The sequence below is a fragment of the Lepisma saccharinum genome, unplaced genomic scaffold, assembly GCF_977018435.1.
Source record: "Lepisma saccharinum unplaced genomic scaffold, izLepSacc3.1 HAP1_SCAFFOLD_50, whole genome shotgun sequence".
Lineage (NCBI taxonomy): Eukaryota > Metazoa > Arthropoda > Insecta > Zygentoma > Lepismatidae > Lepisma > Lepisma saccharinum.
This window is the reverse complement of record NW_028142905.1, coordinates 49,988-194,166: the sequence shown is the minus strand read 5'-3', so window position 1 is coordinate 194,166 and position 144,179 is coordinate 49,988. Positions and strand designations below refer to the sequence as shown.

At 36.5% G+C, this 144,179-nt stretch overlaps 1 protein-coding gene across 1 annotated transcript; it reads right to left on the bottom strand.

The window, feature by feature from the left end:
* Positions 1–25,319: 25,319 nt before the first annotated feature.
* Positions 25,320–119,182, bottom strand: LOC145982281 (uncharacterized). Its single transcript, XM_083115850.1, has 3 exons — positions 118,899–119,182; positions 90,093–90,517; positions 25,320–26,697 (listed from the first exon to the last, which is right to left on the bottom strand). The coding sequence occupies exons 2-3, from the start codon at positions 90,485–90,487 to the stop codon at positions 25,320–25,322; spliced, it is 1,773 nt and encodes a 590-aa protein (XP_082971976.1). The 5' UTR covers positions 90,488–90,517; positions 118,899–119,182.
* Positions 119,183–144,179: the final 24,997 nt, after the last annotated feature.

Sequence of the window (144,179 nt, the reverse complement as noted above, 5' to 3'; positions counted from 1 at the left end):
TCATTTTGTTACCTCAAAAAATATGTTCATGTAACCATACGTATATTGCTTCTCCCGCATTAGTAATATGACAGTTCTTCAGAAAACGAATAGCAACTTAGCTAATAATCTCTTAAATTCTGAACAGATTTCTCAATCTTACTTGTTTATTACTTATGACGAGTGATATTTTGTCAAAATAGCCTTTCATTAGCCTAGGGATACTTAATGGACAATGAACAAATAATTTGTTTTCCGTGTGTGTTTTAAATCGTTCCTAATAAGACGTTCATTTTAATCCAAACATTCAGTGGCGGCGATTAGGAGGAGCGGGAAGTGGGGGATGCAGTTCCCCAGCCACATGTTGCCACTTTTTGCCCCCGCACTATGGCCTCTTTATGCTAAGCCTTTTTCTACCAAGAAAACGTATATTCAGGGTTTCCCACAAGGGGATTATGGCACAGGCTCCGCCATTGAGATTCTTTGCGGGATTTTTTCCCTTCAAATAATGTAAAATTGAACATTTATATATTTTTCCAAAATACAGGTAAAAATTTTACACATTAAATTCACCATATTTAATCCACTAGATGAAGAAAAGAAAGCGTTTAAGGTTATTATTGAAGGTGCGGGGGGGGGGGGGGGGGATAAATATCCAACTTATATATTAGGCCTTAATTGACACGTTGGTTCTGGGGGGAATTCTGAATTAAACGTTGGCGGGGACAGTATTCAACTCTAAGTCTTAGATTATGGCGGGTATTTTAGTTAGAGGGTCATTGAGCATTAAGGTATCAAATTCTTATGTATTACTATTGTCTTAGAATGTTGCAGAAATTCTGGTGTGGAGACTGAGAATTAATTTTTTGGAGGAGGCAATATTCGGTCTTCAATATCAACAGTAAGTCTAAAATTGGCATGGACATTTATGTGGTAGGATTGAGTATGAATTTTAAAGGGGGAGACAGGAAGCTCTTGATAAAGTGTTAAATCTTAGATTGTCAAGGGATTTCTGTAGTAAAGAGAGAGTTCGAACATTAAATTTTGGAGACTGTATTTAGCGATATGGTATCCACACGTTTTCGACCCCGAACGTGCCAAATCAGAAGTTGGAAAAGACTAAATATCCCGGGATCCTAAGAAAATATTGACACTCCGTTAAATTAATATTCTTGAAAGCCTGCAAAGAAATGGATGTAAAAATGTTCTTGCTTGCTTCGCTCGCAATAATGTGTTTCTTACAACAATGCGTGTCTGGCGCTTTACTGAGGTGGATGTGAATTTTTATGCTATAGCTGCATTACAAGACATGAGCGATATTCTCCATATTCATGATTGATTGATTGATTGATTTAGTTTATTTTACTTCGCGTTTTGTGCCTCTTGGCTAATTTGCGAAGATGGGGATGAGTGATGAAATTGATGAATGGACATTCACAAACAACCAAGCATGACCGGGATTCGAACCCGGGACCCTTGGCGTCGCAGCACGATGTGCTAACCACTCGGCCATTCCATATTCATGAGTAACATCGCTTCTTAAAATATAGTGCTTAGTGTTGGTGTACTGCTTACAAATAATGCACCTGCTTTAAAGTAACAAAAAGGTAAGAAAAAGTTTCTTTCGGTGTAGGGATTACGATACAGTTTCAGGGCGGATATGATATGATTAAGGGGGGGAGGATGACATGGACATGATTTTTGTGGGGATGCGCCATTGGCCTTGGGGGGATGGGCATCCCTGCGTATTTTGTCCTTGCCCCTCAAATGTTGGCACCCAATCGCTGCTACAACAAACATTCAGATAGATTTGTCAGTTGTACAAACCTTGTAAGCTAAGAAAAGTAACCCCCAAGGAGTAAGAAAACTCTTTCAGTCAAAAACTTATACGATGAAAATACTATGCTCAGGAACATGTATTTAAATTACGAGAAACTTCACGATTGTCTACCATCGCACTTTCTATCATTGTCGCCGAATACATAAAATCAAGTATGTGCCTTGTATTTGCAACACAAGCTTAAACCTAATTCGCATTTATTTCACTGTATTAACATGCATGTGTAAACACTTCCTTGAATTAATTGAGTCCATCAGATACAAAATGGAAGGAACTGGAACAAGATGCGAGAATAGATTAGAAAAGAATAAAGAGGAAAACAAGGAAAGGAAAAAGAAGTAAGAGGAAAATCGGGAGTGTAAGAGAGAGGGGAGATACATACGTCTTACGTACACATACATGGTCTTACATTTATGCTGCCCACCCTAATCTATCACTATGGAGATTCTGCCCACCCGGTCGAAAATTTCTGGCGCCGCCCCTGTTGGTGAGCCTCAGCCGCTTTATTTGCAGAAAAAGCCGCAAAAATTCCAACCTTAGATCACCCAACCTGGGAATCAAACTAGGATCTCCTGCATGGCAGTCAGACACCCTACCAACTAAACACCACTGCTGCTTCAATGGCACTGTCTGTTGGACAACAATTAAATTACTAATTATGCACATATATGCTCAAGATGTCCAATTTGCTGGATACGTACACACACAATCATACGTAACATGTTTATTTTTACCACCAATTTATCAGGATGTTATTTAACAAGTTTTATTTTTCATGTTTGTTCACTCACTCACGTAAGGAATTGTGTCACTGTTATAGCCACTGTCTGCTGCAACCACTGAATTAAAATGTTTCACTATTTTTTCCACTTGCAAAATACAAATATTTCTTTGGGAAGTCTTTTGCCGTCGATGTTTTGTATAGACAAAGGCTCAGGTTTTGTAGATCCATGTAAGTGGGAAAGCACAAACTTCTCCTTATTACATGCATGGACAGGGGAAATATCTGTGCATCCGATACACTTATTTCACACATAACCTCCACATGCTCAATGCATATGATGTGGGGCCTCCTCGATGGTGCAGTGGTAGCGCCGTCACCTTGTAATCAAGGGGTCTCGGGTTCAATAATCAGTGGAGGCATATAGTAGTTCGGATCGCACTTTAAATTGTAGGTCCAGTCCCAATTAGCCTTTCTGTGCATAAAGTGGACTTAAAACAACAAATCACTCAATCGATGCATATGAATATATTCATAAAGTTCTGCCACTAACTTCTGCGATGAACACTATCTCCAGGGAGCCAAAAGCTACTTTTTTCCTTAGTATGATCTGACAGCGGTTGTACAGTGTGGTTATCATCAATTCATGTTACTCAGTTATTGGATAGGAAACACGAGGAATAGTGATGTAATTGTCGATTACTGGAAACAATTCCTGAAGAGTGTGCCACTCCTTCAAGTTCAGTTCAACACCAGCCGCTCCACTTCTGTGTAGCCTGATCACAGGTTGGAAATCCAAAACCTTTGTTTTCGAAGCATTCAAATAGTAGATGTGTTTGAATAATATTGGTGGGCGTATAAGACTGGTTAGTGGTTTCTGCTCGTCAGGCACTTGCTGATCGCTGTCTTTCTGAAGAACCCCTTTGAAATTAGTGTACGGCTGATTTTTTTTTCAGCGGCATCAAAATAGAGGATTCAATGACGAAAAACTGCGAGATACCGTATGTTGCAGCATGCACATAGATTTGAAGAAATGAGCAGGTGTGTTTTTGAGATGCATCCGCATGTATCAAACCAAACATATGCTGGATAAATAGGTGGAGGGGACGAAGCCTTACAAAGTGTAATGGTTAGAGAAAAGTCAGCAGAATATCATATATGTAAGGCTCAGCCCCCTACCTTTTTTTGTCCAGCACGTGCTTTGTTTGCTATGCGTGCATGCATCTCAAAAACACGCCCGCGCATTTCTTCAAATCTACATGTGCATGCTGCGATGAAATTCTCTGGTATCGATAATGCATGTTTCTACAAATTTTTCAAAATAGATTTTTACTTGCTGGGATACTGATTCACAGACACTTACTCTAAGTTAGATGCATGTGAATATTTACGAGAGATTCTTCCAGGAACTCTCACCAACAATGATTATTTCCATAAAACTGGATGTTGATGGTTTACTTTTCACATGATAAACCGACGGTCATTACACAAATTGCTTAACACAATTTATGCTTCTCTTTTAACAAATAGAAGTACATAGCTGCACAAGTGGATTAGCAATGTAGGCTTCAACTACTGGAAACAATTCATGTGAATGCACATGTGTAAAAATTGTGCTTAAAAAAACTGCAAAGAGTCTGAAACGCCTATTTTTCTATCCATTCGAATATTGTAGAATGCATATTTTTCTAGAATTATAATACCTGTATATATTCCGATAAGCTACAGAACAACACTGTTGCTGTTGTACCATGAAATAAGCCGTTGAACATTTCTGAAAGCTAAACCAGCTTCAGATGCAACATTGTTTATTGTGTGATACACGCAACATCCACCCTGGTACACTAAGTTCTTGCACCTTTGGACACTTTTTACTTTGAAGATCAATCACATTCTGAGTTGTAAAAATATGTTCAAATATTTTACTTTTCTCCAATACTTTACAATAAGACTTTGTCTCACTGCAGTTTAAATTTCTAATGAAGCTGTACACCTGATGAAAACTAGTCCCAATTAGAGAAGTAAGTGAAAGTCCATGATGATTTATTGTCAGCCATTTGGCTTGTTTGTTTGCAGTAAAGGAACACAGAGTCTTCACAATAGTGTGTAACACAAATGTCAAATTTAAAGAATATACACAGATTTCAAGTAAATCGTAGTCATTGTTTTCAGTTTTGAAACCTTGTATGCCAATTACATATTCCATTGCATCATAATATTGCACTAACACTATATACACTGCTCTCCATAAATTAAGCAACAAATGGTGATCATCCAATAGAATCAAACACAAGGCCAGAGGGTGTACATATTTTATTTGTAACGAAAGTGACCGTTGTCTGACACTAATAAGGGATATGATCCCTAACGCATTCGTTGCTTTCTTTCAGCGTGCCCACCACTCTTCTTCTCTTTTCTCCAACTGTTTTCTCTTTTACCTCACATTTTCTTGTTGTTGCTTAATTTCTGGAGGCCAGTGTATTTCACAAATGTGTATCTTAGTTTACTGTCTAGTCAACAATATTTAATAAAAGCATTTCACCAACCCGCATGCACTCTTTTCAGTCAGAACAAGAGCTGAAAGAAAGCGACCATCCTGGAAATTGTCTACATGTGAAGAATTTTGTTTATGCGAATGCAGGACACTAACTTCAACAACAAGTTTTTATCTTTAGTTAAAGTTTTAAGCGTTGAGTAAAACTTACATGCAGCAGCCTGGTCATACCTGGGAATTTCTGGATGACTCTTCAAAAAATGATTGTAAATGCTATGTGTATTTTCGAGTTGCAGAAGATAATTCAACAAACTGCTAATGTTTTTCTGCTGGCAACGTTCGCAGTCTTTGGAATATTCTGGAGAACCACAGTACCATTCATGTTGTATGAAACATGCATGGGCCAGTTGATTGGGCTGGCCTTCATAACATCCACCGCAGAAAATTGCATGTTCTGGCATGTAGGATTTGACGCTCGCAGCAATACAACATTTATCTAAATGTGTTGGGGAACATTCACTACACACAGAATTCGATGAAGCAACTTCTCTGTTATCAACAACTTTTCCGCACTCTGCCACTTTCTTACTAGCCACTATGACACAATAAATTTGTGCATGCACACGAGATTGTATGCCGACAGGAAGTGGGTGACTCTTAGATTGTGCATGCGCTTACAACCAATTGTTTCTCGTTCCCCAAAATATATATTATCAAGATAGTGTCATAATTGACTACCAGGAATCTAACCCTTGACACTTTCTTTACAAAGCAAAAACCTTAGCCACTAGGCTTTCGGGTTACACAACCTTTGGCGCCATCTTAAAATCAGGTTCCTTCATAACTTTGCATCTTACACATCGGTTGCGTGTGCATGTCCTCTGCCATATTGTTTTTATACAAATACTATTTATGCACAGATGGGCTAATTGGGACCTATAATGGGAGACAAAAAATTGACTCCATTTGACTGCGTACAAAATCAAACCAGAGACCTCTTCATTACCAGGCGACAACATTAACCACTAACCCAACTCGATTTTTGAACACTACCATCTTGTTGAGTTTATGTACACCGAAGCTAATTGAGACAATTTAATATTGACACTACCAGAACTCAAAACCTCGACACCTTTGGCGCCATCTTAAAATTAGGTTCCTTCATAACTTTCCATCGTACACATCGGTTGCGCACACATATCCTCTGCCATATTGTTTTTATACAAATACTATTTATGCACAGATGGGCTAATTGGGACCTATAATGGGAGACAAAAACAATTGACTCCATTTGACTGCATACAAAATCGAACCCGAGACCTCTTCATTACCAGGTGACAACATTAACCACTAACCAAACTCTATTTTCGAACACCACCATCTTGTTGTTTATGTACACCAAGGCTAATCGAGACAATTGAATATTGACTCGAACCCTCTACACCCTTGTTTACAGAGCAACAACCTTTTCCGGATGGAAAATTTTCAATATTTCCCGAAGATCTGGAAATTTCAAATTCTACATTCATTTTCAACTTAAGTGATTGTTTCTGCTTTTCTGTAATAAAAACTAACAAATTACGATAATTTCCCGACAGAATGCAAAAGCGTCGAGAATTAACGACTTTTTAAAATGACCATTCAGTATTTCCCCGACTGCTCGGAATCCCGAAAAGTCAGGAAGTCATTTCCCAAAGTCTGTATTGGGACGGGAATTTTTTTTCTGACCTTGGTCCCGACTTTTCGGGATCCCACACCCCCCAAGTCAAAACTCAACACTGACCCACTAGGGAACTGTTCTTCACATATACGGCATTCAAGCACAAATATAACAAAAAAAAACCAGTAGAACAATGACACCTTTTGCGGAGAGAAAAATCATGCTTCGGCTACGTCCCGCCATCTTCAATAAGCATTTTATTACAGGTAAATATCAATACAAAGTTAGAAATATATTAATAATTAGTATAATATATGAGTAGCAAAACAGCAAGAACTTGACATTGAATGATATATTCTAGTTAAAACCATAGGACCATGTGTCAGATTTTTTTGAAGGGGTACAGCATGTGCTGTAAGCATGCATATATACAGTTGCAACGTCCCCAAGTTGGTGAGAAAATAGGGGGATGGGAATACACTATACTGTCTATTTTCACTAAGCGCTTGGAATAACTGGGTGGAATAACTCATGTCGGATGCCAAATATTTTCATTCACAACTCATACTGCAGGGACAGGTATTCACATTAACCCATTATGCTATTATAACACCATTAACACATTGGGGTCTCACGACGGGCATAGCCCGCAGTGCACTTAAAGTCAATGTGGACGAACGACGGGCATAGCCCATCCTGCGGTATGCAATCGTTTTGCCGATTGAAGTGTGGGCTATGCTCGTACTTCGTCTCATGTGCGTGCTCATTCAAGCCCCTCTGTTGAAATTCCGACCGCTAGGTGACTCATGTGCTATTTTTATCTCACACCTGTGACTTTTTGTTGTCGGGTTGATGTACTGTGCATTGTTTAGAATGGCGTCGTTAGATCCAAACTGCATAGAGGATTCTGCCTCAGAGTTTGAAGTTAGCAACGATTTTGATGATGCAGATGAATTTGAAGATTTGGAAGGTAGGTTATATTCGTAATAATTATTGTCGACAATATAAACAGTGTTGCAAACTTTAGTATTTTATGAATGAAGTGAGAAGAGGTAATTTTTTGGGTCTATTCATCTTGCCTCTTGCTTGATTTTCCTACATGCACTGATGTATTTTTAGTTTTTCCATTTATTATTTTGTATAGTGTGTGTCACATGAAAATTTATTTTATTTATTTAGTTTATTTATTTATTTGTTTAATTTTTACAGATGACGCAGAACCAACTGATACATCGACTGGTCCTGTCCTGCAGCCACTTTTTTATACAGAAGATAATTACTTGTAATTTGTAATTATTTTTTGTTATGTGCACATAAGAAGTATTCTTATGCAAGATTCAAAAGATGTATTGATAGTTTATGTAGTTAATTATTGAAATTTCCAGATTACGAACTTAAAATATCTCTATATTAACATTTGTTACAATGTTGTACTTTTTTCTTCTTCACAAGACATTGCTGAAAAAAATATTAAAAAACGTCTGAAAATGAAAATAAAATTTAACAAATTTTTGTTTATTGAAAAGAGGAAGTTTTGTAGATTTAAGAAAAATGTTATAAATAAAAACAAAACAAATTAAAAATATTTTTTCTATGATTTTTTGAAAAACAACGAAAAACCGCAGACCAGAGGTAACAATGCTGTATTATGAGGCCAGACCCGAATGTGTTAAGCCTTGCTAGCTTTATACATGCCGAAGATATGACAATCTTCTACACTCAGGGTTGGGGTATGCACAATGAAAATTATTGTCAACAAGTTTATTACACTGTGGTAAATGTGTATATATATATCTACACAGAAGGAAACATTTGGTCTTACGTATCCTTCATGGAAATTGGTTAAAACCATTTGTCATGGAGCAACTACCCTGGAAGATATGCTTCCAAAGATTGTTCACCTACATGGTGTTACACTGCAATTTGCATGTGCTATTCAGCAGAACATTAGTTTTGACTGTATTGAGCAAGGATGTTCAGAATATTTTGCAAAGGGTAGATGACATTTGTAAAATCTCCATACCTTGGGGGTGTAGAAGTAGAAGAAACAGGATGCTGACAGACAAAAATAGAAGGAAGTGCGCATTGAGCAAACTTTTGATTCTACAACATAAATAGTGTAATTATGTGCTGTTTGTGTAAATATTTGTAAATTATGGTGTGTTGGAAGTGTTTGATCAATATGTGTTGTAAATGGTATTCCAAAGTCATTTGTGTGATTTATAATCAAAGCATAGTTTGCTCCATATTTGTGCATTCAGTAGGTCCGCTTGCAAATTGAGTGCATCATTTGGATCTTTTTTCCTTATATAAGCTAGTGCTTATCTGTATTTCATCTGCCACTTTTGACCAATCACGATTAGAATGTGTGATGGTTACATGAAATTGATGAATGAACTCGCACCACACACATCCATTCCCAAGTTGGTACTTGAATATTTGGTGACAAGATCAAATGTGTTTGTTTTGTACATAATGTAATATACTCTTTCCGGTTTCCAATTGTGACTTTCGTATATGTCACTGAGTCCTGTCTGTTGTGTCATTAGTATGGTATATGTGTATATGATTTGTAATTCATGATGATGGTGTAGCTGTTCCAGGATATTGTTCATGTATTTTTTCAAACATTATTGTGGTTGTGTTTTTGTATACAGCGTGTCGACAAAAACATTCCGTGATTATAAACACACATAGCACCGCTCTCGGTACTCATATTTATATAAAATTGGTGCCATTAGAAACAGAAACTCAAAAATTTTAATACCTAACTACCTACCTCAGTGGCACTCAATGTGTGCTCCTCTTGTCATGCTGCAAACATCAAGGCGATATTTCCACTCACGCCACATGCGTTCCAACGTATCTACAGTGATGGTCCCAATGGCGACAATGATATGACATTTCAGATCTTCCAGATTTTGAGGCAGTGGAAGTATGTATACAAGATTTTTCATGTGACCCCATAAGAAGAAGTCACAGACATTGAAGTCAGGGGACCTTGTTGGCCACTTGCAGAACACAGCATCTTTGTTTCCGGAGCACCCAATCCATCTTCCTTCAAGTTTCTCATTTAGAAAATTCCGAACACTGAGATGCCAGTGAGGAGGTGCTCCATCTTATTGGAAAATAAATTCATTGTATTCTTCTTCTAATTGTGGAAAATGCCACTCACTGAACACATCAAGGTAATTCATATCGTTGATAGTGTCCTCGTGAAAGACAAATGGCTCATACACTTTCAGTTTTGATACGGCACAGAACAAATTTACCTTAGGGGAGTCATGTCCAACCTCCAAAACAAAATGTAGATTATGGGTTCCCCCAATCCTAACATTGTTTTTGTTTACTTTCCCATTGACATGGAACATTGTTTCATCACTGAAAATGATTTTCGCTGACAGGTTCTCATTATTCTCCATAAGTGTTAATAAATGTTCACAGAGAGGTCGTTTTTCACTGTCATCAGGTTTCAACTTTTGCAGTAACTGCAGTTTGTATGGATGAAACTTCAAACGACTACCTAGGATTTTTGGACATGGAGTTAGGGATGTTTAACTGCAGGCTAGCTCTACGCACAGACTCCATAGGACTACATACAAATGAGTCCCGCACGTTTTCCACAATTTCCAAATTGGCAAATGGTCTCCCTGAATGGCCTTTCCTATGATCACATATGCATCCTGCTCTACAAAATCTCTCTACCATCTCAGAATCGTCTTATCAGTAGGTGCGGCATGTCTGAAGGTCCATTGGAAGGTACGATGAGCTGTCACTATATTCCGTGTGTTATGGTATTCCAGTACACACCAAATATGTTGCTGTGAGTTCACCATGAATCTCTAAACGCTACAGAATTCACACTGAACTGAAATGCAAACTTAAACATCAACACAATTTGCTTCTAACAACAATGCCATTTACAATAACACATTAACAATCAAAAGATTTTTTTTACTTTTTCATTCTCTTATGCCATCTATTGTTGTTGTTAACACCAACAATTACACATAATTCTTTGAGGTGTTCTTTCAAATGTTGTTGGTATAAATTTCATAAAATACATAATAAAAATTTTGTTGTCGTTTATAATCATGGAATGTTTTTGTGGACACGCTGTATGTCTCATTTGAAACACTTGTGGACTGTTTGCCTAATCTGTCCAGAAGTGCGTTATCCTCTAGTTGCAATGAGTTAATATATTCACAATCAATAAAAAGGTACAATCACCAATTTTGTATCTCTTAATAGAATTGTATCATTTTTGGTTATCGCTAACATGGGAATGAATATGGAAATTCATGACAGAACAGAACACTCACAATCACAAGTCCTACAGAGGATTACACTGGCTGTACATCTAGATGCCAGAGCCTCTTCAGTCTACATGTACTATGTGGAGGAGATTCATTGGTAGATTTTGCTTTGATTTTTTTTCAACTTTCGGCTAATCGGGAAGATGAGGATTAATGGCAGAATGATGAAATTGATGAAGGAACACTTGCAAGGAACATCAATGCCCAGGCTGGGATTCAAACGTAGGATCCCTTGCATTGCAGTACCCTGCGATAACCATTCTGACACAGAGATCAGCACATGGAAGAGAGGTTGACATTTTCCTGCTTCCAGGAAAGTGCCCCTTACAACTCAAATAGTGATGTATCTATGTATGTTCATATGGTAATATTATGGAAGTTTTAAAGCCATTCTTTAACTTATTATGCCACACATGGTTAAATTCACCCTCATGAAAATTTTACATGTTATTACTAGGAGGCAGATATTTGCATACAAAAAAAAAATGTAAAATATATCCTCAAAACTATGTTTTCATCTACACCAGCACCTCTAACTGTAAATTTCTATTACTGGAATTTTAAGAATAAGGACTATTTACAGAAGTAAATTGGCGACCAGTTGCTTGGGATCATTTGATGTCTAACTAACTAACTCTCTAGCCTTCTTAAACCCGAAGGTTCATGGCTGCAGCAACACAGGCCTTCCATGTTTCCCTATTTTGAGCAAGTTCTATATACTCTTTTCCATCCCTACCGATTTCCCTTAGGTCCATCTCAACGTTGTCCCTCCATCTTCGTCTTGGCCTTCCTATAGGTCTCTTACCATCAGGTTTCCCAACAAGAATCCTGTAAACTCCTCGTTCCTCTCCCATTCGTGCCACATGGCCTGCCCACCTAAGTCTTCTTGATTTAATTATTCTAATAACATCTGGACATGAATACAAATTATGTAGTTCTAAATTATGTAACCTTCTCCACTCACCTGTCTCCTCATCCCTTTTAGGTCCAAAGATTTTCCTAAGGATCTTATTTTCAAATACTCTCAATTTATGTTCCTCTTTCAATGTAAGGGACCAAGTTTCACATGCATATAATACTACAGGCAAAATTACTGTTTTGTATATTTTAACTTTCAGTTTCTTAGATATTAAACGAGAAGACAAAAGTTTATGAAGAGAGAAGTAACATGCATTTCCTGAATTAAGCCTACTTTTTATTTCCTCTTTAATATAATTTTCATTTGTTAATATTACTCCTAAGTATTTGAATTTGGAAACTGGTTCAAACGAGTTGTTATCAATAATTAGATTTTGATTATTACCTAACACTTGGTTTCGGCCTGTAAGCATATATTTAGTTTTCTCTTTGTTAACTTCCAAACCTATCTCTTTAGCAGTTTTGAAAAATATTTTAGCATTATTCTTAATTGTCATCCCCTAATAAGTCTACATCATCTGCACATGCTAACAACTGAGTCACACCATTTAATTTTAGTCCTTCTTTACTTTCTTTTACCTTTCTAACAGCATATTCTAAGGCAAAATTAAAGAGCAATGGAGATAATGCATCTCCTTGTTTTAACCCATCATGAATTGTAAATTTGTCAGACATATTAATACCCACACGAATTTTACTTTCTGTTTCACTGGTGCATATTTTTATCATACTAACAAGCTTCTTAGGTATTCCAAATTCTACTAATATATTATATAATTTCTCTCTTTTGACCGAATCACATGCTTTTTTGAAATCAATGAATAGCTGATGGACATTTTGATTATATTCCCACTTTTTTTCAAGTGTCTGTCTGATGTGAAAAATTTGATCTGTAGTTGATCTGTTACGTTTAAATCCACATTGATAATCACCTATAATTTCATTAGCATATGGGGTTAGTCTTGTTAAAAGAATGTTAGATAATATTTTATATGTTGTTGAGAGTAGAGAAATTCCACGGTAATTATTGCAGTTCATTTTATCACCTTTTTTAAACACAGGAACAATTATGGATTCTTTCCACTGTTGAGGGATTTCTTCTTTATTCCATATTAAACAGATTAATTTATGAATTTGATACATTAATGAATTTCCACCATATTTAATTAACTCAGCTGGTATTAAATCAACGCCAGGTGCTTTGTTATTCTTTAGCCTTTTAATAGCATCTTTAACTTCAGTCAAGTTAGGTTCTGGAACTAAAGGTTCTGCTGTGTGTACTTCATTCACTTCTGATTTATCTCCTACATGGACATTTAAAAGGTCATTAAAGTAGTTCTTCCATCTTTTTAGAATATCACTTGGGTCAGCTAGAAAATCACCGTCTTTATCTTTTATCAAGTTTACTTTAGGTTGCCACCCCTTTCTAAATTCATTTACACCTTTATATAAATCTCTGATATTTTTATTTTTGCTGTTTGTTTCAATTTCGTTAATTTTGGTTTTCAAGTAATCTCTTTTTTTACTTCTAAACGTGCGGTTAACTTCTCGCTTTATTCTATTATAATTGTTTAGATTTGTATCATCAGAGTTATTTAACCACCTAAGTCTAGCCTGATTTCTTATTTCTATTAGATTATGACATTCATTATCAAACCATGGCTTACTTTTTCTCGGTTTATGGTATCCTATACTTTCTTTAGCTGCTGATTCTATTGCATTACGTATGTGCTCCCAATTCTTATTTACGTCTGTTTCATTTATATTTTCATCATCATTTAAATCCTGCAAAACATCAAATCTATTTGACAGTTTAATTTTTTAATCTTTCTTAATTCTTTCATCAGTAAACTTTCCTGTATCAAATTTTAGAACTTTTAGATTTTGTTGCTTATGATTTATCACTGAGAGTCTTTCTCTTAATTTAGCAATTACTAAATAATGGTCACTAGCACAGTCAGCACCTCTATGTGTACGAACGTCAATTATACTAGTATGCCTTCTCTTATCAATGAGAATATGATCTATCTGATTGTGAGTTTTACCATCTGGAGAAGACCAGGTATATTTATGGATATCTTTATGTTTAAAAGTGGTACTTTTCACAATTAAATTCTTTGAGGTTGCAAAAGTAATCAATCTTATACCATTATCATTACTTAATTCATGAAGACTTTCTTTACCAATCGTGGGTTTAAATGTCTCTTCTTTGCCAATTTGTGCATTACAGTCACCTAACAGAATTTTCATATCATACTGAGAAAATTTATCAAAGACCTGTTATAACTCTGCATAAAAATCATCTTTAGTATTATCATCTTTATCTTCCGTTGGTGCATGTATGTTTATTAAAATAATTTTACACCATCTACCCTGTAAAACTGCATATGATATCCTATCATTAATAAATTCTACTGTTTTAAGAGCCGATATAATTCTATTATTTATGAAAAAGCCTGTTCCAAAATTATGATTTTCAGTACCACCATAGAAAAAAGTATAATTTTTAGTTTTACAATTCCCTTCTCCTGGCCACCTAACTTCCTGGACAGCTACTACATCTAATTTATACTTAACTATCTCATTAACTGTACACTGAAATGCCCCAGGCCGGTAAAGGCTCAGAACATTCCAGGTGCCTAATTTAATATCCTTCTTCCTAACGTAGATCTTATCCTTAGTCCAGAGACCTCCCAAAGTAGTCCCCACCCGGAGATCCGAACGGGGGACTATTTTACCTCCGGAATATTTTACCTTGGGAACATCCATGGCCTTATATTGTTGTTTCTTGACATGTGTTTTTACAGTGCAGAGTTGTCAGCTCTACGCCTAACCCCCAATATAACCCCAAATTATATTTGATGTCTTTGCCTCAAAAAATTAAACCACCTCTGCTAAACACCAATGACAAGACTAAAATGATAATCGAACTCAAATGCCCCCCCCCCCCCAACATATTGTTGCCCCATATGCATGGTAGTTCAAAACACATTATTTTTTTTTTCTTTCGTGACTTTGTGTAAAAATGGTGGCCATTATTGTTTCGTTCCTTCTTACACTTTTGACATTTTGAGACAGTTCTGATAAATGTGATAACTCAGAGAAATGATTAAGGAGTAAGAAATTAAAGGGTCCTCAGTTGCCATGATGTCTAAATATTTCCACTGAGTGCCGGAGTTTTTTTAAAATTCAGTTCTATGTTTTTACTATTTCTAATTCACTTATTGAAATTTACAATACCTACATTTGTTTAAAAAATAGAGAGTACAGTATGTGGTTTGAAATGGTTGTGTGATTTCTGTATTACGTGTAACATTAAATCAGAATAAGAAACATAATATAAACATAAATTTTTGTGCTGTTTCTATTCAAATTTTAATATCTGCAGGTATGTGGTGTAGCATTGTACCCAAAAGGGATGAAGAGATAGGCTAGTGAAGAAGGTTACACAATTTAGAACTCCATAATTTGTATTCATCTCCAGATATTATTACAGTAATTAAATCAAGAAGACTTAGGTGGACAGGCCATCCTGCATAGTCTGTCATATATTAGAATGTATTGAATTCTTATTTATGCTGTTATAAGTTCTTTAAGGATGCTACTTCAGTGTAAGAATCAATTACTTTTTATCAAACCTTGTATTAGTTAATATATGAAATGTTTTAACATCACATTTCATGGCTTCCCTCAGTTGGTTTCATGGCTTTCATAGCTCAAATGGGGAAAAAAATAGCTCCTGAGAATAAAAAGATTTTATTTAAATTATTTCAATAATTATTTTCAGTTTTGTCTAACCCTGAAAGTGATAAAAACCTGGTAAAAAAACATTATTTTCAGTACATTTCAACCTACATTTTATGTCCCTTACCTGTGAATTTGCAAATTAATGTTTTTGGACTGGAATGACCCAGGCATTTGTTTGCATAATAGCAAAGAGATCTGAAATTGTATGTGATTGGAAGCATTCAAATCAAGCAATAATGCAAAACTGGCTATTTCAGGTACTCCGCTTAATGCATGTCTTAACCTGTTCCGACAAAGCTCCACCTTACACATTTTTCTATAATGGCATGGAGCCATGACCAATACATGTGTGAAAACCCTCAAAAAAAATGAATGAGTCTTCCCAGTTGAGGTCCTGTGAAGAGTCCAGTGGATGTTCCGAAGTCATTGAATCTGAAAGAGGCTTAATACTACACCATTTTTTTAATTGTGTAACAAAAACGGCAAATTTAAATTTCCATGAGACTCACCGGAAGGGACTTGAAATATCTAAAATATTAAAACGATAGAAAATGCACAAAGTGGAGTTGGCATGCAATAACTCTGCAATCAACAGTGCATGATCACCGTACTAATTTATGAACAAGGTAAACAAAAACAAAATTGAGGTGCCAGTGTTTGTTGCTGAGAAGCCAGCATTTTTTTTTATTTCAAATATAGGCTAAGATTAAACTGATCACTTTGAAATGTGACCATAAAACATTTAATTTATTAATTAATGCAAGATTGTATTAAAAGCCATTAATTCTTGCACCAGAGTGGCCTTCCTAAAGAAGGCTCCGACACCAACATCATAAATAGTACTAGGAAGATGTTGAGAAACATTTTTTGGGGGAAGGGGGTCTTGAATACGATGCTAAACTCAATAGTACCCAGATTCCCTCTCCTTACAACCAGGAAGCATTGTTTGTATTTGGCATTTTTTGCATATTCAGGCCTTCTGGTAATTTATCAGTATTGTTGACATCCTTTTTTAGATTTATGTTTCCTCCATCCCTGTTTAGTGAATTTCAAATGCATTTGCTAGCGTAACTTCCATAGTTAAATTTCCCAACTTGGACTTTTCAACAAGTACGCCATTGGTCATCAGAACACCAGAACTGAAATATTTGGCAATGGATCAAAGAAGTAATGGTGCTAAATTTATTTTCCCTCCAGCAAACTGACATTACTGAGAATAAAGCTTCCTTGTAGGTTTTGCTGGACACTGTCATCACTTTAATCTGTACTTTCAGAATTAAAGTAAGTTGCAATGTATAAAAAATTATCTGATGCAAGCAAAATGCAAGTGTTTTATGTCACCCTGAAGTATAAATACAGACGCTGTTTACACCACCAAACAACAGGTTTCAACAAATAATTCCACTACTCTTGTAATTTACCAAAAAAATAAACCTTTCCTTTCAGGAGAGAATTTTTTCAGGCCGTTAAAAAAAATAGGTAATATTTAATAATTTGAGGTAATTCTGTGGGAGATTTCTTTAGGCCATCAATTTCCGAGCCCTAATCATAAAAAACTGTAGAACCTATTCTAATAAATTGGCTAGCAACAGTGCAAAAAAAAATGTTATGACATGTTTATTATTCGGATTTAATAACACACATGATACTGAAAACACACAGACATTTCAAAACATGCAATGTACTCTTTTTTTATAAAGAAATAAAATTTAATGTTAATTTCAATAAATAAACTTGAATTAGCATATCATTTTAGAAGTGGATAATAACAATTAAGGTGCCATGGTGAATGGGTGACCTGTAAGTTTCTACCCCCTGCTTATCAATAAGTGGCATCAGCAGATAGTAGACAAATGATGCTGCTGTTGCTTGCACCTGATAATGAGACACATTTATTGTAGGTGACAGTGATTGATCATGGAGGTTCTCTATTTCTACGCAAGAAGTTTCCAGTTTTGAAATATAAATCCATGGTCAGGTGCTTAGGTTATTTCTAATTGAAAGATAAAAAAAAAAAAAAAAAAAAACTAACAAGTGCATTGAAAATACTTCCAGCATATGCAATTGTAAGCACATTATGTTCAATTATGCATTTATACGCACTACAAAAAACTTCACCTGAGTATCCAAAGTTAAAAGAAGTGAATTCATCTGTTGAAAGCATGTGAATATTCCAAAAGGAAAAGAATATGCAATAATCCACCCTTAGTTATTATAGTTCAAGTGGTCAAGAATAAGAGTAAATGGTTGCCTCACTGTTATGTAATGTTTGTTTGTGTCCTGGCCAAAATAGGCAGCTTTTCTCACATATTTTGCATTTATTAGTGAACGTGGCATATGACCATATTTGTTTCACCTTGTCTTTATAAAAACAATGTAGAAATTGGACTATCAGGTAATGTTGGTTGCAGTAATTTTGGGTCAAAACATTATTTACAAGATACAGGCTTTAGTTTTAATACTATGTAACTATTGTGACTTTTATTAGTAATACTGTAATTTCAGTCAATTTAAACTGTAAGGTTCAGCATATGGGTAAAAATTACCAACTGATTTTGAAATATATTTTATTATCATGTCCAATGAGTGTCTGAGCCCATCCTACTCAGTATCAGTGAACCCTTTTGAATGTAGGGCCTCCCAGATAGAGCAGTGGTATCATCGTTGCCTTGTTATCAAGGGATCCCGGATCTGATACCCGGTGGAGGCACATAGTAGTTCAAATCCCAATTTAAATTGTACATCCAGTCCAGTATACCTGTGCATAAAGTGGACTTAAAACACCAAATCAACCAACCTTTTGAATGTAGGGACCTTGAATCGACTGTTAGTTCATTAGCTCTGCTTTCAGTGTCGTAGAAATACTGCCATGGCAATCACATTGCTATTTCAACATGTTCTTTTTTTCTCATTTTTATCAATTGTCTGATTCAATGCAGATGTTCAATATTATTTAAATTACATCAATCAATGAATGTATTAATATTTACTTGCTTTAAAGCAATTAAAAATTTGACTTAAGAAGTAATTTTTCTTCCAAGTATTTCTTTCCCAGCATACTTCCTTATGTCCTATCGGAGAGTGCACATCCTGACAGGTTCAGAAAAATTAACTGTTGAATTTAGGCATATTCAACATGTTATGTCACTAAGGTGTTAGAACTTGTTAGTTTATTAGTTCATCAGGAACCAATATGCTTGTCAGTTGCATAGGGAAGTGGTCTTATCCTCTTGAATCGGACCAGTAGTGACAAGTTTTTAATTCTTGTTCATGGAAAATGTGAAATATTGTGTTCAAATTGCAATAATTTGTATTTCTTTCCCGTTCGAAGCAACTGCATGGCCACAGCATATTGTCATTTATTCCTAACCATCTCTTGTTCATGGAAAATGTAAAATAGTGTGATCAAACTGCAATATTATTTTTTTTCATTGCAAGTCAACAACACAAACATAGAATGTGATTAATTCCTCATTATGTTCTGTAAATTACAAATATTTTAATAAACTTTATCAAAAGGATATTTAGCCGTTGATATTATTACTATGTTACTATGTCATAATAGTAAGATTTAAATTGAAAATGTATGAATTGGTATAGAATAGCATTCAAAGATAAATTTCAAATACCAAAAAAGTATATTTTTAGAAATAAATGTGTGGTAGATATGCATGGTGAAGTGTAATTTGAAAAGAGAAAATGTGAACACATTTATCCACAATTTACTTTTTTAACTTGATAGGTTTATGTTATGCTGCTTAAGCAAGCGACTTCAGATTAATAACAACATGGTTAAGCCTTGTTTTCATGCTTAAAAACACACTAAAAATACTGACCAAGGCAGAAATTTATTTCAGAAACACCCTATACATGTGACCTTTCAACCTTCTGGCATGGTCTTATACGTCACGTGTGTTTTTTAAAATAAATTTCTGCCTTGGTCAGCATTTTTAGTGTGTTATTCAGCTTAATGTTCTCCACAATCAGTAAACAAGTGATCCACTTTAATCTTTGCTCTTTAACACTAAATTCAAAGAACTACCAAGATGTTTAAATTTAACGAGTTAGAACAACACGTGAAGGTATCACTACCGCGATGTTTCGGGGCGCAACTGCTCCTTTCCTCAGGCTGCTCATGTTTAGGTTATGATTAAATCATAACCACGTTGATTAGTAAAAGGTGTATGGTTAAAAAAACCAGTAAAAATCTAAAACCCATGACAGGTACATGTCAAACTACCATGCCATTTTTCCAATTAGAATCTGCTCCTTGGAATGTTAAAACTTTTTACACCTTTTACCAATCCTATATCCTGAACCTATGGAGAGTTCGACGTGGTTATGATTTATTCATAACCAAAATGTGAGCAGCCAGAGGAAGGGAGCAGTTGTGCCCCGAAACATCGCAGGAGTTAACTCAATACTTGCAAAACGTAAGTTAAATCATATATATATTAAACTTGTGAGTACTTCACACAACCTTCATCATGTATTCAAGGTATCACTTGTGTACATTACAGTATTTTTGACAATTTGGTAGTGATATACATGAAGTTCAAACTTATACGGGTTGAATGGTTTCAAGACAAAATGACAAACTGTTAAATATTTCACTGAAACAAACATAATTTTGTTTGGATAACATTTGCTCCTTCCTTCTCCCTTTATATTTACATACTATTTAGTCCTTCTAATTTTATTATTTTGTGTGTACAAGTATTAACAGATTATATTCATGATGACGATCACCAAAGAGCAATTTTGCACATAATAGGACTTCATATGGTATTTCAGTTTCATAAAGGTTACCTGATTAAGCTTTGTTTCTATTTCAGAAAAACACTAAAGCTGCTGACTAAAGTTTAGAACTGAGGTTAGCTGTCAACATTCAGTGTTTTATGTCGGATATTTATCGTCTGCTGTGCAAAACACCCTAACAACATTAAATCTAACCTATCAACATGCTTATTTCTGCTATTAGATGCACACACGAGTAAGCTAGGCATGTCACGTTTGGTGCTGTTGCTGTAGTTGTCACTAGCCACTTGTCTGTTAACATTTAGGTAAAAAAATGCTTTACACGTAATGTTTCAACCTTGTAACACTAAAAAAGTATTCCGAGACCCTGGTATAGGGATGCAACGTTATGTGTGAAGTATTTTTTATGGAAATAGTTTCATAAAGGCATTTCAAGTGTCAGTTTATGGTTACACTGGAGGTTATACAGTTGATATAATGTACAATTACAAAACAAAAGTAAAAACCTGAATTAAACAATTCCTTTAAGAATGAGAAAATGTTAATGAAATTATTTATGGACTACGTATATACTGTACATTGTATTAGCTTTGCAGCTGACTGTTCAATTACTGTTAATGTATTTTTGTTCACGTGGAGAAATTGCATTCTTCGTAAAAAGTTTAACCTTTCCCAACTAAGTACAAAGCTATAACCATTATATACGAGAATTGCTGCATTATTAGTTGCAAATAGGAAACAACTATGTTTCTTATAAAAATTTTGAATCCAAATGATTTATTTAATATTGTGTTTATTGCCAATAACTTGATGGAGGTGCAAGGAGAAAAACAGAATACTGTACTATTGGTTGTGAAGTTTTTCTAATTTAAAATGTTAGAATTTCATGCAAGAGGTAATTTCTCCATACTAACAAAAATATGTTATTTACAGGAATTCTACATTCGGCTGCAAGGATAATACAAATTTGGCAACTCTAGAGAATTGGTCCACTGGTTGGCTACATTGCCAGCAGCAACTGCAAGTTGTTCCGTTGTTACTACAGTTAGAGTGTGCGTCAAATCTCCTGCATATGGCGATAGCCAATAGCAGTGCACTGCGGCGGTGCCATGTCGAAATCTCACACGGAGAAGAGACAGCGTGGTTGAGCGAAACGCCTTGTCACGGAACTAGGCAACACCGCACGTCTGTGATTCGCTGGTGCTGTTCAGCCATTCAAGGCCATATGCAGGAGATTTGACGCGCACTCTAGCGCCACTTGCAGGCAACATTTAGTTCAACTGTTTTACCACGGAGCTTTCTCATCTTTCCCCTGGGGGGCATATGATCTGTGCTCAAACTACATGAAGCAAAATTTTGCTAGTGCACTGTAAACATGCTCCACAAACTGAATCCGGCAAACTACTTGGACGAGACCTTCGTGAATCTGTCTAACCACTTGGACGCAACCTTTGTGAATCTCATGCCATCTCAAATTATTATAAAGTAAATTATCTAGTGATTGGAATTTAGGTGTGCTTATGATAATATGGCATACTACTTGTGGCCTCGGCGCATTCATTCTCACACACACGAAGACACAGAGTCATGTCATGCATATGACGCATACCTCACGTGGCAGTTCCACACTGTCATCTAGCGAGCAACTCTAATATCATTTCTAAATTATAATTATATTACAGAATTGAACAATTACTGTGGAACAGGGTTGACATGTTTAAAATAAGTTTTAAAAAAGCTTGCTTGAAACATTTAAAACAGCAGTCTAAACATGTTTCTGATACTACAAGGTGTACAACTTTGCTTCTGCCGTTTTCCCCCAAAAATATGACGCTGTAATGAAAAACATTGCTTACCCAGGCATTATTCAAAGTATTGTCCCATCTTTCGGGCAGCGTACGAATGCCGCGTCTAAAAAATTGTTCATCTTTGGAGGTGATCCACGAATCGAAACACTTTTTGACTTCTTCATAAGATGGGAAGTGTTGGTCAGCCAGTTCATGAGCCATTGATCTAAACAGGTGATAATCAGAGGGAGCGATGTCTGGAGAAGAAGGCGGGTGGGGTAGGACGTCCCATTTTAATGTTTCCAAGTACGTTTTCACCACTTTGGCAACGTGGGGTCGTACGTTGTCATGCTGCAAAATCACTTTCACACGTTTTGAAATGGCTTGCTGTGTCACTCCCAATGATCGTGCCAATTCTTCTTGAGTTTGACGCGAGTCTTCACTCAGCAATGTCTCCAATTCTGCATCTTCGAAAACTTTCTGTCTTCCACCACTATGCCGGTCTTCGACATTAAAGTCACTGTTCTTGAAGCGTTGAAACCACTCACGACAGGTTCTCTCACTTATAGCGTACTCACCATACGTAGTGGAGAGCATTCGATGAGCCTCAGCCGCAGTTTTCTTCATATTGAAACAAAAAAGTAGAACATCCCGCAAATGGCGAGAATTTGGCTCGTATACTGACATTTTCAATCGCGAACAACTTCACGATGCACACACCACTCGACTACTGTTTGAATGGGGTTATCTTGACAGAGGTCCAAGCTAACTGCATGACGTCTGCGATCTGCTTCTTTCGACCGCTACTTCCTGTTGTTGCCACCTGTCTGAAAACGGCAGAAGCTAAGTTGTACACCTTGTAGTTTAAAACACATTTTGATACTTGGCAGTAGGTGGTTATTTGTATGTTTTGTAACTGCGTCAACTCATTCAATCCATGATTTTTTTGTTTTAAACATGTTTAAATGCTTAAGAACAAAAAAACATCTTTTAAACAAATACAGGGTGATTCTTTATGTAGTTTACAACTTCAATAATTTATAATTATTTATTGGAACACATACAGACTTGGTTTATGTGCAAAACACTTCAAGTTTTTTTATTAGAAATCTGTTATGGTTCAGTGTGTGCACCATTGGTCATCCTGGACACATCCCAACAAAAGTCAATTTCCTGCCAAACATTAACCAGCATTTCAGGGGTAACATTAGCGATGGCTGTTGTGATGCGATCTTGAAGTTCGTGAAGATTATGAGGTATGGGAGGGGTGTACATCCTATCTTTCACAAATCCCCACAAAAAAAAGTCGAGTGGAGTGTTTCTTTGAACCAGAACACAAACTTAGATCTTTCCGCACCAGTGAAACCCATTTTGAACGATAGACCAGTGGCACCGCATGTGATCAACTCCGCAAGTACACACTACGTGAGTCAACATATTGCAAAGATGATTTATATTCTGAGAGTAATGATGAATTTTGTATATCGTATATATTTATTATACACTCTATCAAGATTAATCAGATGTAACAGAAATAAAACACCAATGCAGGCATGCAAGTGAAACAAAAACAGAATCCTGGAAGTGAAAAAGTAGATATATAGGTACCTTTGTACATTTATTTTGTATTTATTCATTTTACCCCGATTTCAGCTAATTTTCCAAGGGGGAAATATAAAAAAAATTCCAATTTTACTCTTTTTATAGCATGAAAAATATTTTTTTTTTATCAAAGCTCACTCATAGGGGGAAATATTCAAAAAATCTAAATTTTACCATTTTTATAGTATAAAAAATAATTGTGTTTTTTTATCAAATTTAACTACTTATTTTTATAGGGTAAAATTTACTTTTTGAGCCTAAATCAGTATATTTACAATTATCCAAATTTTAAGAGAAATAGAAGTGTAGATACTGGTTTTAAGTTATCAGTACTGCAGTGCTGTGTAGTGCATATAATTATTTCTCAAATGTGTGTATTTCTGATTGAAATTTACATCTGAAATGTATATATATTGGTTTTAAGTTATCAGCACTGCAGTGCTGTGTAGTGCATATAATTATTTCACAAAATGTGTGTGTATTTCTGATTATTTTTTACGTCTGAAAATGTACATGTGTGTATTTTTAGAAGAAAAAGCTATATATAAAAATATACATGTATCTTGGATGTAAAGCATTCTAAATTGTGTGTAGTAATGAAAGTTAATTTTTATAAACATATAGAGTAGAGGCGGCAAATGTGGAATACCGTTTTTGTTTTGAACTATAATTACTTTATTTGTGCACATTTTGATATGAAAATTCAACAAAAAAATACAATACACATTTCTTATTCAAAAAAACACTCAGAATATTTGAAATAATTAATGTGCTTTTGAAGAAAAAAACATTAGTGAATAAAGTGCGAAATGTCAACAAAATGAAAGTGGGGGGATGTGGAATACAGTATTCCACATTACCCTCATAATTAGAGATTACACAACATTGACGCTTAGCCTTATTGTTCTGCTCATTTATGTTAATTCGACATTCGTTATGCAGTTAAATGAAAAACTACAAATTTACTTGCAAAAATTGCAAATAAACACATCTCCCTCTGATGCACTACAGAGCTCAAGGGCCCACAATTCACGCAATAAACACTGGATCCACTTACTGCCTGGAACATCAGTCGACCCATTCTCTCCACAGAACAAGCACTCAGTGTCTGGGTTCCTCGGACCTACACTTTCACATTTCACACTACAATGATCAGAGGTGATTCCATCACTTTCAATGGTCGATTCACTTGTTGTACTTGCAATGTCTTCCTGCTTCTTGCCACGCTGCGTTCTGGATTTTGCCATTTCATCTTTTCCTTTCCCTTCACACTGATTTGATTCTTTGAAGATACATCTCTTGCACGAGTTGCTTTTCTTTGACTTCTTCTTTTCTGATTCATGAAGAGAGTGTTGTAGAGAATGTTTAATGTTTATAAGGTGTTCCTGTGAGTACAGTTGACGAAGTGGTTCTGCTTCCCCTCTTGGATTGTGCATTACTTGTAGTTGGAACTGGAGATATATCCCATGGTGTTACTGCATGGTTGGGTTGAGTTGATCAGCGAGTATAGACAGCATTTGTAGACTTTTCACTTGGTGAAGTTGTTTCCTGTACAGGCGGTGTGGGATTTTCAGTTGGCGAAGATGTGGATGGTTGTGGATTAACACTATCAGGAGGTAGAGAGACGTCATTACTGACTGTGTTGGTAGCTCCAATGAAATCACTATCCCTAAAAACGTTTGGATTCAGGGGATGAATCCCTGTGCATTTGAATCCATTAACAGCAATCTCGCCCGACTGAGCACGTAGGTAAGCTCTGGAAAAGAGTTCTCCTACGTCAAAATGAGTTGCTCTTCTCCCATGGTTACGGAGAAACAATCTCAACTCCTCGTTGTAATATCTCTTCAGAGGGCCCAAGAATGTTCTATCAAGAGGTTGTAGCTTGTGTGTCGAGTGTGGTGGCAAAGAAATTATAACAACAGATTCTTCCCGAGCTAGGTCAATAACCTCAATATTCTTGGTGTGGCTGTAGTGGCCATCAAGTATGAGGAGTACTGGGTCATCTTTGCTTGGCTTCACTTTACTGATGAAGTGACGAAACCAGTTAGTGAACATTGAGAGTTGAATCCAGCCTGAGGGATGGTACGCTGCGATGGAACCTGGAGGTGCATATTTCATCAGTTGAACATTCTCATTTTTCCTTGGAAAAATTAACATGGGAGGAACAAATGAACCACCCGCACTCATACATGTTACTACAGTTATTAGTGATCCTCGCTCAGCGGATGTCAAAGTACCCACCTGTCTTTTCCCCTTTAATGCAATGATTTTGTCCTGTTTGGTTTGCACCACAGTAAGTCCACTCTTATCTACGTTATACACACGGTCAGGGGGGAAATTGAACTTCTTGTAGGCATCTTCCAAGTTGTTGAAAAAATTAGGCACGTTTTCGCAACTGAAGCCATTTACTCTCGCAAATGTGGTTCCAGTGGGATTTCGAAGAGTCACTACATCTTTATGTCTTTGCATAAACAATCTAAACCAGTCTTTATCAGCACACTCTCTTACCACAGAGAATGGGTGCTTCACATTATTTCGAACAGCTAATTGATAAGCAACTGAACAAATGTCATGTTTTGTGAGTCCATAGTAAAGAGATTCCATTTCTAAGACATAACTGACAAGATCATTTTCCATGGCTGGACAGAAGATTGGCTTTCGACCTACACGTATTCTTGCAGCGTCATCTGCAGATTTGTCAGAATGTTCTCTAACTAATCGAAGTAATGTGGTCCGTGGAACATCATATGTTTTGCTGGCACGCAGAAATCCCATTTCTTTTTGCCTGACTGCTGTCACTGCCTGTGTCATTTTCTCTGGGTCCCACTTCTTCTGCTGTACTCCTCCTTTCGGCATTCTGGGAGGGTCTGTGAATCTGCAAAATATAAAGAGACCATTTTGAGCATTAAATATGCAGATTAAATATAGGATTTTTGTCATAATACATTTGCAGTAATTATTCTATCTTAACATAGGCACAATTTCAATTTTTTTTCTGCAAGGGTTTAGGAAAATCCAATTTCGTAATAAGAACAGTAATAAGGGCTGAAGAAGGAATGGCTGCCGCATAATAAGATCAATGTCGAGGGAATATTTGCCAAAAATGTTCTCATTAACAAGTTGCAGAAATTTGGAAGGTGTCTTGAACCCCCACAACATGATAAACATTCTCTGCCATTTAGCTGTACCTTATAACTGCATGCAGGAAGTCATAAAACTATAAAATGTGATTTTAACAAATTGTATCAAGGCCTGAAAAAGAAAGGGTAATGTGGAATAGTATTCCACATTAACCACCCTCACCTATTCCACATTACCCGCTAACTACTTTTCTTTTTTAATCTTAAATAAGATAATAACGGAAACTTCCAGGACACCTAATTGACAATGCTTATTTAGCTACGACATTGGTGAACAATGTCACATAGAACACTTGCAGAAATCTTACCTTGTGTTTGCCTTGTGTGTACAAAACGAGGGTAACGAAAAAAAGTCCGCTCCCTCCAAAACAGCTTTATGTGCTCTTTCAGCAAACATTCACAGTAGATGGCGGGGGTTGCTTCAGTGCTGCCATCTGTACATACCATCTGATGGTTCTAAACTACCCCGATAGATGGTAGACGTATGTAGTTGTAAATATCATGGTATTCCACTTTTGCCGACCATTCCACATTCGCCGCCTCTACTCTACATGTATTGAATAATAGGCAAATTGCAAAAGCAATTAGTGTTAGTGCATCAAAATGTTTTTTTCTTTAAAAATATCAAATTTAAGTGTCAGTAATATATCAAATCTACCTTGAAGAGGGTTTTAAACATTGAAAGATTAAGAAAATCTTGTAGAATCTTGAAATTATTACAAGTTAAAGCTAGTAGTATAATATTTTCAATCACACAAACAAACTAGTATTAAAAAGAGAAAATTTTGCAAGTCAAAAACTTTAATTTTCAGCTTCATGCTGATAAAAAGTTCTAATGCAAAACTCATTTGCCTCTAAAGGAGACTTAATACTTGCCCTGAAGAAGCAAGTTGCTGAAGCACTGAACTATGTCTACCATATATATATATTTAACATGTACGAGGGTGGTTCAGCATGCTCTGCCCCTGACATAGAAGGAACCCTCGTAGGAAAAACAAATAACTCTTACTTTTCAACATAGTCCCCTGCAACATTAACACACTTTTCCAATCAGCCTTCCAGTGCTTCAATCCCAGCAGAAAAAAATATTTTGGTTGGTCCTGCAACCAAGCATTCACAACATCCATAACCTCGGAATCACTGGCAAAATCCATGAAGGTGTTTCTTTATGTTCGGGAACAGGTGGAAGTCACTGGGGGCCAGATCTGGAGAATAAGGGGCATGAGGGACAATTTCGAATCCTGCTGCATGAATTGCAACCACCACAACTTGTGAGGTGTGGGCGGGAGCATTGTCACAATGGAACAGAACAACACACCACGGGCCAACAATCCGTGGCGTTTCTCCTTGATGGCAGTACGTAATTCTTCAATTAGGGTTGCAAAATAAACACCTGTGATTGTCGTTCCCTGTTGGAGATAATCTATCAAAATAATTGCTTCTGCATTCCAGAACACAGATGCCATCACTTTGCCCTTGATGGTTGAACCTTGAATTTCTTTGGGGATGGAGAATGGGAGTGTTTCCATTGCATGCTTTGGCGTTTACTTTCGGGATTGAAGTGGTGAACCCACGTTTCATCCATTGTAACAAATTTCTTCAGAAACTTTGGCTTGTCAGCCTTTATTGTCCGTAACAGGTTCTGACTTGTCACACAACGTGTCCTCTTTTGGTCGACGGTCAGCATTCTCGGGACCCAACGTGCAGAGATCTTTTTCCTTAACAAATGATTATGAATAATTGAATGCACACTGCCAGTTGAGATGCCACATGTGTCTGCTATATGGCGGACAGTCACTCGCAGGTCTGCCAAAATCATGTCATGAACTTTTGTAATAATTTCTGGTGTGGTCACCGTTGCAGATGGGCTACCACCATGCTCATCTTCACAGGTCTGCCGACCACATTTAAATTCACGGCACCATCTCTTCACTAGGTCATGTGAGGGGCTAGAGTCTCCAAGAGTTCTCACCATATCTGTATGGATGTCTTTCGGTGTTAGATTTTTCTTGAGTAAATATTTTATCACTGCTCGGACATCAGATTTTTCCATTTTTTCACATGTGGCTACACTTCTTACTGATCATCAACTTGTAACAAAAAGTGAAATTGTTGTAAATTCTTGAAACTTTGTAGATATTAGTCTATAGAATGAACAATGTTACATAAAAAATTACAGGTCTCTACTATCACTGGAAATGGGTCAGGGGCGGAGCATGCTGAACCACCCTCGACATGCAAGCGTATCTGTTCAGTACTGTGTATTAAACAAAATAACCCGAGTGGTCGCATGTGATCACCTTTATACTTTACGGATGCAATAAAAAAACAGGGTTTTCGCCGTTTACAAAAGCTTACCTATTGGCTAGTGATGTCATCATAAAGAAAGGTTGAAAACATACGTCTTTGTATTGCACAATGTCTTGCAATTTTCTGACGCAAGTTTGTTCAATTAATAGTTAATGGGGTGAACATTTTTTAACAAGGAAATTGAACTCTGTGGTGTGCGGCAGTAAGTCTAGATAATAACCCGCAGGTAACACAGCATTCTAATCAATAATTGTCACACGAAACAGTGACATACAAAGAGATTGATGATAACTCAGAACATGGTAGTGTGTGACATGCAAACAAGTTGAACTCGGAATATGGAGGGATATGTAAACATACAAAGATCATTATCTCTTCTTTGCATGCTATGAAGAGAAGCATTATGCCTTGGATCCCCTTACCTTTTTTTTTAATCTTATAAATTATTAAAATGCTTTTATCTCGAGAACCAAGTAACGTAGAAAGGTGTTTTTTGGGGGTCAAAGGTTGGTATGGTCTCAGGGAGTGTTCGGATGCTGATATGAGCACTCTGTAAATACTGAGGAACGCCATTGGGTATAACAACTACCAATACTACCAACAAATCCTACCTTCACGTCCCCGAAGGTTGTTAGCCGCGTGACCCCTGGGCAATGCAGCAAAAGAGATCATACGGCCCGCTTCGGCGGGCCGATGCTGTAGCAGACGGAGGAGGGTGAAGGCGAGTATCCAGCGCCTAAACTGGGTGTTATCAGCTAAGGGAGTAAACCGTAATAGAAAATCCTGGTCCTCCAAAGAAATGGGGGTTGAGCACTAGGCCAGCACCCTGGTCTCATAAAAATAACCTTCCGCTAAAAGAGCTCAATTACAGAAAGCCGGATGGATTAATGGAAAACGACCTAGGCATATAAAAAGGAATAAGAAAGATATAATCTGTGTAGGAACATGGAATATCATGACTATGATTAAACCGGGAAAAATGCAAGAAATAGCTGACCAAGTCTTAGCAACAAAGTTGCAGATAGTCGCATTACAGGAAGTAAGATGGAAAGGGCAAGGAGAAATTAAGAAAGACAAATACTCTGTGTATTACAGTTGTAAAGAAACTACGGGTCAGCATGGAACTGGATTCCTAGTAAAGAGAGAAATGGTAAAACATGTACTAGGGTTTGAACCATGTAGTGAAAGAATATCTAAACTTAGAGTGAAGGGAAGGTTCTGTAATGTGACATTTATAAACATGTATGCTCCAACAGAAGAGAAAGATGATGACATTAAAGATAAGTTTTATGAAGAACTGCAAGTAGTGCAAGATAAAACCCCGAGACATGACCTGATAGTCCTGTTGGGAGATTTAAATGCAAGAATAGGAAAAGAGGATGCATATAAAGAAGTAACAGGTAAACATACATTGCATGAGATAACCAATAATAATGGAGAATTAGTATGCAACTATGTTATTGCAAATAATATGACTGTAATGAGTACACAGTATGAACATAAAACGATACATAAATGTACCTGGGTGTCCCCAGATGGGAAAACTACCAACCAAATTGACCATGTTTTAGTAAACGAACATAAAAAGGAAATGGTGCAGGATGTAAAAACAATGAGGGGTCTGAATTGTGATTCGGATCATTTTTTGGTCAAGGCAGTAATTAAACAGAAATTAATACCTGTACGAAAAAGTATTCCAAGACAACAGATAAAATGGAATAAAAGCAATATGCATAGTAAAGCAATTCTGAAACAACATAGAAAAAAAATGAGCCAAAATTTGGAAAACTTTATTGATACCCAAGATATAAATGAAGATTGGAAACAACTCAAAGAAGTCATTCTGAAAACAGCAACTGAAGTAATACAAAAGCAAGATGGAAAACCAAGGAATGAATGGTGGGATAATGAATGTAAAATGGTAATAAATCAGAAAAATGCTGCACGACAAAGATGTTTACAGAGACACACAAGGGCAAATTGTGAAGAATATGAGAAAAAAAGGAGAATTGCCAATAGTGTATGCAGAAAGAAGAAAAAAAGAATGGATAAATGATAGAATCAAAGAGATTGAGGAATACCATAGAACAAAGGATTCAAGAAATTTTTTTAAGGCTGTGATATCTCATGCAGGGAACTACACTCATGCAACTTCATTATGTAAAGATGCATCTGGAGAATTAATATCTGAGAAAGAAAAAGTATTACTCCGTTGGAAAGAGTACTTTCAGGAATTATTAAATTGGGAACACTTACCGTCTGAAGATGAAATATCCGAAGAATTGGAAAATGATACTGAAACTCCAATACCAACATATGAGGAGGTAAATAAAATCATAAAATCCTTAAAAATGAATAAGTCACCTGGTTCAGATAATATCACAGCAGAACTGATAAGACATGGAGGTTATATGATAAGGAATAAAATTTATAATTTGATACTCAACATATGGAATACAGAGGAAATGCCACGAGAATGGTTACATGGTATCATATGCCCAATTTTTAAAAAAGGAGACAGGTTGCAGTGTAATAACTACAGACCAATTACGCTTTTGAATGTCGCATACAAAAACTTTGCAATTCTTCTACAAAATAGAATCTCCGAAATTACAGAAAACAAATTGGGCGAATATCAAATGGGATTTAGACCAAATAGATCTACAGTTGACAATATATTCATACTGCGACAAATATATGAAAAATGTTATGAATATAATATCGAATTGCATAACATATTTATCGATTTTATGCAAACATTTGACTCAGTAAATAGAAATATAATTCCTACATGTCTAAAGAAAATTAATGTTCCAAACAAACTAATAAGATTAATAAAGATGACATTACAAAACACTACAGCAGTAGTAAAAGGAAACAATGATTGTAGTCAGAAATTTGCAATAAATAGAGGAGTAAAACAAGGAGACCCATTATCAGCAATTTTATTTAGCATAGTCATGGATGAAATAATTCAGAAGTTGGAAATCAGAGGAAACATTTCAACAAGATTAAGACAGGTCGGTGCATATGCAGACGACATAGTAATTATTACAAGAACTAAGCAATCAATGGTGGACTCACTAGTGAAACTAAAGCATATGAAATATGGATTAATAGTGAACGAAAAAAAGACAAAATATATGAGGTGTACAAGAAGAAAAATCCAAAAACAAAAAGAGGATATAGATACAATGCACATAGAGCAGGTACAGTCATTTAAATATCTCGGGTCAATAGTAAATGGAAACAATGAAATTGAAGAAGAAATTAAAGAAAGGATTGCAGCTGGAAACAGAGCATTTTATGCGAATAAGAGGATATTCCAATCCAAACTAGTTACCAGAAAAATAAAATTAAAGCTGTATAAATCCATAATAAGACCTGTGGTTTCATATGGCTGTGAAACCTGGGTGCTGAAAGAAGATATAACTTGAAAACTAATGATATTTGAAAGAAAGATATTAAGGAAAATATATGGCCCAACGAGACAATCTAATAATATATGGCGAATAAAAACAAACGAAGAGCTTGAAATATTAATAAAGAGTAAGAATATAAGAAGATTTATCAAATCACAAAGATTGAGCTGGTTGGGTCACATTGAAAGAATGCCTGAAGAAAGAATTGTGAAACAAATTTACAATTGGAGACCTGTTGCTACAAGATCACAAGGAAGGCCCAAATCCAGATGGATAGACGATGTCAGAAATGACATAAGAAAATTGAAGATACAGAACTGGAAGAAATGTGTGTTGAGTAGAGAAGAGTGGAAGGATGTAATTGAGCAGGCCAAAGCCCATAAAGAGCTGTAGCACCTTATAAGAAGAAGAAGAAGTTTGTTCAATTAATAGTTAATGGGGTGAACATTTTTTAACAAGGAAATTGAACTCTGTGGTGTGCGGCAGTAAGTCTAGATAATAACCCGCAGGTAACACAGAATTCTAATCAATAGTTGTCACACGAAACAGTGACATACAAAGAGATTGATGATAACTCAGAACATGGTAGTGTGTGACATGCAAACAAGTTGAACTCGGAATATGGGGGGATATGTAAACATACAAAGATCATTATCTCTTCTTTGCATGCTATGAAGAGAAGCATTATGCCTTGGATCCCCTTACCTTTTTTTTAATCTTATAAATTATTAAAATGCTTTTATCTCGAGAACCAAGTAACGTAGAAAGGTGTTTTTTTTGCATTGGTTTTGTTTCGATGTTCTCTTTAATCTGATACCAAACTCGATATTATTATCTTCTCTTTCATAGCATTTTTTTATCTTTTTTTTAAATCTTATAAATTATTAAAAAGCTTATAGCTTGAGAACCAAGCAACGTAGAAAGGTGTGGTTTTTTGCATTCGTTTTGTTTTAATGTTCTCTTTAAATTTGAGACCAAACTCGATAATAAAATAACCAAAAGAAATAATGCCCAGAATGTGTTCGGTTTCAAGAAACACATTCAGCAAATAGAAAGAATTCCAGTAAACATGGATATCATTAGGGATATTCATCGTAAACTAAGAGGCCTGGTTATCATTAATCTAAATAGTATCTGGTATCAAGTTGATGAGGATACGGGTAAACAATTACATATATTTAACAATAACCAAAATCTTATAAAATTCCTGTCAGTGGGAATATTCAAATTTCGACCTCTCCAATGCAGCAATTGCACACATAGGTCAAAATTTGTAGAGGATTAAACACAATAATATGATTGCCAACACAACATACGAGGTAGAAAAAGGTGATTTCCTCTATTCTGAAATAATTGGGGAGTATAAGTTAATTCCTCTCTTTATCGAAATAAGTATAATCTATCCTCTCATGAATATATAAAAATACCAAAACAAAAAATATAACAAAATAAAAATAAAAATAAAAGTAAATAAATAAAAATGATGGATATATTTGGAAACAGAAGACGACAACAGATACCAGGTAATTCCAGCGACATCACCAGATTCGACGAACATCTTAAGAAACTTAAATCAGATTTATTAATTTTACAAAATTCACTAAATTTAAATATACAAGCCGAGATTATAAATCTCCAAACTGAATTAATTAATCCCATAGTGAAAATTGATGGCAAACTGAAATCCCTACTACAAAAATATACCAACTTAGGCTCAATAAACAATGTTCAAAACTTAGAAGAAAGCATAGCCAAGTTGAAAATTGAACTTAATAAATTTCGACAACTCCAAACAACCACTTCAGAGCAATTAAAACAAGAATTAAACAAAAGGTAAAAAGGTAAAGTGTTCCCCTGTGCATAGCACCATGGCATGAAGGCATATAGGGGGTGTGGGGATAACGCCCCACACTTTCTTGATCCGGTCGTGAGTGGGGGTGATGTGATCAGCATCACGCCCCTGACCGCCTTTACCCCCCAGGGTTTCCCCCAGGTACCCATGTTATTCGACGCTGGGTGGGCGCCGGGGCCGCTTCCACCGTTAGAAAAGTTCCCGGATTTGAACCGGCCGGGGATCGAACCCGGGACCTTGAGCATGGTAGTCAGACGCGTTACCGACTGAGCCACCGCGGCCACAATTAAACAATCAAGCAAATACTATTCGTACCGAACTGCTTTCTATTATTCAAAATATCAAAACCCAAGAGCAGTACGAACAGCTTAATGCTAGTATTCTCGAATTACGAGAGCAATTTCTATCTTTCAAAATTCCTACACTAGAAAATATTAAAACTGAATTGCAAACTGATTAGTTACACAGGGCCATAACAGAAGTTCAATCCAAACTGCAAACGTTGGAAGATTTTATCAATAATTTACCTTCATCTTCTGAATTAAATGCCATTGCACGCAGTGTTGCCAGTATCAAATTACAGTTGGAGACTTATGAAGATTTTTGGAAGATACAGGGTACCATAGCTCATATTGAAGACACTTTGGCAACCATGAGAAATGAATTGACAAATATACAGGAAACTCTGGAATTCAAGTTGCCAAGCATAACCGAATCTTTAAACATAATTCAAGAACAGATTACCAAGCTGGAAAACCTTAATACTGAAAACTAATTATCCCATTTTATCATCTCATAGATGACATACAGAATAAATTACAAATATTACAACAATCTATGCCTACACAAGATGACATACAACAACTTAAAGATGCTTTGAGCAATGTTGTAGATGCTACGGAGTTGGATGCTGTCAGACAAGGTTTGACCACACTTCAAAATACTGTAACTACTTTACCCACTTCCCAGGAGTTAAGATCTGTAAAAAGAGCAGTAAATCGAATACTCAAGTCAGAGGACATCAAGAACATTCAAGCGGAAATTGCTGTAATTCAAGATACTATCACTACTTTGCCTACCAACCAGATGGTCAACGAACTTCATGCATTGTTTGAAGAAATCAGAAGTCAGGTACACGATCTTGCGAGACAAAGTACTAAATTGAAACTTGTAGAAAGTTTACAGGAGATTATTTCTAACATTAAGCTACAAATCAGTACCCTCGAAACAAGTCAAGAATCTGCTTTATGAAGTTTTACCTCGCAACTTCGTGATCTCAAAGAACAATTTAAACAATTATATGTCGATGTGAAAATCAAACCCAGCTACGATGAAGTGGTACGCACAATAAACGAATATCAAGAATCGGTATTAAGCAGATTAGATGATCTTGAATTACATCAAGTTTTCACTGTTGAGATAGTTAGACTTGAGAGTGTAGCAAATGTACGAGGGCACTGGACTTATGTTAATGCAGGCAATGTTTACAAATTGTATCCCTACAGTCAGTCTCATGAATTTTTTCTTGATGGTAATATTTAATTTTTAAAATTTGGCTATGTGAAGAAGGGAAAACATATAGAAGTACCAAATTTCACCATACAGAGAAAAGATGGTGTGTATAGAGCACTTTAGATACCTATTGCATATTGGGATGAATCTGTAAAGAAATATAAAATACATGAGGATGAACAATTATCTGGTTTTCATGTGGAAGCTGGTGACCAATTATTATTTGAAGTGAAACAATTATACCCTGAAAATAATCCATTTTATGTCATATTTTCTTATAGAACCCGATGTCAGGACAAGATATAGTTAATGAATTACACAGACCAGCTCGTCGTAACTACAAACGACTGAGTATGGTAACAAAAGGTGTAGACGATTTGTTTCAAGCTGATCTGATAGAAATGAGCACAGGAACTTTAAAAAATATTTACAGACAGACAGAGGAAATGAATTTTACAATTCCACATTTACCAAGTTAATGAATCAACATAATATTAAGCATTATTCTACATACAGTGATCTTAAAGACAGTATAGTAGAACGATTCAACAAAACATTAAAAACACATGTGGAGGCAATTTACTCTACAGGGTAACTATAAATGGGTACAACTTTTACCCGAGCTAGTTCATAATTATAATAATTCAGTACACAGAACTATTCACATGAAACCTGCTGAGGTAACCAAGTCTGATGAGTCTAGGTTGATTTCTACTGTTTGTCAAAAATATAAATACACTACGAAGAAACCAAAATACAAAATAGGAGAACAGGTAAGACTCAGTAAATTTAAACATTTATTTGAAAAGGGATTCACCAAAAATTGGAGTACAGAGTTATTCACTGTAGTTCAAGTTTTACCAGGGAATAGAAATACATATATCATAAAAGATAATTATAATAAAATATTGAAGGGGAGATTCTATGAAGAGGAACTCAGTAAAACAAAATATCGAGATACATATTTAATTGAGAAAATATTACGTAAGAAAAATAATAAAATGTATGTTATGGCTAGGATTGCCAGAAAGAAGTTGGATAGAAGCAAAGCAGGTGATTCTTTGACACCAACATGGAATGTGGTACAGCGTTTACCAGATTTAGTAGAAACTAGTAAAAAAAAAGGGGAGTTGTTACCTGATAATATAAGATGAATTATTGTAGGTCCCTCTGGTTGTGGAAAAGCCACTCTGTTGGTAGATAATTTTCTGCTAGCCCCTAATTGGCTTGATTGGGAAAATATACACCTGTATGTATTCTCTAAAAGTTTAGAACAACCAAAATATCAACAACTCATGAAGCTGTACGAGGGACTTAACATAGCTACATCTGCATCAAAAATAAAACCTCTCGATGATTTTTTGAAAAATTGTGTTGTAGTTTTTGATGATGTCATTCTAGAAAATCAAAACGAAACCCGAAATTTCTTTACACAGGGTCGTCACAAAGAAATAGACTGCTTCTATTTAGCTCAAACTTATTCCAAAATTCCTAAACAATTACTACGAGATCACGATCATACTGATTTGAAACATGTAAACGATCATTATGTGGGGGTGACTTAAATTATAACCAATTTTCAAAATTCTGTTCATCTTGTTGGAACACTGATGATTTTGGATTTGTTACCATCGACATGACTAGAAAACCTAACAATGGAAAATTTAGAAATAAAATCAACGACTTTTTGAACGTTGAAACGATATAAAATAACCTCTGATCAAAAAATAAATATGTCAAAACATAAAATTGAAGATCATTTGAAATTACGTGATTAACTGTCCAAACGTTTCAAAGGTTGGAAATCAGAGAATCGAGGATTCTATGAACAACACAAACGTCAAGACCAGCCAATTATCGATGCAATCAGTGGTCTCGGTAAAGAGATTAAGGGTGTCACAGAACAAAATAAAAATCTTTTAAATGAATTGGTGCCTCTTACTGCTAAAAATTATGCAGATTTTCCACCTACACCTTTATCTAGTACATTTATACCAAAAGTTTTTAGAATTACAAGATTTCGGTCAAATTATATGTGGTCATGTTTGCATTACGATGCTTAGAATATTAAATAAAATACATAACATCAAATTAGAAGATTTTCAAAAAGCAGTGTGGAATATTAAATATGGGAATTTTTCATCTCTCCAGCGAGACTTCAGTCTTGAATCTACATCTCCACAATGATATTATCTATCCAAATTCCATAGCTCTGAGAGCCTTCTACAGCATGTATCTGATTCCAAATGTAACTACCTACAACAATTCTATATTTGTAGGTGATGAAAAAATAATTATTCCTCCTGGACAATATAACTTATCTACTTTACAATCTGAACTTCCTAACGCTGTATTGCTATCTCAAAACTCTGTAACCAAAGAAACAGTAGACCTATCTACAGTGGGTGAACTTCTAGGTTTCCCCAACAATAGCAAATTAGAAGCAGGTATTAGGCACATAGGTACATTTATACCAAAATTCTTAGCTATAGAAACATTGAATATTCACTGCAACATTGCCAAAGGAATGATTATCAAAGCTGAAGAAAATTCAGTTGATAGCCACAAGGAGACAGGTATTATCATTGCTACATTTAAGCCAAATTCAGAATTTATGGAACCTAACATCTATTCCCCAATCCCACCAGTCTATTTCCCTGTTTCTCTTGATAAAATTAATTACATAGAGATAATAATTACAAATGAGAAAAATGAGATCATCGATTTTGCCGGTGCTAATACCACTGCGATAATATAAATTAATATTTAAAATAAATAAATAAATACCAATGGAAAATATTGAATGTTATGAGTTGCAATCATTCCCTCCAAACAGGAGGACATTGGTAGTTATTAATGATCGAACAAATATTAAGTTAATAAGTGAGTTTCAAGAAACTTTACCTGAAAATACCATACGCAATGCAATTTTAATTGTAGAGAAATCATACATATATGATGTAAAGAATGAAAGAGTGATAGAACAATTTCATAGATAATAGAATAATTTTAATACTATTTACTATTTATTACTATTTAATATAATATAATAAAAATATAAAAATTTTAATACTATTTTTAAAAAATAATTTGTAATTCATAAACATTTATTACAATGTTTACTTGTATTATAATGTCCATATTCTCTAGTATGAACATTGCAATCTAATATTTGCAATTTATTATCATTGCTATCAAGAGCTACTTTATTTTTTGTAGTATAGACACTAGATAATTTGCTAGTTATATAAACATTCTTTAAAATCTTTCATTGTAAGTTCTCTTGTACACACTCCACTTGCATTTATCACAATGTTTACTTGTGTTATAATGTCCATATTCTTTAGTATGGACATTGCAATCTAATATTTGCAATTTATTATCATTGCCATCAAGAGCTTTTTTATTTTTTTCTGTAGTATAGACACCATCCAATTTGCTAGTAAGATGATATGAAGACATGTTTATTGTTTTCTTTTCAAATAAACATTCTTTAAAATCTTCCATTGTAAATTCTCTTGTACATGGTCGACTTACACCCTTAGCTTTTTTAATTTCTTCTTTGCCATCAATATTTATACAATACATTTTTGGTCTTAGACCAGCAAATTCTGTTATTATAGACCCTGCTGCCTCATCTTTCATTTTCCCAGGGATCATCTGATTTTCGAGACTGTATAATAGATTATTTTTTGGATAATTACTAAAATCAAAATATTCTTTCATAGAAAGCAAGTCACTGTACAAATCAGGTGTTTCTATCACATACACAAAACTATCAGTATCCGTATATGCTATTTCAATTTTATCTTTATATCTAGATTTCATAATATCATGAAATTTATACATTTCTAATTTTTCCAATTCTAGGACGGTAACACCCACAGCTATTGGTGCATTACACATTACTTTGTTATTGGATCTTTCAATAAGAGTCAGATCATCTGTAATTCTTGTAAAATCTTTGTATGTGGGATCGGCAATGAGTTTCTTGAGGTCCTTTTACGATCAGACACCAAAATTACACCTTACCCAATTTCTTTTGTTCTCTATACATTTTCCAAATATAGAGTTAATCATTAATTTAAAAATATTTTTTTCAACTTTAGTGGCTCAGTCGGTAACGTGTCTACCATGCTAAAGGTCCCGGGTTCGATCCCTGCCCGGTTCAAATCCGGGAACTTTTCTAACGATGGAAGTGGCCCCGGCACCCACCCAGCGTCGAATAACATGGGTACCTGGGGGAAACCCTGGGGGGTAAAGGCGGTCAGGGGCGTGATGCTGATCACATCACCCCCACTCACAACCGGATCAAGAAAGTGTGGGAGGTTACCCCCAAACCCCCTATATGCCTTTATGGAGTGTTGCTATGCACAGGGGAGCACTTTTTTTTAAACTTTAGAATTTGTTTGTATTCGATTGTTTGTATTTTTCACAATATATTGAGCTAACCATTTTTCTTGGTCAAATTTTAACCCCTTATGGTCTTTGGTAAGTTTCATACCTTGCTCCAAGTAATATTGCAAGAATCGATAGTGAAGCACTTATTTTTTTTTTATTTTCGAATGATAACACCAATTTTGTTTCCTCTGTGCCTAGGACCTTCTGAGAAACTGGTGCCATAGCTAATCCGTGGCAATCCTCATGGAGATCAGATGGATATTCCAAATCAACCCATTCGTAATCATCGATTGGCAGTGATTGAGTCATCGCACGACCATATAAATTGTTCATATCAACATAAAATATGTATTTAGATGGTTTGCTACGATCATAGTTAGGTAAATATTTATTGTTAGCTATAACATGTCTTAAAAGACACTGGACTATACCACCACGTTTAGCAGATTCAACAAACATAAACTGGTCAACATCGTTGATGAAACCAATTTCAACTTTTGTATTTAAAAGCATAACCTGCCAGGATAAACCGGGTGTTGTGTACATGAATACAGGATCTAGTTCATATAATCTAAAACAACGATCTCGAAAAGTTTCAAACACATCAGCCAACTGGAGAGTATCTAGAATCAAGTAGTTGTTATGATAATCCCCCATTGTTTTGAAATCTAGTATTGTCCAGACTCTATGTGCATATTGATAACATTCCTCGATACATTCTTCATCCTGAAGTTTGTTATACAATTTATCTCTCGATGGTAACTGTGTCTCATTAAATTTTTCAAAATCATCCATGTAATCATATGGGTAGACCCCTTTTCTTTTCAACAATTCTATCTTATCCTCACCAAAATGTTCCTTTGTGTGAACAAATTCCTCATTGGTTAATTGACTCACCAGAGTAGCCAAACTGCTGGATAAAAACTGATATGAATCCAGGAATCTAAGAACAACTTTATTTCCATTTTCTAATTTGATAGTTTTCTCTTTACTGTGTGGTATAATATTGATAATCCCTACATCATATCCCAATTCTTTGATAAATAAATGTGCATCAAAATTTTGTAAATTGTGAATGAATATTGGAATGAAGTTAGGTTTCTGTATTTGCAAATTACATGAATTACAAATTGTATGGATATATTCTCCATTAAAATGGTTGTGGTCCATCCTTTTTTCACTATTATAATTAAAATTATGTTTACAGTATTTACGTCGTATGGCATTATCATATTCCTGTTGTTGTTCTGGTGTAAGAGGCTTCATTGGTATTTCATTATATAAGATTGGACCATATTTTTTATCCCACTCAAAGTTTTTGAATAAATTTTTCGCCTGTATCTTTGCCTCGATAAAAATATTCTTCTTCTGGACTATTTTGTTCATATGTTTTTATCAATTTTAGTGCAAAGCCACATGCTTTATGTTTAGCTATATTTGTTGTACTTGATACATTCGAATCTGGAAAACATGTTGCTATTGGTTCTTGTATTGTTTCAAAATCTGCATAAATTACAAATGGATGTTTTACTAATGATTTATAATTACTAAATTTTATATTTTTGGATAAAAAATTATAAGTCCCAGGAGGATGGAGAGAACAATATTTAATATGTTCCTTTAATTTCTCTTCACGTGTTTTCCCATATCTTCCATCAAATTTTGACAAGCATCGATCACATATTGTTATTTTACGACGATGTAGTGTTTTTGACTATGTATCAATCTTCCAAAATCCTGTGTGAGACAATAATGTTTCTTGTTTCTCTCTGTAACATATAATAAATGTATAACACGTGTACCATTTGCTGCTGGATAGTGACACAGTACACAAAGTTCACCTTTTTCATCAATACGATAAACTTGCACAGCTACTGGTTGATTGTAGTGTTCTTTATATTGTTTTTCAAATCTACTAATATCTGAGATATCTACTGGATATTTTATGCCTGACATAGGTTTCTTAAACTCTTTTATATATTCAGGATAATTGTAATTAGAGACACAATATTTATGGTCAGATGCAGGATGAAAACGGGCTATGAGACACCATAAAAACATTTATTGTCTTTATAATTTTTAATATTTATTACAACATTCTTGTTTTTAATGTGGTCGGGTAAATCAATATAACTAGATCCCCCAAGAGGTATATCTTGCTATTTTTAATTCAAGTTTATGGTTTGTATCACAAAGTGACCAACCGGAACCTCTTCCTTGGAACTGTACATGTTTTAAGATAAGTTCTTTACATGCTTTATCATAAATATTATGCAAACAATTAATATCATTACGGTGTAATGAAAATATTGTTGTTTTTCACTATGAGAATTTATATATATACAACATAGATTAAAATATATTTTGAGAGAACTCATTTCAAGTTTATTTTGAATTGCTTTTATAATTTTTTCTTTCAGTTTAGCTAGAAAATTTGGAATATCTGAAGCATCATTTATGTCTGATGTGGCATTTTTTTTGTATACAATTTTTTTTGGTTGAATTTAATTTTTTTTGTTATTAATTTTTTTTTATTCTTTTATATAATTTGTATGTGTATATATATATATATATATATATATATATATATATATACAGGGTGACTGGTAATTAGATGTATTCCCTAAAAGGGGTTAAAGTAGAGACAATTTGCAATAAATTTGACCATATGATACCCTGTCCGAAAATTAGTAGTTTGAGATAATCAAATTTCAATTGTTTATTTAAAAAATGACAATTTTCCACATAAAAAGATGAATTGAGAAAAAACTGCTCATTGTATGGAACTTATTTCAGCATTTTCTGATAGCTAACAAATAATACATAACAAATACTTCATTCATCTTCATGTGAATGGAATCAATGAACAATACAATTAAAAAACATTATATGTGTTGCTCGAAGTGGGCACCTCCCTAACGAATGCGGGCATGCAGGTTTTTACGGAGATTTATTCTCTTAACTCCTGATGTGATGGTGTCCTTGATGTGTTGACCAGCTGATAAGATCCTTTCCCTGAGCTCTTCTTACGAGTTTACCGGTGTTTTGTGATGTGGCTCCAAATGTAAAAGTTGCAAGGCTTCAAATCGATCGGGGGATCGAGCTGGGCAGTCATCATGCTGATAAATCATGTCACGTCTTGTAGTTAGAGGCACATCCTCCAACAACATTGCCATCCCATTCCTCAAGAAATGTTCATAAGTGATGCCATTTAAGATTTGGGGCAGGAAAAATGGCTCGATCAAATGATTGTTGATTACGCCCATCCATACTTCTGCCTGGGCGTGCGACTGTGGCTGGATGAAAATTACCCAAAGAAATGGATTGGCCGAGGCGGCTCGATTCCCTGGCTGGCTCGATCCCCCGATTTGAAGCCTTGCGACTTTTACATTTGGAGCCACATGACAAGACACTGGTAAACTCGTAAGAAGAGCTCAGGGAGAGGATCTTTACAGCTGGTCAACACATCAAGGACACCATCACATCAGGAGTTAAGAGAACAAATGTCCGTAAAAACCTGCGTGCCCACATTCGTTAGGGAGGTGCCCACTTTGAGCAAGAAATGCAATGTTCTTTAATTGTATTGTTCATTGATTCCATTCACATGAAGATGAATGAAGTATTATTTCTTGTACACAAATGTGAATGTCAGCAACATTTGTACCTTGTTGGATAGCTGATGACTCAAGGAAGTAATTTAAATAATTTGTACGGTTCGTGTCATATTATTCTTGTTATTAATACATTGCCTAGTAAACTAAGAGTGTATTTTTTATCACCACTTGTAAGTTTAGACCCACCCGTTACTTACATGTGATTGTTATTTGGGAAAAACTTTTTTTTTCAACGAACCACTTATTTGTTAGCTATCAGAAAATGCTGAAATATGTGCCATACAATGAGCAGTTTTTTCTCAATTCATCTTTTTATGTGAAAAATTGTCATTTTTTAAAAAAACAATTGAAATTCAATTATCTCGAAAACTACTAATTTCTGGAAGGGGTATCATATGGTCAAATTTATTGCAAATTGTCTCTACTTTCACCCCTTTCAGGGAATACATCTAATTACCAGTCACCCTGTATATATATATAAAAATAATTATATTTTTTTTAAAAAAAAATGTTAGGCTTGCGACGTTTTTCTGCGCGGATCGTAATAAAAATGTATTACGTTAAATTTCCGCGTAGAAAATCCGCATATTTCTCCTCATAATCTTCGGTACGCTTTGCGTCAGTGTTATTGGATACTAGTTGATCGATCGACCACCAGAGGTCACCAGTGGCATTTTTTCTGTTCTGCGATCACGATCGACGAGAGACTGCAGTTCCGAACCAGCTTGCGAGTCGTAAAGGAGTTTTGGAGTGACGACATGAACTTGGAGAGAAGCAGCGACTCGCGGGACTAGACGTAACTCTCCGTCGTCGATTACAATTGGTAATATAGGATTACCTTCTTTCATCGGATAATACGAGAAGCTGTTCCATTTTTGCATCATGTGATAGTAAGACGTTAAGCTGCTGGTGTTTTTTGACGAACGATGCCAACCAACGAAGATGATTAAGCGAAGCATTCTTTGACCATTGACCAGTTTGATCGTCGTATTCTTCCTTCATGGAGTGCAACCAGAACTATGAAGGTGCGATGGGACAAGTTGGAGGAGGAAAGTTACGAGTAACAGGATGGCATACTTCGTACGTGCATGAAGACGAGCCATTGGAAGGCGTTCCCCCTTTGATTCAACAGTGGTCAGCTCTAATGAACCATGGTGTACGATTGTTTAAATTATCGAGGTATGTACTTTACGACCATTTTTTGCATAAGTGAACAGTGAATGTGTGCTTTGACTAACATACGTCTTTTTCTTGACCGAGTTACAAGTTGAAATATTAAGAGAAACGGACGGCAAAAAAGGACAAGTCAAATAGAAGGCAATTTAACGATTCATTCCCAGCTTATACGACGTCGTCGCGGTTGGTCTAGTGGAAAAATAAAGCGACGCCCGGTTTCAATTTTTTGTATAAGTAAGACAGGCACTAATTAGAATCAATCGATTACAAAAGGATGGGGAATGCAATTTATATAATTGTTGGTTACCATATGGTGCATAAATAACCTTCGCGCATATTTGTTAAATTGCATAAGAGCATCAAACAAAAAAGGAGGGGTTTGTCTCAAAAGGAATAAGGCACGTGTAATACTACTAAAGATTGACCTTTGTAGATTTTAACGATATCGTTGTATACGTTATTCTGATGTTGTCAGTTCTTTCTATTTTTATTGTATTATCTTCCGGATAAATTGTTAAGACTTTTGAAGAGTTGTTGTAGTGGGGGTTAGAAGAAGAAATTGTTACAGTTATACAATGTACATGTTGTTGATGAAATACTAACCATTCTTCGCTGCGAGGTTGGTATAATAAATTTTGACTAAGTGTCGCAAATTAAGTACTGCAGTATATGTTTAACCCCACACAAAGAAGAAAACTGTACTTTAGGTTATATACTGATGAAACGAGGTTGTGAATTATTCTGGGACGGACTCGTGACTGTATTTATTCGTAGTTCAAGAGTTAACTTGGTCTCAGCTTCCTATGTATATTTTTGACCTTATTTTCAAATAATCTTGTTCAATGGATCACATGGTCCCGTTTAATTTGGATCTCGACAGAGACTGAGGTGACAGTACAAAATACTCGTCGTTAACCTCCAAACCGTGACTTTTGTGACTGATTGGTTTTTTTCTTTTTTTTAAGCATACATGTAACTAGTTTCGTTCCACGGACTCTTTCGCGCGTCTTCTAAATTTTGATTATTATTATTATGTACGCAACCTCTCAGTTACAGGCTTTATATATTAAAAATTTTAAAAATAAAATTTCTTAGGTTTTATATATTCAATTTTTTTTTCAAAAAATATGTTAGAACAATTTATACTTAATAAAAAATTAATTATAAATTTATATGTTATTAGTATTCTACACACCAAGATACATATATATTTTTATATATAGCTTTTTCTTCTAAAAATACACACATGTACATTTTCAGTCGTAAAAATTAATCAGAAATACACACACATTTTGAGAAATAATTATATGCACTACACAGCACTGCAGTGCTGATAACTTAAAACCAATATCTACACATTTCAGACGTAAATTGCAATCAGAAATACACACATCTGAGAAATAATTATATGCACTACACAGCACTGCAGTACTGATAACTTAAAACCAGTATCTACACTTCTATTTCTCTTAAAATCTGGATAATTGTAAATATACTGATTTAGGCTCAAAAAGTAAATTTTACCCTATAAAAATAAGTAGTTAAATTTGATAAAAAAACACATAATTATTTTTTATACTATAAAAATGGTAATATTTAGTTTTTTTGAATATTTTCACCCTTTGATAAAAAAAATAATATTTTTCATGCTATAAAAAGAGTAAAATTGGGATTTTTTGGATATTTCCCCCTTGGAAAATTAGGTGAAATCGGGGTAAAATGAATAAATACAAAATAAATGACCACAAAGTTACCTATACAGGGTGACTGGTAATTAGATGTATTCCCTGAAAGGGGTTAAAGTAGAGACAATTTGCAATAAATTTGACCATATGATACCCCGTCCGAAAATTAGTAGTTTTTGAGATAATCGAGTTTCAATTGTTTCTTTAAAAAATGACAATTTTCCACATAAAAAGATGAATTGAGAAAAAACTGCTCATTGTATGGAACTTATTTCAGCGTTTTCTGATAGCTAACAAATAAGTGGTTCATTGAAAAGGAAGTTTTTCCCAAATAACAATCACATGTAAGTGACGGGTGGGTCTAAACTTACAAGTGATGATAAAAAAATGCACTCTTAGTTTACTTGGCAACATATTAATAACAAAAATGGTATGACACGAAGCGTACAAATTACGTAAATTACTTCCTTGTGACATCTGCTTTCCAACAAGGTACAAATGTTGCTAACATACACATTTGTGTACAAGAAATAATACTTCATTCATCTTCATGTGAATGGAATCAATGACCAATACAATAAAAGAACATTACTCATCTTGCTCAAAGTGGGCACCTCTGTTACGAATGCAGGCACGCAGGTTTTTACGGACATTTGTTCTCTTAACTCATGATGTGATGATGTCCTTGGTGTGTTGACCAGCTGTTAAGATCCTCTCCCTGAGCTCTTCTTGTGAGTTTACCAGTGTCTTGTCATGTGGCTCCAAATGTAAAAGTCGCAAGGCATCAAATCGGGGGATCGAGCCGGCCAGGGAATCGAGCCACTTCGGCCAATCCATTTTTTGGGTAATTTTCATCCAGCCACTGTCGCACGCCCAGGCAGAAGTATGGATGGGCGTAATCAACAATCATTTGATCGAGCCATTTTTCCTGCCCCAAATCTTAAATGGCATCACTTATGAACATTTTTTTGAGGAATGGGATGGCAATGTTGTTGGAGGATGTGCCTCTAGCTACAAGACGTGACATGATTTATCAGCATGATGACTGCCCAGCTCGATCCCCCGATCGATTTGACGCCTTGCGACTTTTACCTTTGGAGCCACATGACAAGACACCGGTAAATTCGGAAGAAGAACTCAGGGAGACAATCTTAACAGTTGGTCAACACATCAAGGACACCATCACATCACGAGTTAAGAGAACAAATGTCCTTAAAAACCTGCGTGTCTGCATTCGTAACGGAGGTGCCCACTTTGAGCAAGACGTGTAATGTTCTTTAATTGTATTGGTCATTGATTCCATTCACATGAAAATGAATGAAGTATTATTTCTTGTACACAAATGTGTATGTTAGCAACATTTGTACCTTGTTGGATAGCAGATGTCACAAGGAAGTAATTTACGTAATTTGTACGCTTCGTGTCATACCATTTTTGTTATTAATATGTTGCCAAGTAAACTAAGAGTGCATTTTTTTATCATCACTTGTAAGTTTAGACCCACCCGTTACTTACATGTGATTGTTATTTGGGAAAAACTTTTTTTTTTTCAATGAACCACTTATTTGTTAGCTATCAGAAAACGCTGAAATAAGTTCCATACAATGAGCAGTTTTATCTCAATTCATCTTCTTATGTGGAAAATTGTCATTTTTTAAAGAAACAATTGAAACTCGATTATCTCGAAAACTACTAATTTTCGGACGGGGTTTCATATGGTCAAATTTATTGCAAATTGTCTCTACTTTAACCCCTTTCAGGGAATACATCTAATTACCAGTCACCCTGTATATCTACTTGAAAATAAACCTAAATAACCTTATATGACTTTTTGGAATGATGTGCTTTAGCATAATAACACATTTTCTTGGATGTTGATGTAATTTGGAACTAATAGAATCCTATGTAAGCTTGAAACCTTTACATCATATGACTATAGAAAATTAAGTTTTTCACAAAAAGCTCATTTCCCACTTGGAAAAGTGAGTCGAATTTTTTTTTATATATAAATTCGTAAGTCTCCAGTCAGTTTTGTGGCCCATTAATATGTTCTCAATATGTTTACTTAGTGTTAACCTCAGTTTCGCAATCTGTCTCTCAAGAGTCACGCCTGGGATATATTGCCTCCAGTTATGCACATTTAACACAATTTTATGCATTCACAAACATAACAAAGATTGACCTATTTTCTAGTGAAGTCATCGTTTTTATCAGTCTACAAAATGTGTATTGTTCAGTACAAAGGAAATGTATGTCATCAGAAATAGGAAGGTATAATAGGTACTTTTACTAGCAGATCATGATAATGTTTTATAGATGTAAGCTCTTAGCCATGTAAACAAAACAAACGAGTGGTAAACCAATGTTTAATCATTTACTGATTGGAAGTATTGAAGTATAATATAAACATAAAAAGACGAAATTAATGGAAGCCTGCATGTTACTCAAATTATGTATCATTCACAAAATACATAAATAAATAATCTAAACTATATAAGAATTGTAAACTTATGAGTTCATTTTTCTTTATGCTTCCTGATCTGAAGATATACAATTCTTAAGACATCATCATGTAGGTGTAATTAGGTTCTACGCCTTACGCTAGAAGGTGGATGCCCCCAAAACTCATACTTCTAGGAAATTAGTATCTATATGACGAAGTATCAATGATGACAACCCGAGAACTAGGGCTCTATGTTTAAGTTAAGGTGGCATAGTAGCTGTTGATCCTTGAGTGGGCCTGGCAAAACAAGGTAAGTTTTGGTCTGATGAAAGAACCTCTCGATAATGTGAAAGAACACTAGGCTTGTGACACAAACTTCTTTACACTACAAATTTTTTTTGAAAAATCCCGTTTTTCAAGTTATTCAGTGCACATTAAATACATGCCAGAACACCACAGGCTACACAAGGATAAAACCTTCAATATCTTGAATTAATTGGATTCTGCCAAAATAATTTATTAAATATTGAATAGAAATTAGGCATTTAAGCTATATGAATTTCTGAATGTCTTAAGATGATGCTTCCGTGCAAATGAATTCTTACATGTTGAACATACAAAGAGCTCTCTCCATTATGAATTCTAAAATGTTTTTCAAGATCTTCCATCTGTGCAAATGATTTGTTACATGTTGAACACATGTTCTCTCCAATATGATTTATTAAATGTTTGCTAAGATCTTCCTTCTGTGCAAATAATTTGTTACATGTTGAAGACACAAGTAGCTCTCTACAATATGAATTATTAAATGTTTTCTACGATCTTCCTTCCATGCAAATGATTTGCTACATGTTGAACATACAAGGAGCTCTCTCCAGTATGAATTATCAAATGTTTTCTAAGATCTTCCTCCCATGCAAATGATTTGTTACATGTTGAACACATATGGGGTTTGTCTCCAGTATGAATTATCAAATGTTTTCTAAGATCTTCCTACCATGCAAATGATTTGTTACAAGTTGAACACATATGGGGTTTGTCTCCATTATGAATTCTTAAATGCCTTCTAAGATCATCCTTCCATGCAAATGATTTGTTACATGTTGAGCACACAAGGAGCTCTCTCCAGTATAAAAAAGGTAAAGTGCTCCCCTGTGCTTAGCAAATGCCATAAAGGCGTATAGGGGGTGTGGGGGTAGCACCCCACACTTTCTTGATTCGGTTGTGAGTGGGGGTGATGTGATCAGCATCACACCCCGGACTGCCTTTACCCCCCAGAGTTTCCCCCTGGTACCTATGTTATTCGATGCTGTTTTCTCTCCAATATGAATTATCAAATGTTTTCTAATATCTTCCTCCCATGCAAATGATTTGTTACATGTTGAGTACACAAGGAGCTCTCTTTCCAGTATGAATTATCAAATGTTTTCTAAGATCTTCCTTCCGTGCAAATGATTTCTTACATGTTGAACACACATGGGGTTTCTTTCCAATATGAATTCTAAAATGTTTTCTAAGATTTTCCTTCCATGCAAATGATTTGTGACATGTTGAACACACATGGGGCTTCTCTCCGGTATGAATTCTTAAATGTTTTCTAAGATCTCCCTTCCATGCAAATGATTTGTTACATGTTGAACACACATGAGGCTTCTCTCCAGTATGAATTCTTAAATGTTTTCTAAGATTTTTCTTCCATGCAAATGATTTGTTACAGGTTGAACACAAATGGGGCCTTTCTTCTGTATGGATAATTAAATGAGTTTCAAGATGTTCCTTCCATGTAAATGATTCATTGCATGTTGAACACACATAGGGCTTCTCTCCAGTATGAATTCTATAATGTTTTCTGAGATTTTCCTTCCGTGTAAATGATTTGTTACATGTTGAACATACATGGGGCTTCTCTCCAGTATGAAGTCTTAAATGTTTTTTAAGGTGTTCCTTACGTGCAAAAGATTTCTTACATGTTGAACAGACATGGGGCTTCTCTCCAGAATGAATTTTTAAATGTTCTCTAAGCTCTTGCTTCCGTGCAAATGATTTGTTACATGTTGAACACAGATGGGGCTTCTCTCCATTGTGAATTATTAAATGATTTCTAACTTCTTCCTTCCGTGCAAATGATTTGCTACATGTTGAACACACATAGGGCTTCTCTCCAGTATGAATTATTAAATGTTTTTCAAGACCTTCCTTCCGTGCAAATGATTTGTTGCATGTTGAGCACACATGAAGCTTCTCTCCTGTATGGATAATTAAATGAGTTTCAAGACGTTCCTTCTGTGTAAATGACTTGTTGCATGTTGAACACAAATAAGGCTTATCTCCAGTATGAATTCTTAAATGTTTTCCAAGACCTTCCTTCCGTGTAAATGATTTGTTACATATTGAGCACAGGTAGGGTTTCTCTCCAGTATGTATTCTAAAATGTTTCCTAAGCTTTGACTTTAGTATAAATGCATTGTTACACACTGAGCATGCAAAGGGTTTCTCTCCGGTATGAATTTTTAAATGATCCCTAAGATATGACTTCCGTGCAAATGCATTATTACACACTGAACATACAAAGGGCTTGTCTACAGTATGAGTTGTGGAATGTTTTTGAAGATCATCTTTGCTTGCAACACTATGAGTTTTCCAATGCTTTATAAAACTTTGCTTCAATGCTAGAGGTTTGATACAGGTTGAACACACATAAGACCTTTCACCACTATGGACTCCTGTATATTCCATCAGACATTTTATGTCCTTAAATGATTCCTTGCACATTGAGCACTCACAAGATTTTGTTCTTGTATGATTTTGTACGTGATCCACAAGTTCAAATTTATCATTAAACAAATGACTTCTATCATTCAAAATGATAAAACCTTCCAAGTTTGAAGATTTTGTAGATTCTCCTTCCCTTATAGATTCTACAGTAGTTCCACTTTCCTTTGTCACAGAGCAGAAAGTTGTCACTAGTGTCGAGCTGCAAGAAAGAAAACCTATTGGAAGTGATTTGTGTTTGAAGTTTTGAGTTGTAACATAAGTCTCTCTAAGATATGAATGCATATCATTGTATTTGATACAGTCAATAAATAAACGGCTTAATGCCGTGAAAAAGCAAAATAAAGTGACAGAGCGATGAAACTTATGGGATATGTATGCCAGGCTGGGGCACGCAACACGTCTGCGAGACAAGATCCAGACCATGTCGCTAGGTGGCAGCACTGGTAGTTAGGGAGGTTGTGTATGTGCAATTTGCCTCCAAGGTGCAAGGAGTGGAATACAAAAAAGACGTAAAAAAATTTAACGTTAAAAACTGTACTTACGTATGCGAGTATGTTGTTCCTATTTTCCTTTCTTTAGAACTACATACTTAACATGGTATCACGTCCAAATGTAATAAAAGGATTGTGGACAAGAGTTGGTGTGGATATATTTAAGATTTTATACCCCTCCCCCCTAGACATATTTAAAAAAACTCGTCGTTCTCTAAAAACATTCACAATTACCCTAACCCCATGTTAAGAATGTTAAAAGACTAAAAACCTGCATGTATCACTATGTACAACTTGCAGGTTCGGCTTTTCCTGCTCAACTGTGTTTCCTAATCTACGTGAAGGCCACTCTTACACGAATGCTTTCATCTCCCCTTTATTTTCTTATTTCCCCCTCACTATCGCGTCACAAATCCAACGTAAATTCTCGTTCTTCTCGAGCAGCTTGGATAACTTCCAGAGTGACGTGGAAACCGATATTGTGTTCAAACTTCTGGGTTTTATCCCATTTTTTGGGGAAATTGAGCCACCCTTCTTCTAAATTTCCTTCATCCCTGTTAAGATTATTCTTCCCCTCTCTACAAATATTCCCTGTTTCCTACACATTTCTTCCTAACTTTCTCTTTTCCTTTCTAACGATTTCCTTTCTTTACAATTCTATGTCTGCTTTCCAAAATGTGTTCCGAGAGACCTGTTTTGGGAACTTTTTATTTTATACCTTTTTCATGTTCGCTCCATCTTTTACACATATTTCAACCAGTCTGTCCTATATATTCCTTCCCACATTGACATTCTATTTGATATAATCTTTTCTGTCTTTCCGGTATTTCCTTTCTTATAACCAGTAAAGTATTTTTCCACATTCTTTAGGGCTTTCGTCCCGCAAACGATCCCAAAATCTCTTGTTATTTTTCCAATTTTTTCGGATACATTTTGATGGTAAGGGATACCAATGTACTTTTACCTATACATTTTCGTTTTTTTTTTGGTCCTCTTTTACTGTTTATGCATTTCATAGAGAAGGCAGCTTTGGAAAGAAAAGGAATAGGTATTAAATTTTACGGGAGATATGTAGATGATATCTTGATTACAGGAAATGGGGTAGCACTGAACAAGGTCTTTGAAGAATTAGAAAAACAAGACGACAGAATTAACTTCACTAGGGAAAACTTAGTTGACGGAAAAATCAATTTTCTGGACCTTAGTATCTTGAAAGAGGGGAATAGGATTAGGACAGGAGTGCATCATAAACTCCTGTAGGGGAATCTATATATTAATAAGGAATCCGTGCACTCCGGAAAAACAAAGAAAAATGTATTCCTAATTTTTTTTTATCAGAGCTGGTAGACTATGCAATAGGAGAAAAGAATAAGAAAACAAAATTCAGTGGATAAGAAAAACAGGATTGAAAAAAAAGTACACAAATAGAGAAATGGATAGGATTGCAGGAAGAGCACAGAAAATCATCATGAAAGAAACCAAAAGAGAGGAAGGGGATCAAACAGTAAAAGACGACAAAAAAAAACGAAAATGTATAGGTAAAAGTACATTGGTATCCCTTACCATCAAAATGTATCCGAAAAAATTGGAAAAATAACAAGAGATTTTGGGATCGTTTGCGGGACGAAAGCCCTAAAGAATGTGGAAAAATACTTTACTGGTTATAAGAAAGGAAATACCGGAAAGACAGAAAAGAGTATATCAAATAGAATGTCAATGTGGGAAGGAATATATAGGACAGACTGGTCGAAATATGTGTAAAAGATGGAGCGAACATGAAAAAGGTATAAAATAAAAAGTTCCCAAAACAGGTCTCTCGGAACACATTTTGGAAAGCAGACATAGAATTGTAAAGAAAGGAAATCGTTAGAAAGGAAAAGAGAAAGTTAGGAAGAAATGTGTAGGAAACAGGGAATATTTGTAGAGAGGGGAAGAATAATCTTAACAGGGATGAAGGAAATTTAGAAGAAGGGTGGCTCAATTTCCCCAAAAAATGGGATAAAACCCAGAAGATTGAACACAATATCGGTTTCCACGTCACTCTGGAAGTTATCCAAGCTGCTCGAGAAGAACGAGAATTTACGTTGGATTTGTGACGCGATAGTGAGGGGGAAATAAGAAAATAAAGGGGAGATGAAAGCATTCGTGTAAGAGTGGCCTTCACGTAGATTAGGAAACACAGTTGAGCAGGAAAAGCCGAACCTGCAAGTTGTACATAGTGATACATGCAGGTTTTTAGTCTTTTAACATTCTTAACATGGGGTTAGGGTAATTGTGAATGTTTTTAGAGAACGACGAGTTTTTTTAAATATGTCTAGGGGGGAGGGGTATAAAATCTTAAATGTATCCACACCAACTCTTGTCCACAATCCTTTTATTACATTTGGACGTGATACCATGTTAAGTACCTAGTTTTTTATACGAACCTGAATAAGGGGATACTTAGTTCCCAAAACGTAGTTCTAAAGAAAGGAAAATAGGAACAACATACCTGCATACGTAAGTACAGTTTTTAACGTTAAATTTTTTAACATATTTTATATGCTGGAATTGTGAGTAATACGCACCAAACCTACAAAATGCTAAGGAGTGGAGACACCCCCAGTCCCCGTGACCCAAGAAAAGCAGACAAATCGACTTTGTTCGCTAGGTATTGTTCGTGTCTTTCTTTGATTATCGTGGTCCATTTCTCGGCCGCTTCCTCCGGCAGGGTGAGAAAATGAATGCTACTCTCTACTCTGACATCTTGCGAAATGAGGTGAGACCTGCAACCAGGTGCAAGTGGCATGGCTCTTTGTAATGAGGTATCATTCTACTGCAAGACAATGCACCTCCCCACGTTGCCGGACACGATAGGGACATGATCGCACAAATGGGTTGGGAATTCTTAGATCATCCCCCTACAGCCCTCACCTATCCCCGTGTGACTTTCATGTTTCTAGCCCATTAAAATACTTGGAATTCACTTTTACTCAGATGCACAACTGCAGGAGGCGGTCTTCCTGGCCGACATATCTCATAAGTTTCATTGCTCTTGTCACTTTATTTTGCTTTTTTTATGGCACTAACCCGTTTATTTATTGACTGTACCAAATACAAGTATTCTTATTGAAAAGCACATGTCATCAATATATACAACAGTAATAACCTGGAAGGAGATTAACACTATTAAGAGCCATTATTTTGAAATTCGAACAAAGTGAGATAGTTGTATTTTTTGATTGGCTTGATTTTTTATATGTTGAAGTAGGCAATAAGAAATGAATATTGTGCAATTTTGAGACCTTGAAAAACTTTTCCCTCCCCTGTAGAAGATGTCAAAGTTCAAGGTCAGATCGCCCATCTTTCATGAAAAGTGAAACACAGGTAAGTTCGAAGTGCTTTATCTTCGGAAGGCAACAACACCCCAAACTTTTGTTTTGATATACTGTTAATATAAGACTGTTTGCTTATATACACACTCAAATGTTTTGATGGTACATTGTTGTTTTCCATTGTTATGCAGCAACAAAGAGGTCCAAAATGCAGTATTTTTTCCGTTTTTGGCCCTTAATATCTTGGTTAAGCAACAGTACCCCAAAGATTTGTTTACTGGGCATTGAAGCTCACTATTAGGATAAGCTTCCTGATATAGCATATTACTTGAATTTTGAAGTTGTTAGCAGATATAACCCTTTGAACACTGAAAAATTGTGAAATCCGCAACTTTAGAATTAGACTTATCTCAAAACATGATCAAGCCAAAAATAAACTAAGTATGCCATCTTGTAGTTCAATATATGTGCTAACACATGGAAATGAAAAAAAAAATGGGGCCTCGTCCCATTTTCGAGAAAAAAGAAATTGAAATGTTAAGAAATGTTGATGTAAATTATTACACTTCCTCCCCTATCAAAAAGTGGAACAGCCCATTCTCCTACTTTTCAGTGTTCCAAATGGAACAGCACATCTCTTGACAAGTTGTGGGACAGTTTCAGTTTTTCTCTCTTTGGTGGATAGCATAGTGGTAACGTAGCATCCTTGTAATCAATGGCTCCCGGGTTTGAGGCAAGGTTGAGGTACAAGTTGTTCGGATTCCACTTTAAACTGCAAGTCCCCAGTCCTGATTAGTCTTCCTGTGCATAAACTGGGATTAAAAACAATGCTCTACTAAGCTCTATATACAGTGGCGTGCCAAGAACTTTCAAAAAGGGATGGGAGCCTATACATTCTCTTAGTAGGCAGTCATCTTTTTGCCATCTTTTCCTGCCTGTGATATTCATTTTACTGAGCCAAAGTGGGGGGAGGTATTATCTGCACCAACCCCCACACCTTTTAGGCATGCCACTGTCTGTATTTCAAGAAGAGTACGTTTGCAAAATATTCTGTAGTATTATACCAAAGAAAACATAACTTTCTTGTAAAAGTCTGTACACGTAGCACTATGCTGTGTGTGCAAGGTTCCCAAAATAAACCAATTTCAATTCAGGTAGGTCTAAAAGTGGATCTTGGTGGTGTAGTGGTTACCACAGCATGCCACAATGTCAGGGAACCCGGGTTTGAATCATGGTCTGGGAATGATTGATCGTTCTTTTTGAGAGTCGTTTCATCAATTTCGTATCATCACTTGCCCTCATTGCAGCGATTAGTCAAAAGTGACAGAAAAACGACTTAAATAACCCAAGTTTATTTTTGGGTTGATGCTGTTTTGAGATAAGTCCAATTCTAAAGTTGTGAATTTCGCAAAATTTTTAGTGTTCAAAGGGTTATATCTGCTAACAGCATCAATATCCAAGTAATGTGCTATATCAGGAAACTTGTCCTAATAGTGAGCTTCAATGCCCAGTAAACAAATCTTTGGGGTATTGTTGCTTAACCAAGATATTAAGGGCCGAAAAGGAAACTAAAAATTTGTATTTTGGACCCTCTTTGTTGCCACATAACAATGGAAAACAACAATGTCCCATCAAAACAATTGAATGATTATAAGCAACAGTCTTACATTAACAGTATATCAAAACAAAAGTTTGGGGTGTTGTTGCTTTCCAAAGATACAGCACTCCGAACTTACCTATATTTCACTTTTCATGAAAAATGGGCAGTCTGACCTTGAACTTTGACATTTTCTACAGGGGAGGGAAAAATGTTTCAAGGTCTCAATATTGCACAATATTAATTTCTTATGACCTACTTCAACATATAAAAAATTCAAGCCAATCAAAAAATACAACTATCAACATATCCCCTTTTTTGTTCGAATTTCAAAATAATGGCTCTTAAAGACATTTTATGACATGATATTTCAGAAAATGTGTGCTACTACCTCATAAGGTTTTAAAGTTTCTTATACCAATTTCACAATGGAAATTATTGATTAGTAGCTATAACCCAATTATTCGACATTTCAAAATGCTAAGATCATGAAGGACAAAACATTATTTCAAAGTAAAAATAATATTTGTGTAACACTAACAATAACTTCAAGTACTGTGGAATATCTTATAGAGCGATTCAATAGCCGCACAACCTAAATTTTAATTGACTGTACCAGTCTCATTTATTGAGATATTTTTCAATGCTGAACATTATCGGTTTACACCATACAAAAAATGTATAAATCAATAATGTTGATTGATTTTATTTCACTTCGCTTTTCTGCCACTTTTGCCTAATCGCGAAGATGAGGATGAGCGAAGATTTGATGAAATTGATGAATGGATGCTCACAAACACCTATCCCAGGCTGGGTCTTTTGACAGAAAGAATGGAAAGGAAGAGAAAGAGAACAAGAAAGAATGGAAAGGAAGAGAAACAATTTTTTTTAGAAAGGTATAAAAATAGTTTGCTCTCTCTCTCTCTCTCTCTCCTCTTTCTCTTCTCTTCTTTCTTTTTCTTTCTCCTTTGACATCATAGTGTGATGTGCTAACCACACAGTCACGGAGGCCAGCACAAGTTAATAACAAGCAGAAGTCAGCATTAATATTTTGCAGAAATGCAGTTTTGAGTGATATAACTGTACAATAAATTTTTAAAGGGTCATAATTAGACGTCTGACAAGATGTTACTATGTCATTTGCGACCACCATCAGTCACCAAACATTAGTGCAATTCTCCTAATGATATCCACTCCAAATGACTTCAAGCATCTTGGACATAGAAAGGGTTTCTATCGAGTATGATATCCAGGATGGGAGATCCTCCTGGATAGTCAGATAATTTCCTGTCCTGTATATCTAGAGTAAATCCCATTCTGGGTATTTATGGGATATGAGGTATTAAGGCCACATGCTACTCAAAAATTGACGTAAACGTTTTGATATCAGTGGATAGATTCTATGAGAGTGTCTAGTCTCAATTGAGTAATGTTAGGACTGAAATTCTGTGATCCAGTATCAATTCATAATTTACAAACACAGTACGAAGCATTTGCACTGTACATAGGCTATTGTTCGACCAAGCAAGTCACGCATGCACACAAGGCCAGGAGAAAGTTCCTGTGGAGTTACAAGACTTTGTCTCACTCACTATGCATGGTTGTACTGAGGGGATAGTTGCAATGTGGCATCTAACTTAAGGATGCAAATAATAGTTTATCGTATGTGTAGACGAGGCCTTTGAATTGCATAAATCTAATCCAAGAATGTTCTTTCCGTGTTCAAAGTACATGTGAAAATTAATGATAATTTCCAGATTAGGTGCAATTTTAGTCCAGAATATATACTTGCACACAATGAAATAAAAACATCCAGATAATGCCCCAATCACGAAAACCAAGTCACATTGATATCCAAAACATGTCGGAAAGTCATGCATACAATGTCCAAAACATACCAAACAATGATCCACAGAATGTTAAAAGCATGTCTAAAAATGATCCAAAACAAAATGATCCATCAAATGTCCAAAACATGTCCATCCTGGATATCTCCTGAGTGGACATATGGATGTTCAGAGGATATTCAATAGATGTCTACTGGACATTCCCGGATATCCAGAATTTTGGCACGAATATCCAAATGATATAAATTAGATGTCATCTGGATATTTGTGTGCTGCATGGGGAGCAACATTTGATGGGTTCGGAGTTTGGCAATTATGCATTTTAAGTGAAAAAGTGCAATTTTTAGGCAGTAATTTCTTAGCTGGCAACACTAGGAGGCTGAAATTTTGTCAACAGACTCAGGCAAGATGCAAGTATTGGCCACACATTTATGTGTGAAATCATAAGTCCTAATTTTGCACCAAATCTGGCCTTCTGATACGATGCTACGCTACCCCTGGCTACACTGAATTTCTAATGTGTGTGTTAATACACACACACATATATTATATTATTATTTACCTGAATGACAATACAGTTACTCTTGTGTTTATAAAAAAGCTTATATATTTTTTTTTCAAGGAAGGTCTTTAATGTTATTTAAATTGGGCTCTGGTATGGGTCAATCCATTTGAAGTCATACAACATGGTTGCTTGACCATTTTTAAAAAAGTTTATTTTTTGTGTGGTGTGAGCCCCATATGTTGACAGTTCAGAACCTCTATTCTTTTATTTTTATTATCACCGATTTGAAGATGGCGGCCGTTTTTTTATCATGGTGCGCGTCATTTTCTCCATTCGTAAGCATCAGCGGGAACTTTTTTATCTCAGCTCTGGTAAGTCCTACGACAATGAGACAAAATCTATGATGTTAAGCACATTATAGGCTACAATTATATTTCTGTGTAATTTTCAAAATATTATTTCTTCATAATAAATTTTATGGTCAAAATTGTGTATTTTAATCGCTCAAAATGACATTTTTGGAATATTTTTTTAGGGGGAAGGCAGTTTATTTGACACTTGAATTTTTTTGTGCAAGTACCTGTGTACCAATAGTGTGTGTCAAAATTATGTGAAGCTTGAGACTTCAATCCTTTTTTCCTACAGGGTCATAAACATGTACTTTTTGTTAAAATAATCCAAGTTCAGGGTTAAATATCTCTGGTGGGCAGTTGTTTAAAAATCTGAAATTTGTACACAATACAGTACTCCATGATAAGTAACTTCAGTAAAAAGTGTGAGTTTGAGATTCAATTGGTTTAAGAGATACAAAACTCGTGAAAAATTCAATATTTTGCATTAAATATGGTATGCCAAATTTAATTTCTTATTAACAATTTGTGTTAAAATTTTGCAAACTGTAATTTGGAATGTCAATGAACAACATTACAATCCTGAAATGGATCTACAGTAAAGTATATATATGAGGGCATGCTGAAAAGTAAAGCTTCCTATGTTTATATTTTCCTTGTTACCTTGTAAACGCATTTTGGATTTTGAGCAACCATACATTGCACTTATAAGACTTTCCCGCTTCTCCATTGAAGGTTTCAAACTTCTTTCGCCAGGGGGTGCTGAACTATTGCTAGAAAAATGTCAGCATGTAACCATGCAATGTTGGTGAAGCGCATGAAGTAGCTTACAGTTATCGAGTTTCTAACCGCAGAAAATGTGCTACAAATTGGCATTCATCTGAGACTGAAGATATTTTATGGGGATGAATGTGTAGACATCAGTACTGTGCGAACTTGGGCTGTTCATGCATATAAAGAAAATCCAAACTGAACACGATTCCGATGACATCCATCACTTGCAGTTCGCGGCCTTCAACTCCATTCTCTCACATACGCTGACATTTCTTTAGTTTGGGTTGATTCGAGTATTTTAAAAGCACACTTCAATGCAGATAGTGATTCTTTTTCCTTTGGTAGTTCATTATTATTAATATGGACATCAGCAGCACATTTTACTGCCACTAATATAGCAGAATTCCTCTTTTCTGACATCCATAATTATTCCAAAAAAAACACAGTCGATTTTGTACCTACAGTCATAATAATAACTACTTTCACCAGGTTCAGGAGGCCAGTTACATTTTATCGATTCATGTGTTTTGTTGTGATTTTTGGAATGCACCCCAGAAGAAGCATTTGAGCTGGAATGTGGCAACACAACAGAGTTGCCAGGTGCACTGAATTTTAAAAATAAGTCAAATGTCGGTGCAAAATTATGAATTGTGTCTTCTCCTGTAAATATATGGTAAGTATTTAGGCACATGCTGTTAGTGTCTGTTGATAAACTTTCTCCCTACTAGTGTTGCCAGCTAAGATTGTATGCCCCTAAAGTTGCACTTTTTCACATAACCCAATATAAATGCTAGTTCAAATCCATCAAATGCTGAACATGACTCAGTAAATGAAAAGAGTAACATGTCATCAGTGGTCTAATTAAATCCATCTGAAAAATTCTTATTCAGCTCTCACAGTGAAAGGAGCATTTCTGGGGGGGGGGGGATAATGCAGACATACGTTTGTTATTAAGATATTCTGCGTGAAGTAAACTGATAATGGTAAGTATTGGAACATGTCTCAATGGATTAGGATTTAAAATGCAGAAAATCCCATGTAAATATTTCGTATGGTTTCATGGTGCAGGCAACAAAATTTTGCGTTGCCTGACTTTTGAAAAACACTGTAATAATACACCATGTCTTCCTAAAAGAAAAAGGTATTTTCTTTTTACAGGATTCAATGACAATTTTTCTGTAGATTTTAGAATATCTGGCTAAAGACTGTTGCCCGGTTCGCTCAACCATCTTTAAAACGTTCTTAACGAGTTGATAGTTAACGCACCACTAAAATCTTAGCAGCCTGTTAAACTTTTAATGTTCGCTCAAGCGATTTTATAAGCCCGTTAACTAACGACATGTTAGAGACGTTTTGCTTTGATGCCTTGCTTTTCTCATACTTTGATACGAGAAATGCAACGTTTTCATTGGTTGCACCGTGGACAGTAGACTGTGCATAAGCGGATTTGGGCTTTTTTGTATGAAATCCCAGGAAGAAAAATAAATAAAGTAATGTGTAACACATAAATATATGTTTAAGAAATGAATGTTAGTTAGGTATTTACGTCCGCACACCGAAAATGTTATGTATTAGGATTAACAGTTACATTGTAATTTCGTAAGTTAGATTTAAATGAGTGCCTACCGACTGCCAATACAAGATCATAAAAACTACTGTTCTAGGTTAGGGTAATCTGTTTGAAGTTTGATAAATTTAATTATATTAAAATGGCATTGCAAAAGAGGCCTAAAGGTGGAAATGAACGTGTGTTTGCTATAATAATTTTCCTCAACAAAAGAGAACATTTCACGAATTGTACACCATGCGTAACTTAACTTACTGTGCCATGGCAATTAAATAATATGTAAGTATTGCAAGTCACTTCTATTAGGATTGATGTGAATGTGGCTTTGCAAACAAGAAATCTACTGTTTCCAAATAATCACTGACAAAAAAAAAAGGCACGTAAAATGTTTACCTGTATGATTACCGTTCATGCGTATGTACAAGGAACGTTTCTGAATGGTTGTGTTTTTGTTTCGTACAAATATTTTTCAAAGAAAAAAATATATAATACAATACGATATTTTATATTTGATTTATCATAAATGGTAAAAAGGACAAGTACACTGTTAGACAGTATCCTCACCACTTGTACGAACGTACCATGCAAAGAATAATTTCCGAATGCGTGGTAGTGTGTTTTACAAACAAATATGCATACTTTTACAATGTCCATGCACGAAACTACATTACCAGAAACAGCTTAGGATTAAGCTTTTTTCTTAATGAAACATACATGTGTAGTACGGTAATACTTTACATTATGTTTGGTTATTTATTATGTGATGAAATTGTAGTCATTCAGAAAATGTACCTTGTACATGGAACGGTTGATTAAGATGATATTTTACATTTGATTTATCATAACTGGTAAAAAAGCACAAAAAAAACAAGTGCACTGTTAGACAGTACCATTATCACTTGTACGTATGTACAAGGAAAAATTTCCGAATGGATGGTAGTGTGTTTTTCAAACAAATATGTATACTCTTACAATTTCCATGCACGAAACGACAACACCTTTAAACTGCTTAGGACCTGAAGCTTTTTTCCTTAATGAAACATACATGTGTAGTACGGTATTTTACAATATGTTTGGTTATTCATTATGTGATGAAATTGTAGTCATTCAGAAAATGTACCTTGTACATGGAACGGTTCATTAATATGATATTTTACATTTAATTTATCATAACTGGTAAAAAATATAACAAGTGCACTCACATAATATCATTACCACTTGTATGTATGTACAAGGAATAATTTCCGAATGGATGGTAGTGTGTTTTATGTCACTGCACAATGTCAAAATGTTACAATGTCCATGTACGAAACTATATACCTGAAACTGCTTAGGACCTCAAGCTTTTTTTCTTAATGAAACAACATATGTAAGCTATATTACGTGATGAGATGGTAGTTGTTCGTAAATGTACCTTGTATATGTAACGGTTGATTATTTTTTCAATTTTTAAGTGCTCTTTCAGTTTGTTATGAATACGATTTAATTTCCATTTGCACCGTTATATGTCAGCCCATTTTCAATATACTGCATAATAATTGTTTTGATTTTGTGATTATATTAAGACTCACATTATATTAAACAACATGTTTTATTTTACAGTACTTACGTACAGCTACGAGCTAAATAAGTAAACAGGTTAGGCAGGTTTTCTTTATTTCTGTACTTGGTTAGGTTAGGCAGGTCAGGTTTGGTGCTTTTAGCATCTCCAGTTTGCTACAGCTGTCCCTAGCCGCTTGTGATTCAGAATATAGAATGATGAACATTTGTGTCGAGCATTCTCGTCACTGCAAAATCATTTTTCCCATTATGTTAATTGGAGTAGGTGAATAATAATTTGAAAAGTTCGAAGGAACAATTCCCTACTACTTTGAAAGATTGCAGGCTACATTGTGTAATGTCACAAATTTATTTTACATTAAATGAGAGTACAGGACGTGTATTGCCTATTTCTAGGACAGTTGCTTCATTTTGATTTTATCTCTTACGTTTTCTGACATTTTTCAGTTTAAAAAAACATAAAATTAGAATGGTAGTTATAAGCAGACATAAGCATAAACACAAGAAACCACGACTTTCTCCAGTTTCTATGTGATCCACTGCAAAACGGCGTGGACGACGACACCGAATATTTTGGTGAATAACTTCACCTTATACAAATTGAAATATGTAAAAGGAGGTTACATTATTTTTAAAAGTCATGCGATATTTTGTGTTTATGGTTACAGTGCATTGAAGGTGGAAGCCCAATATGCATTTTAAAAACATCAAGTTCGCATAATTAACTATAAGCATATATTTTTGGCTAGACAGGCAAAATTAATAAAATTTGATTAATGTGAGATGATCACGATGCCATTATTGACAAAACTTTAAAAAGTACATTGATACAATATTTCTCATTTAACTTACATGTGATTTCTGATTTGCAGTACGAATTTATAATATGAAATACAAAATGGGAAAATTATTTTTGCTGTAGAAAGAAATCGAACTAGTGTATGTTTTGCGATGGTATGCAAATAATGTGTTCAAATCGGTTTGGGATAACCTTTCAACACAACAGCTGGCATACGCAATATCGCCATCTTATTTCCGACACAACACAACGCGCTGTTAAGCACTTTAATGAAGCAAAAGAGTGCCTTTAGATTTAACGACGACATTAGAGGTCTGTTAGCCTTAACGAAGGTTGGAGAAATGCCTCAATGTGCTAATGTAGCGTTAACTTGATTTAACGCTTCTTTAAAATTTAACGCGCGTTGAGCGAACCGGCCATAAAAGTCGCTTATTTACTGGTTCAACTCGAGGCAATTCAGTTGCCTTATCAAACTGCCTTTAACATGCAGTGTTTCTAACCCACTACACAATGTATCAATTGTCTTTCCTACTGATTAAAATCCATGGGAGTCCATTGTCATCTTGTTATAAATTTTGGCATACAAATGATCAAAACGAATATTCAAAGAAACAAAAACTGATAGGGGTGTTACAGATTTTGAAAAAAAAAAGTGTCTGAAAAATTCACATTTAAAATACCACAGTCAAATTTTGTTTCATATTAAAGCCCATTTAAAACATACTTGAACTCCCTAAGTCAAACAGAATTTGATCTACAGCTGATTAAAAATTTAAAAATGTTAAATTTTTGGTATTTTTGCTCTTCAGAAAGCCAATGGATTAAAAACTAAAAGCCTCTAAATTTTGAAGAAGTTTACTACAAGGTGCGGGGTAAAATGGAAACCATTATAGAAAACATAAACAAACACAAGCTGCACCTACAGAGGGATCGGATGCTATAAACAATGAAAAACTAAATATGCTGACCAAGGCAGTAATTTATTTTATTAAAAACATAAACTAAACGTAACGTTTCAACCTTCAAGATACAGAGTCTGAAGAAGACCTTGCTAGAAGGTTGAAACGTTACGTTTAGTTTATGTTTTTAATAAAATAAATTACTGCCTTGGTCAGCATATTTAGTTTTTCATAAATCATGGAAACAAGGCTTAATGGTGCTATAAACAATGCTTCATCATTAGCCACCAAGCCTATTAAATTACCCACGGGTTCTTTACCCACGTTTCGCGGTAATTATCAGGATTGGTTAGCATATTCTGATGTATTTCAGGCTATGGTTCACACAAATGACTACATTCCTAAAATACAGAAATTTCACTACTTACGTTCATCATTAGAATCTGAAGTAAGAACACTTATAGATACTTTGCCCATGACCGATTCAAATTACGATATTGCATGGCAATTGTTGAAGGATAGGTATGAGAACAAATGACTAATAGCAGCAAGTCATGTTAATAACATGTGAAAGCAATTAACAAGGAAAATGCCATCGAATTATGTCAGTTCATCAATGACGTCACCAGTAACTTAAATGCTCTTCGAGCTCTTGAATTACAAACACCGTTAGAAGATGTTATTTTGATACATCATTTTTTGGCTCAACTTGATTCTCACACAAGAAGAGAATGGGAATTAAGTCATACCGATCAGTCGTTCCCTACACTAAAGGAACTCTTTACCTTTTTGGAACAAAAATGCCAAGCTTTGGAATAAGTCTGTTCACGTAAACAAAAATGTCAATGAACACAAGGTTAACCCTAAACAGAAACACATCCGTCAGTCAAATTCTTACCTGACAACTACAAATACACAATGCTATTTCTGTAAATTAGCCCATTCCTTATATTCATGCAAGTCTTTTGCAGGTGCAAGTCTGAAGCAGAAACTAGAGTGTGTGCGCAACAACAACCTTTGATATAATTGTCTCACATCGAATCATAATTTTAGGAACTGTACTTCAGGGAATTGTAGACGCTGTGGATTGAAACACAATTGTTGCATCCAGACGAAGGTGGTAAACGAGGAGGTCCTCTACCGCAAGACCAGCCAAGGAATGACTCGCCAGACACGAGGGATGAAGCGGCAAGGACAACTTCAGTACAATCTTCATACTGCACATTTAAGAGTAAACCAAGATCACACGTTCTGCTATCAACAGCTTTAGTAGAAGTCATCGATTGTAGAGGACAGCCACATACATGTAGAGCTCTCCTGGACAGTGGGTCTCAGTCAAATTTCATCAAGGAAGATCTTATTCAGAGACTAAAGTTGCAAACGCAGAAAAATCATATTCTAATCAGAGGAATCAATAATGTTTCATTGGAAGCCAAGCACAGTGTAGACATTCAGCTGCGCTCAAGAGTGTCAGACTTCCAGACTTCACATACTTGTCTGATACTCCCATGCATCACAGGGAACGTACCTTCTCAAGTTATTCAACACAGACATTGGAACCTACCAACCGACATTGAGTTAGCAGATCCACACTTCTACAAACCAGAAGGGATAGATCTACTAATTGGATCGGAACTTTACTTGCACTTACTTCTTCCTGAAAGACAAACGAGAGATGAAAACTATCCAGTTCTTCAAAACACTGAATTAGGTTGGATTTCAGCTGGTCGGATGGAACAGCCTGTACAATAGGGTGTATCGAAAAAAAACTTTCTTTCGAAATGTTAAGGTGGCTAGTGCGGAAAAGTGGCCATTTGTGATCAAAAACACGTCTGATTTTTTTCGGATTTTTTGGAGGTCGTTTAGGTGGCGCGCATCGACCTTGAAGTTTTGATAGTGATTTGGTTATGCAACACGCACAACAATTTCACAAAAATGTCATTATTTGGCTATTTCATGTGTTTTCTTCTGCATTATGGTCATTTATTGCTTTGTTTATGGCAAATATGTTACATTCGTGCCTTAGGGGTGGTTTCCTATCCTGTTTACGTATGCTTTTGGTCAAAAATTGTCAATTTGAGGCTAAAAACTCCATATTTTCTATTGATGGTTTCCAATTGGTTTCGACTGTGGTCTAATCGAAGGTTTTCCGATATAAAAGACTAAATAAAATATTTTGGCTTTCTAATTGCTAACAGTTCCTCAATTACTGTCCAGCGCTTCGCTTATTTTCATAGCTTATTATGCTTTGAAAATAACCCGGAGCTCAGCACGAGGAGGTGGCTGGACTGCGAGCTCCACCCACCCAAATGATGTTGGCAAACATAATTTTAATAAGGGGCAGGCCAAGATTTTCTTCTAGTTTTCTCCTTGAACTTTATAGTCACTTTTTGTTCGAAATGTCGGCATATGTTCTCTAGATTCGAATTTCGCTTTGATGTAGCCATCACGTGCGCTGGCACCGAAAACGGAAGAAGCAGCCTCTGTGTGTGGCAGGGGAAGTCTTGAATTTCCGCTATATTTTTTTTTTATGTAGTCATCTACTTCTTCATTTGTAATATTATTGGCCAACGTAGGCTCGTGGAGGGAGCATGAAGCCCAATCAACCATGTCATAGTATTGGTCTGCATTAAAATTGATGGTTGGTAAAACAAAAGTGCGAATTCTTTTGCCTTTTTTTCAATCCTCTTGCTTTCTTAATTCTTTGCCAACCAAAACTTCTTATTTCTGGGATTTTGTCGGTTATTAAAGCCAGCAGGAGATTTTCAGGATGGGCCAAGAATGCGTTTTGTTGAATGACCCTATTAATCAGATCTCTCAAGTGGTGTGGGAGAAATCGGGACAAGTAGATCAAATTCCACATACTACATAATGAAGGTGTACGCACTGGTGTGGTTTGGGATCAAGAAGGAACCATCGATAACTGACGGAGCCCGACACCTCTGGAATTTGATCCACTTGTCCCGATTTCTCCCACACCACTTGAGAGATCTGATTAATAGGGTCATTCAACAAAACGCATTCTTGGCCCATCCTGAAAATCTCCTGCTGGCTTTAATAACCGACAAAATCCAAGAAATAAGAAGTTTTGGTTGACAAAGAATTAAGAAAGCAAGAGGATTGAAAAAAAGGCAAAAGAATTCGCACTTTTGTTTTACCAACCATCAATTTTAATGCAGACCATGCTAGTGTTGTAGAGGCTTGAGCATTTTACATTATACTCAGTAAATCACTGTTCTACTTCACAGCAAATTATGAAATAACAATAATGTATATAGTTCAAAATCACAACACTGTTCTCTGATGAGTATACTTATTATTTGCACTGAATAAATACATTAATTATGCACCAATTACTATGATTCGAACTATATGCAAAAAAACGTCCTTGTTATCTCTTTTCACTTGTTTCTTACAACTGGTTGCTACGGAACAAAACAGTATGCTATGACATTTCTTTCTTTTTTCTTTTACACAAGAAGTGATTATATATTTTACAATTTGAAAACAGTCACAACATTCTCCCTCCTTCGGAGAAAAATTTTGGAACATTGGTTTTAAAATTTTTAGATAACATGAAAAATTACAAAGAAAACAAACTTTCTCATGACATACATATTGTCATTAATTAACACAGAAAATATTTAAAACATATCATAATTATTTAAAACATATTAACATTTCTTAATAAAAGGTTGTTGAAATCTTTTGAAATTACTTAAGTTTACATAATTCGTCCTTTCTTTCCTGACTACAATTGAATTTCTTTAAATTGGATACATTATGTGTTTGTACAGTTCTCTTTCCATCCAACGATAACAATTCACAACAGTTACCATTAATTTCTTTAACTAAATATGGACCAAGCCACAAGTCCATAAATTTGTGTATTCGTTTACACTCAGCACTGCTTTGTCCATGGTTTTTGACTAATACTAACGTTATATCATTTCTCTCTATCCTTGCGTATCTATCACTAGTTTCCTTAGGCTTAATTTTATATTTTTCCTTCAAACGAGATTTGGCATTTAAACATTTATATTTCCAAGGAACTGCTTTCAATGTCTCAGGCCAATCAATTTGGTTTAAAACAGGATCTCTTATTTCGTAATGCAAAAATAATTCATTAGGAGTGTATCCCGTTACTTCAGATACGGAATTATTTAATAGTCCTAAAACAAAACTTAAATATTTTGACCAATGTTCATGAATTTTGCTTATGTACAGTCTCAATAATCTAATTAACTCCTTGTTGTATCGTTCAATAGGATTGGCAAACGGAGAATAAAATGAAGTTGTGATATGCCTTATTTTAAATTCTTCCACAAAAGTTTTCCATTCTTGGGACTTGAATTGCGAACCATTATCAGACAGTAGACTATTACATACAGGATAATGATAAAAATATTGCAGTTTAAATTTATTAATTACTTCTCTAGATGTTGCTTTCCTTAAAGGATATGCCATAGGAAACTTAGACATTACATCTATTACAGTCAATATAAATGTGTAACCTTGAGATTTCGGAAGTGGTCCTATCAAATCAACTGAAATCAAATAATGTGGACTGGTAGAATAAACGTGTAAATCATCCTTTTCATTTTTCAAAACAGCTTGTTTAGTTCTGGCGCATGTTAAACAATTATTCAAATACTGTTTAATACTGAAGTTCATCTTTGGCCAATAATATAATTTCTTACATTTACTGAAAACCTTTCTATATCCAAAATGTCCTTGCAAATCATGCAGTTTATGTAAGATTTTCGGTATTAATGAAACTGGCACAACTAATCTCCAATTACCTTCAGAAACACATTTTAAAAATAAAATGATATCTTGGAAAGCATACTGAGTCTTACAAGATTTGGAAAGATTTCCGTTCTTAATCTTCTGAATTAAAGCACTACAATATGCGTCACGATGTTGAGACTCCTTCCAGAATTCCAAAGTATCTTCTTCAATAATATCTAATTTTAAGTTATTAATAAACAACTCGGATAAAGAAATATTTCCTGTAGTAGTATCGGGATATCGACTTAATGTGTCAGCCGCTTGATTGTTTACTCCCGAAACATGGTGGATATCATAATCAAAACCTTGCAGTTTTAAACACCATCTATTTAAACGTGGATTTAAAGTTCTTGCTGACTCCAGCCAAGAAAGAGATTTATGATCTGTGAACAAATTAATTTTAGTTCCGGCTACATAAATATAAAATTTCTCAAAAGCAAAAATAATTGCTAAACATTCGATTTCATGTGTACTGTAAGACAACTCATTACCACGAAGAACTCTACTTGCATATTGAATAATCCTGGGATTATCTTCTGGTGTCTCTCCATTTTGCCATAAAACACCTCCAATACCTTTCTTTGAACCATCTACATTTATGTTAAAAGGTTTAGAAAAATTAGGCTGTGCTAAAGCTTCTGGAGATATAACCAAATCACGTAACCTTTCAAAAGCTTCTACATGCACTTCCTTCCACGTCCAGAGAATATTCGACTTTAGAAGTTCATAAAGCGGATGGGCAACTTCTGCAAATTTATTCACGAATTTTCTTCTCCAGTTAACTAAACCCAAGAATTTTCGAAGTGACCTTTTGTTATTTGGTGTTGGAAAATTTATTATAGCAGAATTCTAGCTACTATCTACCTTAATTTCATTTCCAGAAACAATATGTCCAAGGAAAGCAATTTCTTTAGAAGCAAATTTGCACTTTGAAAACTTGATGGACATATTAACATCTTTCAATTTTTGCAGAACAGCTTCCAGGTGTGTTAAATGCTCCTGCCAAGTTTTTCTAAAGATCAAGAGATCATCTAAATAGCAAATAACAAAGTTGTTGAATTCTCTCGTGAAAATTTTGTTCATCCTGTCTTGAAAAATGGACACAGCAGATCGTATGCCGAAGGGAAGATATCGAAATAAATATTGTCTACCACGATATGAGAAAGCAGTATAAAGATGTGATTCTGGAGTTAATGGGATCTGGAAATAGCCACACGATAAATCAATAGAAGAGAAATATTTTGATCCCAAAAATCGTTGTAACATTTCATGAATTGGTTCAACTCTAACTTGAGGACTGATGACATGCTTATTCAAATTTCTAAAATCCACTACTGGTCTCCATAAACCACCTTGTTTTGGCACAATGTGTAGAGGATTTAAATATGGGGAAGATTCTTGATATATGATACCCCAACTTTCCCATTTGGCGAGTTCTTCTTCTAAATTCTTTCTCCTAGAAATTGGTATAGGATAAGGTGCCGTGGCAATAGGTACGTCACTGTCTAACTGTATCTTATATGGTTCTACCTTGGCATGTCTTGGTTTGTCAGAAAATTGTTCGTGATAATTCCATAAGAGTGAAAATAAATCACATTTCTGTGAGTCACTGATATCTTCAATTGCAAATACTTTCTCGTGAATATCCCTCTGGGAAGGCATATAATTTGTTTCAATATCTAACATATGTACATATTTTAACATTCTACATGACTGGAATTTATTCTCAGTTATGTTAGTATCGTGCTTGACATCAGATACAAGCTTGTCAGATTCAACACTTGTCGTACTAGAATTCTTATTATCTAATGTTGTACACACTTGCTTTCCTGATGAAGTTATTAAACTTATATTCTGATTCCTAAAATCCACAATTGCCTTGTACTTTCGTAAGAAAGGAACACCTAAAATAATGTCCGCATTAAGTTCTTTTAAAATGAAAAATTCCATTGGAAAGTATTCGCAGTCAATCTGAATATTTATCGTCTTACAACCGACAATTTTGCACTTTTTATTTCCAGCAAATCCAGATAGTCTAATGTCATCCACCTTGTCCAACGTAAGATTACCAATACATGATGATATCTTGCACCAAACCTCATAATTCATAACATTTGCTTGGCTACCACAATCTATTATACAAATGATAGGCAATTGACATATAATTCCATGTACAATTGGAACTTCTGTTAAAGGTACAGGAATATCTTCATCGTTAATGACCCAGTCAGGTTCTTCCTCAAACCATTCTAACAAAAAAATAATTTGCAAGTTACTTAATGCATTTTCATTCAAAAATTGCATAGCATCACAAACATTAAATAAATCATTTGACTCTTCCTTGTGCCTCTTGTAGGTGGTGCAGAGGGAAAGAGGCTCTTCCGACTGCCACTTTAATTTAAAGTAGATTGCCTTTCCAACTGCTGTTGCCTAGCATCATTAAATTGTAAAGACTGAACACCAGAAGTTGGATTTTGAGTCAAATTAGGATTTACACCAGCATTAGATGTACTCGTCATTATATTACTTTGCATATTGCTGGGATGATTCCTCATTGTATCACTCACCACTGGCACATCTCGATTTTGTGGTGGACAATTTTCGTAAACAGAGGGAAACAAAGATCTGTTATTATTATAGTAACCATTCCTAGAAAATCTGTAATTAGGCTGCCTAAAATGAAGACCATTATCTTGTCTGGAATTCTCATTCGGGATATTTGTATTATTGTTACGGTAAAACCTGCCAGTATTGTAAAAATTCCTAGGAAACATCTGATTTCTATTCCGTCGGAAATTTCCAAAATTAGTAGCATTACTTTCATTATATCTTGAACTCATAGATTGGTTTACATTGTCTGAACTATTTCCAACAGAGGCACCCAAATTATCAGAAGGCAGAGTTTGAGTAGAAGAAGAACTAGTACTTCTTGCTTGTCGAATATTTACTTGTCGTACATTTAATCTTTGATGTTCATTCTTCTTAAGACCTTTGTTAGACTTGTCGCAATCTAAATCTTCAGGTAAATGCATAAGTCCTTTCCTACTAGTTCTAATAACATCTAATTTACGAAGCATATTTGTAAGCTGATCCATCGTCTGAACACTATGACAAGCGATATTGTTAGCAACATTATCAGGCAACTGGCTCATTATCAATTGTATAACATCAACATCATTCGGATTGTTCACTAAATTACAATATGTGGAATGTGTTTTTAGTGCAAAGGTTTCTAAACTTCCATGTGCATTTTGGTCGTATTTTTGATTCCTTAAAACAGCTAACTGTGACTGTAACATTTCAGGCGAAGCAAACTGTTGAATAAACTTACTTTCGAAATCAGTGTAAGAACAGAAATATCTTTTGTGTGTTCTAAACCAATAAGCTGCTCGATTTGTAAAACAATTCTGAATGCTTTGCAATCGTTTATCAGCAGGCACTCCTATCAGATCTAATGTTGAGTTTAATTGTTCCAAGTATTCTCTTGCAGATTGCTTTTCAACTCGACCTGAGAACTTTGGTAATAAAGACAATTCATTTAACTTCAAATGTCTATCTTTCCTCATGTACAAGGGCAAAGAATCAGAGTTCGGTCTTGTATTACAATCTTCTTGAAAATTATGTGCATCATTACAATTTTCTATTCCATTCACAAATGCACTATCATGAATGTTTGGTGACTTGATTACCAGCAAAATATGTGCAAGGGTAAGAACGATTAAACAGTTTCCTTCTAGACTCATCGTTATCATTATGAGAATTAAATGCTCTCTGTGTATTATTCATTCTTGAAGCTGTGTTATCAGACCTATCTGGATTAATTTGAGTATAATTAGTAGAACCGGAACACCAAGTGCAAGGATAGTTTGTGTAATTCAAATTACAATATCCTCCATAACTGCGGAAGTCCTCTGGCCTACCTAACATATTTGATGTTGTTTCAGGAAATGCGTTATTCGCGGAAACATCAATGTTATTCTCAGTTTGTACTCTGTGTTTGTTTAAAATACAGCTAGATCTATTCATACAAGAGCAATTAGAATTTTCTTGCGTCTTTCTAGCATTATGTAAACTAGATTGTTTGCGATTTTGCTTTCAACTTACATGCTTAAGATGCGGTTCCCTTACATAAAACGTCTTTACTTTAGTAGTATCCGTAGAGTTAATAGAACTTCCATCTGAATCACTCAAACCAGAATCATGATTATGACCAGTTCCAGAATCACACCTTACATTTAATCTTCTCGATTGGCGATTTGTAACATTATCAATACCAATGAACTTGAGTGTTCGTATTAGAATATTTGTTATGAGAAGTACCTGTAACAGCACAATCAGCACCACCATAATTTACATTAACTGGTTTGTGCATATTATTCTCAATGACATCAACACGTAATGCAAGCTGTTTCAAATTATTATCGTACTGATTAACAATTTCGAAACACTGTGAAACCTTAGAATCGAATGTTTCAACTTGTATACTAAGAATGTCTGATATTTTACAGTCATAATTTTGCATGCTTTCTTGCAACTTCTGGTTTAATTCTGGATTTGAACTTACACACGTTTCTGCTAAGCATTTGATTCTTATTGTTACATCAGAAGCCAACATGTCTATACGGTTATTAACCTGCTTAAAATCAAAATTCATAGATTCGATTTTAGACTGTAATTCGACATTGGAAGCTTCAATTTTGGATTTCAACTCTTCGTTAGAAGCTTCAAGCTGAGATTTTAATTCTTTGTTGGAATCTTCAAGCTGAGATTTTAATTCTTTGTTTGAATCCTCAAGCTGAGATTTTAATTCTTTGTTAGAATCTTCAATATGAGATTTTAATTCTTTGTTGGAATCTTCAAGCTGAGATTTTAATTCCTCGCTGGAAGATTTCGATTCTCTATTGGAAGCTTCAAGCTGAGATTTTATTTCCTCGCTGGAAGATTTCAATTCTCTATTGGAAGCTTCAAGCTGATATTTTAATTCTTTGTTGGAATCTTCAAGCTGAGATTTTAATTCTTTAGTAGAATTAACTACAACGAACTGAATGCTCTTGATTGTTTCTAGCAGATAGTTAAAATTAGGACTAATACTCTCTTTGTAAGCTGACAATTCATATGGATTATAGCTAGGTTCACAAGATTTACAAAAGTAATTCTCTACCGTAGTAGAATAAATAGACCAATGAACAAGTGACAACTTAAGACAAGAAAAGTGAAACCATGAAAGACATTTATAGCACTGAACAAATCTGATGTCAGCTTTCGTATCACCACAACATTCCACCTTGCGAGTACTGGTATCAGTCTTATCATCAGAATTAACTTCTTGACCTTGAACATTTGTAAACGTTGCTAGATGTGTGCCCTCGTATTGCATAGCAGTCTTCTTTCTGCTACGAGATTTAGATGAATCTCTGGAAGACATTTCTCATTAACGAAAAAAAAACTTACACACACTTAAATACTTGAATATGAATCAAATGCAGTTAGAATTCGCTTCAATCCCAGACCTACTGAGATTATATTTCACATCATTTATCCGAAGAACTACTTAACTTCAGAGTCCTGTCACACGGTCGCCACTTTTTGCTAGTGTCGTAGAGGCTTGAGCATTTTACATTATACTCAGTAAATCACTGTTCTACTTCACAGCAAATTATGAAATAACAATAATGTATATAGTTCAAAATCACAACACTGTTCTCTGATGAGTATACTTATTATTTGCACTGAATAAATACATTAATTATGCACCAATTACTATGATTCGAACTATATGCAAAAAAACGTCCTTGTTATCTCTTTTCACTTGTTTCTTACAACTGGTTGCTACGCAACAAAACAGTATGCTATGACATTTCTTTCTTTTTCTTTTACACAAGAAGTGATTATATATTTTACAATTTGAAAACAGTCACAACCAATACTATGACATGGTTGATTGGGCTTCATGCTCCCTCCACGAGCCTACGTTGGCCAATAATATTACAAATGAAGAAGTAGATGACTACAATAAAAACAAAAATATAGCGGAAATTCAAGACTTCCCCTGCCACACACAGAGGCTGCTTCTTCCGTTTTCGGCGCCAGCGCACGTGATGGCTACATCAAAGCGAAATTCGAATCTAGAGAACATATGCTGACATTTCGAACAAAAAGTGACTATAAAGTTCAAGGAGAAAACTAGAAGAAAATCTTGGCCTGCCCCTTATTAAAATTATGTTTGCCAACATCATTTGGGTGGGTGGAGCTCGCAGTCCAGCCACCTCCTCGTGGTGAGCTCCGGGTACGTATGCTTTTGGTCAAAAATTGTCAATTTGAGGCTAAAAACTCCATATTTTTTTATTGATGGTTTCCAATTGGTTTCGACTGTGTTTTATTCGAAGGTTTTCCGATATAAAAGACTACATAAAATATTTTGGCTTTCTAATTGCTAACAGTTCCTCAATTACTGTCCAGCGCTTCGCTTATTTTCATAGCTTAGAAAATAGCTAGGAAATTCATACAACCAGGCATTATTCAGATTACATCAGTTAGAGAAGAGGTTTCAACAACAACCAGAGTTGAAAGAGGAGTATGGCAGAATACTCGAAGAGTATGAAATTTTGGGACACATGAAGCCAGTACAACCAGATCCAAACAAAGCTGATGACGTGTCATACTATTTACCACATCGTCCAGTATTTAAACCTAGCAGCAGCAGCACGAAGACCAGAATTGTTTTTGATGCATCACCAAAAACAACAAATGGAGTCTCATTAAATGATATACTGATGGTCGGTCCAACCACACAAGAAGATCTCCAGTCTATAGCTCTTCGCTTCAGAACGCACAAGGTTGTATTTACGGCAGATGCCGAGAAGATGTTCAGATAAATTCTGATTCATCCAGATGACACTATGTTTCAACGCATTCTTTGGAGAAAATTTACAGAAATGCCAGTACAAAAGTTCGAGCTCACAAGAGTCACATTTGGTTTGGCATCATCACCATTTTTGGCGACCAAAACATTGCAGCAGTTAGCTGAAGAGGAAACAACCAAGTTTCCGAATGCATCCAAAGTTTTACAACGAGATGTTTACGTTTGATGACCTCCTCACTGGAGCCAATAATATTGAAGAAGCTAAACAATTGCAAGGAGAACTAATTGATTTACTGAATTCAGCAGGATTCAATTTGAGCAATGGTGTTCTAATCATCCAGAACTTCTTGAAGCAGTACCAGCTACTCACAGAGAAATGCAACTACCATTTCAGTTTGACAAGGGAGCAAGCATTACGGCTTTAAGCCTCACGTGGGATCCAGTCACCAATAAATTGCAAGCAAATAACAAGGAGATAGTGTCATGTTATGAAGACAACATCACTACACGACAAGTAGCTTCTATTGTCGCATCAATCTTTGATCCTTTGGGACTAGTGAGTCCAACAGTAATTTCTTACAAGATATTTCTACAACAATTATGGTTCCATAACATGGAATGGGACGATAAGTTGCCAGATCAACTCAACATGGAGTGGAAACTTCTGTTTCAACAGTTACCAAACATTAATCAGATACAAGTTAACAGATTTGTGCTAGTTCAAGGAAAAGTGGTTGACATTCAACTCCACGGATTTTCAGATGCATCGCAAGTTGCATATGGCTGTTGTTTGTATCTTAGATCAACAAATGAAAATGGTGAAACCACTGTACATTTACTTTGTTCACGTTCGCGTGTGGCACTTATAAGAAGGACCACTCTTCCTCATCTTGAATTGTGCGCTGCTTTGTTGCTGGCAAAACTAACACACAAGTTGTTACAACTACTACAATAGGAAGTCAGTAGAATCAATCTATGGCCCCATTCGAAGATCGTACTGGCGTGGCTTGCATCACCTGCAAGACGATGGAAAACCTTTGTAGCGAATAGAGTTTCACAAATTCAAGAATGTACTAAACCTCAGTACTGGAAACATGTAGTGTCAGCACAGAACCCCGCAGATTTAATCAGCAGAGGGACAGATGTAGACTCATTGCACACCTCTCAAATGTGGTTTCATGGCCCTGATTGGCTATCACTTCCAACAACAACAGCATGGCCTTCGAGTCCAACATCATCAATGGATGATCACTTCGAACTCGACAGACTTGAAGAATAAAGAACAACTACAGTAAGTCTAGTTACAAATGCACCAACAATAGAATTTATCAGCAGATTTTCGTCGTTATTGAAACTTCAAAGAGTGATTGCATATTGTTCAAGATTTCTACACAATTCGAGGAACAAACAAGAAAAACACATAGGATCATTGTCAGCAAGTGACTTAAGATCAGCATTTCATACTTGCATTAGAAGCGTGCAACACGAACTGTATGGCAAGGAAATACAAGAATTGTCTTCTAACAGACAGGTGTCAAAGGATAGTCAACTTTCAGACTTGCATCCTTTCCTAGATGACAAACAAGTACTCAGAGTTGGAGGAAGACTTAGGCACTCGCAGCTACCATATGATAGCAAACATCAAATCATATTGTCACCGAAGCATCATTTAACTGCATTAATCGTTCTTTCAGAACACCACAGGTTATTACATGCAGCCGCAACTCCTTATATCTTCATTACGACAGGAGTATTGGATACCAAGAGCCAGACAAGTGGTCAGAGCTATTCTGCATAAGTGCCTCATTTGTTTCAAATGAAGAGCATCTATTTCCAACCAACTCATGGGACAATTACCACCATCCAGAATACAGTCCACTAGACCATTTTTAAACACAGGAGTTGATTACGCTGGACCAATTATCATGAAGCCGCCAATCACTAGAAGCAAATCAAGGCTGAAAGCATATGTAGCAGTATTTGTATGCTTTGCCACAAAAGCCATACACCTAGAATTGGTCGGAGATCTCAGCACCAAGTCATTCATTGCAGCTTTGTGAAGATTTACAGCACGCAGAGGAAAATGTTTGAACTTGTACAGCGAAAACGGAAGAAATTTCGTCGGTGCCAATCATGAAGTACAATACTTGAAGAATTTATTCATATCATCAGACTTCAACAAGTCTAAAGACCATGCAGCTCAGGAAGGATTCAAATGGCATTTTCTACCACCTAATACCCAAAATATGGCTGGACTTTGTGAAGGAGGAGTGAAGTCCATGAAGCATCACCTGAGAAGAATTGTAGGGAACTCTGCTCTCACTTTCGAAGAACTTGAAACACTCTTAGTTCAAATCGAAGCCTGTCTTAACTCCAGGCCCCTCACAGGATTGTCACCTGACCCTGCAGATTGCAGTTTCATAACCCCTGGCCATTTCCTTATTGGTGCACCCCTAACTAGTTTTCCTGAGCCTAGTCTAACTAACATCAAAGAATCCAGTTTATCCAGATGGCAGAGATTGCAGCAGATGTACCAACAACTATGGGCCCGTTGGTCAAAGGACTACTTGCATTCCCTTCAGCAGAGGACCAAGTGGAACACCCAAAAGAAGAATTTGGAACCAGGAACAGTGGTCTTGGTGAAGAAAGATCACCCACCTCCACTCACATGGAAACTTGCAACAGTTCAACAAGTGTATCCTGGTGTGGATAGACTAGTGCGTGTTGCAACTGTTCGCACTTAGTCTTCAACCTATAAACATCCAGTTAACAAACTAGTGCCTCTTCCAGTAGATCATTAGTTGTACTTTTGTTGATCGACTCGATCAAGGGGGGGGGACTATGTTTGGGATAGATTAGTGTATGTATTATTATTTGTGTTATCAATGTTTGAGAATGTGTTTGTCTCAGTGTTCATTACTTGTCACCACCAGGTGGCAGGACGGTGCAGACTCTCTTCTTCGGAGACTGTGCAGGGTGTGGTACGTATCGGGAAATACCCACACTGAAAGAGAGAACAGCGAGAGACATTGCTACACGTTGGTCGACTCCATTCCAATGTAGTCCAGTGTCAGTGTACATTAAATAGAGTATATAATCAGTCCAGTGTTTAAATGAGAAACGCAACAAACATAAACAATCATCTCATATTTTTGCAGATTCTTCATGTACTGGAAATAAGAAGTAGTGGGATCATTCCATTCAAAATTATCACAACCATCTCAGATTTTCATAAAACTGGGTAGGATGGTAGAGAACATGAAGTAAGTTACATATGTAAAATACAGTGATGCACAGTGTTTGTGTAGTAGGGTTGCCAACTTTATACAGAGTGTTCTGTTCAAATCTCCATAATTTCAATTAATTACTGTGAACGAAGTACGATGAATTATGAAATAACTGTAACACGAAATGAAAGGCCAGATCTTCAAGTTTTGATTTCATGACTTAAAGTTGTCCATTTGCTCACTACGCAGCACCACGGTTCCATAAATAAAAAACGCGACTGTTCAACAACGTGCACGGGCAATGGTGTGGTATGCTGAGACAAAATTGTTATTGCAACGCAACAAAATTTCAGACCAGTGTACGGAGGAGTTGCACCTGATGTTAAATCAATTAGGCTGTGGTTTAAGAAGTTTCTATCAACCGGCAGTGTCCTAAAACAATCTGGTGGAGCTCGCCGTTGTGTGTCAGAGGAAAAGGTGGAAGAAATTCGAGCGGGGTTTTAGAGAAGCCCAAGTAAATCCATCCGCCAGGCATCTAGGCAGATGATAAGCTACGTTGCAAAGAATTTGGTATGGAAATGCTGCAGCGTACAGACATGAATCCTCACTTCCTTGACAACGTCCTGTTTTCAGATAAAGCAACGTTTCACGTGTCGGGGATTGTCAACCGGTCTAATCTGGAGATCTGAAAACCCACATGTGTACAGGGAACATGTCCGCGATAGCCGAAAATTGAATGTTTGGTGTGACTAATGAAGGACAGGATCATCGGTCCGTTTGTTTTCCATGAAGATACAGTAACAGGCCCTGTGTACTTGGACATGTTGGAGCAGTTTGTGTACCCCCAGGTAGTTGCTCTACAACCAGACATCATCTTCCAACAAGATGGGACTCCCCCACACTGGTGTCTGGATGTTCGGAGGTCCCTCAATTCGACATTTCCTAATTGCTGGATTTGATGCAATGGACCGATACGGTGGCTGCCACGTTCACGTGACCTCGCTCTGCTGGACTTCTTCCTCTGGGGTTACATCAAGGATCGTATGTTTGCGACTCCAGTGAATAACATCCCAGAGTTACGAACCCGCATACATGGCAAGAAGTTGAATACAGACTGAATATTGTTCGTGCTACCAACAGGGCACATGTGGAGGTGTATTAGTTTGTGGAAAATAAAATTTATGAGTTTTTCTTCAATTCTTTGACATTTCATTACTCTATCATTCAAACGTTTTTTTCTACGATTAATTGAAATTAGGGAGATTTGGACGGAACACCTGGTATATATAAAATATATATATAATGTCAAGGAGCTGACGTGATCAGCACAATGCTCCCCAGCCTTTAACCCCCTGAAGCCACCAGGTACCGAATGGTTTGAAGCTGGATGAGCCCCAGAGCCACTTTTTGCAGAGACAAGGCAGGAAAATCTCGAATCTTAGATCACCCACCACAGTAATCAAACCCAGGTCTCTTTCATGGCAGTCTGATGCCCTACCAACTAGACCACATGAATCTCTGCACAATTGTGTTCTTATTTGGTATAGTATACCTAGGTAGTAGCAGTTGTACAGTTTCCTTTAAACTTACAATATTCTGATAAAACTCAGAGCCAGTGACAGAGAGTAAACCCTAGAATATAATGTTGAATAGTTTTAAACCTATAGATTTGCATGTCTTTTGCATTTGCTTCAAAGTTCACAATTAACAGAGATACTTGGTCCAAAATACGACACCATAGGAGAAATGTATTCCTGAATATTTTCTCCACTTTTTTTGTTCTGAAAACTGGGTTCTGTACGCACTCAAAAGTGAAAAAGTAGCGTAACAGTGAATGGCACAAAACCAAATATTATTAAACTAACGAAAATGTAAAATTAATCAAATCTAACACATCTAATTTAACGTAACGTAAAAGTATAATCAGCATCAAACATAACAACATGAATTTTTTAACTCGTTAACTGCCACATGCTTTGTATTTAACTCACCTAGTTTTATGCCCAGGACCTTGTGAAGTCTTCAAGGAGTTCGGACGTGCATGAATAGCTCTCTCTTTCCGCTTGAGTCGCCTGCTGTGACCCGCATGTAAGAGGGTCCGTCTACCCAACTCGAGCTTGCACGGACGAGGGGATACTGCAGCAAAAGTACTTACTCTGTCGTAATTTTTTTTTAATTGTTAAGAGCAGTATTGCCCGAAAAATGGGAATCAGCAAAGCTGAGTGGCAACGGATTGAAAACTCCATCTCAACAGCCATAGCGAAGGAACTCAACCAACAGTTCGGAGATCTGGATAGACGCATCGCCCTGGCATTTGCAAGTGATGCGGTGTTGAAAGAAATTAAACCAGCGCTGACCACTGCAATTAAATCTGCCGTGGAGGATGCCATTCAAGAAGTAAAAAATGATCTCGAGAGGAAAATCTCTGAGCTAGACAAGCAAGTGAAGCAAGTGCGAAAGGATCTGAATTCCCTGGAACAATATGACCGTCGCCTGAACCTTGTTTTTCATGGCATCAACGAAAGTGAGGGTGAAAAGTGTGAAGTGATTGCTTCAAAAATCATCAATGAGCAGGTGATAGTGAAAGTGCCACTAAATGTGTTTCATCGTGTTCACCGACTGGGAGCACCACGACATGATGGCAAACCCCGGCCGATCATTGTGCGCTTCGTCACCTACGCCCAGAGAGACTTGGTCTACAAGAACAAGAAGAACCTAAAGGCTACAGGGACAGGTATTTTCATAACTGAAAACCTCACAAAAGCAAATTTGGACCTTTTTCACAAGGTAAGGCTTAGTAAAATATTCGAACGAGTATGGACAACCGATGGGAATGTACTTGCCCTACACAACGGAAACGTGGTTAGGATTAGTGACCCGGAGGACATCGCAAAGTTCAGCAGAAAGTAAAGCTGTTCCGCCACACTCCCCTCCTAACGGTGGTTGCGTTTATTTTTGGAACTGCTTCCCCCATCAGTGACGTACGGGCAACGGTGACCAGTCAAAAGTAGAGGGGAGGGGAATGCAGGAGAACATTCCGCACCGAACCATACAAAGCTTGCAATACTCTCTGCATTCCTCAATGGTGGCGAAAGGAGGGCATGAACCTGTCGCATAATAGACTGTTATATAAATGTAAACAACCCTCAGCTTGTATTCTAACTCACGCCAGAATATATCGGCAAGCTCAAAAATCTATATTTCTCCCATTTTTAGTTAATCAACAAATATTTTCATTTTTTTTCTTTTTCTTTTTTTGTGTCAGTATTCACATTTTTAAATTAATTTTTACTTTTTTATTCTTAAATTTTTCATTTATTTTTTACATTTTTAAAAATTTGATTGTAGTAATAAGTCACTATGATAACTAGCACCTGTTTTTTTATGCGTATGCACATTTTCATTGTTATTCCAATATGCAATTCACACTTGGGACAGAATATATACTTCATGACCAACAGTGGAGGAAACGATAAATATAAATGACTCTACCAATGTAGTCAATGGTGCAGAAACGCCACTCCCAATCAGAATTCACTCCAGTTACTTTGATGAGTCGCCCATTAATATCCGCCACAGCAATTACAATATAAAGGAACAGCTCGAAGCTGAAATAAATAGATCTGAAAATGGCTTTAAATTATGTCATCTAAATATTCAAGGTTTACTCAACTCCATAGATGAATTTAAAGAAATGATATCGAACTTAAACTTTGACCTGATAGCCATTACAGAAAGCTGGTTAAAACCGAATATTAGTAATAATATAGTAGACATCGAAAATTACACATTAGTTCGACAAGATAGATTAAACAAATCTAGAGGTGGTGTGTGCTTATACATTTCAAAATCGCTTAAATGGAAACTTTTAGACGGGTTCGTTAATAATGATATCGGCGTAGAGTACCTTGTAATCGAATTAACTATCGATTGGAAAAAAATTGGACTTATGGTAGCATATAAACCCCCAAATGTCAGCTATACTCACATCAGTCACGTAGCAGATATCCTCCAACACCTATACTTAAATTACAATTACTTCATTGCGTTAGGCGACTGGAATATCAACATGTTAAGAAAAAACGAAAGCAGTACTAGACTCCTTCAGAGTATAATCAAGGAAGTTCACGGGAAACAATTAATTACCAAGCCAACCAGAGTGACAGCGACGTCAAAGTCATTAATTGATTTAATCGTTTGTTCACAAGATTTAATTGTAAAGCAAATTGGGCAGAGCGAGTTACCTGGAATCACAGATCACCATATAACATACTCCATATTTGACCTGTACACACCAAAGCAACCTAAAAAAATTATCAAAATTAGAAATTTCAAAACCATGAACTTGGACAAGTTTCGTAAAGATGCGGAAAATGTGGAATGGTGTAAAATCGAAAGATACGAGGACGTAGATGCAGCGGTGGAGGCCTTGAATGATAACATTATCAGATTAATAGATAAGCACGCCCCCCAGCGAAAAATTCGTGTAACCAAATCTCCTGCCCCCTGGATTTCAAATCAAGTAAGGGAATTCTGGAAGTTGCGCGACTTCTTTCATCTGAGATATGTAAATACAGGAGACCCAGACGCTCTCCTATCGTACAAATACTTCAGAAACAGCCAAAAAAGCAGTCAGAAACGCAAAATTTAAGCTCTATAACGAAACGGTAAATATGAATGTAAAAAATGCTAAAAATTTATGGTCTAACCTCAGAAGCCAGGGACTTTTACCAAATAAAAAGAGTAATGCGCTCTGCCCAGATACATTTCGGCCGAATGCGGTAAACGAGTTTTTTGTTAAGCCGAGTGCACCCTCAGATAACAATGCAGCGGTGATTGATGAAACCAACACGTATCTTGAGCAACCCAACAATGACACGTTCTTTTTTACCCCAGTAAGTAGCGAACAAGTACGTAAAATTTTTAACAAAATGAAATCGAAAGCGTGCGGTTATGATGGCATAAACCTAACTATTTTACAGTATTGCATCCCCTTTTGTTTAGAAGCTCTTACGCACATTATTAATCTTTCCCTTTCCAAAGGTTGGTTCCCTCAAGAGTGGAAAAAATGCGAAGTAACACCTATACCTAAAAAATCCAACCCCACAGAAATAAAAGATCTACGACCTATTAGCATTCTATCCACAATGTCCAAAATACTTGAAAAAGTAATTTATGAACAAATACTTTCACATATTCAAGGTTTCCTACCACACTTTCAATCTGGTCTCAGAAAAATGTATAGTACTTGCACTGCGCTGGTAGATATCGTAGACAATGTAAGTAAAGGAATAGATGAAAATGAAGTTACACTTTTAGTCTTGTTGGACTATTCAAGAGCATTCGACTCGATCAATCATGAATTGCTATTGGCCAAACTGTATCATTATGGCGTTACCGGAAACGCGTTAAATTGGTTTCGATCATATCTCGGCAACAGGAAACAACGTGTGAAATATCGGGAACCGGAAGTCACATACTCTAAATGGTTAGTTGTTCAACGAGGCGTCCCTCAAGGAAGTATATTGGGTCCACTACTATACATGATTTACGCAGCTGATTTCGACCGCGCTGTCCAATATTGCCACTACCATCAGTATGCTGACGATTCGCAAATCTATATTCAGTGTAATACAGAAAACTACAATAATGCGATGACCAAACTTCAATTCGACCTTGGTCACGGAGGAACTCTCTTCAATTAAATCCATCAAAATCTTGCTTCATGACCATAGGAACTCATGGTACCCTTAAGAAACTTCACAAAAACGCACCTTCTCCTCCAACTCTTTGCAGTATACCGCTAAGCGAAGTGGATACAAGCAAAAACTTGGGAATTGTGTTCGATAGACACTTAAATTGGGAGCCACAAGTCGAATTTATTGTGAAAAACTGTATGGGGAAACTTAAATCTTTGTATCATTTAAAACATACTCTGGACGCTAATGTTAAAGATCGTCTTATGCAAGCACTCGTCCTATCCACATTAGACTATTGCGCTCCAGTGTACAGTAATATATCCCAGGGCCTAAACTATAAACTTCAAAAAATTCAGAATTGTTGTATACGTTTCATATTTAACCTAAACAGAAAGGAACATGTATCCCCCTATTTAAAGAAACTTTATTGGCTAAGCATTAACAATAGAAGAAAATACTTAACACTCACCTTGATGCACAAAATACTTAAGAGTGGCTCCCCAAAATACTTATCCTATAAGATCTGTTCTCGTAGAACATCAGCCGAACATAATATCCGCAAGAAGCATAATCTAAAAATCCCCAAACATAAAACCGCCACATATAACAAGTCCTTCATTGTTACAGGGATCAGGGAATGGAACAAACTGCCTGCACCATTGACTAACATTATTTGCCATCAAAGTTTTAAGAAAAATCTGAAGAACTTACTATTGTCCCAACAACTTCATTAACCTTCATATGTTAACAATTGCACCTGCACTTATACATCATATAATGCATACCTAACCTAACCCCCCCCCCCCCCGCACACACATTGAACTACCGAAGACATATTACTTATCTTTACTCAACAGTATATATACTAATCTATTCAATGTATTATTTTATCATTGTATAATCTTTATATTATCTTTATTGTATTATCATGATCATTATGTGTTGTTATTTTTCTTTCTTTTTGTTTTTATTCATTTATTGTATCTTTGACAAGGGTTGGTTGTAAGAACGGCCCACGAGGCCGAAACACGCCTGCTTAAATAAAGACCATTCTATTCTATTCTATTCTACATGTCTCTTCATCTTGGGAGTCTCGTGGTGTGCAGGCAACTCACCTACCATTCTATAACATACATATTACGTGACGAGTGCATCCATGGACAAAATTTTGCAGATGCTTCATGAAAATCTTATTCAGCGATGCTGTTACTGTTACAATTAATACAAACAATGTAAAAAGTGTATAACATAAATAGAGGTACATTAACTTTTTATATTTATTTTTGCCTTTTGCGATTGTGCTTTTGGCTTTGATGAATTTGCTGGCCAGCCCCTCGAAGTATAATGATATGTACAAGATATATCAAGTTACAAATGACCCAAGACTCAATGCTAAAAAAAAAAATAACAAAGCTCTAAAAAAACAATAAAGATGCTGTAAGCAATATATAACACACATGGCATCCAATGTAATGACTTACTACTGCTGCTTGAGTTGCATATGACCCATGCACATAAAATAATTAAAAAATCATATAATGATCAAGAACATATTGCTTTCAATGTTCTTATTATATTCTTGTATTGAAACGTCATGGCCCCAGGGATTTTCATTTCTATTGTGGCAGTCAACGTGTTAACATTATTTAATCTAACCCTCCCAACCAAGGAAAACCAATCATCTGTTAGAAGAGTATCGTTCAGTGATATGCTATTGAAGAATATGTGCTAGCATCCATGTGACAAGCTCATGCCCAATTCATTCCATCCAAGAGCACTTTCACATTTTCTTCAACCAAGAGCACTTTCACATTTTCTTCAAACAAAATATCATTGTATGTAGGCATGGGACTGATTAATCAGTACTCTATCGGTATCGGCTGATATAGGCATATCGGTTTATCGGTAAAATTACCAATTATTTTACCGATCCGATATGTCGATAAATATCTGATAATTTAGTGCAAAATTCTGCCATTTTGTTGTAATGTTTATGGATAATCTCCCTGCCCTTCTTTCTAAAAAGCAAATGCCTAAATATTCAACTTATTTTGAATTGCAGTCACTATGAAACACACATTTATTAAGGAGATCAATGAATATTTCAGGTTCTTCAAGGACCATTTCTAATTTTATATCGGATCGGTAGAATATCGGTTATCGGTATCAGTAAATTTTATATCGGTACTTTATCGGTATCGGTCAAAATTTCATATTGGCCCATCCCTAATTGTATGTGCATGCTTGAAGCAAAAAAAAAATACCTGGAACTCCAAACGTAATTAAATCTAACATTTTTAAATAGTAACATGAAAGTAGCCTACTATCAGCACTGCAGTCACCCTAATGCATGGAACTCATCTGTACAAATGATAACACCACCATCAACAGAATTCCTGTCAGATCAAGGTTACTGATGCAAGAACAATAATCCAAATTACCACATAGAGCATGTTTCAAAATGATTTGAAGGATAAAAGCACCATCCATTAGCAAAACAACATAATCACCGATCGAATATCCTGTGAAGCACATCCTTAAGTTTTCTATTTTGAATGGTCCCAGTAGTTCTAAATTCCACCGCCATGTACCAGTGGTTAGAAGCTAGTATTTTGTGAGAGTAGGTCAGTAGTGAGTGTGCAACGTCTGTTACATTCACAATTTCATTAAGATCCACCACCTAAGAACTCTATGGTATTAGTGCTGAGATGCAAGCCATTGATGAGAACATGCTCAAATCTGCCTGGATGGAGTTAGATTACTGTATTGACCTGTGCAGAGTAACAAACGGTGCTCATATTAAGCATTTGTGAGTTAACTTTGCGATAACCATTGGCACTTAAACTTGGACAGTTACGTTACACATGTGCAAAATTGTGTCTTATTTTGTGGTTAGCACATCGCGCTGCAACGTCAAGGGTCCTGGGTTCGAATGCCGCTCGGGCTTGGTTGTTTGTGAATGTCCATTCATCAATTTCATCATTTCATCACTCATCCCCATCTTTGCAAATTAGCCACGAGGCATAAAACGAGAAGTAAAATAAACTAAATCAATCAACCAATCAATATAAAGAGTTAAAATTATTCAAATAATTTTGAAACACAGTGTATAATAAGTAATCCTCCACATGCAGAACACATCATAAAGAGTTGGCAATGATGTCAGGACATGATAAATAGTATAACATAAAAACACTTATTACTTTGCTACAACACATCTTTGCAAATTAAAACAACAGAGGCCGACCTCCGTGGTGGAGTGGTTAGACAGGTTCTGGGTTCCAATCTCTGCCTGGGCATGGGTGTTCACTGTGAGTGTGACTCCATCAATTTCAACCTATCTTCAGTCATCTCCACGATTTGTCAAAAGTGGCAGAAAAGTGATGTAAAATAAACCAAATCAATCAATAAAAAACAACAGTAAATGTTCATATGTAAAAATATTCATAAACAAACCATATTTTCTTATTTAATATGGGAGACTTGAAATACATGCTTCAGTGATTAATTGCTACATGCAAAAATTCATGCCTCTGCCCATACACAAGAAGCAATTCTGATAATGACTAAATATTCAAGTTGAGGAAATTTTGAGGAGGCATGATCAAAGTATTATGGTACTCATTTTCAAAAATTTCAAAATACTTCATGCACTCACCTTTCTGTCTCTCCAGATGGACATTCATCTTCAATTGTGAGTTCACTCTTCACATCTTCAGGGTCTACATTAACATTGTCACACTCATCACTTTTACATGCAACAGCAGCACATTTTGCAATGCCATCACACTGTATATCTGAAACTTTACTATCCTCCTGTAAAAATTCAGTCATCCCAGCACCAGAATTCAAGTATATGTGAAAGGCAACATCCCCTGGCTCTTCAACTTTCATTTGTTCCTCCTTTGGTTCAGATTTAATTACTGATGATGAAGATGCTGGCTGCCAAGTATTTTCGGTTGACTCTTCATTTGCTTCACTCTTGATTGAGCAACTCATGAGGTCAGGTTCTACCTTCAGTATGTTGGACGAAGAGTCATCATGAGACTCCATCTGTGTTGATGAGGGTCAGGCACTTGCAATCTGAAAATACATTTTACACGCAACCATCAGATGCTGCTCAAATAGAAGACAACACACATGTGTGTGTGTTTGTGTGTAACAAGTAAAAAGGGAAAGGGAAACACTCAACAGACACTGGAAAAAATTAAATTTTTGCAGCCGCATCTCCAGTGGCAGAAAAAGATGGTGGAAATGGAAGCTGTGCCAGGTTTAAAGTGATGGTTAGGCAGGGATGGGGGTGGTGATGGGTTGGTTGGGAAAATTAATGGGCGGACTTTTTCAGGCCAGGGGTTGGTTGCATTCATGGCTGATATGTAGGCCCCCTCCCATCTTTTTCGTACCAAGGTTGATGAATATCCATGCCCAGGCCAGGATTCCAACCCGGGACCCTGGGCATCGTAGCACGATGTGATAAACACGTCCACCACAGATGCCGGCAAGGGGAATGATTAAGTCCAGGGTGTGGGTGGAGTAGGGGTGGTTGTTGATCCTGAGGTCGAGGGCCTTGGATATTGCAGGTGAAGGTATAGATAACACTGCCAACTTTGTGTGTGATTGTGTGTCTTGGATTTCAGGCCTGTTCCTGTGTTGTTGTTTTTTTGGGGGGGGCTGATTCAAAATATTGCATCTGATAGACTGCATCGGTTCTAGTTTCTTAGATACAGATACGATATGATAGATGTGAATGCACAAAATGTTAGTCCAGTCTTTGAAAGATCTCCTTTGCAGAATAGGGATATCATAAAAGCTTTGTTAATTGATTTCGCAATTTATGTATTTAAATTACCCACATTTTTTATGTATAATTGACCTTTGTTTCACAACTATTCCCAATCAAATAATTTCATTTCTGCAGATCAAACACCATAGAGGTTATGGCTACTTCAAGACGGAGTTGCTTGAATCATCCTGGAGTATTTTGCTATTTTGTGGGGAGTACAAACTGAAAGGAAGTAGGAAACCTATTTCTGAGTTTGTAAAAATAGCATATGTAGCTTATTTTGGTGTCAAGCTTGGAGATCAGGATAAGCCATGGGCTCCTGATATTGCATGCAAAACTTGTTCCGAGCACTTGCACCAGTGGACAAATGGAAAGAGATGCTGCTTGAGATATGGAGTACCAATGGTTTGGAGGGAACAGAAAAAACTCTTCAATGACTGTTATTTTTGTATTGTTAATATCCCAGGCATCAATCGACATAATAGTGACAAGTGGCTTTACCTTGATCTACCTTCAGTCAGGAGACCTGTTCCGCATTTCGATCTTGTACCCATTCCACCTATCCATGAACTACCAGAGCTCTCAGGGTATGAGTCTTGCATGTCTGATACTGCACAAGATAAAGGCAGTGGAGTTGGTGTCACTGGTTTCCAACAACTTCACATAGTGAACGTTTTGACCAGAATGAATTGAGTGATCTGATTAAGGACTTAATCTTTCCAAGGAGTCTTTGGAATTTCTTGCCTCCAGACTAAATAAAATAAAGTACTTCAGCCTGGAACAAATATTATATTATATCATATGGAAAAGAAAAGATTTGCTGTAAATTTTTACCAAAGACAAACTTAGTATTCTGCAATGACATGGAAAACATTCTAAACAAAACTGGTCTTTCAGAACATAAAACAAGTGAGTGGAGTCTTTTCATTGAAAGTTGAAAACGTAGTTTGAAATGTGTTGTTTTAAATAACAGCAACAAATATGGTTTCATTCCATCAGTCACTCCACCAGGATGAAAGAAGAGTTCAAGACCAACTCTTTAGTCTTGGAAAATATAAAATACTACGAACATCAATGGGTGATATGTGTAGATATGAAGATGGTTAATTTTCTTCTTGGTCAACAAAGTGGCTACACAAAGCATCTTTTCTTGTTATGTCTTTGAAATAGTAGAGACAAACATGAACATTGGGCAGGAAAGATTGGCCTCCGAGGGAATATATGGTTGCTGGAGGACAAAATGTTATCAATGAACATTTGGGAGCACGAGATAAAATCATACTGCCACCACTACACATAAAGCTAGGCCTGATTAAATACTTGGTAAAGGTTTTGAAGAAGCACACTGAATACATAGCGCATAAGTTACCTGGACTTAACATGGAAAAACTGTACGCAGGAGTTTTCGATGGTCCACAGATCAGACAACATAACAGTCCCACATTTCACATCATCAATGAATGAAATTGAATCATGTGTCTAGTGTTCATTTGTTCCTGATGTGAAAAACTTTCTTCGCAACAAGAAGACACACAACTACAAGTAGAGGATATGATCTTTAATTTCAACAGGCTTGGCTGTAACATGAGTGTTAAAATCCATTATCTGCACTGTCACTTATATTGCTTTCCAGGGAACCTTGTTGACTTAAGCGAAGAAGGCGAAAGGTTTCACCAGGACTTAAAAACAATGGAAGCCAGATATCAAGGAAGATGGGATGCACACATGATGGCACACTATTGTTCGAATCTCATGCGGGATCATCATGGCACATCCCACTCTCGGAAATATTACAAAAGGAGCTTCTTGTGTGTCAAATGACTGGGAAGTTTGTATCATAAATCTGTGATTTTGGTATGAAATAAGTAGATTTTCATGTAGTACCCTTTTCAATTAATTTTTAATGTGTTTCCTTCATGCTGAAAATACATTAATTTGAACACTTCATTAAAAAATCCTGATTTTTTATGAACAAGGTATAACGATCATGTAATGCATGATCTTTGGTCTTGAACCCCCACAGTACCCAAGATGCCGCAGATGCCTTTTCTAACACTCGTCTCTTCCAACTGGCATTGACTAGGGAAGTGATGAAAAAATGTTCTGTTTCCACTGCAAGTGATATAACTTTTACTCTGGTTGTATAATCCACTCTGCAGTGTTGCCACTTTGTGCAATATTTATGAAATGACACTTGTATTTTTTTTATCGGCAAGCAGAGTGAAGGGTGATATATGGCATATGTTCTGTACATCAAACACTAGATCTGATAGAGGAAAACTGGTGCCATTTTTTAAATAAGCGGATCAAATAAACCTAGAAACAGGATTAACATTTGAGGCAGCAAAATGTGTCTTGGCCAGTTTAAGGTTTGAGGTGTGGCAGACAAGGTGGATGGACTTAAACGAGGTCGATTCAAATCGCGATGAAATTAGGTGAAATCACTTTAAATAAAATATATATATATAATAATGTACATAATGTACTTTTGGTGAAATTGCATTAATCTTGTAATAATTTAATAGTGTTAATAGGTTCTAAGAAGAAAAAAATACATACATGTACTGATGGGGTGAAGCTCATACGAAAGGAAGTGTAAGTAGTGTAATTGATGATACAACCAGGACGAGAAATGATGAACCCCCCTCAGGCAGATTTGGCTACACTTAAAACTTGCTCAACATGCCCATATGAGCTTTTTGCTCAAGTGTGGTACTCCGTCTAATCCAAGATTTTTGTAAAAATGCCCTCGGGAAGTTCCTGTGAAATGAAGAGCCCCCTCAGATTGATTTGTCCACACTTACAAAAGGCACTTCTGTCAGATTGTTATCCATAAGATTGTTAAAAATATGCCCCTCCTGATATTTTTTTTGCCCACACCTAAAACTAAGCTCTTGCATCATGTTATGCAACAAATTATGATGCAAGAGCTTTTGTATTATGCAACAAATTATGATGCAAGAGTTTTTGCATTGTGCAACAAATTATGATGCAAGAGCTTTTGCATTATGTTGTGCAACAAATTATGATGCAAGAGCTTTTTGTATTACATATCAGTTAGTATTGTGAGAGTGGCTGAGGAGTACAGATGTGTTGCTGCAGTGCTCCTCTTATTTTTTTAAAAAAAAATAACACAAAAATATAGCAGATTTGTATAAATTGAATTATAGGTTTGTTTGATTCAATATATAGAATTTTCTAATATATTGAACAAAGGGTTTATATTTGCCCTAGTTTGTTATACAAGATCAATACATGACACATGGTATTAGGTCAATGCCTTTCCATGCACATCACGACATGCCTGTGCAGACATGCAATTGTGAAAGGTCAGTGCTTCAGTGGATCAATACTTATTCTATCTTTGTGCATGTAGGCTATCCTGTACAACCTGTCATAGGTTTATTAAGTATAGAGTTTTGATTTGAACCCCAAGAAATTTTATATAAATACCAAAGCCAAAAATATTAAGACACATACACACACACACTAAGTATACAAAGCACATTGCTGAACCCAACTGATATTTTTTATTAAGCATAGAATTTTGATTTGAACCCCAAGAAATTTTATATAATAAACAACAAAAATGCCAAATCAAAAATATTGTAATCAATGCAATAAGAATATAACCAGCCCCAATTGGGCTAGGCATCAAAGGAATTGTAATCCAGACAAATGCAGAACTCCCACAAAAATATGCCCTAAATGCCATAGAAAATATAGCATGGAATACTTCACATATAAACATAAAGGTACTTGCTCTGCACAGTCATCAATATTGCCCCCTCAACCATCTACATCTGGTCTGAAAAGGAAGCATGAAGCACCTGTTAATGCTAGAGCAGCAAAGCAGCCACGCTATGCACCACCCATCCATAGCAGTTTTAATGGCCAATTAAGGGATCACCGTTTTGTATCAGAGCCAAGATGTGACATTAAGAATTTTTTGAACAGTATAAATCCAGATGTGCAGGCAATTCTAAATGCACAAAATGGCTCTTATAAGCTGTCCCTCAAATTGTTTACACAATATAAGAAGCCAAAAGGCACAAAATTTACACAGCCCCACATAACAGAAACTGTACCGGTATATTCAAATGCAAATTCAGACAAAATAATAAGCAGTTTGATAGATCAATTGAATATTAAACACTCTGAATTTGCTGGAAAAGAGTCTGGATGGAGCCTATGTGGATCTCCACACAAGCTCTATGTTAATATTTCTGAATTCAGCCCATTACAAGGATCTACATATTTGCCATTACCTGCCAATATTAAAAACAAACAAGCCGTGGTTAATATAAAAAATAATGATGAGAAATGCTTTTTGTGGTGTATTTTAGCTGCTTTGTATCCAGTTTCAAGGCATCCTGAGCGAATAAGTTATTATAAACAACATGAAAATGATTTTGATGAAGCAATGGAGGGTTTAGAATATCCAATGTGTGTTCAGAATATTGATAAATTTGAAAAAAAGGCCAGGGATATTAATGGTAAACAATTATCTATTAATGTATTTATTTGTTCTACTGGCCGTGGCAATTGCTTGATAGCACCTCTCAGAATCAGTACATTTGATGATGATTCTGCTGTTCCGATTGATCTGCTCTTAATTGAAGGGGATGATACACACCATTATACTCTGATACATAATCTTGAAGCTTTAGTCAGAAAACAACTAGACAAAACTCATAGAATATTCAAGTTGTGCAGAAGATGTTTAACTGTATTTGATGGTCAAAAAATGGTGAATGGGGTTCGGGAAGTGAATACAGAAATTGCTAAAAACAAGTTAATTGAGCATCTGAAATACTGTGGCAACCATAAACCTGTTCATATGCTTATGCCTAACCCAAGTGAAAATGCCAAATTCAAAAAGTTTGAAGCCTTGTTGGAACACCCAGCATATATAGTGTGTGATTTTGAATCAAACCTCAAACCCCTTGCATTCTGTAGACCAGATCCTGAGGAATCTTCAATTACATCATATCAATTACATGAACCTTCTAGTTTTTATTATGTGATTGTACAGGATGGTGTTGTTAGTAAAGAATATTTATACATGGGAGCAGATGCCATCAAAGAATTTGCACTTAGAATAGAAAATGAGTGCCATGACATAGCATCTATCTTATTAAAATCAAAACCCATGTTGCCTTTAACAGAGAAACAGATTGAAGATTTCAACAATGCAGAAAAATGCCCGGTATGTGATTCTGAATTTTCAGATACAAATATCAAGGTGAAACACCATTCCCATACAGATGGTAAATTCTTAATGGCCCTGTGTAATAGCTGTAATATTAAGATCCAGAGACCAAAATTTGGCCCTATATTTTGCCATGGTGCATCCAATTATGATTTCCATCATCTGATCAGGTACGAGGGGTTTGACAAGCAGAATTTAAATATTTTAGCAGAAAATAATGAGAAATATATTGCTATTAGCAAGAAAATTAAAGTTAATGGTGTTCCTATTCACTTAAGATTTCTTGATTCATACAGAATTTTATCGGCTAGCCTGGCTACACTGGCCAGTCAATTATCTGATGATCAATTCAAAATCACATGTGCTTTGTTTCCAAATCAGGACCTGAAATTAATTAGGCGGAAGGGTGTATATCCATATGATTATGTTACAGATTTTTCTAAATTTGATGAGTGTTCCCTGCCACCACAACAAGAGTTTTACAGCAAAATCAGAGCATCTGGAATCACTGATGATGATTATCACCATGCCCAGTTGATGTGGAACAATTTAAAATGCCAGACATTTGGTGATTATCACAAGGCATATTTAAAACTTGATGTCACTCGCTTAGCTGATATACTTGAGGCATTTAGAAAATCTTCCATGGAAAATTATAAGCTGGATCCAATGTATTTTTACAGTGCTCCAGGCCTAGCATGGTCTGCAATGTTTTTAAACACTAAAATGCAGTTGGATCTCATTCAGGATCAAGATATGTATCTGTTTATGGAACAATGTATAAGAGGAGGCATGGTGCAATGTTCTCAGAGATATGCCAGAGCAAATAACAAATATATTCCTGATTATGATCCAGCACTGCTATCAAATTATATACTGTATGTAGATGCCAACAGCCTCTATGGTTATGCTATGATGAAAAACTGCCATATGCAGGGCTTGAGTGGGTTGAAGATTTTAATATTGAAGATCTTCAGGATTTTGATGACAGTAACTATGGCCTGTTCTTAGAGGTTGATCTGACAATTCCTGATGATTTACACAACACATTTTCTGATCTGCCCCCAATTCCTGAGGTTAAGTGTTCACCTGGCTCTAAACAGAAGAAATTGATGATGACTCTAGAGCCGAAACAGGATTATGTCATATATTACAAAAACCTCCAGTTCCTGATGAATCATAGTGTTCAAGTGACCAAAGTTGGAAAAGTTTTGAGGTTCAGGCACTCAAGATGGTTGAAGCCATATATTGATACAAAAACAGAGCTTCGAACATCTGCAATGAGCCAATTTGATAAGACCTTGTTTAAATTGATGGTCAATTCTGTGTATGGCAAAACAATAGAAAATGTCAGAAAACATATTGATGTTAAAATAATTACTGACCCCAGCCGGAGCAAAAAATTGATTGCAAAGCCCAACTTCAATTACAGAAGAATTTATGATGAGAATATGGCACTTTTCAACATGAAAAAAACAAAGATTAAGTTTGATAAGCCTATTTATGTAGGGGCTGTGATATTGGAATTGGCCAAATTACACATGTTAAAATTGTATTATGATGTGTTGAAGCCTTTCTATAAGGATCGTGTAAAACTGATGTACATGGACACAGATAGTTTTGTTCTTGATATTCAAACAGAAGATGTTTATCAAGATATAACACAGCCTGAATTGTTTAAATATTTTGATACCACTGAACATTCAAAAATTAAACCCCACAACAAAAAGGTGCCTGGCAAGTTAAAAGATGAGACACTTGGTGATGTTATTGTGGCATTTGCTGGGTTAAGGGCCAAGATGTACAGTTTTGAAACATGTAGTGGCGCTATTGCCAAAAAGGCCAAGGGCATTGGCAGAGTGACTCTAGACAAAGAGCTTGAATTTGAAGATTACAAAAATTGCCTCAAATCATGTAGCACAATCAGAACATCAGAATCCAGAATTCAGAGTGTGGATCACTTGTTGACTACAAATATTGTAAGAAAAGTGGCTCTGGACCCACATGATGATAAGAGATGCATTTTATCATGTGGCATACATACTCTACCATGGGGTCATTGTGATTTGAAAAGTGGTAATCAATGCCCAATTACAGAGCATGATTTGAAATAAATAAACATGCCTATGAACTTATTTGGGTTCAAAAAACAGGCTATTATGGACCTGCCAACACCACAACCCTCTTCTGATATAATATCTAAACTAAGTGCTTTGATAATTATTCATCTGAACAGCATACTTACAGATGTTGATGATGAAACAGGTAAAACATTGTACATATTTAACAATAATTTAAATTATTACCAATTACCTGTAGGTGGGCAATTGCAATTTATTACAACCCCTGAGGGTAATGTCAAGATTTCAGTAGGGAGAAATATTTATAGAATTAAGCACTCAAACATGGTTTCTGGCACTGTATATACTGTTTCTGCTGGTGACTGCTTATATATTGAGGTCCCGGGATCATACGACAAGCTTATACCTTTTTTTATAGAATTAAGAATCAGATATTCAATAATAAATAACCACTAAAACAAAATGCCTAATGATATATTTGGCCATACAAGACATGAAGATCACAGTGATGAGATTCTGATGCTTGATGTCAGAGTCAAGAAATTAAGAAGTGATTTACAAGCTTTACAAACCACACTGAATGCCAGTCTTCAACTAGAAATTACAAATTTACAATCACAATGCATGGACCCTCTTCTTAAAATTGATTCTGAACTCAAATTGCTGCTTCAAAAATATACTGACTTGGCCACATTAGATAATTTTCAAAGTTTAGAAGAGGCTGTAGCAGCTCTTCAAGCCAAATTTAAGACCCAGGCCACCAACTCTGAGCAATTGAAACAACAATTGGAAGAGCAGATAAATAATGTCCAGACACAGCTCCAAACAATTGTCAAAAGCATAAAATCACAAGAAGATTTTGATCTAGTGATTTCCACTCTAAAGGAACAGATTCAATCACTCCAGATACCTAATCTGGACCCCTTGAACAATGCCATAGCCGAGGTTAAAGAAAAAATTGAGACACTTGAAAATTTTATGAACAACTTGCCATCTTCTGATGCTTTGAGTGCAATAACTCGGAGTGTTGCCAATATTAAGCTGCAACTTGAAACATATGAAGATTTTGGAAAAATTCAAAGTACCATAACCCATCTTGAGAGTACAATAGCAGCAGTGCAAAGTGATTTGACAAATGTACAAGAATCTCGCCTGCCTGGTATTGTAGACACCCTTGCCAGTGTCCAGCAACAGATCACAAAGCTTGAAAACCTCAACACTGAATCTGAGCTATCTCATTTTCATCACTCGATCGATGATATCCAAACAAAGCTTGAAATTTTACAACAATCAACACCCACTCAGGCTGATATAGCCCTGCTCCAAAATGCTATGCAAAATGTGGCTGATGCTTCTGAATTCAATAATGTGAAATTGGCACTTGAATCTTTGCAAAATACTGTATCAAATCTGCCTACATCACAGGAACTTAAAAATATTAAGAGAGCTGTGAATCGCATATTGAAATCAGAAGATATCAAGAATATCCAGACAGAGATCAAACAACTTACTCAGACAGTGGCCACTCTACCAACTAATCAACATATTAATGAACTGCATGCCCTGTTTGAGGATATCAGAAGACAGGTCCATGATCTTACTGCTCACAATTCAAAATTGGCAGTTGTTGAAAATTTACAGCAAATTGTAGCTAATATCAAGCAACAGCTAGGGACCATGGAATCCAATCAAGCAAATGCTCTGTCTGTTTTTGTCACCCAGCTACAAGAAATTGTGCAACAATACAAGAAACTTGTTGTGGACATAAAAATCAAGCCAGGCCATGATGATGTTGTTAGGACTATCAATGAGCACCTTGAATCTGTAACAAGTAGATTGCTTACAGCAGAAAAAGAAATAACCGGCATAATCGAGAATCCTAAACATACAATAATTCTTGAATTGTACAGCATCCCCAACAAAGAATATGATTCACCATTTACACCAGGTGGCAAAATATATATGCTGTCCCCTGCACAATTTTATTACCAGTTTTTTGTTGGGGGCACACTGAGACCAATCAAGATCAAATATTGGCTTCAACCACAGGCACACCACTACCCCACCTTATCAATAACAAATGCTGATAACAAACCAAAAATCACCAGTGTAGAGTTAGAGGATTTTACAGATCCCAATACATTAGAAACATCTTATGCTGAAGATGATGGCTCTCTGGAATTTCATATACAAATAGGAGACAAATTATATTTAGAAAATCCTGTAGTATCAGCTGCTGAACACCCCATAGTTGCAATATTCTTGTTTTCATATTATGTCTAGACAAATTATTGTTGATGAATTACACAGACAAGCCAGACATAATTATAAGAGACTGCCAGTAGTCACAAAAGGCATAGATGATTTATGGCAGTGCGACTTGATTGAGATGGCAAGTGGACAGCTGAAAAACTTAGACAAAATCAACAAGGGCTACAAGTATCTACTCACTGTCATAGATACATTTTCAAAATTTGCCTGGGCTGTGCCACTCAAATCCAAGACTGGAAAATGTGTTACAGAAGCCTTCAGGACAATCATCAATCAGAGTGGAAGATCACCGCGCTATTTGCAAACAGATAATGGCAAAGAATTTTATAATTCTGTGTTCCAACAATTTATTAAAAGCCAGTCAATACAACATTATTCGAGTTACAGTGATCTCAAGGCCTCAATTGTAGAGAGATTCAACAAAACCCTAAAAAATCTTATGTATAAACAATTTACACATCAAGGTAATTATAAATGGCTTAATATTCTTCCAGAACTTCTACATAAATATAAGAACTCGGTCCATTCCACAATCAACATGAAACCCTCTGAAGTAACTTCATCTGATGAGCAAAAATTGATCAGGACTGTTTATTATCCTAGATACCAGCCAACAACAAGAAAAGCCAAATACAAGGTGGGTGATCAAGTAAGAATCAGCAAATATAAGCACTTATTCAAAAGAGGCTTTACAAGAAACTGGAGCACTGAATTATTTACAGTGGTTCAAGTTAAACCTGGGACCCTTAACACATATATAATAAAAGACCACCGAGGAGAAATTCTCAAAGGCCGGTTCTATGAAGAAGAACTCAATAAAACTAAACAGCCTGACACATATCTCATAGAAAAAATCATCCGCAGAAAAGGCAACAAGTTATTTGTCAAATGGCTAGGACTTCCAGAACACAGCTGGATCGATGCAGACAAAGTGATAATATGAGCACCTGGGATGTTATAAAAAGGCTGCCAGAACCTGAACAGCAGATTAAGAGAAATGGCAAGTTGCTGCCTGAAAATATTAGATGTCTTATTGTTGGGCCATCGGCTTGTGGTAAAACTACACTAATGATTGATAATTTTTTATTGGCACCCAACTGGTTAGACTGGAAAAATAGGCACTTGTATGTCTTCTCTAAGAGCTTGGAACAATTAAAATATCAGCAGCTGATGAAGCTATATGATGGATTGGATATAGCCACTTTTGAACCAGATGTTAAGCCACTCCATGAATGTCTTGATAACTCTGTTGTTGTGTTTGATGACATTATACTGGATAATCAAAACAAGGTTAGAATTTTTTTTACACAGGGGCGACACAAAAACATTGATTCTTTCTACCTGGCACAGACTATTTCTAAAATTCCGAAGCAGCTGATCCGAGACAACAGCAATTTTATGTGTGTGTTTCATCAAGATCATACCAACCTCAAACACATACATGATGAATATGTAGGTGGGGACTTGAGCTACAATAATTTTTCCAAGTTTTGCAGTAGGTGCTGGAACCAGGACAGTTATGGGTTTGTCACAATTGATATGACAAGAAAACCCAATAGTGGCAAATACAGAAATAAAATCAACAATTTTCTAGACATTGAAACATATATAAATAACCATGAAAAGGCCAATTATTGATGATCTTAAATTAAAAGATTATCTTGTAAAAAGATTTAAGGGATGGAAATCAGAGAACCGAGGAATTTATGAACAACACAAACAGAACAGCCTATTATTGATGCTATTAGTGAATTAGGTAAAAATATCAAAACTGTTACAGAGCAAAATCAAAATTTGATCACAGAGCTTGTACCTGTAGCTGCTAGGAACATATTAGATTATCCAATCACCCCACTTTTTAGTATTCATACACCTAGTCCTGTTGCTCCTCGAAGAATTGAAGCTACTCAGGATCCTATTGAATTGGGTCTTCTTGCTCAAAAATATTTAAGCACACCTAAAGACAACAAAGATGAGGTCTTTGGCTTATATGCTGACATAGAGCGTGATGGTAGCATCATACATAGAATTGGCAATTTCAGACTAACATTTATGGGAGATGATATAATTGTATATTCAGAATCTCATCTTGAAGAAAGAGGTGCTTTTGTTAAATATCCCGGCACACCTGGATTGTGGGAACTGATGACTAGGAAAAGGCCTGGCAGCTATACAGATCAAGATTATGAGCATTACAAAGAAATATTAATAAAATCAGATGCTCTATACCAGAACAATGATCCCACACAAAAAAGAGTCAAGTCTAGCAGTGGAGCAAAATACAACAATTTAATCAAGCCCATATGGTCACAAATTAAGACAGGCAGTGGAATCAAACAATACAACACCCTGCCTAAAGAATTTGTCTGGGTTGTTATATGTCAGGAAACTTGTAGATAGGTTGCTGGTGATAGCTGGGGAGGAAAATGCTGGCAACCACAATTTTTACAATGAAAAGGTTGGAATTATGGACATGATAAGTACAAAATTGTCTAATTTTATAGTGAATGACACTAAGGGGATTGGATATCTTATAAAAATTATTAATACTCTACCACCTAAATTTTGGAATATTTCTGAGGGTCGGGGGTTGGTTAATGACATTATAAACAAGCTGCCATTTGAACTACATATTCCAGGCTATCAGTATTGTGGTCCCGGTACAAAATTGGACCATAGATTAAACAGAGGGGATCCTGGTGTTAATCCCCTAGATGCTGCTTGTAGAGACCATGACATAGCGTACAACACACATTCTGATCTTGACAAGAGACATGTTGCAGACAAGAAATTAGAAGAGGCTGCATTTGGTAGATTTGTAAGCAAAGATGCTTCTTTGAGTGAGAGAATAGCAGCATTGGGGACCACCATAGCTATGAACACCAAACAAAAACTGGGGTGGGGGCTGTGAATATATATATATATAATAAACATAGAATGAAGGCCAAGGGTGTTATGTATCAAATACCTTATGCAGGTCTTAAATCTCTTAAAACTATTGATAGTCTTTTAACCAAAAAGCAGCGCAAGAAAAAAAGCTCATGTCTTGCAAAGGGCCATGGTATGAAATTGTTGCTTAGTACCCCCCAATTAAAAAAATTACAACAATCTAGAAAAAAATTGCATACAGGGGGTTTCATATTTACTATCCCGGCCATCTTAGCAGCACTTGGGGCTGTTGGGAGCTTGGCTGGGGGATCAGCTGCCATAGCAAAAACAGTAATAGATGCCAAGAAGAATAGGGCAGAATTAGATGAATTGAAGCGCCATAACCTGGCCATGGAGAAACAAGGCAAAGGTGTTAAGAGAGCCATGAATAAGTTTAAAAAAAACAAGAGCCGCTTACAAACCAAGATATTGAAACTTTAATCAAGCCACTGGGCATCAAAAATTTTAGAGGTGTGTACATGTCTGATTCTTTACCAGAACAACCACTCAACAAAGAGTGTGGCATTGTTAATTTGGATAAGTACAAAAATCAGGGCACTCACTGGATTTGTTATCTTAAATATTTAAACAATGAGGCATTTGTGTTTGATTCATTTGGAGGTGTTCCACCTGAAAATTTAATAAAATATCTAAAATCAGCTAATGTTTATTACAATAATGACCGTGTTCAAAACTTCAAAGATGTTAATTGTGCACATTTGTGTTTATCTGTTCTTAGATATCTGTCTCAAATAAATAAACCATCAATTGAAAATTTTCAAAAGGCCCTGTGGTATTTGAAACATCATGGGGGTATTCCATCTCACCAGCCAAAATTCAATATTGAAACTTAGATTACATGATGATATAGTGTATCCCAAAACAATAGCTCTCAGAGCATTTTATGGCATGTACTTGATCCCTAATATTACACACCACAACAACAAAATTGCAGTTGGTGATCAAAAAATTGTCATCACTCCAGGGCAGTATAATCTGTCGACTCTAAATGCTCAATTACCCAGAGGTATAGTATTAACTCAAAATTCTGTCACTCACAGAGTAGAGATTGTATCTGCTACAGAGACAGTGGATCTGGGTACTATAGGAGAGCTGTTAGGCTTTGAGAACAACACAAAACTTGAACCAGCCATCAAACACACTGCTATTAATATACCTAAATTCTTAGCCATAGAGACTCTGAATATTCACTGTAATGTGGCCGAGGGTATGATCACCAAATCAAATGGCATAGGCACTCACAAACAAACTGGCATCATTGCAACATTCAAACCTAACTCTGAATTTATGGAGCCCATCATCTACACTCCATCCCCAACATTATATTTTCCTGTGTGCCATAATAGAATAGATTACATTGAGTTGATGGTCACTAATGAAAAAGAAGAATTAGTTGATTTTGCTGGAGCCACAACAACTGCAATCATAGAAATTAATATTTAAATAAAAATACATACAAAAAAAAATGAAAAATATTGAGAGTTATGAGTTACAATCATTCCCCCCAAACAGGAGGACCTTTGCAAATTTAAATCAACCCAACACAGAGATTGAGGTTGATCTTGATGTAGGGGATGGCTTTATACACCCCCACAGAGCAGATCTTTACATCAAATTTGATGTTGTAAAGCTCGATGGTACCGATTATCCGGCAAATTCAAATATAAGATTGGTAGACAATTCTGTGCCACATCAGTTCTCTGAAATTGAGATCAGAAAACATGGTGTTGTTATAAACAGAGTGGATTACCCCGGCATTACCTCCACAGCTTTGGCCACACTAAAATTATCCAAAACCGAGGATTCTTACTACAAAATAGGTGGATTTGAGGCTGGTGATAAAATTATATCTAAGAGCCACACAGTGCTGTTCCCTATGCGCCTGTTGCCAGGATTCTTCTCAGATTACAAAGATATTATGTGGAAGGGTGGTTTAAGAATTACATTTAGAAGAGCTGCCAATGATAATAATGCTTTGATGAGGTACAGTACATTAAACTCTACAGGGGAAGCTATGCCTAATACCCTACCTGATGAGGGCAAGTGCATTATTCAGACTATGGAGCTAAGAATCCCAGTTGTTGAATATGAAGCCAGTTATGCTCTTAAATACAAAGCAGATATAATAAAAAATCCACAAGTACCTTTACAATTTTATACATATCAATGTGTACAGAAGCCTGCCACTGGTACTTATTATGAGTTTGATGCTACAAATTCATTCTCCAGTATACAATATGACATGCCGGATTTTGTGGTGGTACTGTTTCAGACTGGAAGTCACAATAATCAGGAAAAAAATTCAAGTAGATTTGATAACTGCAACATCAAGAACATATATCTTAAAAATGGCAGAAATGAGGTGTTCCCCAGAGAAAATTATAATTTAGACATGTCCAAGGATGATTTCCTTAAATTATATGAAGCATTTACAGCATACAAAAGGGTCACTACTGGCAATACTGACATGTATTACACAGCAGATGAATTCAAAGCACAGAGACCCATGTTTGTCATCAACACCTCAAAAAGGAAACAAGTTGTGGTTAATGACAGGACAAACATTAAAATTATCTGTGAATTCCATGATACACTCCCTGATGACACTATATGTAGTGTTATTCTTATAGGTGAAAAATCATATGTTTATGATGTAAGAAATGAGAGAGTCACAGAGCAATTCTAGAAGGCCTCTGCATATTGCATTGTTTTAATATTAGATAAACAAATTGAACCTGGTGCCCAATTGAACTTAAACCGGAAGTGGACCGGAAGTAAATATGGGTGGGTGTGGGTTTTATGAGCATCTTGGCTTAGTTTTAGGTGTGGGCAAAAAAAATATCAAGAGGGGCATATTTTTAACAAGCTTATGGACAACAATCTGACAGAAGTGCCTTTTGTAAGTGTGGACAAATCAATCTGAGGGGGCTCATCATTTCACAGGAACTTCCCGAGGGCATTTTTACAAAAATCTTGGATTAGACGGAGTACCACACTTGAGCATAAAACTCATATGGGCATGTTGAGCAAGTTTTAAGTGTAGCCAAATCTGCCTGAGGGGGGTTCATCATTTCTCGTCCTGGTTGTATCATCAATTACACTACTAGTGTAATATGTGAACACACTTAAATTTCACTTCTTTTAAAATCCAATACATTTTATAGACAAAAATAGCAAATATATTGTGTAGAATAATATACAAAAATCATTAAGAAATTGCCAAAATTCAGCTACAAAGACTATAAAAAAATATTTGAAGTTACAATTATATAGTACATCCAGAATGTTTTATTTATACTGGAAGAAAAATTACTGAAATTATTATAGTTTCATTAACACACTCAACAGAAGTTACATAGTAAATTCATACATACAATATGAGAAAGAGAAAAATGTATATTTACTGATCAAGGAATTAGGAGAATGAAAGGGAAAATATCAATTTTGTTAAAACATCCTCCTGAAGCTTGCCAGTTGAATGCTCATTCACCCAAATTCCACAGGATGCAGTGCCGAGCAACAAGAATTCTCCACTCGGCTCTGCACAGTCAGCAAGGCAATGGCCCTCGCCATCGGTGAGTGCACCTCCACTGTAAATTTCCACCTGCACCAAGGGATACCCCCAGGGTGAATAGTTGAAGGTGCAAAGTCCACCACGTCATGGTGAAATTTCCATGTATAGAAACCCCTGTAGATAATCAATTACTCTCTCTATCGCTCCATATTATCAGCAACTTGACGGATGAGACCACGACATCTGCCAGTTGAGAGATCGCGACTTTATGAGGTGGCAACGAGCGAGCAGTTCAAGAAGCAGTCCAGACTGCAGAGAACCATAAGCCGAAAGTCAGCCCAAGTCGGGAGAATCAGTGCTCTGCCAATTAAGATGCCGAATCGCCATCCGCCTCTTATTGCTGCCAACGATCTCTCCAGCGGGCACCCATCTCCATCCGACCACCACCAATGCCAGAAGCCGAGGGTCAGAACAACAAGTAAGGGGTGGGTACCATTCAACGACTTAGGCTCGCAACAATCCTTCATTCGCACCATTCAGGATAGAGGTGGTCCAGCAAGACCCAAACTAAAACCTAACTTATTCAACTGAGCTACGTCCTGGCGTGACTCGATCCCGTGTCATACCCGATGTCACGCCACATGGTGGAGATAGCAGGCTCCACTCCATGGATTTGTATTAAATTTTCTAACGCCACCCAAAATTCCATAATTCAAATTCCCGCTGCATGCAGCAGCAACCTTAGTAATTCTTCTTTTACGATAATACACTTCATATTATAACCCCACCCCTTCACTCGTAAATTTTTCTTCCGGCTGCTATCTTTCATTTCTTGTGAAAAAGTGCATAAAATCCCCCCCTCCCTAAATGCACATGAACAAATTCAAAGTTAGTCTTCACGAGGCTCAAGACTGCTCTCTTAACCAGATTATATCCTTAGCCTTCCCCTCCAATAACCAGATCCAAGGCTCAACATTCCGATCATCCACTGTTTTTAGGTGGTCTAGAAACCCCCAAACGAAAAAAAGAAACATCCAGAGTCCCAAACCAGTACACCTAAAAGTAACACCGCTTCTACCATAAATCTTTCCCCGTCAAGAATGTCAATAAATATTCCCCATGGCTTATACCCCTTCCCCTTCACAGGTAAAAACCCTAAAGAAGTAGAGCAGATTTTTGAGAAATTCGAGAGCATCGAGGCACTTTGGCCTGGGAGGAAAATAAAAAATGCGAAATGCTGCCATTGTTACTCCCGGACATAGCGCTCACGTTTTTGAACGATCTCAAGAAGCAGCCAAACTTCAACACCCTTCATTGTTTAAAGACAGTCACTTTTCAGCATGCCTACCCAAATTTTATCAGAAACAAACCAGGAAATTAACCAGCCGATTCATAACTATGTAATTCGAAAGAAAAATCTCGTCCTTCAATTCTTTCCACAGGCGACAAATCCTTTCATATGTTGTGTCTGGACTTCCATCTAAACACAGTGCAGCAATCGGCGACAAAACGTTCACCGACACAAGATCTCTCATTGCACACCTGCAGAATCAAGAAAGGCAAGACATGCTGATTCAAGATAGACACAAGGAACAAAGTGAAGCGATGAAACTGATAGATGCCGCTAAGTACATGCACTCGATTTATGCAACAGCCTCCCCTCCCTTTCCCAGCTGTATGCAAGCTCAAGTTGCATACAAGTTGTTCTTTCCCCATGTCTCAGCCTGCTTCATAATTTGTGATGTATTCCCCCTCCAATACTCCCGCTCCGTAGATCTCTCAAAATCCATTCAACTTCCTTCCTCAGTAATCCTACCACACAGCACCAGCTCTTCCGACCAACTCATGGAATATTTTTTTTATTTGTTTTAATCAAACTATTATTTTATACAGTGCCCTTTACTAGAAAAAGCCTTTCTATAAAAACATACATTTATATGTATGGTGCCAAAAATCATTCAAGCAATTTTAAGAGTGTTTTTAAAAAGTTAAAAAAAAATTGATTTAAATAAAAAATCATCAAAAATGTTTCTTAATAAAATCATGACTTTTATCCACCATGGTGGCATTTATATTTGGGATGAAGGGTCCTGGTGTGAATCTGGAGTGTGTCGGGATGAAGGGTCCTGGTGTGAATCTGGAGTGTGTCGGAAGTGATGGCAATGGGGCAGGTTTTTGCAAGTTGGATGCTTGCATTAGTGAGTATTGATTGTGTGGTGAAAGGGTGCTGTGCACCAGGTGTTTTGGAGATGGGGAGGGAGGAATTCCTTTGAAAACAACTCTGGGCTTGTCAGGAAAGAGGTTTCTGGTTTCAGGATCGGTGTGAAGAATAGGGAGCAGGGAGCATAGGGTGTGCCTGATTTTGTTGAGATGAGATGGAGGTGATGTTGGGGGACAAGTACAGGAGAGATAGTGGCAGGTCTCTTGGAGGGGGTGTATGAGGCAGTTTGGGATAATTGTTTGTTGACCAGGGTGGAAGGATACCAATGTTTGTTCAGGGTGAAGGGATATCAATGTTTAACCCGGGATTGGTGTAGGTGGTGGTTGTAGCTCTGTCAGGGGGTGGGTGAACTGTTGTCCCCTGAAGGCCAGGGAGAATGGCATGACTTTCTTGGTGTTGAATGGTTTTCATTGATTGAGTTTGTGCTTTAAGTCCATTTTATGCACTGTAAGGCTAATCGGGACTGGACCTACAGTTTAAAGTGGGATCCAAACCACTATGTGCCTCCAGCCAATATCGAACCCACTGCACCATCAGGGAGGCTCTGGTGTCGAATGGGTGGAAACTGAAGAAGTGTAGGTATTGCATGTGGTTCATGAGTTTTGCACAGATAGATGTTTTCAAATGACCTTTCTCAATGTGTACAACAAGGAAGGTAATTTGGTTGGTATGGTGGGTCCAGTTGAACTTGAGAGAGCAAAAGTGGTTCAGTTGGTGAAGAAAAGGGGATAGGGATGGTTCTCCACGTGTTCACATCATGAAGATGTTGTCTGTAAAATGGAGGCAGAGGAGAGGTTTTAGAGGTTGGGTCTCCAGGAGCTTTCGGTAGAGTTTTCCCCATGAAGATGACATAGGGCTTTTCTAGTGCCCATGGCCATATGCCTCGGATGTGTAGGTCACGTTGGTCTTCAAAGGTCAAGTTGTTGCATGTGAGGACAAGGTGAGCTAGGTGGATCACAAAGTTAGTGTGTGTGTGTGGGGGAGGGTTTCGGTCTGAAGCTGAGGAAGATCTCCATGGAGCGGTGGCCATGGAAGTGAGGTAAGTTGGTGTAAAGGGAAGTGATGTCGATGGTAGCAAGGATGGTATTGGGGGACAATGGAGGAAATGGTTTGTGACACGAATGTCTCATATTTATTTGCTATTGCTTGAATCTGACTTTTCAAGAATATTTATTTTATTGTTTCAAGTTGTGAAATATATTTATTATTGGCAGATTACTCCACGACACATGGGTCACAGGATCTATGCTGGGTTACAATAAAATTAGGGAATACTTTTCTCACACATTTACCGTAATTGAAATTTTACATACCTCAAGACCATTTATTGTACATCACCTGCTTCTACAAATAAATTCAGGCTGTGATAAAGACAGATAATTTAAACTTTGGTGGACAGCTGGTACGTATAATGACACCATGTGTATTGCACTACAGACAGCTGGGCAGTATACTGTCAATCAGCACGTGGCAGCAACTAACACACCATTTCTTCAAATTTATATATATTTCATTTCTGTCTTCTATGTAATTCAAATTACAAAACAATATATCCATTGTTACTATTATTAACAAGCAAATATTAAAATCAACCAATTTTCAAAATAATTGGTTGCATGACAATTTCAGAAAAAAAAAAATAGTACATAGGGTTGTGCATGTTTGTAGATATCAAAACCAATGTTTAAAAAAAAAATCCTGGGGAAGCCATTTTTCCAAAAAAGTGTAACATATCATATGTTTGTTTCTTTCTCATGTAGTAGTTTACAGAAACCTTAATATCTCAAAAGCTATTAGAGCTAGTATGTTTTGCAAAGTACAAAAGTTATGGTGGAATTTTGAGTAAATATAATTTTAAATATCCGATTTTTAAGCCAGATTCTTTTAAATGAATGAGTTTATAGTCTAATGCTTTAAATTTTTTTATGTGTGTACCTACCTGCAGGGTATCTTCAAATAAAATATCAGTACTTAGTAACACAAATCTTTTTTTCAGCATAGGGTCAAACATGGCTATTTGTGGAATTTTGACAGTTTTCAAGGTTAAATATCTCAAATGGGTCTTGATGAAAAATTCTGAAATTTGGCTCAATGATGCTAACTCACAGTAAAAATTTCAACTTTTAGACTTAACTTGTTTGGTCAATATGAGGCAGTGTATGACATAATTTGTGATCTTGCAAAGTAAGGTTAAGCTACATGCATACCTAGAATAATGAAGCCTTTTCTATTTATATCTTTTAAAGTTGGGTTTAAACAGTCTCAGAAAATATAGTAACAAAGAAATGTAATATTTGACTTACCGGAAATTGCAATTACAGTTTATGTCAATTGAAGATCTGCAAAAATGAATTTCTTTCATGTCTCTAGCTCTAATGGATCCATCATTGGGACCCACATCTCTTGGTTTTCCCCATGATAATCATGGGGTAGATTTTATAAAATGGGCTATAACTGTTCAGCCACCACTTTCAAGTGACATTTCTCCTCTAAATGTAATAATGAGAAGAAAGAACATTTCTCAAAAGTTTCCAAAAATTATGACTTTCAGAAATGTTGTGTAATTTCCATTTAGACAGAGGGAGGCTGGCATTACATATCCTCAAAGTGAGATCTTTCAACAATTCTTCGCTGCAAAATTGTTCTCTGCAGCATCCATGCTAGAAGTGAAATTCCAGAATTTTTTTATGTAAGTTGGCAACACCGCTACCATTACACATTGTCATTATCCCCCCCCACCAAAAAAAAAGTACCAGCATATTTTAAATGAAACTTTGTATTGTTGTAGAACATTACCACTGTGGAGACAACAATGCAGATAGCACTCTTCTTCTTCTTCTTTTTTTAAAAAATCTTCTTCTTCTCTGGGAGGAATAATGTACAAATTTCCTATGCACTAAAAGTCAAGGTCCCTTGATCACTACTTTCCCCTCCTCATGAAGGTCTGGTCACAAGAGGGCTTTTTCATCTTCTATGTTTACAACCTGATCAGGATTTCCATGATGTCAACAAGATGAAATTTCTCAGATTATCTGCTATTCCCAACATTGCAAAGCATGCAATGCTCTTTATTTCCAGAGGAAAACACATTACTGAAGAGCATGGTAACACAACTTACACATGGTAACACACATGAATGTAATTGTGTGTAGAAAAAAATATAAGTAAGCAAAAGCATCAATTTATCCACGGTTAATGCTGGAAAGAACTGGAAAAAGAGCAGCTATGGAGGCATTGTTTATGCTTCATGGTATTCCTCCTTTTATTTCTTTGGATCCTGCAGTTCAAATATTTAATTTGGAATTTAATTAAAACACTTATGGCAATTAGGTCTTATGTGGGGAGAATTTTCCCCCAATTTTTGCCCCTCTACTATGTCTAACAAAAGGAAGTATTGTATCCTAGGAAAAATTCTAACTCAAAGTGTAGCTCTGAATGGAGGATAAGGAGAAAGATTGAAAACTGACAAAACTGAGTTCCTTAGGTTGTTTTTTGTAATAAATTGTACAGATTAAAATCAACTAATTAAGATGTATACAATTTTAATACTGAAGAAGTAGATATGAAGGTTGAGTGTACAAATGAAGACAGGTCATGTAATGGGGATTCAATTTTTTCCTCCATTTATGGTAAAAGGAAAACAAATGCATTTCTTAAATAAAAATTGAAAAAAGTACTCATTAAATGTCATGTTCATCATTCATTCCAAATAGAAACAAAAAAAATATATAATTATTGGTACTAGAAAATGTAAAGTACTGCGAACAGCAAAGTATTTTTTTTAATCACCCTTTTATAAAGCCAAAATAGCCTTCTACTTCGAAAATGCATTGGTGAGTACATTACAAAGGCTTGTTGGTCCAAGTTCCGATTGCTTAATTCGGAATTTATCATATTGATCAGAGATTTCATACATGGTCTGATTTTTAATTATGTGTCTTCCAGAGCAATGCAATTGGTATATGGTGAGCGTCAGTCATGCTTACATGTGATTTTTTTTTTGTTTTTGTCATTCTTTCAAGTATAGTTTCACATTCTTCATGTTAAAAATAGTTTATAAATATATATTACCTAATATAAATCACTCACAAGTTAAAATTTATCTACTTTTTTATGTAATAACAAAATTACATTCTTGTGTTGCAATAGAACTGATTACCTATTAGGAGACACAAATTATCAAGTAAAACATAGCCATGTTTATAATTTAATTAAGAATATCCTTTTAACTGAATTGTACTTCGTTTTTCTACCACTTTTGGGTAATTGGAAAGACAGAGATAAGTGATTAAATTGATTAACGGACACTCACAAACATTCACTCCCAGGCCAGGATTCAAACCCAGGATCCCTGGCATCATAGCCCAATGTGCTAAAGTCCTGTTCAGCCCAGTTCAGTACATATTGGAAGCGCCTCGCATCAGTTCGTGGGTGAGTGCGGGGGTAGTGCAACCAAGGGGTGAGGAGGAAGCAGAAGGCAATGATGTCAGATCTCTCAGATTCTCTCCCCGCCGGCCCTCTTATGCCCTTGGTGAGCGAGAGCTCTGATTCTCTGTCGTGTGCTAGACGGTAGAAGTCTCAACGCAGGGTGCAGCATTGCAACCACTTACAGTGTCTTTTCCATTCTATGCAGCATTGACGTTCTGCAGGTGAAAAGTGTACTCTGAAATTTTTCGGCTTGTGTTTGTTATCGAGGTCATTTAGTTAGCTTCTTTATCTTTTCTAATTGCATTCTTGCATTCTTAAAGGTTCCTGTATAAATTTTTAAAATATGTAAAATTTTAATTCCTACTTTTCATTAATTACTTGAAGGAAACTGCGAAGAAAAACAATTTGTTCTGTGTTCTCGATTTAATTGAACAAGTGTGTTTAAAGTTCACTTGATTCTCAGATAAGCTAATCAAGACTAGACCAGAATGAAATCCGAACCATTATCGATATTACTCCATGGGGAATCAAACCCTCTACTCGATTACATGACGATGTGGTTAATAACTACTCTGTCCTTTCTTCTTAATTCTGGTACAGAGTTTTTTTTGAATAGCAGTCGTGATCCGAAAATTCCCTGATTCTTTGGTTGACTCACATTAAGTTGTTTTTCATTATACGTAAACAGCATTGCTAATATTGATTGAGTTTATTTTACTTCGCGTTTTGTGCCTCTTTGCCAATTTGTGAAGATGGGGATGAGTGATGAAATTGATGAATGGACATTCACAAACAACCAAGCCCGAGCGGCATTCAAACCCGGAACCCTTGGCATCGCAGCACGATGTGCTAACCACTCGGCCACAGGGTCCAGCTGCATTGCTAATTATGTATAATTTAGTTAATCCATGAGAGTGTGCATACCTTTACCAATAGCATATATTATTTTTTTAAACATAGAAATATCGTGATTATTCAGTAGTACAGATGTGACGGAATCAAAGGTAAGCAAAAATATTGTTAATTTGCAGAATAGAATATTCGAATACTCCTGAGAATTGAAAGTAAACAACAAGTGCGAAGCTGTAAGACATGCGGAGGCTTTTGTCAGTAGCCTACTGTTTTGTTTGTTTCAATTGTTGTAACTTTCAGGCCCAAAGCTGGATACGGGTCTGGTTCCAATGTCCATTGATGTTTGTTTAAATTGCCGAGAAATGATTTCCACCTCCATACTTCAGTTCATTAATGCGTGAAATGAGACGATTTACATATTGAAATCCTAAAAAGTTGCATGTGCTTTTCCGTGCACCTCACATCCTTCATCACTGAAACAAAAAGAAAACAAAACAAAAATATCTCTTGGTGTCGGCTGGAGCGACAACAGAGAACGAAAAGCATAAGCGCTTCCTGTTTTTCATTTGTTACACTTTAAACATGGCAACATCTTCATGCCAAGAAGTAAGTAGGACTTATTTGCGATTGTACCAAACTGGCATGAACAAGGGCTGGCTAGAAGAATTCACTTTTGTTGTTTACTAATTTGCAGAACACTAGTAAAAAATTCAATAATATATTACTTGTTGACAAGAGGTATGTAAATTCTACTTCGTAGTTTAAACTTAACCAATATATATTGAGGAATAAAAAAAAACAATTAAAAATAATTTAGTCTTCATAAGAAGATTGAACCATGTTGCTATCATTATCACTTTTCAATGGCTCCTCATCAACAAACATTATCTTTTGGGTCCAACGAATCAAACATTTTTCTCAGGTCTCCTCCTTTCTCATCTTTTGATTAAAAAAAACAAGCTCGGATGTGCTGTTCTTCATTTGTAACAAGTATCAGATTTCAAAGTTCATTTAGACAGAAATAGTAACCATAATAAGTGAATGGGGTCAAACAAAATAATTACCGAAGAATCAAAACAGAAAAACAGTGACAAACCATGAAATCAGTGATTCCAGAAATAAAATACGTTTGCAGAAAACGGTTACGCAGTTGGTATACATATGAGCTTGGTGCTCACAAGACACGGACTGTCATCAAAATGACGTGTCTGTGTAGACTGAGAACAATGCCACAACCTATAACTGGTATCATCTGGCCATACATATTCCAAATTACAGCTACACAAGACCACAAAGTGATATCATATTACATTCCAGGGTAAGTGCGCCTGTCACATGTATACCAATGAAGGGTTAACACATTCTTCAGAGTGTTAGTGAAGATTGTGCATTTTCTGGAGAGTGATTTTTCCCTTCCAAATACTCCTACATGATTCATTTGCGAGCAGCCATTCATTTGCTGTTGTCTTAGACATGGACTGTTCCTGCCATGTACTTCATGCCTGTTGAGTGCAAAGAGGAATTTTGTCTCTAAATGATTTCATTGTAAGGTTTAGGGCTTTTAGCATTTAAATAACACCCATGTATACGTCATACAACTGATCATGTTCTATCTCGTCTTGAGCCCAGAACCCTGTTCGACCACTGCATAAAAATCCACAGAAACCAGTGTCCCAGTCAACTGGAAACCAAGGACGTCTACTCAAATAAGCTACATTTTATATAATAATTTCTGCAGTAAATATTAATTAGTAAAGCTTTTAACTGTGTAAATTAATTTCTCTAAGCTTCGAAATTATGCTAGCATTTATTGGTAAGAAATTACAATATAAAGAGTAACTCCAATTTCGTTAATTTTGGGTATACTAATTAATTTTGGCCTTCTAATCATGAATCGTTAAAATGCAGGGGTCATGTGTAGAAATTGTACATTATGCACGGGTAGCCCCACGAACCATGCACTGGTAGCCACACAAACCATTCATGGATAGCCCCACAAACCATTCACGGATAGCCCCACAAACCATTCACGGATAGCCCCACAAACAATTTCCAGTAAGTTTAGGTTAGGCAAGCTTAGTTAAAATTTTGTTCGTCAAACAATGCGATACAGCTCTAAAAAAATATATTTCACTTACGTCGGCTTTTTTCCCAATTTGCACACATGGCCCCCCGCATTTTAACAACAGATTTGTGATTAGAAAGCCAAAATTAGTTAGTATACCAAAATGTTAACGAAATTGGAGATCTTCTCTATATTTTAAATTCGCTCCCATTTATTTTGAGTTTTCTAAATACCTTTGTAATACTCCTATAAAACTTTCGAAAAATCATTGGCAAGAATTTACAATACTGGACCGTTCCGTAATTTCTATGCTACTGCTTATACTCACAAAATAATTAGTCGCAATGATTTATCTGAGGTTAACATGTTGGGGTGAGACGTAGAAATTGTTCATTAACGTGTAGAAGTTGTAAAATAAGCTTTTCTATTCTCGCAACGATTCTCCGTAAACAAGATATGAACAATTGACATTCACAATTAGTTACACTGTCTACAGCATTGCCACACTGTTGATTTTATACTTGGAGAGCATGGATCCTGTAAGAATGGCAGACAAGAACAGTAAAAAAGTTGTTAATGTTGTACAGATCGGACCTAGCCGGTAAGCTCTACGATCCCACAGAAGACGACAGTGACAATGAGAATCACGATGTAGAAGAGCACGTGGAATGTGGACTGATTTGATTACAGGTAAGCTTGGCAACAATGCATCGATTGTAAAATTGCAGGATACGACAATGGCGTCTTCGATGAACGTTTGCCGTTAAAGTGCTACAAAAATAAGATTGGTATCAGTTCGTTATCACAATTAGCGTAAAACGGATAGCCACAGTGACCATTCTCGGTAAAGTTAGGTTAGGTTAAACAAACATAGTTAAAATTTGGGGTCATAAAACCATGCACAGGTAGCCCCACAAACCATTCACGGTAAGGTTAGGCAAGCATAGTTAAAATTTGGGGTCATAGTAATGTCAGGAATATATATTTCGTTCCTTAAGTATTTGAAACACAAAATCTTGCGATAAATAATGAGCAATCGTGCATTGATGGTTGCGATCATGGACCCCCTTATTTTGCAATTTCTACGCGTGACCCCCAAATTTTAACTTCAAATTCGTGATTAGGAGGCCTCAATTAGTGAGTATGCGAAATATTACAAAAATCGGGGAATAGTCCGGTATTGTAAATTGGCTCCAAATAATTACTCTCGGAACCGTCACCGATTTGCTTAGAATGCCAGAGTGGTTCTCAATTTCCTTGTTCAATATCTAAAAAGCGAAAACACAATTCGGAAGTACAATTTAGAGCTGCTATAATTCACTATTCTGTTGTCAAATTTCGCCAGAATTAATGCTTCCTGCTGGTTCAAACCAACACATTATGATCTATAACCAGTAACACTTTACTATACTGGAGACGGATTTCTTCAAATTTACAGGAGAAAGTACTTACGCAAATCATTTTCTGTAGCATTGTTGATGTTTGGGAATGTAGTTTTGATCCATTTTAATGCGAATGCATGTGGATTTCTACGAAAATCTATTTCCGATGCGCTATTGCTGCTGCCGCCATTTGCTTTCTGCATGAGAGCACAATATGCTCTTGTATTGTCCGTATATGCTAAATTGAATGAAAGGAGTGCTAATGGAACCTAAGCTAACAGGCCTAACCTAACCTAGTAGGCATACCTCGTCCCCGTGATGGTTCGTGGGGCTATCGTGATTTTTGGGCTACCGTCAATGGTTTTTGGGGCTATCCGTGGATGGTTTGTGGGAAATAAGGAACAACAGTAAGTACTCGTTAATGTATGAAATAAGACATTATTTTCGTTAGAAATTCATTATTTCACCTAAAGAAATGTTCCGCAATGCAGAATAGTACGTTAGCAATGTAAAAAGTTGCGAAATAAATCATTGATAGGTGCCTCTGGTATAGTAAAGTAGTACCCTATGACCTTTTAGCATTAGTTAACATCCCTTAACATATTTTCGAACATCATCCAACATACAGAAGTAAGGCCACTATTTTTCATCGTCACTAATGAATTTATTATTAGTCTACTCTGGAATACATGCTAATATTACTTACAATTGGTGACAGTTAAGTATTTATATTCGAATATCTTTGTAGTCCTTCCTCTCCCTAGGTTTCAATTTCCAAAACTGCTTTCTTCAGCGTCTCCATAATATTCAGCAGTTTTCTCCAGTTTGTTGGCGTTACCTCGTTAATAATGGAGTTGCTTTTCTCATAGATTAAGATGTGCGTACATTTGAGAGTGACGAGACACTTCTTCCGTTTAGTGAATATTAGGCTATATATGGCATGTGATCTGTGATTTGTTTACGTTGGAATAACTCAACGCGCCTTTCAGACTGTATACGTTATACATTGCTGGAGTAACACTCGGAAACCACAGACAAAAACGCTCCTTTGCACACTCACAGATTATCTTCACATGGCGAAACTTAGTTCAGCGCCAGCTAGGGCATTCCTGCTAGAAATCCAGTTCCGTGTGATAGGGGCTTTATTTTAATTTTACTATCACCGATTTGAAGATGGCGGACATTTTTATATCATGGCGCGCGTAATTTTCTCTATTCGTAAGCATCAGCGGCAACTTTTTTTTCCCAGCTCTGGTAAGTCCTACGACAATGAGACAAAATCTGTGATGTTAAGCACATTATAGGCTACAATTATATTTCTGTGTAATTTTCTAAATATTATTCCTTCATAATAAATTTTAAGGTCAAAACTGTGTATTTTAATCGCTCAAAATGACATTTTTGAACATTTTTTTTGGGGGGAAGGAGGTTTTTTGACACTTGAATTTTTTTGTGCAAGTACCTGCGTACCAATTGAGTATGTCAAAATTATTTGAAACTTGAGACTTTAATAATTTTTTTTCTACAGGGTCATAAACGTGTACTTTTTGTTAAAAAAATCCAAGTTCAGGGTTAAATAACTCTGTTGGGCAGTTGTTTAAAAATCTGAAATTTGTACACAATACAGTACTCCATGATAAGTAACTTCAGTAAAAATTTTGAGTTTCAGATTCAATTGGTTTAAGAGATACAAAACTCGTGAAAAATTCAATATTTTGCATTAAATATGGTATGCCTAATTTCATTTCTAAATAACATTTTGTGTTAAAATTCTGCAAAATGTAATTTGGAATGTCAATGAACAACATTACAATCCTGAAATGGATCTGCAATAAAGTATATATACGAGGGCGTGCTGAAAAGTAAAGCTTCATCTTTTTATTTTCTTTGTTACCTTGTAAATGCATTTTGGATTTTGAGCAACCATACATTGCACTTATAAGACTTTCCCCCTTCTCCATTGAAGGTTTCAAACTTCTATCGCCAGCGGGTGCTGAACTATAGCGAGGAAAATGTCAGCATGTAACCATTCAATGTTGGTGGAGCGCCTGAAGTAGTGTGCCGTGATCCAGTTTCTAAACGCAGAAAAGGTGCTACAAATTGACATTCATCTGAGACTGAGGGCATTTTATGGGGATGAATGCGTAGGCGTCAGTACTGTGTGATCTTGAGTTTATCATGCTCTTAAAGAAAACCCCAGTTGAAGAAATCTCAGCTATGTGAGAGAATGGAGTGAAAGGCCGCGAACTGCAACTGATGGAGGTCATCAGAATCGTGTTCAGCTTGGGTTTTCTTTACGAGCATGAACAGCTCAAGATCGCACAGTACTAATGTTTACACATTCATCCTCATAAAATGCCTTCAGTCTCAGATAAATGTCAATTTGTAGCACATTTTTTGCGGTTATAAACTCCTCCCTGTAGGCGTAGTGAAAGGGTCTCGGGTTCGATAGCCGGTGGAGGCAAAAAAGAAAAATAATTGATTCAACATTAACACGTTATTTTCAGGTTTAGTGAATGATAAAATTTGTGTGTGACACGTGTAATGTATAACTGCAGCTATATGAACAACAAAGGAAGAAATGATTCATTTAAATATCGGTTTCTTGAATTTTAATGTTAAAGAAGAAGAAAATGTGTGGCCTCTGAGGCCTTCCTTAGATAAGTAGTCTATGGGATAAGCTAGTTATAATACCAAATTTCTTCCTGTCTTAACTGCAGTTATTTTGTTAAACAATGGTTTTATGCATGCAATCATGTCGTATATAATATTACTGCAAGGGTTCTTTGGTCACATTCCCATTCATTCAACATTTTGACTGGCACCTTTCCTCTTCTGTCTTTACCTCTTGAGCCAGTCAAATGTAGCCGACAGAAGGTAAAGCTAATATAATTTGAGACCCTTTCCTGTTCAATTCATACAGATCTTAAGATTGTAAAGTCATGACTTAAATAACACAATTCATTTTTGTAGAAAAAAACCGGGTTTAAGTAAGGTATAAACAACACTAGAAATTGGTTGTGTTTCAACTCTAGATACATCTTATAAGCGGGTTAAAATACAATATACGTATGTTAAGAACAAAGTAAAAACTCTATCAAAGCCAGTGAAATTGAAATAAATAAACGAGATTTCACAAGTAACCGTAAAGGAAAGAAAAGTAACGCACAATTCTTGCAGTAATGATAAAATATTACTAATTGCGAGAGCATAACCGTGAAACGATTGCCCCGCCATCGATATGGAGACAGATTGAGACGAGGAATACAATTCGACAAATACTGCTGGCCTCTATTTTGACATGAACCAAGTTTCGTAGGTTCTTTTTTAACAAACACTGTTTCAAAGTGTGCGAGCTATATCTCCGCAGTTCTTTTCATTGAGAATAACCTACTAAAAGCACGGATTTTCATGAGAGACGAGCAAGTGAATAACTATGTGAAGAAATCCGTCTCCTCGGATTATAAGCACGGAGTTAAAGTAGAAGCAGAGCCTCCTGGTAGCTGCAGATTTTTTGGTGGAAAAGGGGGGATTTGTACGTAATTTTTCATTTTTTCTGTAGGAAAGTTCTAGTCCGTGCTTCTCATGCATCCGAAATATTAAAAGGACAGGGTCTTTTTGCTTACTAACGTTTTAGATAAGAGTATTTACATTTTGAACGAATAGTTTCCCCCTTTCGTTGTAGGAGTAAGGCGACAAATTCAGCAGTTCTTCAACAACCACCAATCCGCCCTCTGTGGTTACTCAAACTGAATATATTTATTACCTTCAAGAACATGTTTATAAAAATGTAGAAAAAATACGAGAAGTCTTTAGGTGAGCTTACCTACAAACATTTAATTTTCCATAATGTAATTCCTACAGTCAGTTAACAAAGCAACATCCTTAATCCACCATCATGGAATTAACATATCTTTACGCATGCATATCTCTAACGTAAGTTCGAATACAGAAACACAATTGATTGACCTCATGTTTTATGCCCAGTTTATGCAGAGTAAGGCTAATCAAAAATTGGAAATACAGTTTAAAGTGGGATCCTATGTTCCTCTACCTGGTATCGAACCCGGGACCCAAAATGGCCAACCCTACTACGAATTCTAAAACCCTCGTACTAGGGTTTAACATAGTAGAGGGCTGAGGGGTGGCAAAGCCTTTTACGCCTATATTTTTACAGTTTTGTGTGTGTGTTTATGTGTGTGTGTGTGGGGGGGGGGGTGCGTAAGTGTGTATGCAAACTATTGTAGGTGGCTGCACCCCTGTTGTGTCTCCATGCATTAGATGGAAAATGTTCTACCATTTAAATACATGGGGAATTTGATGTTGAACGTGCTGCTATTACATCAAATTGCAAGTTTAATTTCATCTTACCCTCAGAATTTATGTTGGAATCAGTGCTGTGAAGCTAAGCATTTTAATAAGACGATCGTCAACGACAGAAAATATATCGGAACTCAAAAAAGCCTTAAAATTTTCACAGCACTTGTTTACGTCACTTGCAATTTTCACAATTTAAGTTCTTTATTCATGTGAATCTGGTAAAGAATAATACATAATAATTCCACGCGACTGTACTTTTATTTATATAATTGTTATTAATAACTGACTCCTTCTTTTTACGTGATATCATACTTTTCTTCATAGCTAGTAAATATGGTTCTTTATTTTATACATGCCCATTAATCGAATAGAATAGTTATTACAAAAAATATTTTATATTCTGCTTCATGTCTCGCAAGGTCTAAGGATATCTTATTTACAGTAATTATAATTTTAAAATTGTTACAAAAAGGACGAAAATACAAGGGGAAAATGTCTGCTTAATACAAGGAAAACATATGTTAATATTAAGTTATCGGAAAGGGCATAGTACAGTATATAATAATAAATATCGTGGTCTTACTCACATAATACATTTTTTCTTTGTAACTTGGGTAGTTTCTCCGATTCATACTGCCGCGGTTGAATTGCACATACTCGCAAGTCGCAACAAGAGGAAACATAAAAGCGTGGTATTAAAAATATTTTTCTTTTATTATAGACCAATTGCAGGTACGGACGACTAAATTACGTGAAGTGTAATGCTCATTGTGCATCAACATACTATATTTATTCCGTCTGAGCTACCCTGCCGTTGCGCTATAATACAGTAAGGTTTTTCGCTTTATATCCGACCATTTTCGATTCGGTGCTACCACCTGGCGTATCATGCTGGAACTATGGGTCTGCTGGCGGGAGCAGTGTTGTGTCTGACCTTGTAGGTGCGTGAGTGTTGGTATTGAATGTTATCAAATGACGCCGAAAATCAACCGGTATTGGAAGGGTTACGTAATGGCCCTATTCCATGCTACGTTTTCATACGTACGCATTGTGAAGCAGTGTCGGGAGAATGGGTTAACACTCGGGGTGACTACTGCAAAAGCTATTGTGGCCAGTTACACACAACAGGCTCTTCTTGCGAAACATTCATGGACGAAAACCACCAGGAAAATGGCTGCAAGCAAAGTGTCACACGTAGTGCTAAGGGGCGCAGCAACTTTGTTCGTCAGTGCAGGGAAAGTTTCCCTCGTGGCTTTATGGTTGTGACGGGATTCGGATATGAATGTAAGTTGATGATACGCAAGGTGGACAAAAACGTGAAGGTGATACTTCCAAGACTCCATTCTGACACCTATCTATCGGAGATACATCCCACAATTGTATGGAATGGACGCGAACCAGGTGATGATCCATGTGGACAAGGTTTCGAGTCATACCGCCAGAACATCACTACGTTTTTATCAGGAAATGGGAGAGGAATTAGGAATTCGTGCCATTCCGTTTGAAGACATTCCTGTGAAAAGCCCAGATGCCAGTCCAATGGATTTTTGCACATTTGGACTGTTGAAACGACGTCTTCAACATCGCCGCCCTCGCAGTCAGTCATTGAACCTCACAGCGGATTTAGACAATTCCGCCGTCTACGGAAGGCCGCTTAACACGTCTACAAGCCATTAGACAACGAGAGTTTCAAAAAGCGATCGCTCCCATTCAGTCTTTAGTAACTTTAGAGTATCCCAACTCCACCACGGACATGGCTGAAAATATATCACCCTTCATGAGACCTCCAACTTTTTCGGGAAGAAACCTGAACAAATATATTATTTTTTCTTCAATTTGAAAAAATAACCATAATTGGACTGATCGTATTTTTTCAAATTTATATATGACACACTTAACCCATTAATGTCCATTGTATGATGTTTCACACGCAATACAATGTTGTTATATTTTTTCATATATTTGCGCATTGTGGTATTTTTGTTGTTCACATGTGCTTAAATACCAGAAGACATCCTGATGAAATGAAACCGACCACTCTCGATTGTATTCTTTACTCATCTGCTCCATTAGAGAACTTGTAATGTTAAAACAGCATAGCGATTTTTTTTTTTTAAAGAAATGTGCAACATCAATGTTTGATATGCATTCACTTTTGAAGGACTTTTGTATTTAAAGTTAACTTATTTTTCTCTTTTATGTGCTGAGGCTACATTATAAACTATAACTTATGTTAAGTTATGCCTGTACATATGCTCCAGCAGATGTTTGATAAGAGCATATGATATTTCATACAGTTGGGCGTTAACGAGTGCTACTGCTGACTGCTTAACACTTGCATCATTCTGTATGTCATAGAGGAAGAGAACGGTTCTAGATTAGACTTGGATGTGCTTTTTAATTAGCGTTTGTGCTTTCTGGTCCAATTGATGTTGCTGTGTCGACCTCCATGGCAGATTGGCTAGCAGAGTTTGCTATGACACCAGTGGTTCCAGGTTCGAATCCCAGGATGGTAAAGTTTTCTTTTTCTTTGTGAGTGTCCCTTCATCAATTTCATCAGTGAGAGTAATGTGCGTAGAAATCATCAGCGAATAGGGAAAATGGATTTTGCAAAAATATATTGATATAAGGGCACGTAAAAATGTAGGCAATTAGTCGTGAAAGTAGTTGAAACTCCAAATGAAGATGGACAAGATGTCCTCTATGCTGATGTTCCAAGACCAGCGAAACTTCCAAAACTGTCACAAAATTATATTTTAGAAATAATATATGTTGAACGAATAAAAGCCTCTGTAACACTTTCATATTCCCTCTTCAACATGAAGTATGCATTCAGAATTAGTACAGAGTACAGTCGATACAAGGAAGGATTCGATTTAGTTCATAATCTTAGAGAAACCCATCGCATTCGCATAAGAAACAAGAAAGACTATCTATCGACCACTTTTCAGATTCTACCTGAATAGTGAAGTGCATAGTTACGCTGCAGACGTTTAGATAGAAACATGTCTGTTCATGAATTCATAGGACATATGGTTTTATTACAGATTAGTGGGCCTGCTTTCGATTATCCTAGTAGTATCCGACTAAAACATCATCTCTGTTACCAGAAGAGGTAAGATACGACGGCCGAGATCATTTGGTTCATGAGGAAACAAAGCATAGGTGTGGGTAGTGTGGCTAATATGCACTGTGTGTAAAGTGTAATGTTGGATTACACCCTATTTTTTCTCTCATTGAAGGTGCTGAACTAACATTTCATTATTCCTTTCAATCAGCAGCAAGAATATATAATACAGGGTGGGTCAAAAGTCGCAATACACCTAAATAAAAGAAGCCACTGTGGGGATAGGTGTCAGTGAGTGTTGGTAATTGCGTGTTGGGGTGGGGGAAAACTTTATGATGAGGTTGATCTTGACGGCCGCCATCTTGAAGTCCGCCATCTTGGATTCAACTTCATTTTTTTAAATGGGAAGGGGGTCGTGTGACACATAATTTTAGGCTAGAATTTTGTCAGGAATTAAATGGTGTTGTCCATTTTGACATATCTTTATTCGTGTAGGAGTTACAAAGGTTTTCTCTTCGTGGCAGGTTGACAGGACAACATGAAACTAAGCGACGCTGAACGGGTTGAGATCATCCTAATATCAGGGGAAAGAAGTTCTCGCACCATTGCAGCCGATTTCAACGCTCCTCATCCAGACCGACATCCAATTTCCCACGCCACAGTTGCATCACTGCTGTCCCGGTTCACTTCCACAGGGAGTGTGAAAAATACGCCACGGTCTGGGAGGCCACGTTTATCAACAGATGAGGCGACAACCATCACCGTGTTAGGTAGCTTCGCCCTCAGTCCCACAAGGAGTGCGCGTAGCATGTCTCATGTGACTGGTGTTGGCAGATGCTCCATACGCCGGATCTTGAAGACACATCATTTTCATCCATTCAAGCTGCAGTTATTACACCACCTTTCTGAAGATGATCCTTACCGCCGGCTTCAGTTTGCGGAAGGGGCAACAGCACAGCTTACAGATAACCCACAGTTCGCCCAGAATGTGCTCTTTACGGACGAAGCTAACTTTTACGTTAACGGGGAGGTTAACAAGCAGAACCTGCGTTATTGGTCAGACAGTAACCCACATTGGACTGATCCATCCAAGATGGTTGGACATACCAAAGTCATGGTGTGGTGCGGGATCTGGGGAACACGGGTCATTGGTCCTGTGTTTATCCACAACAATTTGAATGCCGACAGCTACAAAGAGATGTTGGAGGAGCTGGTGTTCCCATCCGTAGCGACGGAGGATGGTGACTTCCCCTTATGGTTTCAGCACGACGGGGCAACACCTCACTACGGTCTGCAGGTACGTAGATTACTCAACGAACAGTTTCCACAGCGCTGGATTGGCCGTCGAGGTCCAGTGGAGTGGCCTGCAAGATCCCCCGATCTCACTCCCCTGGACTTTTACCTATGGGGCCACCTCAAAGCCATGGTGTATGCGGTCAAAATCAATGATCTTTGCCACCTGGAACAACGGATCATTGATGCATGTGCGGCTATTACAATAGATGTCCTGTTACGTGTGCATACGGAGTGGCAGAAGAGAATGGAAATGACTGTCCAGCATGAAGGAGGCCACATCGAACACATCATGTAAAGTGTGCCACTTTTCAAAACTTGAAAAAAGAAACCTTTGTAACTCCTACACGAATAAAGATACGTCAAAATGGACAACACCATTTAATTCCTGACAAAATTCTAGCCTAAAATTATGTGTCACACGACCCCCTTCCCATTTAAAAAAATGAAGTTGAATCCAAGATGGCGGACTTCAAGGTGGCGGCCGTCAAGATCAACCTCATCATAAAGTTTTCCCCCACCCCCAACACGCATATCCAACACTCACTGACACCTATCCCCACAGTGGCTTCTTTTATTTAGGTGTATACTGTTTTGTATATTTTAACTTTTAGTTTCTTAGATATTAAACGAGACGACAAAAGTTTATGAAGAGAAAAGTAACATGATTTCCTGAATTAAGCCTGCTTTTTATTTCCTCTTTAATATAATTTTCATTTATTAGTATTACTCCTAAGTACATGGTTGGCCAAAAGTCGTATGACAGTCGAATAAAATAAATAAATACGCTACAGACAGGAATGAAATGTCCCAAAACATATTATAGGCGAGGGGTAAAATGTCTTGGGCCATACCGCGTTTCCGGCGACTATCTTGAAATCCGCAATCTTGGATTCAACTTCAAAATTTCAAATGGGAAGGGGGTAATATGATATATCAAATCAGGCTAGAATTTCACGAGAAATGCAATGGTGAATGTTTTTTCGACGTATCTTCAACCAGTGAAACGTTATGGCTGTATTCTTGTTCCAGTTTACCACTTTTCGAGGAACAATAATTAACATTAAAATATCTTTCGCGCTTCAGAAACGCATCGAGATCAAATTGACGTCTAGGGAGAGAAGTTTCAATGCTATTGCACAAGATTTTAATCGGATACATTCACGAAGTGCTGCGCATTATGAATGGTTGTCTTGAACAATTGCAGTGTGACGGTTCCATTGAATGAAAAGTCCTTCACAGTGACGAAGCTAATTTTCATGTTCATAAGGAAGTCCATAAACAGAATATTCGACGTTTTTTATCTGAAAACCCATTTAGGACAGATCACAGCCGAATAGGTAGTGTTTGTAAGTTAATGGTCTGGCATGCTGTGTGGAACATGATTGGTTAATCCATTTTCCTTCGACGGAACCTTAAATGCTTAGGGCTACTTGGATTTGTTAAATGAAGAGGTTTTTTATCATCCTTTCTTACGGAAGAAGGTACTTTTTACATTTTCTTTTTCAGTAGGGCGGAACACCAGAACAATATGGATACGGTATGAGACAGTTTCTGTACAAAGATGACAAGTGTCGAATATTCTGTTTATTAACTTCACCATGAACATAAAAATTCGCATTGTCACTGTGTAGGACTTTTCATTCAACGGAAGTAGCTGTAATCGGGATGGTGGGTGAGAGTGGGTGAAAATTAAAATGTCAAAAATGACCTAGATTAGTGTCGAATCCATAGTTTTCGGAGTCTCTAAGCTAATTGGTGACATTCACGAAGACCAAACTTGGTACATATATGTCTTACAATCTGGAAAGAAATACTATGCATGTAAGACACCACTGGCACCCCTAGGAGTGGGGGAGGGAAGGGCGTGACATGTAAAAATAATCGAAAACTACCGATATTAGTGTGGAATCCACAGTTGTCGGGGTCGCTATGCTGAATAGTGACACTCCCAATGACCTTCAACTCCAAAATACCCCTGGCAGCCCTAGGGGTGGGGGTGGGAAGGGGCGACATGTAAAACGACCGATATTAGTGTGGAATCTATAGTTTTCTTGTCGTTAAGATGAATAGTGACACTCCCAATGCCGTTTAATTTATTTATTCTTGCTCTTGGAGACGGAACTAAAAATGTTGTTCATAAATTGTTGTTAAATTTATATTCTAGTGAATTTTTAAAATATATTACTTTATAATTTGTATACTGTACTTACGCTTCTAGATACCTGTAAATAAAATTAGCTACATTTTACGCTATAGTTAGAATTCATTAAACACCCTGGCAACTCTGGGTAATCAGCTAGTATATTATAATTATTGCAAACATTATTAATATAATGAATACGAAATTAGAACCAATTATTCCATGTGTATCATACACAATCGCTTGTTATTCACTAAACAACAAGATATCTATTTATTTATATTACTGAATGCATTTAACAATTGAAAGAAATTACATAAATTACCAACATTACCAACCAAGTTTATACTTTCGGAATACAAATATCAAGTAGGGGCGCATAGATCCACCACACAAATTATTGTGCTGTGATAGTTATATTCATAATTTTATTCAAACTAATAATATAGAAACTTCCGTAATACCCTGGGAAACAATGTAATTTACTTTTAATTTTTAATTAAAATATTCACGGTGGAAAAATAGAAAAAAGTGGCTGCCACACCCACCTCCTTCCGTAATGAAGCGGATGCCTTTGCATACTTTTCTTGAATATCTGCACTAAACGACCATCCAGTTTATGTGTTGGATTTTGCGAAGCTACATTTGAAGTCTGAAACTCTCAGAGAGTTTTTGAGTGGTTTTGACACTAAACGAACTCTCTGCCGAGAAATGACTTGGATTATATCCCATCATCTTACCCTCGAAATCGGGAATATATTTTAATTCTTCCTTAACCCTAAAATAATTCATTTTTTACATCACCTTATATCGACCAAAACAACACGTACGCTTCTAGTAAAACATTGGAAAGGGTCTTCTTAAATAGTCTTAGATAAATACGTAGTAACCATCATATTTTGTCACTTGATCATGACGTGATTCAGGATTTTTTTAATTATCAGCGATAAAGTACTACGCCTTACGAACACAATCACTAATCAATTTAACGGCCTGATAACACCTTTATCGTTCTGCTGGATATTCTGAAGGTATTCGCTAAGGTGTGGCATCATATTCCTTAAAAAAGCTCAATAAAATTAAGTTATCATCTTGCGACATACATTGATTTACACTATATTGTCATGCTGAATTAGCAAGGGTCATATGTTTACGTGCCAAATCCCCTAAAAGTCATGACGAAGTAATATAGAAAGTGATGACGTCGTTATTTCCCACCGAGAAAAACAACAAAGAATAGAATCCTTAAACAGTGACCTTTTTCAGACTGTGAATCCGAAGTTGTGTAGTCAGTGGGGCATCTGACAACCACACGGGTGGCTAAGGTTATCTGTATTTTCTGGGTCAGCGATTGTAAGGCAGAATTTTTTCTGCCTTGTATGCGCATAAAGCTGCTCAGGCGGTAACCCTAGGGTATATAGGCGGCTGGAGCGTGGTTCTGATCACATCACCTTCCTTCAAAATCATCAAGATCAAAGGATATATGTCTTACCGCGTTGTTCAAAGTGCACCTGAAACTTTGCCTTTTTCCTCAGACTGTTAGACAATACAAATTAAAACTTTTGCAAGAATGGGTAAATTTGTACTGGGTCTTTCCAAAACTGAAATGTTCAGTTATTTAAATAGAATGTAAGGCATATTCGTTAAAGGTCCATGATATTACTATACAAATAGCATGAATGCACTCACTAGCAGAAGCGCTGACGGTGATATAAGTTTTCATTCTTCCTGCAGAACTGATTAACCCACCACTGCCCTCAAACAATTCGACTTGTTCGGTGAAATTTTGGACATTTCTGTACTGATACTCCTTATACGTAAGAAACACAAAATTTTGATGATCCATCAATTTTTCATAATTTTTTTGAACGTATGATATACGCTGGGCATTTAGGGGTTACAATTACACGTTACTGTCCAGTGCATGATATATCATTCGTTACAGACTTTTGGATACTTCTGTCCATTGTAGGATGCTCTGATATTTTTTGTTCATAAAACACAATAAACATATTGATTTTCATTGCTGAATTATGATTATATAACAATTAAAATGGGTGAATTGGAGCGCCCACCCAAAAATTCCTGTGCCCACCTGATTGCCCACCCAATCAAATTCAATAAGTACATATACTTGGAGATATATGAATGATTCGATAAATAAGTGTATTCTGGTGTTCATAACATGTATATTTTACTTGTGAATATTATCTATGCTAGAAATATTCACATATTATCAACCCATAAAAAGCCAGTTTTGTCATTAGAAAGTGAAAGTAATTACTAGAGCTATTGGAACAAAAACTGTGATCAAATTAATACTTACATTATTAAAATCAGCTAGTAGGCTTAGGAGGCTCAAAAATATGCAGGGTATGATCAAGATTAGCTCAGAATTTAGGTTGAACTTGGACTGCAGCTCTGGGCCTCCACATACGTATATAAATCCCGGTCTGGGTATGATTAAAATAATCTCCAAATAAACAATTAAAAACATCATCTTAGCATTACACAATACATTATTTCGACTTTTTAATTATTATTAGAATAATTTTATCAAGAAGACTTAGATGGGCAGGCCATGTGACACGAATGGCAGAGGAAAGAATAATTTACAGGATTCTTGTTGGAAAACCTGATGGTAAGAGTCCAGTAGGAAGGCCAAGACTAGGATGGAGGGATAACGTTGAGATGGACCTCAAAGAAATCGGAAAGGATGGGAAAGATTGTATTGATCTTGCCCCGAATAGGGACAGATCGAAGGCTTCTGTTGCTCCAGCCATAAACCTTCGGGTTTAAGTATGCTAGATAGTTTAATATAATTTTAATTAGCTCTGCATTGACATTCCAGAAATGTGCCTTTTTATTTCATTACAATTTTTATAACCTGTCATCTTCAAATATCAATATGGTATGCGAAATATCAACTTTGTATACATTATATATATACTAATAGAATGAATCACAATAATCACTACAATACTGAAGTGAATAAATTTTAATAAACCAGTTATGTATGTAAAAATCTACAGAATTATTCAATTGCTAATGAGTGGCTTATCCTATTTAGAAATCATCGTCCCACACATAAATTTTGCCACATTAATCAACCGAAAATATCAACAGAAACTGTAGATGCAGTTGAAGTAAAGAAAAAAGTTATTTATTTATTTAATAGAAGATTCCAAATACAGCGTTAGCCATTTATACATTGCCATTACGATTTTATAGAACATGAGGACAAAAATAATAACATAATACAACAAAAATAATAACATTCAAAAATGACATGTGGTTAAGAGACTTACATACTTTTAGTTACCTTTCTTCAAAAGCGGTCCAGGTTTTCAAAAATGTCTATTTGGCTTCCTAGATTATTATATTCACTGCGCAGTCTATGGAACAGAGAGCGCTGGATGAGGCACAATGTCTTATTCTGAGAAGCAAAAGGTTGAGTGCTTCTTGTTGAGCGAGCAGGCACACGAAAGTGAATTTCCTGAAGAAGGGGGTCACTTCTGATGTTGCCATTCACTATTTTATGTAGAAATATATGGTCAGCCAGTCTGTGTCTCTCTTGAGGAGTTTGGATATTTAACATTTGCAGGAGGATGGACTTTTGCAAGTGTTTTGTGGTCGGAATTCGGTGTCGAACAATGACCAGGAAGAAATTTAAGACGGAATTTAGTGTATCTGAATTTGAGGGGCATGCCGTAGACCAGATCGGAGAACAGTATTCAAATTTAGGTGACACAAAAGATTTGTAAAAGGTGCTGAGGGCAGTCAAGTTGTTTATTTCCGTGAAACGATAGAGAAGGCCCAGCATACACATTCAACAGAAATGGAAAGTTTCTCGTCAAATATGACGCCCAGGTCCTTTGGTGCTGCAACTCTTTGAACACAATTATTTTTTATGAAATATTTAGTATTAAAAGTGTTTTTCTTCAAGGAGAAGGTCATCATGGTACATTTTTGAGGGTTGAGTTTTACATTCCATAATTTGCACCACTTTATTAGAGAATCTAAATTCTTTTGCAGAAGTGTCATGTCACTGAAATTGGAGATTTTACTATATATTTTGCAATCGTCAGCGAACAATAGAAGTTTTTTGCATGAATCGGAAAGATATTCTGGAAGATCATAAAGGTACAGGATTAAGAGAAGAGGTCCAAGAACACTATCTTGAGGTACACCAGAAGATACAGCTTGATAAGAAGAAGACATTCCGGAAAGAACAACTTTTTGTTGTGTGTTTTGGAGGTAGTGCTTGAGCAGAGAGAAAAGTTTTCCATGAATATTGAAACGGTGGGATAATTTATGAAGCAGGAAATTGTGGTATCCAGAAGACTATTTTTCTAATTTGCTTTTAAGCCCACTTTTATTCTCAGATAGGCTAATCGGGACTAAACCTACAGTTTAACGTGTAGTCCGAACCCGTGTGCATTGTGCTTCCACCAGAAGAGGGGGGGGGGTCGAACACAGGACTTCTTCATTATAATGCGACAGCGTTATGCCATTGGGGAAAAATATACAGAAAGAACTCGCACCAAACGTGGCATTTTATCACCACAGAAGATGCGTCCATTTTAAGAGGGTGATTGCCTGAGACAAATATTTGATACTTTTGGAAAGCAACGTCATTGTTCACGGAATTAGCTGCCTTGATCCACTAATGAAACGCTGTGCAATTGAAACTACCACCTCAACTTTCTAAGGGGTATGAACTAATGAAACTCCATTTTTGGAAGAGTAAGTTGTGGTTGATTTGTTTTATTTAGTCATTTTTCTGCTAATTTTGATAATGACGACGATAAGGTTTAATGGTGATTAGATGAAAGTAACGAAGGGGCGAAAACAAACACATGCTGACACTCAAAATTCAAACCCTCATAAATTATTACTTTGACAGTGGTTCCAAGCGCCAGGGACTCGTTGCCCTGAAAGAATAAAGTTTCCAGGGTATGCTGCACAGGACAGAGGTTGACGATCTAGTGTGTTCGAAATGGTCACCCCATACAACCCAAGTCATCTATGAAAAACTGATGAGTTGGCAAGGTGCCAAAACTGGGGGGGGGGGGGCAAGGACAGTATATTTCCCTTTTTAGATAAGGTTAAGCATAGTGCGGGGGCAAAAGTGGCGTAAAATGGGGGGCAACTGCCCCCCGCCCCCCTAATCGCCGCCACTAGACACGGTGATCAACTTCGATGAATTCCTTGTCTCCTAAATAATTTTGTTACCTCAAAAACTATGTTCTTGTAACCATACGTGTATTGCTTCTCCCGCATTAGTAACATGACAGTTCAGAAAACGAATAGCAACTTAGCTAATAATCTCTTCAATTATGAACAGATTTTTCAATCTTACTTGTTTATTACTTATGACGAGTGATATTTTGTCAAAATAGCCTTTCATTAGCCTAAGAATACTTCATGAACAATGAACAAAGAATTTGTTTTCCGTGTGTGTTTTAAATCATTCCTAATAAGACGTTCATTTTAAGCCAAACATTCAGTGGCGGCGATTAGGAGGAGCGGGAAGTGGGAGATGCAGTTCCCCCCGCCACATTTTGCCACTTTTTGTTCCCGCAATATTGCCTCTTTATACTAAGCCTTTTCTACCAAGAAAAAGTATATTGTCCTTACCCCTCAAATGTTGGCACCCAATCGCCGCTACTACAAACATTCAGATAGATTTCTCAGTTGTACAAACCTTGTAAGCTAAGAAAAGTGACCCCCAAGGACTAAAATCTCTTTCAGTCAAAAACTCATACGATGAAAATACTATGCTCAGGAACATGCATTTACATTACGAGAAATAATTGTGTCCATCAGAGACAAAGCGAAAGGAAATGGAACAAGATGCGACAATAGAGTAGAAAAGAATAAAGAGGAAAACAAGAAAAGGAAAGGGAAAAGAAGTAAGAGGAAAATCGGGAGTGTAAGAGAGAAGGGGATACATACGTCTTACATACACATATAGCCTATACTATACATGGTCTTACATTTATACTGCCCACCCTAATCTATCAATAAGGAGCTTCAGCCCACCCGGTCGAAAATTTCTGGCGCCGCCCCTGGAACTACATGATTTGTATTCATGTCCAGAAAATATTAGAATAATTAAATCAAAAAGACTTAGGTGGGCAGGCCATGTGGCATGAATGGGAGAGGAAAGAAGGGTTTACAGGATTCTTGTTGGGAAACCTGATGGTAAGAGACCTATAGGAAGGCCAAGACGAAGATGGAGGGATAATGTTGAGATGACCTAAAGGAAATCGGTAGGGATGGAAAAGAGTATAAAGATCTTGCTCAGAATAGGGACAGATGGAAGGCCTGTGTGTTGCTGCAGCCATGAACCTTCGGGTTCAAGAAGGCTAGAGAGTTAGTAAGTTAGTTATCTGTCTGTGTGTGTGTGTGTGTGTGTGTGTGTGAGAGAGAGAGAGGGAGAGAGAGAGAGAGAGAGAGAGAGAGAGGGGGGGTGCTTGTTTTAAGCATATGTGTACTCTAGGTCTTTGATACGTGTAAATCTAGTCCATTGATGTTCTTTTCGTATCCAAAGTACGTGCGCAAAATATCAGCATAATGTCCAGATTAGGTACAATTTTAGTGCAGAATATATCCTTTTCCACAATGAAATAAAAACATCCAGATAATGTCCCTATCACTTTAACCCATGCGCTAAACATGTCCAAAAGTCATCCAAAGAATGTCCAAAATACATCCAAAAATCATCCACAGGATGTCCAAGACATGTTTAAAAATGATTCACAGAATGTCCGAAACATATGCAGAATGTCCACAACACATCCAGAAAATGTCCAAAACACATCCTTCCTGGACATCCTACGGACGTCACATGGACGGACATATGGATATCCAGGGGACGTCCTATGGATGTCTACTGGACATTCCGGGACATCCTATGGATATCCAGAATTTTGGCACGCATATACTGAAGACGTCCATTAGCCGTTCCCTGGATATGTGTGTGCTGTATGTTACCCGCAGTCGCTAGATGGCACTGGCAAAATGTATAAAAGAAACCTAAGTTTTCGTAACACAAATAATGGCATATTTGATTATAAATATAATGAACAATTGTGTTTTAACACGCTTCGAAAGATGTGTGAACATTAAGCTACATGGAGGAGAAAATGTAATGCAGTGAATAAAAGTGAATCTCCCATGACCAACCCTTCTGATTCATGACTATATAATCAGGAGCTATGTGTGGTGAAGAAAAACTGACACACTTAGATCGGTTAGTTCATATGAACTTTCCAGCCTGCTCAGTTACATAGGGCGTAGTTCAGTGGCGATTTCTCTGGGTGTGTAAGTCGTGTGTCAACGGCCAAAGGAAAATGAAATAAGGAAGAAAGTATCTGTACTTTTATAAATTACGATTTTGAGCGTTTTTCTTTAATTGTCAGTTTCGAGCGCCCGGTAGTTTACGAACGCGGCGCAGCGCGCAGTGGTTGTCAGGCAGGCAGATCGGTCCCGGACTGCCAGGACGTTGGAGAGGAAATACAACGTCTTATCACTGCCGAAACAATAAGATGACCGCGCATGCGCATCCTGCCACCCACCACCATGGTTAGCTTCTTAAGGCGTTGTATTTGTTCCCAACGGTTTGGCTTTCATTCACCCCGCGTTCCGCGTTGTTTTGCTCGTGATTGTTGTGCATTATTTTTTAAACGTGTGGTGTGAAGTGATGTGATTATTTTAAGATGGAGAATAGTGAAAGTGTTGTGCAAAATAATTTAAATGATTCATTTTCTTCGCTTTCGTATTCAGAGAAGAAACAAGTGATTGACAATGGTCGACCATGTCCGAATCTCACGATGTCAACATATGTTAAAGGAAAAAGTGGTGCTGGAAAAGGTTTTGAGAGACATTTTCGAAAAGAACTCTATGAAATTTCAGACTGGCCTGTCACTGGCAAGCACCCACTGCATTTCAGTTTCATTTTGCACTGTAAACAGGTCATACTCGGACAGGCCAAAGAATCTAAGCTTTAAATCATCAACAAGTGACTTAGATTTTATGTATTTTGAAATACATCTTCTCTCAAAAAATCCTGTGTCAAGATTATCCATGCAATTAGATATGATACACACTGCCTTCTATAAGTTAATTGCTTGCTGCTGCTGCTGCCTTGTATTCCTCAGAAACTGCTTATGTGCTCAGAACTTGTTGTGCCTGTTAAACAAAAATAAATATTAGAATTTTGTTATGTTTATTATATAAAATTTCTTGGGGTTCAAATCAAAATTCTATGCTTAATAAAAAAATATCAGTTGGGTTCAGCAGTGTGTTTTGTATATTTAGTGTGTGTGTGTGTGTATGTGTGTTAATATTTTTTGGCTTTGGTATTTATATAAAATTTATTGGGGTTCAAATCAAAACTCTATACTTAATAAAAAATATCAGTTGGGTTCAGCAGTGTGCTTTGTGTGTGTGTGTGTGTGTGGGGGGGGGGGGTTGGCTTAATTTCAAGTGTATCCAAAACAATATCAAGAAGGGCATATTTTTAACAAGCTTATGGACAACAATCTGGCTGATGCAACTTTTGTAAGTATGGGCAAATCAATCTGAGGGGGCTCATCATTTGTACACTGTAGTTTCGGGAAATTCCCGAGGGCATTTTTACAAAAATCTTGGATTAGACAGGGTGCCACACTTGAGCAAAAAGCTCATATAGGCATGTTGAGCTTGTTTTAAGTGTAGCCAAATCTGCCTCAGGGGGGCTCATCATTTGTTGAGTTTATAATAGTACAAAACACACTACTAAGTATTTACTTCATTTTAAATAATTTATGTAATTTAATGTTTTTCTAAATATTTCTAAATTTACACCAAAAATGTTCGTAGAAATTTAGTTATATTAGGTCATAGAAATGAGAGGGGGAGGGGTTAACATTCCTTCTTTGACAACGCCTTAAGTTCAGGGTCAGGAGACGCCACTGGCGTACCATCATTGCCTTGTAATCAAGGGGTCCCGGGTTCGATACCCGGTGGAGGCACAAGTGGTTCGGATCCCACTTTAAACTGTAGGTCCAGTCCCGATTAGCCTTACTGTGCATAAGGTGGACTTAAAACATCAACTCAAACAAAGTCACTGGCGTAGTTACATATCGGTTAGTTCGTTGAAATATCCAACTTGACCTGTGCCTATTTTAAGGGGCAGCAAGAAAATTAACAACAATGGTGGTTGACTGTTTCATGAATCTTTTCATATCGAAATAATATGAAGATGATATCCAAATGTAGTTCAAAAATTGTACTTTTCGTGTCCATACCATATCCAAAGTACGTACAAGAAAAGTCTAAATAAAAACATATAATGGCCTGATAACGTTCCACTTGATGTCCAAAAAATGTTCAAAAGTGATCCAAAATATCCAAAACATATCCATTTCTGGATATGTTTTAGATATCACGTATGCGGACAAATGGATATCCAGCAGATATATAGTGGATGTCTTTTGGACATTGATGGATATCTATTGGATATCCAGAACTTCCGACACGAATATCCAAAAGATATACAGTGGATATCTTTTGGATATTTGGGTTCTGTGTGGGAAGGTCAATCTGCTACGGAGAAATAGCTGCGGACTCTAATTTTGAGAGATAGATAATGAATTGGCGATGGGACCGACCCTATTCACTGAAAATTTTTCACTCAATCAAATGTCGATTGGAAGGACTGTGACCCCAAACAAGGTTTCTTCACACCGACACAGTGTTTAATTTTCTTGTTAGTGATCTTGAATATTATTATTCATAATTTAAAGATTCCATTTCTTTTCAATAGACCACTGAAGATTATATTTCTTAAATACTTTCTCATGAAACTAGAACCGCCCCATACAGCACAAATCTCCCAGGGATATACATTGGATATCCACAATGTACACATCAGATCCATGGATATTATGGATATCCATTTGATGTCCATTAGACATCCATTTCTGGATATCCAATTCTGGATATTCATTGGACGTCTATAGGATATCCAGAACTGGACATCTGAAACTCGACAAATTCTTGATATCTAATACATAGCCTAAACATGCGTAGAACTGGTTGTAAGAAACATTGCCCAATTCCGAATACAATACGTCGCCACATCTCTTCGAAAACTGAATATCAAAAACACATCCAACTCTAGATATCCAAAACATATCCAGATCTTGTCCAAAACTGATTATCCAAAATACGTACAATTCTGGATATCTAATACATGTCTAGAACTGATCCAGAACTTGGTATCCAACACTGAACGTAAGCAGGATATGTTTCGAATATTAGAAAATGGTATGGGTGTGCGGGATTTCGATAAGTCGGGACCGGGATCGGGAAAAAAATTCCCGTCCCAATCCCGACTTTTCGAGATACCGAGCAGTCGGGAAATACCGAATGGGCATTTTTAAAAGTCTTTAATTCTCGACGTTTTCTGCATTGTATAAGTCTGGAACTAAATTGTTTGTTTTTGTACCAGAAATGCAAAAATAATCACTTAAACTGAAAATGATGTGTAGAATTCGAGATTTCCAGAGCTTCGGGAAATATTGAATATTTTCCGTCCCGAAAATTTTCCGACTTTTTCGGTAAATTGCGAATTTTTCCCGTCCCGAATGTCGGGATTTAAAAAAATTCCCGTCCAGACCCAAAAAATTCTGTCCCGCACACCCCTAGAAAATGGTCATAATATTCCCGCTGTGTATACTTTCTTATATTTTGTCTTGGAATTGAAACAATAATTGCATTGAAGCATTTATTTATTTATTTATTATATTGAACTCAACAGGTTTACACCAATTTACAGAGTTCACATTGTAATAGAATAGTACATTTTCTTATACAATACATAGAATAATAATATTGTAGAGTTTCATAACATATTTCCATCTATTTTTCTAGCCAATGTATTCATAACTGATTTCTTGAATTTGGAATACGACATTGTGAACAAATCAACGCTTTTATTCTCTTTCTCCATAGCATTGTAGACCGCACTCATTCTCCAAATAGGTGACCTTTTCATGATATTTGTTCGCGCTTTGCTCACATAGAAGGTTCCATGCTTGGGTCGCGTTTTTATGTTCGGAATGCGTATTTTGAATTGCGAAATCCACAGAGGAGATCGAAGTTTGCCGTTAAAAATTTTCCAAAGTAGCATAAGGTCTCGGGCTGTCCTTCTGTGGTCAAGTCTGTCCATATGGAATTGCTCTATTAAGTTGGTATACGATTCGAACCTGGGGTATTCGCCTTCCAGTTTGAATTTCATGTATCGCAATAATCTTGACTGTACACGTTCTAAATTTGCTGTATGTTTTTGAACTTCTGTGTTCCATATGACAGAGCCAAATTCGAGTTTTGTACGCACTAGAGAATAATATAATGTTTTTAGTGTTTGTGTACTTCTGAAGCACCTGCCCGTTCGAATAATAAATCCAACAAGCTTGTACGCTTCGCTTATTACTTTGTCCAGATGATAGGTGAACGTTAATTTAGAATCAAAAAGTATTCCTAGATCTCTTGCCTTTTCCGCTTTCTTAAGGTTAACATTATTTATTTTATACTGATAATCTATAGGCGTCTTTTGCTTAGTGTATGTAACAGAGAAGCATTTTTTAACATTTAGGGAAAGTTTGTTATACGAACACCACGCACTCAACCTATTTATGCAGCGTTGTAAGGAGGTACAATCGTCTGCACTTGTTATTCTTTTGTAGAACTTTAAATCGTCAGCAAACAAGAGTTTGCGAGAATCAATCAGATGTTCGGGTAAATCATTAATTAACAACAAAAATAGAAGAGGCCCTATATTAGAACCCTGAGGGACGCCCGAGCTCACCAAAAATTCATCGGATGAGGAGCCTTTGTAGGTGACATACTGTCGCATGTTCATTAGGTACGACGCCATGAGTTTTCGTAGGGAGTGTGACAAATTAAAGCTACCTAGTTTACTCAGTAGTACGTCATGGTCTACTGTGTCGAAAGCTTTTGAGAAATCATTATATATCACATCTACTTGCCCCCCTTCGTCTAATACTGTACTTGTATAATGCAATTTCTCTCCAAGATTTGTTTCGATCGAGCTGTTAGGTAGGAATCCATGTTGAAATTCGGATATGGAATTTTTCACATGGTTAAAAATATGCATGTATAGTATTTGTTCTAGTATTTTCGCAGGAGTGGATAAAATAGAAATAGGATGGTAGTTTTGTATCGTATTGTTTTCACCCGACTTTTGGATTGGACATATAGCAGTCACTTTCCATCTATCAGGAAACTGCATAGATGATAGGACAGAGTTGAAGATGATAGACAGAGGAACCTTTAAAACATCAGCGCAACCTTTGAAAATGTATGGTGGGATTTTATCAGGTCCAGCGGACATTTTTGGTTTTAACTTTTTGATAGCATTTTCGATTTCATTTCTACTGATTTCTTGAATATTCAGTATGTCTAGCACTCTACTTTGTGGATGCTCTGTCATAATTTCAATATTATACGTGGACCCATTGCCTGTGTACACAGACTTAAAGTGTTTTGCAAATTCTTCTGCAACCGCGTTTACGTTTGGTAGGGGCTCACCATCCTCAGAAACAGAGTGTTTTGGTTTGTCGCGTTTTTTACTATTTATATACGTCCAAAAGAGAGAAGGGTCATCCTGCATATTATTTTCAACATTTAATACATAGTTATCATATGCAGCTAATATTTCTTTTTTTACTAGTGATCTAATTCCTCTAAATTTATTAGCATGGTAAGTTGGGTCGCCTACACTTTGTTTCCACTTTTTGTGGTGGTACGCCTTTGATTTAATTTTCTTAATTATACTAGTCGTAAACCAGCTAGGATATTTTGCTGCTTTAACGTGTCTTAAAGGGACGCATTCATCGAGAGATTCGTACATTACATCATAAAACATGTCTACCATTCTATTAACATCATTGGAAAGCTTTAAGATCTCCCAGTTAACAGCAGATAATTTTTGGTACAGTTTCTGAAAATCAGCCTTTTTAAAGTTGTAAGATAAATTGCCCTGTGAGTGTTTACAGCATGTTTGCTTTACATGTTTCGCTTCTAAAATGAGACACGGGTGGTGTTTGACCTCGGGTACCAGGGGGTCGGGTTCTCGTGTCAGTTGCAGGTTGGGAACGTTTGTAAGTACGAGATCTAGGGTTTTGTTGTTGCTATTTTGAATATCGTTTATACTATGCAATTGATGGAAACACATAAAATTATACAGGTCGCGACAAATGGCAGTTGACTCAATAAGATTGTAGTTATTATTTGTTATGCATGGAATGTTAAAATCACCTATAAGGAGAATGTTATGCGCGGGTCCACAATGTCTTTCAATAAAAGCATAGAAAAAATCGTACGAATTACTATTGCAGCATGGTGTGATATATACTACACAGACGTATAGTGATGGTAGTCCCTGAATTTTAATTTTCACGATCACAGAATCAATATGAGGATTTTCATCATACTTACATATAAGCGTTGCCGCGTATTGCTTCTGAACAGCCAAGAGCACACCCCCACCCAAATTTTTCCCCGAGTTACAAGCACTTCTATCGCTTCTAAACACATTGTATCGATCGTCAAATATTTCAGCATTGGCGTGTTTGTCGGTGAGCCATGTTTCAGTAATAGCCACGGCATTATAGTCGTTACACAATATATTATTAAGAAATAACTGCATTTTAGTGCGCAGCCCCCTAACATTTTGATACACTACGTCAAAACATCCTACCTGGTTCAAACTGGCTTGTTTACATTTCCCGAGTCCGCGTTCCTCCCTTCAAATTCTCTGTAGGTTGTTGCCTTGGCGCCTGGGGTACCATTGAACTAGAGGAGGGGTGGAATCTTGACCTATTTGTCGAAGATGGCCATTGTCCTCTTCCTTTCTTGTCACAGGTGGGTGATTAGTGGAGGGGGGAGCCTGTTGCTCGCACTGGTTTGCAGACGGAAGTGTGGGCGCTGTCGCTCTTGCTTCCTCCGATGTTGTCAGATTTCCAACGTTGAGGTGGGAGGGGAGAGCCTGGTTCTTGGAAAACGAAGCGTCCGAAGAAATTTGTGTCTCAGGAACTCCTACATAATCGCTCTGGTTGTCTTCCAGGTCCCATATGGAATACTTTTTACCGTTTACATTGAGGTACTTGTACGTGAGATGGACTTTGCATCCTTGTTGCCTGGCTTCGAAGAGATGTTTCTTCAGTCGCTGCCTCTGTCGACGAACAGCAAAGGAGTAGTCCTGTGCGATATAAATGTTGGTGCCTTTGAGTTTGTTGCTATGTTTTAGAACTTCCTCCTTGGTTGCATCCCGCAGAAACTTACACACGACGGGCCGGGGTTTTCCTGAGTGCGCGCTCCCTGTATGATGGGCTCTTTGGATGGAGCCCGACGGTAAGGAGAGGTGGAGTCTGTCTGTTATTAAGTCTCGCTGATTCATCCCACGTTTCGCGTTCTTTTTTCGGAACACCATGAAAAACAAGGTTCTGCCGCCGTGACCTGTTCTCAAGGTCATCTATATGATCCTCCAGAGATCGAACCTAAGACTGCACTTCACTTACATCTAACTTGAGTTGGTCTGTTTCGGCCTCGGATTTTTCCATTCTTCCTACCAGTCTGCTCCCAGTGACAGATAGTTGCTTCACTTCGCACATAATAGCTTCGTTCGAGCTTTTTACCTGGAGCATAACCTGCTTCAGTTCAAAAAGTTCGCTCTGGACATCAACGTTGTTACGTGGGCCTGGATTCTGCTCAATTCTGCCTATAAGCAATAGCGTTAACACCTTCTAAACTTATTTACTTGTTATATTTAGTGATTTAATATTTTTCTTCTTAGAATCAGAAAATTTCGATTTAGTCGAAACTGCTACTAACTGCTACAATACAATAGAGACTAAAATCGAGTATATCCTACTTAGCTCAATCGGGAAAGCCCGTTCCTTATATATATTTAGCATAGACAGTAGCTATACACATCATTTTCAGTTCTTGTGTTTTACGCCTGAGGCCTGAGTGAATCAGAAGCTTGTGACTCTTTTCCTTGCTGGTGAGCGTCTTCTTATTTGCTACTATTAGCGATCGAAACTTTTTAAAATATTATAATCAGAAACGCAACAATACCCTGCATGCAA

Bases quoted from the DNA above. Each gene is read 5' to 3' on its own strand.
- LOC145982281 (XM_083115850.1), bottom strand. From the start codon at position 90,487: ATGGAGTCTCATGATGACTCTTCGTCCAACATACTGAAGGTAGAACCT. The intron at 26,698-90,092 runs GTGAGTGCATGA...TATATTTTGCAG, and splicing joins CCATCTGGAGAGACAGAAAG to ATTCACAGACCCTCCCAGAA.